Source organism: Prionailurus viverrinus, chromosome B4, assembly GCF_022837055.1.
Source record: "Prionailurus viverrinus isolate Anna chromosome B4, UM_Priviv_1.0, whole genome shotgun sequence".
Classification (NCBI taxonomy): domain Eukaryota; kingdom Metazoa; phylum Chordata; class Mammalia; order Carnivora; family Felidae; genus Prionailurus; species Prionailurus viverrinus.
Window position 1 is genome coordinate 45337462 of NC_062567.1, and position 144179 is coordinate 45481640.

Genomic DNA, 144179 nt, shown 5'->3' on the forward strand with positions numbered 1-144179 from the left:
TGAAATTAATGGAGTAATAATAGTAACATTAATTGCATAGAATATCAACACTATAACAAGGCATGTGAATACTAATGAGATTAAATACATACTTTTTCTTAAATTATTGAAGACTGTTCAAGTTATCTAAATCTGTTATAATAGAGATAACATATATAGTAGAGATCACATATATAATAGAGATAAAAATGGATTTTTCGCCCCAAGAATATTTTTTTTTCTGAAAGATTAGATTCTGCTATCATTGTCTGGGATTCCACTTGCCACCATCATCAGATGAAGCACCAACCAGAACCATAGATCCTTCTTATCCTTCTTTCTAGTCAGAGCACCAAACTGTTGGTTGGTGATGGCCATAGAGTCCACAGTGGAGGCCACATGCAAGTCCACCATCCTCCACAGATCCACTTCCTGCTGTGTTCAGTCAAGCCCTTGTTATAGTCAGTCAAGAAAGGACCACTGACAGCTTTCTCAGGCTTGGAGACTTTTTTTCCAGATATTACAAGATATATAAAGGTAGCCATAAGCTAAGATATGCAATATAATGTGATTATTTCACACCATGAAATGATCTCTAGCTTTTGTACTTTTGCCTTGTTTATAAATGATACTTTTGAGGATTTATTTAAAGGTCAAGTGTTGATGGCTCATATATATTAAAGGAGTTTATTAAGTAGCAAAAGGCCTTGAGACACAGAGAGAATACTTAAAACTTGGATCAAAATCTCTGAAAGAACTGGAAAAAGATGATAGACTGTGTAAAAACTATCATTGAAATATTAAAAATAACAGAGGAAGAAAAGAAAATAGAAAAGAAATTTGCCAGATTCTATTCAATGAACAAAGTACTAAGGAACAAAAAAAATACATGAAAGATACAACTTAAGCGATGATGTTTTAACTTTTGAATAAAGTAATTTTTATTTTTAGTAAAATGTGAAAAACTGTATGTTATTACCATGATCACTTAAAGTTATTGACATATTTTATATTACTTTCCAAGATTTGATACAATCAATCAATATATATTTTATTTTATTAAAAACTTACAGACAACTGACCAAAAACCTGGCTCATGCGGTATATACTAGAAGCAGTAAAATTGTTTGGCAAATACATTGAAACACCTCCGAATACATACAAAAGTTACAACTGTTCTTTGATAAGTCTCCTTAGATGATATTTAAAATGTGGATAGTTATCAGGCCATTTCAGTTTAAAATTATTCATGAGAGAGAGCCAAAGCATAAGAGACTCTTAAAAACTGAGAACAAACTGAGGGTTGATGGGGGGTGGGAGGGAGGGGAGGGTAGGTGATGGGTATTGAAGAGGGCATCTTTTGGGATGAGCACTGGGTGCTGTATGGAAACCAATTTGACAATAAATTTCATATATTAAAAAATTTTTAAAAATTATTCATGAGAGAAGCAAAATGAATGTCCTCAAATACATCCGTATGTTGTAGTCCCTGTCTTCCCTTTTCAGCCCCTCATTGATGACTGTGCATCAGGAGTCTGAGGACTGTTGTGCTATCAAGTGAACTCATCCTCGAGGCCCTCAACCCTTGTCTAATCTGCTCTCCTGCCTTTGCTCCACCCACTTCACCTTGTGAATGGTACCACCAGGGGTAACCTGCCAAGTGTGAGAATCCCTCTACCATCTCTTCACCACCTTTACCTGACTATCACCAGGTCCAGTCAAATCTAGCTTGTTAATGTGGCATTAATTTACTCTTTCGCATCCATTTTCCACCCTTCCTTCCCTGGTTCTTACCTTTCTCTTGCGTGATGACATCATATTTACTGCAGTAATCTCCCATCTTGACACTCTCAAATTCACTTGTGATTGCTTCCCAAAGGATCTTTTTAAAATACACATTTGACTAGAGGACCCTCTCTGATTGTTCATAAGTAACTTGCAAATTATTTCAGCTGAAAACCCAAATTTCTTAACCGTCATGATAGTCTTTTCCTGTACTAGTCCAGTCGCTCAGGTCCCACCATTGGAGACTAGATTGGAGACAGAGTACATATCCTCTAGAATACTTTTCCTCACTCTTCCCAGCAAAATTTATTATTCTTTGTGCTTCTGAATAGCTGTACTTTTTTCATATTTCTGGAGTCATATTTATAAAACAGTTTAGTAAGTACTCATTTTTATAATATATAATGTTACAGACCCTGAGACCCGTGACTTTGTTTCCCTAGAGTCTAGGATCATGCTTGCCACACATGAAATGCACAATCACAGTGTGTAAATTATAATGCATTGCAAGAATGATAGCCCCACTCCTTCTTCTCTTCCTCTGAGTCAGTACCTGGGATTTTCCCAGACCTGAACACTGCAGTGCAGTTTCCGGCAGTGGTATATGGCAATGAAACATCATAACAATGGCATTATTTCATTATCAGGAACTATTTTCCCAACAATAATCATAAGTCTCCCCACAGTTTCCTAAATAATTTATTTTTAGATAGATATACATTAAAGGTTTATTTTTTGATATTCTATCAGTTCTCTCTTTAAATATTCCAAAGGATTAAGTACTTAGGCGTGTTGGGAATGGCAGGGATGAATTCCCTAGTGGAATATAAATTTGGTAAATTATAGAGTGGTCACATAACCTGTATCATCATGCCTTCAAGTTTGCTTTTTGATTTTTCAGTAAGCCTCTCATAAAAAACAAAGCTTTAATCGTACTATATTGAACAGCCTCATCCTAGACCTCTGCAGATTTCATGGCATTACCCCCCAAAATTGTATGGCTGTAGTACCTCCATTGACTCCACTGATAAGCCACAAGTCCTCTTTTAAGATTTCCCATAAACAATCTGCCCATGAACAAACGCCTCTTTGTTTTAGAGGAAATTTCTTATTTTTTTAATATTTATTTATTTAAAGTTTATTTATCTCAAAGAGAGAGAGAGAGAACACAAGCAGGGGAAGGGCAGAGAGAGAGGGAGAGCAGGCTCGGTGCCATCAGCACAGAGTCTGGGGCGGGGCTTGATCTCAGGAACCAGGAGATCATGACCTGAGATGAAACCAAGAGTTGGTCTCTCAACCAACTGCACCATTCAGGTGCCCCTAGAGGAAATTTCTTGAGTCAATATGCACAAGTATTAGTCTTCATTATTTAGCCACATCCCATTAAGTTCTGTTTTACTTAGGTGAGAAGACAGATCAGTGTTAAAGAACATTTTTGATTTTCCTACAGCTTCACTCGACTAAAAATGAAGCATACATACATACACACCTGAATCTAGTCAGGAAAGAATGCTCTCTTCTGATCAAGGATACCCATCCTCATTGGACTATCATAATAGTAAGGAATTATTTTGTATTGCATTAATAAGCCTCTAAATGTTTTGGATTTGTTCAGTATCAACATTTGTAATAGAAAATGTTATTCACAGTTATAATTTATCATAAGGGGCAGTTTGGAGGAAGAAAATAATGTACTAATTTGGAAAGTGCACTTGTGAATAATATTACCCATTTAAACCAGATAAAAGAAGACAAGATGGATGGAATGTTGAAAAACACTCGCATTTGAAAAGATGAGCAAGGAAATAAAGATAATAAAAGAGATTGCACAAAAGTAGAGAATACTAACATGGTTGTGAAAGACAAAAGACTCATGTTTCCAGAAAAAGACAAATTGTTAACTGTGCAAAATGCTACAGGCAAAGCAAACCAAAGCATTCCATTCCCCTGCTTCTCAGGCACACCTACTCTTCCTTTCGTCACGATTACATAGCCACATGGAAAAATAAGATTTTTGATGTGACTCCCTGAAATGTTCCACCTTTCCCTTTATCCCTTTTGCAAGATTAAATGTTCTAAGACCCCCACACCTACTCAAATCAAACACATAATTTGCTATTTGGAGGGGCAAATATTTTATTGAATTGTGAGGTCAAAACATTAACCAATATTTATTTTATTATATTCACATAACTCAATATCATGTTTCAGGTCTTATGGCTTTTTAGTTAAAACTGTGTAATTTTTAAAGTCTATAAGTATGTTCAAATTTTGGTTTTCTTCAAAACTAAAATAAAAGGGTGCTTAGGTGGCTCAGTCAGTTGTGTCCGACTCTTGATTTCAGCTCAGGTCATGACCTCACAATTCATGAGACTGAGCTCTGCACTGACATTTTGGAGCCTGCTTGGGATTCTCTGTCTCTGTCTCTGTCCCTCCCCTGTTTGTGCTCTCACTCTCTCTCTCTCTCTCTCTCTCTCAAAATAAATAAACATTTAAAAAATTAAAATAAAAAGGAAAAGGAGAAATTGGAAAAATATAGATGAAAAAATTGGTATACCAGTGATCATATTTCTAATATGTAAAATGATTCTTTAAAGTGATTTCAAAAACACTAACATTCATATTGGAAATGAAAGGGTAGACAACAAACACCGAAAATTCACAAAAAAGAAAATCCAAATGACCTACTGATATTTGAACAAGTAGTCAATCTTTCCATAATAATTCATTTATTAATCCAACAAATACTTACCGAGACATATTTTGCATCTTTTTCAGATGAAAAAGCAGAATACCATTTTTCATATGAAACAATGGTAGTTCTAAAAATATGATACTATTCAGGGTTGATAAGAGTGTGGAGAAATGGGCACTTCTAAATCTCCCATTTAGATATGGGAGAGTTTCAAAGGGGTGTAGTATTTCTCCATGGCAGGGAGACACATATTTCAAAAGTCGTGCATTTTCCTTCACCTAGAAATTCTACCTCTAGGAATATATTTAAGTAAATAATCAGATATGTTCATAGGATTTATGTGCAACAATATTTTTTGCAGCATTATTTATAATAGCTCCCAGAGGAAACAAACAAAATGTCAAATGGTGAGAAATTGGTTAAATAAATCATGGTGTGTTTGTACAACATCTAATAAAAGTCATGTGGAAAAACAGTTAATGGAAAATATTCTTGATATGTTGACAAGTTTAAAAAGCAAATATTAAACTAATATATATGCTATCATCCTGATTTTCTGATTGTTTATAAATGTTTAAAAGTACCCCCAAATATAATACAGTTACATGTGAATATAATATTTGCACATAATACTATAATATAAACTAAAACGTTGACAGTGATGACCTCTGAAGGCAGGACTCAGAAGAGTTTTTAAAAATGTGTTTCCTTTAAAAAATAAATGTGTTTCCTTTGCTTTTTCTCTATATCCTATTGTTTCCCTATTAAATAAGCACTGCTTTTATAATAAGAAAAAAAGTTACAAAATTGGATTTTTATAATTAGCTGATTGATAACCTAAGAGTAGTTTCAGTATAGTGTGAGGGTGAAGGTTTTTAAATTTGGTTAAGTAGTGATTTGAAGAAGTAGAGGCAATCAATATAGACTGTACCTCAGAACACTTGGCATTTAAGTGCAGGAAAAGATCCAAGGTTAGGTTTAGAGGGAAGTCAGGTTGAGGACAAAAGAGATGGAGAAATATATATATAATATATATATATATTTATATATAACATATATGTTTATATATAATATATATATATTTATCATATATATCATATATATAATAATACATATTTAGGGTAAAGAGAAAAAGACAGTGGAGAAAAACATTTGTACATAGATTAAGGTAATTTACAGATATCGTTATTTACCCATGTAACTTTACATGTAGGTATAAGTTAAGAGAAGAAGAAAAATGCAAAATAGTATGCTAACTCATAGTAAAACATGTGTAAATATGACAACATATTAGGTTGTATTAGTCAAGATTCTCCAGAGGAACAGAACCCATAGAATATATATGTATACACACACACACACACACACACACACACACACACACATACATACAAAGACAAGTTTTGTCTATCCATATATATATATAGAGAGAGAGAGAGAGATTATATGTAAAAATTATATATATTATGAAATTTATATATTAGAAATATATATTACATTATAATAATTATATAATATATAATAATTATATAATATATAATATATAATAATTATAATATATTTATGATATTATATATTACATTATAATATTTTATAATTATTATAATAATTTATAATTATTATAATAATTTATAATGTAATATATAATATCATAAATATATTGTATTATATTATATTATATTATATTATATTATATTATATTAGAGAGAGAGAGAGAAATTTATTTTAAGAAACTGGCTTACATGATTATGCAGGCTGGCAAGTTCAAAATCTTAAGGGTCGGCCAGCAGACTGGAGACTCAAGAAGGTCTGATGTTGCAGTTCAAGCTCAAAGACCTGTCTGCTGGCAGAATTCAGGCAGTCTTTGTTCTATTAAGACCTTCAACTGATTGCCCACATTATGGGCAAAGTCTACTGATTTAAATGCTAATCTCATCCACAAAAAAATCATCCTCACAGAAACATCCAAAATAACATTTGGTCAAATTTCTTGACCCTATCGAGTTGACACTTAAAATTATCATCACAAAGGTACGGATGAAAAATGAAAATAGTTCCGCCGGGTAGCAAGATTGCTAGTTTTTCTTAATACTGTCTTTAAATTTGTTACAGTAAAGTTTAGGCATAATTTATTAACAATGAACTCATGCTGTTCAAAACTCAGAAGGGTTTCAACTTTTATAATGCCTAATCTTCAACCACATTAACAATTATGAGGTCATTATACTATCTATACATTATCACTGACTCCTAGAATTCTTATCAAACACCAGTATACAATTACATTCCTGACCTAATTTGAGTATGTCCCATCAACAGTTACAGAGTGGAAACATCTAATTACAAATATAGAAGCATATGGGACACTAGTATAAATATGTGGCATTTATATCTTTTGGGAAGCAGAGGTCATGCAGCCTGGGTTTTAGGCATAATGTTACCACTAACTGGCTACAGCAATTTGAATAATTATTCAAGGGACATGAGTCTGTCAAACTACAAAAAACAAGAGTGACACTTGCACACTAGCCTTAAAGAGGTGTTTTAAGGAATAGATGAAATAATAGATTTTGCTTTGAAAATATAAAGAGGTCCAAAATGAAATAAATATTTCTACAGTGATTTAGGGAAAATTAAAGAGGAATCAAAAAGGTGTCAGAGAGGAACAGACTTTACTTTCAGTCCCTCATAAGCTAATCAGAACTTCCAAACAAGGTCAGGCCTAAAAGGACACAAGTCATTGGTTAAGGGATGGGGAATGAGTAGATGTTTATCATCATAATGGTAACATCCAACATTTAGTAAATGTATAATAAGTGTCAGGCAACCTGCCATATATTGCCTATATTATCCCTTTTAACCGTCTTAAAATCCTGAGAGCTGTTATTGCCATGTTATAGATGTGGAAAGTGAAACTCAGATTTGTTAAGGGACTTACCCAAAGCTACTACATGTGGCATGATGCTTCCTGAAATTTTTCCGTTGCTCTAGGCTCATGACAAGGGGCCCCTCTGGATTCCAGGTTTTATAGTGGGAAGTGAAAGTACAAACCATCCTCTCCCCACTCCACATCTATTGAGCTTAGAGCTAGTCAGCCATGGAGGAAGGAAAAGTTTTTTATACTGAATAAGAGATTGAAACTTTAAGTAGATTTGATTTTTAATAACTGAGACAGTGACCAAAACGTAATGGAATCTTTTCAAGATATCATGAGGTTAAAGGAGAGATCTGATAGAGAACGGATGAAGTTTTCACATTTGTCTCCTGAGTTGAGAATATTCAATAAACCAGTTACATTTGAGGGTGGGAAATGGAGCAGTTATCCAGGATCCTTCAAGAACCTCCACATAGACATAAATATGTATACGGGGTTCATCAAACAATTCCAAACACAAACTGGGATGGGAGAGATACCGCCAATATAGACATAAGAATAGACAATGGAAAATATTTAAAGATACACATATTATGAACGGAAATTATCTGTGGATTATAGTATTTATGAGGATGTCAGATGTTGGGTGAATCTTCTTTTGTTGTCCCAGAATTCATAACTACGGTCCAAGCTGTGGATAAAGAGGCATCATGTACCTCAAATTCTAAAGACAGAATTGCAATCAGATATTGCCTTTCCAGGCTTACTAAAAGGAGGCAGAATCAGTTCCACTGCCATGAGCTGCTACTTCCATGGGAAGATAAGGGCAATCACAGCTATGAGTTATCAGTCCAGAGAGGCATTTGACAGCTCTTTTCTCCTCCTTCCTTACGGGAGACTGAATGAAGAGAATTAATCTCCTATTCTGGACAGACATATCCACAGGCACTAGACTGTTTTGCCTGCAGCCACCTAAGCAAGAGAAAAGAGAATGGACACAGATGGTAAAGCTGAGAGAAGGGATGGCAGCAGTTATTACCTTTGGGCCACAACCTGGAATGTAACCAAATTACTTTCTTTCTCTGACCACTGAATTTAGAAACCACTGCAAAAATCGTATTTCATCAAATATTTAAGCAAGACAATTCCCTGGAAGAATTTAAATGTTAATGATTACCTATAGAATCCTTATCTCCCTTCTGGGTCTCCCACTATAAATCAGGGACTCTTCTTTCAAAGAAACAGTTGGCAGGTCTAATTGAGGAAATGAAATCCCTTTACACCCTTACCCCTTACATGTGAAATGTAAGAGATACAGACAAAGCTATTTTGGGAAGGTATATATAACCTATAGATAATATCATATATAGTAGAGTACTGTCAATGATACATTCTTCCCACTTGTAATATACACATACACATGTGCATGTGTATATGTATCCTTTCCATATGCACTATATAACCTTCCCATTAATCCTCTGGTCATATCATACTTGTGAAAATTCATTTCAAAGTAAAATACTTAAAAATATTGATTTCATTATTAAAGTATACTTGTAGAAAACTCGGAAAATACCGCAATATCTAAAGATGAAAATTAAAATAATCATAAACCTCTACTCATTAATAACTACTGTTAACATGTTGATAAAGGAAAAGATTAATTGTAGTGTTTTACTATATCAATATTGTGCTGTATGTAGTTTTATATCCCACTTTTAAATTCTTACTTATACACATATTTGTGCTTACTTATTTGTGCTTACAAATAAAAGACTTGGAAATAAGTGTTTCTGAATGTAGAATACTAGCAATAATAGCTATGATAACAGTAGATGCATGAAAAATGAAAGGTTTCCAGAACAAAAAAGAGAGCTTAGAAATTGAGTGATATTTAAAGTATTTAACAAACGGTTACGGGTAATAGTCACTGGCTGATCAGAAGGGAAACCAGGTACAACAGTCAGCTTGTCTCCACACTCGTGTGTCTGGGCTGAGTATTACTCCTGCATAGGAGGAGACAAAGCCTTGAGAAGCCAAATAATCAAACGTCACACTGATACTTGGCAACAAGATCACAATTACCATCTAAGACCCAATTTCCTGTCCAGGGTTTTTCGTACTTATCAGGTTGCCTCCTTGTATGAAAGCTTTCTGAAATGTATAAAGTGCTATTTAAATGTACATTCTAATTAATATTATCAATAAGGTTAAACAAATACACAGAGATTAGTACACAGGACCAATGAAATATCCAACAGTAGGAGGTCCCCAATACACCAGGCCTGGGAACTACTGTGACCTTTGTTCATGACATTTGTTCCCTAAGCTTGGTGTGGCATTCCCCTTCTAATACCATCTGACCTTTGAAGACAGCCCTACACCTGACAAAATTTGTTCTGTGCACCAACAGCACCTCATTCATGCCCCTCTATTAGAGTAAACCACACGTGTACCACCCTCCCGATGTCTACTAAGAAAATAGAAGCTTCTTGATAGCAGACACGTGCTTATTTATCTCTGAATCTTCAAAACTTAACAGTACTTGGAACAAAGGAGGCATTAAATGTTCAAACATCAGAAGAGATCACTTTGCTAATTTCAACAGCATCCCGTTCACATTTAAGGGAGGCATTACAGAGAAGTTTTAAGTTCTTTAACAAACATTTGTAGTAGGCATTTTAATTTTTTAATGTTTTATTTACTTTTGAGAGGGAGAGAGAGTGTGTGAGCCAGGGGAGAGAGGGGGAGAGAGAGAGAGAGAGAGAGAGAGAGAGAGAGAGAGACAGAATCCGAAGCAGGTTCCAGGCTCTGAGCTGTCAGCACAGAGCCCGATGCGGGGCTCAAACTCATGAACTGTGAGATCATGACCTGAGAGGAAGTTGGCAGCTTAACTGACTGAGCCCCCCGGAGGCCCCTGCAGTAAGGCATTTTATTAGTCAACTTCAGAAAAATCTCAGTTCCAATTTCAGATACTTTGTTGTATTCTCAAATCATGTGACCCAGTTTGGGTTTGGAAAACATGATTACTTTAGGACCGCTAGTACTACCATAGGACTCATACAGACAAATATAAAGATTTCCTGTGCTCCAATAATTTGGTTATATTTTATAAAGAGCATAAGACATGAGCAAAAATAGCTATGTTCCAAGGGAGAACGTGAATTCTATTAGGCAGTTAGGAAGAAATAAGGCCATCACCAAAAATACAAGCAAAAAAAAAAAAAAAAAATTAAGCAATTCCTAGTAAGCTAAATACTTAAGGAATAGATATATTGAACTGCCATACAAATACTTATATCCATGACCCACTGGGGTCCTAATCTTCACCCTAATATTTGATTCATGTTAAATTGGAGATCTAATAGGTACATTATCTATCTACCACCTACTTACATTCACCCTTCCACGGTCAACAAATACAGAGGCACCAAAGTGTGCCAGACTTTGCTGTTTCTTTTAAGTAACTCAGTTTTTTCATTTGTATTACAGAAAGTTGAGCTTCTGGGACTGTCTCAGTACCCTAGAAATTTAATTAATACCAGAATCACGAACACACTTCAATCTTTATGGAGTAGGGGAAAATACTTAGAAGTGAAATATCAGCAAATAGGGCCAAGAGGCCTCCATGGCAGAAGCAGTGTCATATAAAGGTAAGGCCGAAGGGTGCAGGATCTAACAGGGTTGGGTTCAATTCTTGCCTCCAATTCTTACTCCCCCATTATCAGTTTCCTCATCTGTAAAATAGCAATAAATACTTCATAAGTTTGCTGGGGAATCAAACGCAGTAATGGGACACAAAGTGGTCCAAAGCGCCTGACCCCCAATAATTGGTATAATGCCAGATTCCGCTTGGAGAATACTAGAAATGTTTCCAAGTGAGCTCCGTTCCCGCCTCGCCCCACTGGCGGCCCCTGCCGGCCAGCACAAAGACGGGTCCCCAGGGTCCTGATCCTACAGTCGCCTGGGGAAAGCGCCCTCAAACAGGCCGCCCTTGCTCCGGGTTTCCAGGCCACACCGCGGAATCACTGGGCAGGACCCGCGATTACACAGCTACCTCGCCCCCACCATTTCCACCGAATTTATCAGAACGCGGGCCTCCGTCCAGCTCCCACCCACAGCCCCGCCGACGGCTCAGAAAAGGGCTTTTACTCTACAGCTAGGGCTTATCTCCTCCTGAACAGCAGCACGATGCCGCCCCGCACCCCTGGCCGCACTGCCGGCTAACTCCTGGATCTCCACGGCCAGGGGTCAGAGCACCACCGCCAGGCATTCGGGCCGGGATGCTCACCCGCTCCATGCCGCTAACTGCAGCTGGCCACTGGCCGAGGCCGCGAGCCTTGGCCCCGCCTTCGACTTCGCCCGCGCTTGGCCGCCTTTATTCAGCGTCGGCACTGGGTCACCTCCTACTCAAACGTCAGCAAAGAAAATACTCACAGAAGGCGGCACTACTGCGTGCCACACTAGAACCGCACTTAGCACTTTCCGCGCTATCTGCACTTCCGCCTTCTCAGGGGCCAGGCAACCGTGCCGCACTGACGAGGACCCGTCCCCTCTGACGCGTGGTCCCCAGACCCAATCGGAGGCAGCACCAACTAGCCCTAATTTGCATAGAATCCTGTATATAGGCTCAGGGACAGAGGCCTCGGCCGCTTACAAGCCAACCGCCACATCTAAAACGTGGATTTTCTGCAGTGGAGATACCTCCTTCCCTCAAATGGAACCCGAAGTCACCTCAGGAGCCCAGTGTGTATGTGTACCATAGAACGAGGTCTCCACCCGGTACCGCACTCCCCAGACTACATCCTATGAGAGCGGCGCTGGGCCCCTACTGCAAGCACTAACCGCCCACACCTCCCCCCGGAAGCCCAAAGCCCGCCGCCTGCAACCTGCAGCTACCCTCCGGGACAGGTACTTTCAGGACACCGGGCTGGTGCATTTCAGCCAATGCACCGATCTGCGTCTAGATTCCACATTCACACAGTAAATGCAAAGTATTCGCTCTTTTCTTGACGTCCTGGGGGCCCTTAAAAGGGCCTTTAGAAATGTGGAGATAAGCCGCCGGGACTGCTCAGCCACCGAAGCCATACAACGTGCGGCCCTGGCGTTTCAACGCGTACACCACGTCCATTGCCGTGACGGTCTTGCGCTTGGCGTGCTCCGTGTAAGTCACTGCATCGCGGATCACGTTCTCCAGAAATACTTTAAGTACTCCCCGGGTCTCCTCATAGATGAGTCCCGAAATGCGCTTGACACCCCCTCGGCGGGCCAGCCGGCGGATGGCGGGCTTCGTAATACCCTGGATGTTGTCCCGTAAGACCTTCCGGTGGCGCTTGGCGCCTCCTTTTCCCAGCCCTTTGCCGCCTTTCCCGCGACCAGACATCCTTTCAGTACGCAAAAACCTGAAAGCCGAAGAGCAAGAAGCTAGGGGTTACAAAACTGGAGACCAAGCCTTATATTGCCTGGCGGCGGACCTGTTTGAAAACCTCAAGCAAGTGGGCGGAGCTCTAGGCGCGAAGGGACTTTTTTTTTTCCACCCTCCCAAAATGAGGGAGGGAGCTGTGAGCAGAAGGAGTTGACTTTCGTTGTTTGCTTTCTTGGGAAAGCTTTTTGGTACTTTTACTGTAAAATTGAGGAAAGACTCATTGGTATTTCGTTTTCTCAACGCTTGAGTAAAAATAGGCCAGATTTATGCGCGCTGGCTTCCTCTCCCCACCTCCTCCCTCCCGTGTCCCCTCTATACCCATTCTCGCGCGCTTTCTAGGAATGCTTACTTTATTAACAGCATTCCCAGACTAATATGAAAAATAAATAGTAGCCGGGAATGCATTCTATCTTGTTAGATTTCAAAGCAATTAGCTTTACACCTTTTCATCTGTGGATCTTTTCAAGTCACTAGTGGGAGGCAGAGGAGATTTTTTAATACTTTTTTCTCTTTTGTGACCCCCGCAAAGAAAGAATTAAAATTGTTTCAAAAAAGATCTTATCCCCTCCTCACTCCTCCCAGACTTTGCCTTATCACTGCTTGTGCGCCCTTTACAGATTATTCTGCCTCCTCTGCCCTCTTCCCCAACACCGCGCACTTTTGCTTTTCAACAAATAACGATTTCTATGATTATTTAGTTGAAATAAAGTAAATTTCTTATTTCATTCAAACTTTAGGTTCTCACATCTTCCACTTTAAAATTCAGAGGTCTTAAAATAATAGAGCCCATGATCGTAGCTTGAAAGAGTGATTTGTATTGCAAATAGCTCATCAGGAGGCTTTCAATCTTTTTCTTAAGAGAATCCCTGAACAAAATGAAACTCTCAGTAGTTTCACCGCTCTAGGATACAGGACTCTCTGTCCTCCCAAAAGGTTTTATTGATAAAAGGCAGCAGTATTTAGAGGATGATTCATAACTCTTTCCCAGGCACTTAACATCTGGAGGAAGGAATATTGTAGTGAATTGTACTCCCTGTCCCCAGTCTTTAACTTTCTAAAAAAGCTTTATAGCAATTTTTTCGATAGGTATAAATGCTTATAATTTACCCATCCTTACCCATCTCCATAACACATTTTCATTGTTAGCGATAAAAGAGTCCTCAGAGTACTGTGTGTATGACTGCAAAAAATCCTGAATAGTCATATTGTACTACATGACTTTAATCCTTGACAGGAAGAAAGAAAAGTCTATCAGATCTTGAAGAGATCGGGATTCTTATAATGGTAAATTGGTTGATTAACTTATATTTTATTAAGACTAAAAAATCAAAGTTAGAACATTTTCAAGTTAGAAATCCTCTTGCTGACAAGAATAAAAGGAAAACATATCCAAAATAATAATTGTTAAAAGTTTCCCTTAATACAGGCAAAATTTAAGCAAAATTTACAAAACTCATATCAAGAACATGTTAATAAATGCACCGGAGGTTTGTCCATTATTCAGTTTATCTAGCAGTTGTTGGATGCTTACTAACATATTTAATCTTCAAACACTTTGGGATACCTACAGAGCTTATCAACTGGTAAGTGGTACAGCCAGGATTTGGACCAAGGCAGTTTGGCTCCAGAATGAATGACTTAATCATAACAGTATACTGCTTCTCAACTTCAAAGACATTTATTGAGTGTCTACTATGTATATATAGGTTAATCATTGTTCTAGGCAATAAGGACACGTACAGAAATAGGCAAAAATGTGATTTCATTGCAATCAAATCTTTAATTAGGATGGTGGGAGGGTAAATTTGTTTTACTTTTAAACGGATACTATAATCCACATAAAATGTTGCTTATTTTAATGTGCTTAAAACAAATAGTATAATTGTATAATTGTTAAATTATGTCAGTGAATTGTTAAAAAATAGTTTCTTATAAAAAAACCAGGGGCGCCTGGGTGACGCAGTCGGTTGAGCGTCCGACTTCAGCCAGGTCACGATCTCTAGGTCCGGGAGTTCGAGCCCCGCGTCAGGCTCTGGGCTGATGGCTCAGAGCCTGGAGCCTGTTTCCGATTCTGTGTCTCCCTCTCTCTCTGCCCCTCCCCCGTTCATACTCTGTCTCTCTCTGTCCCAAAAATAAATGAACGTTGAAAAAAAATAAAAAAAAAAAAAACAACCAACTTATTTTGTTCCAAATGCTATGGCTCTGCAATTTAGGTAAGTACAGTTGCTACCATTCTTTTTAGTCTTTTCAGGACTGGAGCACCACAGGGGCAGCAGAGGACTGGGAAAGGGAACTACCAAGTGCCACCAGAATGTCTTAGGCGACCATATTGATTTCCGGACTCCTCTACAAGGAGACCCTCAGTCTTCTTGGAGAACATGATCAGCAGCGCGGTGATGAATAAGGAGCAAACCAGGGCCAAGATTTTGTGCTTCAGAAACTGTGCTGCTCCTGTGGCCTCTCCCTGGAATCCAGAGACTCTTTTCAGGCTCATAACCTCAAAGACAAGACATGTTAGGTTTTGGCTAACCGAACTTGTTGCAGTCTCTGAAGAAAGCATTCACGTCTAGTCTAGCACTCTAGTTTCGCAGTCCCTAGAAGCGAAGATTGGCAACCTGTGAATGGCAGAGTTGCGCGGGGATCCAGTGTCATCTAGGCTGATTAAGAAAGTTCAGATGGTCAGTTCAGTCCGAGGCATCTTTTGGAGCCAGCTCCCCACACTGTTGAGTAACAGCAGGCGCATCTGAGTTTGCAGGATACAAGGCGCGCATGTTTAAAGAAACGGCAGGCAGAGGGGCAGTGTTGCCCACAAGCGCGGGGTCTGGAGTCAGATAATTAGCTGGTTAGGATGCTGTATACGGTGAGAAAATCCACCTACCGGGCATAGCAAAGTAGGGCTCACCCTGCGTCCTCAATTGCTTTTAGTATTTCTTGCTGGAGTGCTTCGTGCTTGTAGACAGAGTAGCTCTTCCAGATTTTTCAGTTTCTAACCATGGTTCCTTAATTCTTAAGACGTTCCTTGGAGCAAACTTGCACGTTCAAATCTCAGGATGCACTGAATTCAACGAAGGCCCCAAACGCAGAGCGGTCCGGTCCTGCGTATTCATATGGGGGGTTATGTAAATGAGGACTAGGAGTTTGCTCTTTTGATTGGACAGAGCTGGAGAAGGCGGTCCCTCAACCAGGAGCGCTGGTTGGAAGCGGAGCCTGCCTGTCATTGGCCAATAGAACTGAGGATGTTGCTGCGCCCAATGAGAAGGCACCGCCTAGTGTCAGCACAAAGTCTTAAAGGCAGTTCCGGTGTAGTACTTCACATTCACTTGCTCAGAGCTGGATTGCTGCGTTTCGCTTCGCAGGCAGGAGTTTTTGGAGAGAGGTGAACATGTCTGGTCGTGGAAAGCAGGGCGGCAAAGTGCGGGCAAAGGCTAAATCTCGGTCCTCCCGCGCGGGCCTCCAGTTCCCGGTCGGTCGAGTACACAGACTGCTGCGCAAAGGTAACTACGCGGAGCGAGTAGGCGCTGGGGCGCCCGTGTACCTGGCGGCGGTGTTGGAGTACTTGACAGCGGAGATCCTGGAGTTGGCTGGCAATGCCGCTCGTGACAACAAGAAGACCAGAATAATCCCTCGCCACCTGCAACTCGCCATCCGCAACGACGAGGAGCTAAACAAGCTGTTGGGGAAAGTCACCATTGCTCAGGGCGGCGTCCTGCCCAACATCCAGGCCGTGCTGCTGCCCAAGAAGACGGAGAGTCAAAAGGCGAAGAGCAAGTGATCCTGACGCCACCACAGGGGAGCTGGCTTTCCCAGCAAAGGCTCTTTTCATAACCGCCCGCAGTATTTTTCAATATACTCGATGTCATGGAAGGCTGGCGGGATATAGTGGGGAGGTGGGCGGCGAGGGGCCCGCCAAGTCCAGGGCCAATAAAGTCGGTGAAAATCGTGTGGTGGAGAGAGCTATGTAGTCTCGGGGACCTTCCGGATGACCCGGGGGGCAACCGGGAGACCTCTGGAGCAGGTACCGGTGGGTTGGCTTCAGCCGCTTTGTGGGCTACTTTGGTCCGCACCCTCGAGGCGTTTTGTGGGCGGACAAAGGAGACCAGGAGGGACCCACTGGCTTGGAATTGGGCAGAGTTGGGGTCTCTCCCTACTCGCCTTAATGCAAAAGACAGGCAGAGTAGGGTGCGGTTGCGGCAGGGGGATTATTTTTACACCTCTTTCTCAGGGCTTTCACTCTTCTGTCTTGTCCCGGCTGTTCAGGACGACCCAATTCGGAAGACGCAGCAGGGGCTAGCTGGTGTCTGGCAGGACGTTGGCTTACTGGCCATACTTTTCAAAAGATGGAGTAACTCTCAGTCTTGGAAGAGTGGTTCTGATGACACCATGTCAACAGATTTTTCTTAGCCTAATAGCTGTTGTGTTTACATGCTTTGGATAGCAGGTATTTTTATATACACACTTATGTTCACATTTCTTTAAGGTGAAGGAAACATCCAGTAAGATGTGTAATACAGAAGCATGAGTCATGAGTAAATTTGTTCTCCTGACACTCATGTTGCATAACAATGCAGTGTCTTTAGTCATGAGTTGCTTATGCTTAGGAGCTTTTAAAATGATTTTCTCACGATGGCCTTGTCTCCACCATATTATACTCCTTTGGAAATGTAATCAATTTGATTTTGCTTCCTAACAACAAATAACTTGCTTGAAGTCTTTTATGTTCCCCCATTGGCATGGAGTAAAGATCTCATCCCAACAGTCTTCTAGGGTTTGCATTGCTTAATTGTACAGTAATGCTTTAATAAACATGGGATGTGTGCAAATGTAAGGGTAAATGACGTAAGTGCAAGAAGAAACACGTCTCAGATCAGGAATCCACATTTAAAAGTTTAAACCCTAGCCATCCTATTCTGTCCTCAACTGACCCTTCCATCTTACCCTTTTCTGCAAGCTTCATCCTGGCCCACCAGGCCCACAAGTAGGATCCCAGTTCAGATTTCACATCTTTGGAGTCCTCTTTCCTATGAGTCAGAGTTGCAGTCTTCCTTTCAAAGAAAAAAAAAAAAACAAACAAAACATATATATATATATTTCTTCATTTTGGTAGTGTGTGGCCCATTTTCCCACATTGACTTTCTTTATTTCTTCCCCAGTATTTATTGAGGGAGTACAGCTGTGAATGAGGACAACTAGATTTCCACTCTCTGTGAGCTCACTTCTTTTTCCTGGTAACTGAAGACAGGACATTGAACAAAGAAATGTTAATATCAGAAAAAGAATCCCCTTCAGCTTCCATTAATACTTGTGTCTGTCTGCTGCTTGTGGAAATGAAGGTCGGGATTACTTCTCCGACATGGTCAACTTTGAGGGCTACACACATCTTTGTTAGGAGGCAGATTATTGCCCCCTAATTCCCCAGGAGAATAGACTCCAAGGGTACCATGGGCAGGTGCCAAGATATCCACAGCTATTTATTTACTGCACTCCTACCTTCCATCCAGAAGGCTTCATCATGTGTAAAACAGTCATAATACCAATTTTAAGGACTGAGATAGTTCATTTACTATACGTATGAGGCACATATTAGGTGCTGAATAAATTTTAAAAAAGTATGATTTCCTACAAGATCTGGGGTTACCCTTATAGGTTAAGGTATAACTGTAACAGCCTTTTGTTTGGTTTTGTTTTGTTTTTTTAGCACACAATCATTAGGATAGTTCTCAGTGTTACCACTTTGGGGAAATGGTAGGCAGTAGAGGACTATATATATATATATATATATATATATATATACACACACACATATATATATATGTATATATATGGCATATAATATATGCATACATATATGGCATATATATATAATATATATACATATATATGGCATATATATAATATATATACATATATATGGCATGTGTATATATATGATATAAAGTGTGTACATATCCAATGCTGGTTTTGACATTTAAGTCTTTTTTTTAATGTTTGTTTAGTTTTGAGAGAGAGAGAATGAGTGGGGGAGGGGCAGAGAGAGGGAGACAGAATTCGAAGCAGGCTCCAGGCTCTGAGCAAGTGGTCAGCACAGAGCCTGACGTGGGGCTCAAACCCACGAACTGTGTGATCATGGCCTGGGCCAAAGTCGGAAGCTCAACCGACTGAGCCACCCAGGCGCCCTGACATTTAAGTCTTAATTTTGTAAAAGATTTGAGGCATCTGAAAGGTTATTACCAAAATGGTGGCAAAACAAGAACAAGGGCCACCAAGACATTTATAAGAAAAAAGCAATTTTTCTTGTTCCTCTGAAGATTCACAGGAGTCTGTCTAACCCTGTTACATGAAGAGCAAGCCAGTCAAGCCTAAAAGTACAACCAGTGCCCCCTTTCCTGCACCACCTCCACTGCCCCAGGGATTGTTTCCCCTCAAATACTTCCCTTGCTGCAAGACTCAATCAGTCTCTCACCATTTCCGTAATTTATGTATTTGTTTGTGTGTTCGTTCATTCATTCATTCATTCATTCATTCATTCATTCATTCATTTATAAGAGAGTGGGCACACAAACCTGCACCTCAGCAGGGAAGGGGCAGAGAAAGAGGGAGAGAGAGAATCTTAAGCAGGCCCCATGCCCAGCATGAGATCATTATCTGAGCCGAAATCAAGGGTTATGCTTAACCAACTGAGCCACCCAGATGCCCCTCACCATTTCTGTTTTCAAGGGTTTTTTTAAACCTGAATAATTTATTGGCTGTTAAAAATGCATACTTTTTGCATTACTTTGCAGTAAGCATGCATTTACTGCAAAATCAATTCAGCCTGTGATCCTCGATGAACAAATAATTCTTGCCAATGTATGACTGTTAATTGCAAAGGCCAACATTTCTTCAAGCACTAGACTGCGTAGAAGATGACTTAGGACAGAACAGGTGGGACCTGAATTCTGATTTTTTAATACATTTACAATCCACAGTTGTATTTATAGACACACATACCCTTTCCTGCCAAGATAAGTCATTCATGTGGCAGGCTGTGACTTGGGTAGGATTTATGCTTTGTTTTTCCTCTGGGACCGGTCTTGTCTTTGTTTCTCTGAGAACTGGTCTGTGTAGTTTTTTCTGCCTGGAATCAAAAGGTTTAGTCTGTCTCCGTAATTGGTGATGACTGACCTGCTGTATGCACTCTTCACAAATGCCCTTGAAAGGTACCATGGTGTTCAAGGACTTCAGCTATGTGGAACAAGACTTAAGTTCAAGTCCACTCTGCCCCATACTAGTTAGGTGATTTTGGAAATGTTGCTCAATTTCTTTAAACCTCAGTTTTATTTATTAAGGGGGCATAACAGCAGAGTTTATATTAGTGGATTTTGCAGAGGAGTCATTGAGTTAATGTGAATGAGAGCACAAAAGTTTCCCATGTAGAAACAAGTAATTATTTCTATGCGCAACTCGATTTAGAGTGCATTGCAATAATTGTGGCACCTATTGAAATAGAAAAACATCACTCTAGCAATCCTGTGACTTTTCTGATAACAACCCATGAAAACAAGCTTAGTGGCTGTTTTACTAATTACAGGACATCCACAAATCACCCTATAACAGGAAAGAGAGTAATAAATGGTTAAAGCTTGTTAACCGGTCAGATTCAAATCTTAATATGCATTCTCCCCGCCCCTAAAGACAGCCTATTTGGGAATTAATGGCTTAACTACACCCACACAGATTAAAAACGGAACCTGTTTGTTCAACAACTTATTGCGTATATATTATGTGTGAAACCTATAATTGATAACCAGCTGTTCAGAAAAATGATTATAATATAATAAAAAAAAGATTACAGTATAACAGGCTACACGTAAAGAAAGGGAGATGTTTCGGCAAAACATCTGTTTCGGTAAAAGCAGGTGTTTCGGTAACAGGGAACAGAGGGACCTGTATCACTCAGCCTGGCGGGGAGAGTGGCACCTGAGATAGGCCTAGGTGTGTGAGTTAGCCTGACATGCTAGCGTGTTCCAGGCAGAGAGGCAGCACGCACCAAGGCAGGGGAGTCAGAATACAATGGCTGCAGTTGGATGTGAGAGGACCTAGGGAAGAAGGTCTGGCCTGGAGATGAGAATTTGGGAGTCATAACTAAAAATGGTCAGTAGCTAAAGCCATCGAGAGGGAATATACATACACAGACTATATGTATAGATGCCTAAGTGGCTGTACAGAAAACAGCCACAGCTGAACGGGATGTGAGGATCTATGCGATCTAATCTCCTGGCAGAAGAAGAGGAGCTGAGGAGAAGGAAGGACATGGCCCATGGAGAGAGTCTGTCAAAGGATGGAGATTTCTCATAGTTTGGCTCCCTGAACTCCTGGACACCCCTAATTTGCTTATACTTTGCCATATAATTAGAAAATGCTCTTTAAAAGTTATTATGTTCTCCCACACAGGCAATGCGGACAGGCTGACTCAGCTTACTAATGGTGTTGGAATGGATATGCATTTTTACCGTATGAATTTTCACTTTGCACAGACAGAAATTTGAGGGTGTATCTGATGACAACGAGAGCATTTGTTTAAAAATTTTTTTTTAATGTTTATTTCTGAGAGAGAGAGAGAGAGATCATGAGTGAGGGAGGGGCAGAGAGAGACAGAGACACAGAATCTGAAGCAGACTCCAGGCTCTGAGCTGTCAGCACAGAGCCCCACGCTGGGCTCAAACCCATGAGCTGTGAGATCCTGACCTGAGCTGAAGTTGGACAGACAACATTTGTTTAAAAAGCTGGGAAGAATGTTGACAAAGAACCCTTTAATAATATGTCCTTTATTATCATTCCATTTAGTTGAATATTTTTTTGAATATTGAATACTTTTTTGAATATTGAATATTTAGTTGAATATTTTTACATGTTTTAATTTTAATTGAAGTTTTAAGTTTTTTTTTTAATTTTGATTTTTTTTTTAATTTTTTTTTCAACGTTTATTTATTTATTTTTTGGGGGGGACAGAGAGAGACAGAGCATGAACGGGGGAGGGGCAGAGAGAGAGGGAGACACAGAATCAGAAACAGGCTCCAGGCTCTGAGCCATCAGCCCAGAGCCCGACGCGGGGCTCGAACTAACGGACCGCGAGATCGTGACCTGGCTGAAGTCGGACGCTTAACCGACTGCGCCACCCAGGCGCCCCAGTTTTAAGTTTTAATCTTAAAGAAGTTACAGAAACAGTGGTAACTTATTAATTCATCAAACTAGTTATTTAATTTATTTACTTTCCTAAAGAAATATATATTGCTTATAAATATCATTTGTAGAAAGCTATAGTTATTCTTATTGAGGTATAATTGCCGTATAACATTTTCAGGTGTAACATAATTGTTCAATATTTGTGTCTAATTAACAACTGTCACCACACATGGTGACAATTCTTTTCTTGTGACCAGAACTTTTGAGATTTACTCTCTTAGCAACTTTCAAATATGCAATACAGTATTCATAACTATAGTTACTATGCTATATATTACAACTACATGACTTAATTATCTTATAACTAGAAGTTTTTACCTTTTGACTCTCTTTACCCATTTGGTCCAACCCCCTCAACGCACCTGCCACCTAAGGCAACCACCAATCTGTGGTCTGTATCTATGAGCTTGGTCGTTTCATTTTTATTGTGTATATATATGTGAGATCATATGGTATTTGACTTTCTCTGTCTGACATTTTTCACTTAGATAATACCCCCTAGGTCCATTCATGTTGTTGCAAATGACAAGTTTTTATTCTTTTTAATAGCTGAATAATATTCCTCTGTGTGTGTGTGTGTGTGTGTGTGTGTGTGTGTGTGTACCACATTTTCTTTCTCCCTTCATCTATCTAGGGACACTTGAGTTTTTTCCATATCTCAGCTATTGTAAAAATACTGCAATGAACATAGGGGTGCATATATCTTTTTGAGTTAGTATAATATAGACTTTTTCAAATGTTTGAAATGAGAAATTTGACCTGGACAAAGTAATTTTCTTTTAATCAGCTAATGTTTAGTTTCCCAAGGGAGGGAAATGGAAAGAAGAACAGAAAAAAAGAAAAAAAAAAGAGAAAAGAAAAAGAAAGAAAGGCAACTGGCTTCAGGCAGATATGAAATTACCACTGTAAAGCTTTACTTTGTTTTCTGTATAAGGAGAGGAAATAAAGTTTAGGTGTTGAACAGTGGATTTTAACACATACACACAGAAAAGAGAATGACAGCACATTTAGAAAGTAACTCAGGTCCTCGATAATTTTATCAAGTCATACAATTAAAAAGCCAGTACTGCTTAACTCCAGTTGGGAAGGAAGGAGGGATAAGTCCTGTATTAAGTTACCTTTTTTTTTTTTTTTAAGACAAATCAGACCAACCAATCTCCTCATGTGGGTTTATTTGCTTTCTGTTTTAAAGTACTTCTTAAATGAACTATCTTGTTCATTTCAAAAGCCCAACTGGCAACTGCAACTCTAAAATATCCCTGGTGAAATTGTGTTTATTACAGACAGAGATGTACAAATTCCTATTAAAATGAGAAAACATGAAGGAAGCAAGTGGTTGGCTTGAAAGAGGTGCAGTTTTAGATTGTAACAACTAGGAAAAATAACATGGTTTATAAAAATGGGGTAATTTCTGGGGTGCCTGGGTGGCTCAGTCAGTTAACCATTCGATTTCAGCTCAGGTCAGGATCTCACGGTTCACAAGTTCGAACCCCAACTTGGGCTCTCTGCTCTCAGTGCAGAGTCAGCTTTGGATCCTCTGTGTTCCCCCCCCACACACACACACACCTCCACCCCTCTCCCACTCGCACGCACCCTGTCTCCCTCTCAAAAATAAATAAACATTTGGAAAAAAAGGGGGTAACTTCTGATCCCCACAACTTAGCCACTGGCCAGTCATCACTGATCACAGATCCAGACAAAACTAAATGGACCAGTCTTCAGGGACACAAAGACAGAGCTCTTTATCTGATTTAGAAATAATGACTGAAAGCAAAGTTTGTCCTAGGGTCGCTGGTCTGAAGAGTCCCAAACGCCTCAGCCCTCGGGGGATAGCTCAGAAACAGACTTGTCAGGCTTCTGTCCACTCTCGCCCTGTGGACTTTTGTGCTCAGAGCTCAGACACGATTACAGAGGAGTCTTCTTTTGGTTTTGATTTTTCATGGTCACAGAATGGCCTGGTCTGCTGTTGGCGTTCTATGACATGGTTTATGTTCCACAGAAAGCTATGGTGTGGCTGTGAGGCCAACCCTCAGCAGCACCAAGGCCTGGCTGACAGTCCAGGCTGGTGACAAAGCTGTTCTGGGCTGCCTTCCCCTTTGTCAGTGGCTAAAGAAAAAATGTGACACCCGGAAGAGGGCTTGCTGAACCGTGGAAATGGACAAGGGCATCTCAAGACAATTGCTGGCAGTGTCCAAGCACCATGCACAAGAGGGAGCTACTGTCTTTGGGTGTTTCAGCTCCACATTTGTATACTTCAAACATCCCGATCCTCTAACAACATCCTCTTGTTTTCATGTTCATCAAGGAACTTTTTATCTTAAATCATTTTTTGTGTGTCTTTGGGTAGGATAAGAGTATTCTGATTTCTTTAACATGATATAATCCATGTATCGCTCATAATAAATGATATTTTAAATTTATATTATATTTATATATACTTCTCTCTATATAATTTTTGTATGTTTAAATATAAATACTAAGTAAATGCCATGACCTCACTTTCCTCCCATCTTCCAATATCCTGCTTCCCATTGCCCAGCCCAAATAGAAATCACTGTTACTCTTTTTTTTTTAATTTTTTAATGTTTATTTTTGAGAGAGGGAGAGAGAGAGAGAGTGTGTGAGTGGGGGAGGGGCAGAGAGAGAGGGAGACACAGACTCGGAAGCAGGCTCCAGGCTCCAAGCTTCATTCGGCACAGAGGCCCATGCAGGGCTCAAACGCACAAACTACAAGATCATGACCTGAGCCAAAGTCGGTCACTTAACCGACTGGGTCACCCAGGTGCCCCACCACTGTTATTCTTATTTGAACTCATGTCAGAAAAAAAAAAAAAATTCAACTCAATAAAAATATAGACATTTGTTTATAAGCTGGCTAAGCCTCTGTTTTTGCATGCATAAAAATAAGGTAATAGTGTCTATCCCTTATCATAAAGCATTTAGTGATTAGTGTATGGTAAGGGCTCAGTAAATTACTGCTATTGTTATAATCATTACCTTATATATTTTTTTTCTTTTTTTGAAAGAGTTTTTATTTTACTTTTGAGAGAGATTGAGAGAGCGAGAGAGAGAGAGCCAGGCAGGGGCAGAGAGAGAAAGGAAGATGGAGAGGACACTGTCAGTGCAGAGTTGGATGCGAGGCTCGGACTCACGAACCTGTGAGATCATGACCTGAGCCCAAGTCAGATGCTTGACCAACTGAGCCACCCAGGCGCCCTACCTTATATTTTCTCTGTGGCTTTTCTCTTTCCCTTTTGTATTACCCTGTGTCTCCGTCAGTGTTTATGATCTATATCCCCTGCCTGCCTCCTGAGCTTCATACTTCCTCTGCCCATTTCAGATTCCCATGTGGTTTTCTCCCCAGAGATCTCAACCTGAGCCTGTTCTGAACTAGACCAGTTCCCTTCGTTCTACTACCCCCTCCCTGGGTCTGAATTTCGACTCCCTTCATTGGGTACCCTGGGCGGGCTATCTAACCATTCTGTGCCTCAATTGACCCGTCTGTAAAATGAAGGAAATGACAGTAGCTACCTCACTGGGTTGTAGTAAGCACTGAATACATTGATGCACACTAGGCAGAGGGCATGCTGAGAAGGCCTGGCACACAGCAAATGTTCCGCAAGTGTTAGCTGCTCTTACTGTCCGTTTCCTCCTCTTCAGCACCATTACGCCTAACGAACCTGCGCCACACCCTTTATAAGTCCCCCGAATAACGAATAACGTCACTGCCATACAACCAAAGCTCTCAGCTGGAGACTATGCTCTTACTTCCCTTTCTGTCTCATCCCTTCGATGACCTGGACTATCCAGTCTTGTGCTCTCTGTCCCTGAACTAGATCTTCAACTCCTCTCCTCCACGCTTCTGTGTTAGTCTGGGTGCTTGCCTGCAATGGTCTCCCCCTGGGTCTCCCAGCTCTGGTGTTTCACCCTGCAGCCAGCCTATCCCCTGCATCACAGCCAGGGTCTCATCCTGAAATGCAGAGCCTATTCTGGCAAGCACATTGTAGTTAACCATGTGCCAAACGCTACTCTGAGAGTTTTATGTTATGAATTCACTTGTTATCTGTGTTCAATGACTTCTCCCTGTCTCATATATTATTTATTTACTCAATAAATCTTATATTTATTCAATAAATCGGGAACTAAATCAGCCAGAATCCTGCCAGGAAACAGATGGCATGGCCCAAATGCGGGGAGTTGAGAAAAGTGTAGTAATGGGATTTTTTTTTTTAATATTTTATTTATTTTTGAGAGAAAGAGGGGGGGGAGGGGCAGAGCGAGAGGGAGACACAGAATCAGAAGCAGCCTTCTGACTCTGAGCTATCAGCACAGAGCCCAATGCGGGGCTCACCAACTGTGACATCACGACCTAAGTTGGACACTTAACCAACTGAGCCACCCAGGCGCCCCAATGGGATTATTTACAATGATGTGAGTAGCGCACAGGGAAACCAGGAAGGGGGTTAGTGACAGCTGGGCTCCACTACCACCCTTAGGCTTGATGGAGTGAAAGGAAGGAGTGATCACCAGACCTGGTAGGAGAAGGTTGAGTGGAGGGGGCCTGCATGACAGGAAGAACCAAGAGAATATAACCCAAGACAGCCATGCAGGGAGGGTCCAAGGGAATAGTTCCCATGACCTCACTTTCTTCCCTTCCTCCAGTATCCTGCTTCTCATTGGCCGGCCCCAGTGAAAGCCAAAAGACAAAAAAAGCCCATTGATGCAGTCTCCCCAGTTCAGTTTCCCGGGGCCAGAGAACAGAGCGGAAACATGCAAAGAGGGGCTCTGGAGGGCCAGGCCTCTTAGTAATCCAAACGCAAAGTGAGCAGGCACCCACTGCCATAGGGGAAGAATATAACTAGGCCTTGCCTTGCATGACAAAGATCACCCCCTCACATGACCCTTGATATAGAGTGTGCTAACAAGAGCAAATAAAACAGATGAAATTCCTGTGTTCCTGAAGCTCCCACAAGAGTAGACCTTAAATGAAGTCCATAAAACTTACAGATGCTGGCCTGTTCTGCCATTTTTTTCCATATATATACCACTACTTCCTGTCTCTTCCAGTGGCCGACGTAGAAGCATGGGGGAACTCACACCCACTCTTCTTTGCTTCAGCTCCTTGAGTAGAACCAGCTCCATGTTTATTTATTTTTATTTTTTTAATACTTTTTTTTTTAACGTTTATTTATTATTGAGAGACAGAGACAGAGCATGAGCATGGGAGGGGCAGAGAAAGGGGGAGACACGGAATCTGAAACAGGCTCCAGGCTCCGAGCTGTCAGCACAGAGCCCGACGCGGGGCTCGAACCCACAAACTGTGAGATCATGACCTGAGCCGGTCAGACGCTTAACGGACTGAGCCCCCCAGGCGCCCTGAACTAGAGCCATGTTTAATCTAAATGCCAATAAGGCAGGAATTTGTCGAAGAGCCGTTGGAATATTTTAGCGAGTGCCACCGTCTCTGCCAGAGTTTCCCAGGGCATGTTTTGCTCACCTCCTAGTTCTTAGCTTTGTTCTATTTAACAAACCTCTGACATGGAGACTGCCAGTCAACCAGGGTTCCCTTAAGAGTTCGTTAAGAACAAAAATGACCAAACGAGCCTTTTATCATTAGCAAGTACACACAAGCTAACAGTGCCTAATGACCTGCCAGGAGGAGCTGGAGGAATAAATGCTCCCTATTTTTGTCAAAGGAATTGGTGCTGATAATTGTGCAACTAGTCTTGTGACAGTGGACATAAAGAAGACTGGATTTTCTTCGCACTCACAAGTGCCAGTTCTGAACTGATTGCTTCTGAGCTCCACGTTCAAACTTCAGTACTACTTCTGAGAAAAGAGACCGAATTCCTTTAGTGATTTTTCCATTTTGGTAAGCATGCTGTCTCTCTCAGTAGAGGGCACTGGAATGACTTTGCAGGAGGAAAGGGCGAATCTTGCTGGCTCAGGCTGCTGGTCGTTGTGGTGGGTAAGCAGTGAGGGTGTGAGGACACCCGGTGGCAATCTGTCCCTACCATGTGCCCAGAATGCACCGTCTCTCTGTGACCTGGCAACCTTGCCTCGCTCTGGGGACCAGCTTCCCGTAACCCCCCACCAGGGAGACCACACTCCAGGCCTCTGGCCTTCAGTGGTGCCCAGACTCCCTCACGTGCTTGCTTCCCCAGAGTTGATCTCCTGGGGTCCTTTCCTTGAGGTCAGCGAGAGTGACAGGCAGGCCACCTGCCTGCAGTGTGGGGTTCACACTACGAAGATAGCATTGAGTAGTTGTGACAGAGGCTGTATGGCTCACAACGCCCAAAATATCTACCATCTGGCCCTTTACAGAAAGTTTGCTGATCCCTGTTCTAGTCTAATAGTGGAAACGAACAAATAAAAACACAAAATAAAAAAAACAAATAAATGCAAAGCATCTATTTAAATAACTGGGTTGCTCTAATAAATGTAGTATGTTATTCTTTGCTTTTTTTAATGTTAACCATAAGGTTTTTCATGAACATGTATTTTATGAATAAACTCTCAGTACAAATTATGGATTTTTAAAAAAATTTTTTTTTTCAACGTTTATTTATTTTTGCGACAGAGAGAGACAGAGCATGAACGGGGGAGGGGCAGAGAGAGAGGGAGACACAGAATCGGAAACAGGCTCCAGGCTCCGAGCCATCAGCCCAGAGCCTGACGCGGGGCTCGAACTCCCGGACCGCGAGATCGTGACCTGGCTGAAGTCGGACGCTTAACCGACTGCGCCACCCAGGCGCCCCCAAATTATGGATTTTAAAATCCTATGATCTGTGTTACTCAGTAATAAGAACGGCCATAGATGTTGGGTTTGTACTCTGCATTTTGATTCCCTTATCACTCAAAAAAGCCAACAACTATTATTTGAAGGTATGGAGTTTTTTGTCTGTACGCTTTATTTTTTGTTTTGCAGTTAAGTCCCTAACTATGGCAACCTTTATCAACTCCCAGAAAAAAGTCCAGCTTTCATAAAGATAGAATGACCTTTTCGTTTGTGGGTAGTGTATTTTATAAAATCAGACAGGATTTCAGAGCTATTTTAATATCTGTTTTTCCCTTCTCCCTGCCTGAATTTTGGTTGTTACCATCTTTCTTTACTCTCATTCCCCATTTTATTGGAGCCAAGGTTGCTGGGTGAAGTGATAATAATGGAGTTAATTCTGTTTTTCCCTGGACTCTAATTTTTCTTGAGATTCTATGGATATAAACACTATCGCATTCTAAGTTTCCTCCCAAAACATTGGTATACAAATCCCCAAAACAAAATTTTTTTTTTAATTTTTTTTTTTAACGTTTATTTATTTTTGAGACAGAGAGAGACAGAGCATGAACGGGGGAGGAGCAGAGAGAGAGGGAGACACAGAATCGGAAGCAGGCTCCAGGCTCTGAACCATCAGCCCAGAGCCCAACGCGGGGCTCGAACTCACAGACGCGAGATTGTGACCTGAGCTGAAGTCGGACGCTTAACCGACTGAGCCACCCAGGCACCCCACAAAATTTTTTTTTAACGTTTATTTTTGAGAGAGAGACAGAGACAGAGAGCGATCAGTGGAGGGGCAGAGAGAGAGGGAGACACAGAATCCAAAGCAGGCTCCAGGTTCTGAGCACAGAGCCCGACGCAGGGCTGGAAGCCACTAACTGTGAGATCATGACCTGAGCCCAAGTCGGATGGAACCACCCAGGTGCCCCAGAACATTTTTTTTTTTTTTTTTTTGCATCTCACAGCATTATTCAAGTGTTAATTCTCCTAGTTATCAGTTATTTATCTCTTGTAAATGTGATTCAATTCTTACTAAATAGGGATTCATTATGGTAAATTGCAATACAAGACAACTTTTAGGCTTCAGAAGCCTAATGAGGGGAAATAACCTGTTTGAATATGGTAACAGATCAAGGAAAAACATGTATGTGGGAATCCATGGTCTTTTCTTTGCAAACTTATTATTTTTTTTAAACAAAATGTTTTTCCTATTAGGGTCGCAGCACTATTAAGGTAATCAGTTGATATTTAGTATTTTTAACCTTTCAGAGAAAACATTTCCCCTTTTAAAAAACTCATTTAAAAGATTTTTAAGAAGATTTTTAAAAAGATTATAAAGATATGATGAAAAGGTCTTTCACTGCTACGTGGCATGTAATAGCCGTCAGATTATTTTTTTCCAAATTGTTCATTAGCACAGGTTAAATAAAATTCTTTTAAAAATTAGTGTTGGTAAATACTGTATTCAAGGTATGGGACAGAAGTGATATAGACACAGTTTATTTCTTGAAATTTCCCTAAGGACCTTGAAGGTAGGAACCTCATCTGATTTTGCTTTACACTGTTTTCCTAGCACCTAGCTCACAGCAGGTGCTCAGTAACTATCTACAGAATGAATAGTTTATTTCTCATGTCTCCTTAAGCCAGGAGATACCTCATTCCATCAACTACCCTTTCATTCTCCAACCTCTCCTTCTCTACTGTCCATTGACCCTCAGCAAAATTGAGCATGCTGATCAAGCAAAACCCTTCTGCTCAGCCAGTCTTCAGCCACCTGCCCTCTGTCCTACTTACTTCTCTTCATAGCCAAACTATAAGGCATTCTTAGAAATAAAAGGGGCACCTGGGTGGCTCAGTCGCTTAAACGGCCGACTTTGGCTTGGGTCATGATCTCGTGGTCTGTGAGTTCGAGCCCTGCGTCGGGCTCTGTGTTGACGGCTCAGAGCCTGGAGCCTGCTTTGGATTCTGTGTCTCCCTTTCTCTCTGCCCCTCCCCTGCTCACACTCTTGTCTCTCTCAAAAATAAATAAACATTAACAACAAAAAAAAAAAAAAAAAAAAAGAAAGAAAGAAAAGAAATAAGAGAACTGTGGTAGGGAGACTTATTTTGGTTTCATAGAGGTCCCAGCTCTGACCTTTGCTAAAAGTCCTTCATCCCAGGGATGGAAAGAACAGAAAGATTTCCCCACAGCTCATTTATACCTTCCTGAACCCAGGACTCGGTGTGTAGAAATTATCCATACCTCTGCTCAGTGACAGCTTTGAACTCTAGCAGTGCTGCCGTAAAGGCCTGTCCTCCAAATGGATTCTGACGACCCTTTTCATATAGATGTGCTGCAGTCAGAATTGAGGACACAACCTGAGTGTGCGGTTGTATATGAGGTGGTGATTGTGGCATCTTCTGTGGCCTGAAGAATTACTTGAAGAAGTAAAAGAAAGTTTAAGAAATATTACAAAAAAGTCTCCCAACTCTATATAAAGTGGTATTTTATAAAGAGCACAAACTGGAATATACAAAATGAGAATTGAAACTAAACGGAACTTTGGGTGTCGTCTAGGACTTTACGCTGATTCTACGCCATGGCAGAATATTGTTGTGGTGATCCTTCACATCTTAAGCCCAGGAAAAAGAGTAAAAGGAATTTCAAAATGACTTTAAGGGGCAATTAATGTATAACAAAGTGACACTTTGAGAAGGAAACAGTAATATTTATCCATATTATCTGCTTAGAGATTTGTATCAAGCTTAGCAGTGATCGAACCAGTTTTTTGAAAACATGACGTAAATTATGATCCTGATGGTTAAGTGCCGACTCAGAATCGACCCAAGTTTTGAACTGCTGATTCCCTTTTCCTGCAGATATGGCTAACATATAAAATGTGTCAGATTGTGCAACTGACTTTTCATACAATTAAACTAGTGATATTAGGAAGTGACTTTAAGATAAACTGTCAACAGCTCCCTTAATAAATGTGAAAACACAAATCTCTTGGACAAAAATATAAATTTTAAGCAAGAACATTAAAAATTTGCAGACCAAATACCGGAGAACAATTGTTTACACTTAGATTATAATATTGTCTTGATGATGATGTAACTGTTTGAATCTTGTATCTAAATGATAAAAGATTCAATTCACTTACTGGCCTGCACTGATTATACCAAAAACAAAAACCTCCAAATGATCCATAGACTGCTTTGACAGGATTTGCTTTAACTCGGAGTAACTTCCAAGAAAAAGTCACATACACAGATCTCAGAACAGAAATGTAAAAATCCATCAAAGAAATCACCCTCAAGAGAACAGCCTTATTGTGTTATTGTACTATCTTTTTAGGATATCACCAATTTTTGATGACTCACATGACAGGTTTTTAAGATCTAGTGGAAAGAATAGGTACACTTAGCCTAAGCTCAGTGTATACATGGTCTCCTTGGGCTTGTACATGTGTCTTTGTTCATAGAATATTCACACTTTGGGCCACTGGGTAAGTCACACCAACCTTTTGGCTTCAATATTCTCATTTGTAAAATGGGGACAGTATCTACCAACATCATTTCCCAGGATTACTGGCTAGATGAATTAGTTAGAAAATGGTATTGGTGCAAATTAACAAAATTAAGCATTCTTATTCATTTTATGTGCTTTTATTTTTTTTAATGCTTAGTAAGTTTTGAGAGAGTATGCACACACATGAGCAAGGGAAGGGGAGACGGAGGATCTGAAGCAGGCTCTGCATGGACAGTAGAGAGCCCGATGTGGGGCTCGAACTCATGAACCCCAAGATCATGCATGACCTGAGCCAAAGTCAGATACCTGGGCGTCCCTCAGTTTATGTGCCTTTTTTAGTATTATTTTTGAGAGGGAGACAGTGCAAGCAGGGGAGGGGCAGAGAGAGAGGGACACAATCTGAAGCGGGCTCTGGGCTCCAAGCTGGAGGCGCAGAGCCTGATGTGGGACTCAAACTCACCAACTGTGAGATCATGACCTGAGTCGGTCATATGCTTAACTGACTGAGCCACCTGGCAACCCTTATGTGCTTTTACTAATAAAAGCTTATACAACTGACAATGCAATAAAGTAAAAGAAGTAACCTTATCTGGTTATCTAATGATTTAGAAATGGTTTCAAAGCTTTTTATCATCAATTAGTGTCAGCTCACAAAGCTCTGGGAAAGCAAATAATCTTTGAGAAGACTCATCTTCCACACAATTAATAACCTCTCAATTTCTCCAAAGCCAATAAGATAATTCTGAAAGAAAGTAATCCTCTTTTCTTGATCCCTTAAAATTTAAAACTTAGTTTTAACCATATCTTCAATCAGAGTTTCATTGTGTACCAGCTACGGTAGTTCCTTAAAACCCAAGTTTTAAATACTGGTTTCTTTTCTGCCCATAACACAGATATCATATTTATATATTACCAGTAACACAGAGGATATCTTGGTGTAGAACATTTATTTATTTATTCCATGAAACACTCAAAGTTTAGGTCAGTGGGAAATAATTTTAATCAAAGAATTGTACAATTTCTTCCCACATATCTTGCTTTGTATTAGGAAATGACATTGCGATCCATTTCACTAAAATATTACAAAATATTTACAAGAAAATATTAAAATAACTCAAACACAAAAGGCAAGATGGGGTAAAATAAACTGTTTTTCAGAAATCTCTACTCCAGTGCCCACAGCACACAAGAAGAGAATCATAACAAATAAGTAACAAAGATCCCCCGATCACGTTTCCAAAGAACTGGAGAAGGGGAACAAACGGGATGAAAATGGTGGCATGAAGGGAATGGATGTTAGCAGCACAGCTTCAATAACCAATCTATTCTGAAAGAAATAACTCTGTCTTATATGCAACAAATTCTGAACAAGGCTAAGTTTTAGGATATTCCTTGAACTGAAATGTAAAAATACCCTGACAGTGAAAGCAGCTCTTTCACTAAGTTTAGCAAGAGCCTCTTTCCCCACGAACCACTCATGTGAACAGAAACCTGTTCTGGCATTAAAAGCTGTCACAGTAGCCCTTCCATTTCTTTCATGAAAGCTTCATAAACATCATCCTTAGTTTGCACTGAGACCGGGACAGATGGACCAGATTTGGGGGCTGCTTTGGCAAGAGGCACAGCAGAATCATCCTCTGACTTTCTTTGGGGAGCAGCAGCGGCCCCTTTATTCTCCCGACGTACCCTCAACGCAGTGGGCACGAATCGAGTAATCTCTGCCTTGGGATTGGTGATCTGTGGCTTGGCACTGATGGTTGCGGTGGCTTTCTTCTCAATGGTGGCTGCGCTTGTATCATCCGCCTTGGGTCGCTGAATCAAGTTGGGCGGAGCACTTAGAACCCCCGGGTTCGGCAAGGGAGCTGGTGGGAAAAGCCCAGGTGGGGCAGGTCCAAGTGGAGGCACCAAAGGTGGGCGCATCATGCCAGGACGGGGTGGAGGGATACCTAAATGAAGGCGAAAACGGGCCGATGAATACTACGTGAAGCCATTTTAACCATTAAAGATGTTAAAAACATAGGTTGACAGTTTTTAAAAAATGGGCAATTTAGAAAAAATAAGCTAAAATCATACTGCTTGCTTTTGAAACTCAGGAATACTTTTTGATAGGAAGGAATATTTTATCATGAAATTGTATTCACTTTCATTTTTTTTTTTTTAATTTTTTTTTTTTAACGTTTATTTATTTTTGAGACAGAGACAGAGCATGAACGGGGGAGGGTCAGAGAGAGAGAGGGAGACACAGAATCTGAAACAGGCTCCAGGCTCTGAGCGGTCAGCACAGAGCCCGACGCGGGGCTCGAACTCACAGACCGCGAGATCATGACCTGAGCCGAAGTCGGCCGCTTAACTGACTGAGCCACCCAGGCGCCCCAGGAAATTGTATTCACTTTCAGTCTGTGTCCCTGTATTTATGTTTTCTTCCTCTCAGAGTAATGTACTATTTTAATCTATAAAGTTGACAACACCAACTGGTTTCAAGTAGGATGTCACCTTTGTCAAATTTCAAATCTGACAGCCCAAGACACTATACTAGCTGTGTAATGCAGATACTATCAAGGCCAAGGTTGGGGGTTTCATTCTCATGCATTATTTACTGATTTCCACACCATTCCTCCCCTGAAAAAAGTAGCCCAATGGGCAGGAAATGTAGTTCTAACCTTGGAATGAGAGAACGTAACTAATCACACTATGTCACCACCACTGGAAAAGAATTCGTGTCCTTTTTTTCAACGTTTTTTTTTTTTTTTATTTATTTTTGGGACAGAGAGAGACAGAGCATGAACGGGGGAGGGGCAGAGAGAGAGGGAGACACAGAATCGGAAACAGGCTCCAGGCTCCGAGCCATCAGCCCAGAGCCTGACGCGGGGCTCGAACTCACGGACCGCGAGATCGTGACCTGGCTGAAGTCGGACGCTTAACCGACTACGCCACCCAGGCGCCCCAGAATTCGTGTCCTTTTGATGGTTCAGACATACCATTGTCATTTACCCAGAACCTCCAGATTATTTTTCTTCAAACACCACTTTTAAGATTGAATATAAAGTACCAAGTTTCACAGAACCTAAGATGCTATTACTTATACAGACTCATAATTATTCCGGATACCACTGAGAATCCGGGGAGCTTAAAAGGAGGCTTTCACATTAAACCGGGAGTCAATGTAATAAACTAGAAATACACATACCACACAAACTAAGAGTGCAAGGAAATCTGCATATTTCACACTGATACTGGTTAAGAGAGGAGGGGAATCTGCCTTATAATTTTAAACTTTAAATTCATACTCATGTAAATAAATGGAATGACTTCACAATTAGAAGCGTTGCCTGTCCCTGTCTGTGCAAAACACCCTACTCAAATGGAGAATCTAATCCAAGGTGGTCTTTGGCTGGGAAAAATCCCTCATACGAGACAGAATCCAATGCAAATACCCTTTGGAAAAACTCAACTTCAACCTACGCCAAAAGCGATTTAAAAACATTTTAGAATACCCCTTGACTTCTGGATATCGAAATGTGACAATATGTCTTAGAGCAGGATGAAGTATGTGGTAGTCAAATTTTTGTAGTATAAATCAAAAGCTTTACCTGGAGGCGCAGGGGGAGGTAGCCTTGGTGGGGGTCCCCGAGGAGGAGGGCCAGGAGGCAGACCTGGAGGTGGACCTGGGGGAGGACCAGGGGGCCGGCCTGGGGGTGGGCCTGGAGGTAAAAGTCGGGGTAAAGGCCCTCGGAGCCCTGGCATTCCAGGTGGTCTCAGGAATGGAGGAGCTCCTGTAAACAGAAAAACGGCAAATTAGCTAAGACAAATAACATATGAAGTAGGTAACTGTGGTATAAAGGTAACTCCGATGTGGTCTGACTTATCATTTTAACTTGAAATCAGGTAACTTCAAAAACTGACCAAAACATATGTGGAAACTGAATTCATTCAACAAATATCTGAGCACCAGATAGGGTAGTAATTTTGTTATGGATCATTTCTCTTTATATCCCAGCACTGAAAAAAAACATAATCACAGCTCTGCTGGGCTAGACATTGTACAAAGATGAGAAGAATTCTTAAATTTCCAAAATAAAGCTGAAAATGGAATACAGAGCAGGGTGCTTTAAGAATTCCCCTGAAACACAATAAGATATTGACAAGGACCACTGAAAAGGGCGTAAGATAGGTAATTTGCTTTTGCACCACTAATTGGAAAAGGATAAACTCAAGTGAAAAAAACTTAACTGGCCAACTGCAGGATGAAGAACTATAAAATCATAAATGGCTAAGAAGTTCGCATTTTAAATAAACTTCTTATACTGGTATGCCAAACTACATTAATACTGATCGCTTTTATCTCTGAAGACTGACATCCAACAATTCCCAACCAAAGAAGGATACTTGATAGTATTTACTGTGCCCTAATCTCACTAGCTATCAATTTAGAATCGGCCAACCTGTCATATTAAAAAGCAGTACTAAAGAAACCCCCAGTTTCGTATTCCAGTTTCCGCCTGCGAATGTCAGAAGTAAAGAACCCTGAAAAAAGAAGACCTTTGGAGAAAAAGACGGCTGTCGTAAGTACTATGAGTTGCAAACAGTGCTGTAGGAATAAATCGCACTTATCCTTTCTCTCTTAGGGTATCAGGAGAAAAGAAAACATCAGCACTAATGATGTATATTTTTGAAATGACTTCATCATTCTAATCACAGAGAGATGTAATTATTTTTCACAATACCGAAGTGCTAATTTACCTGGAGGTGGTCCAGGAGGAAGGCCAGTAGGTGGTCCAGGTGGCCGTAAAGGTGGAGCAGGGGGTGGTCCAAGAGGAGGTGGTCCTGGCATGGGAGGTGCTTGTATCTGAGAAGGAGGAACAGACTGTGGGGGAGCTTGCTGCTGTGAAGAGGCAGCAGATGTGCCATCAGAAAGAGATTCCTCTTTATGCTGTTTCTGTGATTGCTTTTCCGCTTCAGAATCATCAGAATCATCTTCATCATCATCCTCTGAAAATTCTTCTACTTCTCGTCCCTCCTCTGGGATTTCCTGACCTAAAGGAAATTTTAAACCAGGTAAATGGGACTGATTCATTTTTTACAGTCTGCAAAAAAGTGATGCCTGAAGACACATGCTCAATTCAGTGCTTTCTTACAATTATCTCAATAGTCTTCTTCAGTAAAATACTTAGATGTGGAAGAATCAAACAGTATTCCACTCATCTATGTTAGTGGAGCAGAGGGAAATAAGCCCAGGCTTTTGAACAAGACCGACCTGGATCTAAATGCCAGTGTAACAACTTACTAGCTGGGCAACTCTGGACAGCTTACCATAATCTCTCCAAACCTAACTTTTGTAAAACAGGATTTATTATTTACTTTAGGGTTGCTGAGACACTAAATGGGAAACCATATGTAAAGGAACTAGCAGGAGGAAATATCCAAAAGGTGATTTCATGCCTCTTTCCCAGTTTTACCTGCCATTCGAAGCATCATGGCTTGAAGAGGAGTCAGCTCCTTCATGTTCTTCTTTTTCTTCCTTGATTTTCCAGGCATATCCGCAAATCTTACACTCAGACCTTAGGGGCCAGGGGAGGGAGAGAATGGGGTAGATCAGGAACAACAAAATTCAGTAAATGCTTACTATATAATGCTATAAAGCACCAGATATGACGGCTGCCCACTATTTGGCAGAAGTTAGGTGCTGAAAGAGCCATATAAAAGGTAACAGAAGAAGTGCCCACTGGTGGTAAACATATGCAATTGTGATTTCAAATCCATCAATTTTAAAAACTTGAAGAATACCATCAATATCTTTATGCCTGTAAAACTGAAAACCCTGATAAGAGACAGTTCTCTCTAAAAATATAAATTACAAAAATTGGCCAGAGAAGAGATAAGACCAGAATTTATAAAATTGAAGTGGTAGTTAAAAATCTTTTTTTAACCTGGCCCAAATAATTTTTACAAGGAACTTCAGGCAAACGTGGGAGTTACAGAAATTTCCTGTAAAAGGGCACAGGAAAAGATGGAATGCAATCCAGAACTCATGAAGCCAGCACAACCCTGATACCAAAACTAACCTACTATAAAATACAGTTGACCCTCGAACAACATGGGTTTGAATTGAGTGGGACCACTTATGCATGATTTTTTTGTGATATAGTACAGTACTGTAATTGTACTTTCCTTATGAATTATTAACACTATTTTCTTTCCTCTAGCCTACTTTATTGCATGACTGTAGTATATAATACACGCAACAGACAAAATGTGTGTTCATCAATGGTTGTGTTATCGGTAAAACTTCCGGTCAGCACTAGGCTATTAAGTTTTGGGGGAACCAAAGTTATGCACGGATATTCTGATTGCACACAAGGGCGGTGCTCCTAACCTTGGTTTTGTTATACCCACCTGTATAACCAAACAGAATCTAACAGTGTTTTAAAAGAAAAATACATCATAAACATGTAGGGTCGGTCCCAGAAATGCAAGGTGAGGTTTAACATTAGAAAAGCCATGAATATAGTTCATTACATTAAACAACTTAAAAACCATAACAACATCCCAACAGATGCTTAAAAATATTTATTACAAAAACTCTTAGCAAAGTAGGACTAGAAGGGACCTTTTTAACCTGATAAATCAAGCTACCTACTAGATGCTATTAAACATATTGCCATGGGTACAACATTGGAAGCAATCTTTGTTGGTAAACATTTACAAAGTTCCATGTGGGCAGGGCTTTAGTTGTGTTCACTTTGTATCCTTTGTCTAGGAAAATTCCTTGCATACAGTACAAAATGAACAAATATTAGATGAATGTCAAATCATAGTTAGGATAGCCACTTTCAGCACATGTACACTGGTGAGTATGTATGAGTAACAAAAGGTGGCAGAAAAAGGGAAAAAGGAGGCAAAGGATCACACAATGCCAGAGAAAAATGGAGCTGCTGTGGCTCTAAGGACTTGCTGTTTTTGAGTGCTAGCTCCTATGTAAGTCCTCCATAACTTTTCGTTACCAGCTCTATACACCCCTTTAACCAAGTTTTTTGGTTTGCAACCATGATTTTTAAGAAATATCAGAGGAAAGATCTGTCATCATTATAAATACATCAGTAGTATTACTAACACATAAATATGGTATTGTAGGTTACAAAAACAATTTTAAAAGAAACTGCAAGACTACAGAGGTGTGAGAGATTATTATACATTTTGCAATGCTCAGTTTCTATCATGATGCTTAACATTTTCTTGATCAATATCATAACTTCTTTTTTAAAAGTACACGTAACTCAGTCCGATTTTGTAATAATCAAATGGACACATAACCTACATTTTGGATGTTTCCATTACATCATGATTCACTTGCAAGTGTACCTGAATTATAATTGTGGTCTGGTTCATGTGAAGACACAACGAACACAGAAAATTTAAGTTATTTAAACAGACTTATTAAAAAACAAACAAACCAACAATGTGAATATGGCTTTCTCAGTATGGTTGTGTGCTTATTCTCCTTTTTTCCTACACATCCCCATAAAAGTACATCCTCATGCTGTTGAAATAGTTATTTTTCTCCCCAAGTGGACTTTATTACATAGGCTTCTTTATTACATACACTGCTTAATTTATTTTTCCATCACAAACATCCACCGAGTACTTAGTATGTGTCAAGAACTTTTAAGATTGAGATATAAAGATGGAGCTATGATCCTTCCTTTCAAGACATTCACAATTATTTTTACAGATGTATTAATAAATCAAGACCTTTGTCTTGTGTATTTATTGATCAATACCATGGACCTTTCATCAGCACATACCTGACTTTTTTTCTTCATTGTTGTCTCTTTCATTATCATCACGGTGCACAAATTCATCCCCTTCACTTTCTCCATCTGATCTGTCAGTGTCGCTGTCATCAGTACTGTCATCATGCTTATCTTGATCCATGTCCTCAGGATACCCATCATCTTCACTGGTGCTGGAAACATCGTCATCATGACCCCGTTGAGCTGACAAAGTAGGAGGGAGCAGGAAACAAGTATTACTATTGGATCCTCCACATACACACGGGGTCTCAGAGCACAGAAAACTATTATTTAACTCAGAATGACCTACCTGTTTCTGTACGTTCTGTATATGAACCTACAGATTCTGGTTCTGTATATGAACCAGAAAGATTCTGTATATGACATGAGCTGTTCATACCGTCTAACAATATTTCCATATGGTAACAGTTTTAAAACCTTTTTGATAACGTAAGGTATTTTTTAAAAGGTTTAAATTTGAAAACAAATTCTGTATGTGGAAACTTGGATGCACACACATACACAAGATATTTGTTTATATAGAGAACATATAAAACTATGTTCTAGTCTGATGGCAATAAAACTGAAAAGGAAACAAGTATCTGAATCTTAAGGGATTGTTAGTAAGAAGGTGACATCTCTTAATAGAGCCTATTTTAAAACACAATAAACATTTCTATACTTCCTTATGTATGATGCTTTTACTTAAGTAAATTCTATGACTTATCCATCTGTTAGTATGTACATGTAATCCTCATTCATTTTCCAAGTTCTGAGGATGGTAAACAAGATGTTAAACAGGGCCAGCTTAAAAAATGACGGTAGAAAGGTTGTTAAAAGCAAAAGAAACAGTCACTCCTTACCAAGTTCCGGACTATATAACATGTCTTCATCCCGCCTACGAGGGGGAAGATCTAGAGCAAAGCCCACTTTACGGCCATACATTTGCAAGACTTGAGGAGGTGGTGGGCCAGGGGGAGGACCAGGAGGTTTTCTGCCAGGGGGCAAACGTGGAACACCATGACCGAGAAGAGGAAGTATAGAAACTGCCCGCGTTGGAGGTCTATGAAGAAAGTTTTACAGTTACCACGTTAATAATGAGAAGATATTTATTTCCTCTCTTCAAACATTTTTAAGGGATTTCTTCACATTTAATCAGGCGGGGCACCACTTACATTCACATTGCCTTTCATTTCCACTACAATAATTTTGGCACTGGATAGTCAAAAGGTACTTTTAATAAATGCTATCTGATGATGCTACCGCTTCCTTACCCATAGGCTGAGGTCTTTTTAAGGATGGAGGGTGGCTGGGCACCAGGAAGTGGAATGTCCTGGATCAGAATGTTGGAAGGAGCATGCGGCATATCTGGCAAGGGAATGCTCTCCACTTCCACGTGCTGAGCATTCTGAAACAAAATTTTTCAATGGTATGATAAGAGCAAGCCACAAACTCACCACTAAAAATTAACCACCTGCTGCTTCATAAACTGGATTTGCTTTCCACTTAACGTAAGTATCAGGAAAAAATATCAATACCAGTATTTGTCAATATTTCCAAAACCTGTCAATGAATGGAAAAAAAAATCCTTATCACCTCTAAAAGAGACAAACTCTGCTGCTCTTCTCCCTCCTATCATCAACTTATCCTTTTGGGTTACGGTTTGAAATAGCTGTTTATGGAAATCCAACTATTAAAAGTATCTAGCACCAAAGCCACCCTTTTAAATGTTCTGGATGATAAATAGCACTTACCAATTAACTTAGAAATAGCATATAACCCGTGGAAGAGCTTGGGTTTCTAAAGTTAGTCTGCCTTCGTTTAATTTCTGCCACACACTAGCTGTGTGACTAAGCAAAGTTACTTTAGTTTCCTTATCTATAAAGCAGGACCGATACTACCTACTTTATAACAACTATATCATTTTTTTTTTTTACATTTTTGAAACAAAATTCACAGTGAAACGTATAAATTCTGTTTTGACAAATGCATATAGTTCATATTCCTGTCGATCTCTAACAATATCCCATAGCAACCACTGTTATAAATTTTTTCATCCACAGATTAGTTTTGCCTATTCTAGAATGTCATACAAATGGAATAACTATGAAAGAAGTTCAACATGTTTTGACACATATCCATGAAAAAATTTTTTTATCCCATGTGGTTTTGAGTATCAGTAGGTCATTCTTTATTGCTGAGTACATTCAATTTTATAAATATACTAGTTTGTTTATCCATTATCCTATTAATGGACATGTGGGCTATTTCCAGTTTTTGGCTATTACTGTGTTGGCAGATGGATTAATTTCTCTTGTGTAAATATGTAGCATTAGATTTGCTGGCTCATGGAGAAGGTGTATGTTTAGTTTGACAAGAAATTGCCAAGGGGCACCTGGGTGATTCATTCGGTTAAGTGCCTGACTTCAGCTCAGGTCATGATCTCATGGTTCGTGAATTCGAGTCCCACACCCGGCTCTGTGTTGACAGCTCAGAACCTGGAGCCTGCTTTGGATTGTTTGTCTCCCTCTCTCTCTCTCTGCCCCTCCCTGGCTTGTGCTCTCTCTCCCAAGAATAAATAAACATTAAAAAAAAAAATTGTCAAGAGGAAGAATATGACCAATTCTCACACTGTCAATTTTAAGAGCAAATCTAAAAACATTTTAGTTTCTCTAAAAGAAACTTGATTACCTTGACAGCATCAAAATATTGGCTAAGTTGAGCCCTCTTCTGTTCATATTCTACTTCTAGCTTTCTCAATTCTTTGTAAATATCCGGATTCTCTTTTTCATAGAGTCGTAGAATACGTTCAAAGGTTTCACGCAGCTTTTTACGCTTGTCTTTCAGCACCTTCTCATTTAACTGTGGTTGCTGCACTGGGTTAAACTCTGAGAGAAAAGAGTAGATATTCAAATTAAACACAAAAACTTGTTTCATTTAGGTTATCAACTAACTATATAATTTAATATAATCTCCCTATATGCTAAAACTTTTAAAAGGGGCCTAGACCAGGTATATTACTTCTAAAATTTACTATAAAGTGCAACAGACATTTGTTGAAATTCCACCCTTTTAAGATAGCCATTAATTTTACTTTCTTTTATAAAAACAGCACCTAATTGATTTCATCATCACTGTAATAAAAATCGATTTTCATTCCCTTAGGCTAACAACTTGCTATATAGTGAGGCTTCAGTCAGACCTGACTCTGTCCTTTAATTCTGAGATCCTGGGCACTTTACTTGAATTCTATGATCTTTAACTTCTTCATCTCGAAAATGGGGACATCAACTACTTTACAACAAAGTCTGATGACTTAATGGGACCACAAATAAAATATCCAGTAGTGTCTACCTCACCACTTAATTATTTTTATAGTGGACTGGTGTCTAGTTACCATACAATCCTTTCTCTTTCCATGTGTTCAACATAGGGCTTCATCTCAAGTCTTCTGCCCCAAGAGGGATTATCAGCACAAGACTCCCAGGCTTGCCTGGTCAATTATATCTGCCTCCCTTCACTCCCCCTGCCAGTGACTGACTCAGAGATCAAATGGCACATGATCCAAACTGAAACTAGATACTTCTCTGAGATTTTAAATGTGGATGTGGAGATTTTAAGTGTGGATCCCTCACAGGAGGGATAAAATAAACCTAAAGCTGTGACCTTGTGTCCCACTAATTCCACACACACATATTTCACCTTCCATCACAAGAAGTTCATTAGCAATATACTGAATGAGGCTAACAAGAGAGTAGACCAGACAGACACATGAGAGCTTCCCTCTGGGATTTACCAACTATGGGAGTCAATGTACATATTTTTTCTGCCTAAACTAGTTTATACTGAGTTTTATAAACTGTGTTAAGTTTTATAAATTGTAATTAGAGCCCTGATCAACAGTGCTCCCTTCTTTTTTTACAGATAGCAAGTTTAATTATCTTCTTCCCTAAATCCTATTAACCTTGGTGATTTATTTGGTCTCCCATCCAAGTACTAACCAGGCCTGACCCTGCTTAGCTTCCGAGATCAGATGAGATCGGGTGCGTTCAGGGTGGTATGGCCATAGACTTGGTGATTTATTTGGAAGATACAGTCTTACCTCACACACTATTCTTAGTGTGATTAATAAAAGTGTTGAATGCCTGAGTTTTAATCCCGGCTTGCCACTTCCTAACAGCACAACCTTGAGTAAAGTATGTGCCTGAGTTTCCTCACTCATAAAACAGGTAGAACACACCTACCCAAAAGCTGTTGCAAGGGTTAAATAACATCTGGAAAAAAATTGGTAAATAGCAAGATAAGAGCTCAATAAACCTCAATTGTGACTATTAACTCCTTTAAAACCACAAAAATCATTGAAGTCATGTTAATAGGTAATGTCTTGACATCTCAGGGACAGCAATTGTCCATAGTAATATTTAACGTGGAGGCAACAAGTGGGATCAGTTCCACATGAACTGGGAAACATCTGGGATCACGCAATCTGACCCAGAACTCTTGCCCCAGCTAAATGCACAAGATTTGCCACATTATTTAACAAAACTTCTTATACCATAATCCCACATAACTGGATTTTAAAAATTCATTTAATGTATTGTTGAGACCCGCTGTACCTCTTTTGCTTACTATCTGATTTTTGGCAAACCACTAAAACTGGGAACCTTTGCTAACAAAACTTGGAAAAAAAATTTCATTATGCAATTAAAAAAAAAAAGGTAGAAGCAAATGTCCATGAACAAATAAATGGATAAAGATGTGGTGTATACAAACAATGGAGTATTGCTCGGCAATCAAAAAGAATGAAACCTTGCCATTTGCAACAACGTGGATGGAACCAGAGAGTGTATTATGCTACGTGAAATCAGAGAAAGACAAATATCCTATGACTTCACTCACATGTGGAATTTATGATACAAAACAGATGAAGGGAAGCAAAAATAATACAAAAAGAGGGAGGGGGACAAAACATAAGAGACTCTTAAATACTGAGAACAAATGGAGGGCTGCTGGATGGGGTGTAGGTGGGGGGATGGGCTAAATGGGCAAGGGGCATAAAGGAGGACACTTGTCGGGATGAGCACTGGGTGTTATACACAGAGGGATGAATCACTGGCTTCTACTCCTAAACTCATTAATGCACTATATGCTAACTTGGATGTAAATTAAAAAAAATAAAAATTAAATTAAAAAAAAGTAAAGGAGGCAGAAAAATAAAAAATCCCATGTTCTGAATGGATCTTTGTGGGTTGGGATAAAATTTCCAGTGGTAGCATCACACAGACAATTCTCAAGCAACTTTGATTCAAGGAAAGATAACAAGTTATTTGTATGATTCCAGTTATAAAAAAACTTGTGACACTGAAGATGCATATGAAGAAACTGAGTAAATTACTCAAAGAAATGTGAAAAAAGGGAGAAATCCTAATACGATATTCTATAAAATTAGATTTTAAGTATTTGATGACTTCTACCACCTTACTAAGTGGGTCAAGTGTCTGATCTTCTCATTGGGAAAAATGGGAAACTGATAAATTCATGGTGGGATAATACTTAGATGTACGTTGTAGTTGCCAAAATTAAAAACCAAAACAAACAAAAACCTCCAGAATTCAGTCTTGTCTGGAAAAAACAGGCTTTCATTTTTGAGCTGGTCAAAACAGGCTTTCATTACTTCAATAACAATTAGTTCAAGCTAAATAAATGGGATTCATCTTACACTAGGTAAGATCCTCAGTGTGCAAATCGCTCCCTACCCCTCCATTTTAGTCTTCCTGATACTAAAACTAAGCCTAACTGTCAAATGTCATCATGCTTTTGTTTTACTCATGCCTGTGCTGCTCTCCTCATTACCTGCTTGCCTGCCTCCATGTATAAGACTGTTATACCTGCTATGAAATCTAGCCTTTTATAAATTCTTACCCATTTCATCCAATTTCTCCATGTCTCGGATAATCTGTTTGGGATCCTTCATCTTTAAAACTGCAGCTCGTACCATCATGCGCTGTTTTTTGTTCTTAGAGAAACAAAAGAGCACTATGTCAAGAAACTGGACACCCATATGAGTTTTTATTTCCATTTGCATCAAGAATCTGAATCTATTTGAAATGAAGCCAAACTTCTCCTCGGTTTCTGATCTCCTTTCAACCACCACAACCAAAGCTATGTAATTTTTTGCTCTCAAATATTTCAACTTTAGACAAAAAGATAAATGACCATTACTATGTGTGCTTTCTTAGGCAAGTATTTCCTTCAATTTTGTGAGGTCTTTAGCAATTACTTAAAAAAATCTTAGTTTTTTTAAGCTTAATTCTAAAACTATATATTAAAGTTTTGCAGATTTGATACTGAACAATGAACTAAGAAAACCCCATTAAAAGCTATTAAAAATCTGCATTCTCTCAATGTGTTAAGGCATGATACTATAAAGTAAATACTTTTTTATTCTGGGAAAACACTTCGCCAGAAACTCGACAGCTACAAAATGAAAAAAAGGAACCCACAAAACTATTCAGAACCATATTTATTTCCATTCACTAATTCAGTAGCTTTTAACAGAGCAATATGCCTTAATAGCAAAAAAAAAATTCCTTTCAAAGATATTTAACTCACTGGGAAAGATAATCAAATAGACAATGTTATAATAACTCCTCATGAGCTTAACTGCTAAGTTTTTTCAGTTCTGTTTCCAAATATGGTATTTTGGCTTAGTAATTTTTTGGTTTGTTAGAAGCAGTATGAAGTATCTTCCCTGACAAATAGTTGTAAATATTGTTTTGAAATCCACTAATCCCAAATAGTAAGATGTGCCAAACACCACTATGGCTCATAGGATGCTTCTGAAATCGTACCTTCTTTAATTCTCTCTTCCGGGCTTCTTTTCCTTTAGAGACAGAGAAAACATAAAACTTTCAAATCTTGAACACTAACATTTTCTCCAACTTAATACAGATTAATTCTTATTGTGGGAGGTTGTCCTATGCACTCCATAATATTTAGGAGCATTTGTGGGCTCTACGCATTAGATGCCAACAGCACCCTTTAATTATGTCAACCAAAAATGTCCTGACAAGTTTTTAAGCTTCTTAAAAAGTAACTATGAATCTGAAAGAAAAAGATGTCACTCTCTCTGCCCTTTCCCCCAATCATGCACACACTCTCTCAAAATAAATGAATAAACTTAAAAAAAATATGGGTACTAATTTTTTTGCATGTTTAAAGTTTTCATCATGTACTCCCAAGAACACTGGATAACTTCATACAACTGACTCCTAGCACAGCTGGTTTTATAATTAAGGCGTAATAGATTCTTTAATGTTTGCAATTTTATCCTCTTCCTTATCATTCCATACTAATGGACACTTACGGGCTTGGTCTGTAGGGTTCATAAATTTTCCACTCTTGGTGGATGATGTAGATCTCCGTCCCATGTTGACAACTTGTATGATTTACTTGTTCATAAAAAAAAAAAAAAAAAAACAAAACAAAACCAAAAACCTGCAAAGACAAAGAAATAGCTTATTTTTCCTCTATTTACAAAGTGTCTTCCATTTTATGTTACAAAACTTCTACCAATCTCTTGAAAAGAAACATTCCTTTCATTACTAACTTTTTAAAATGGATCACAACAGACCGACTCTGTCAACTGAAAAGAATCAGAATATGCTTTGACAATATGGGGACAAATCATGCCTACGAAAAACCATTAGATCTTTCCCTACACCCTTGGTTTCTATTTAGGGTGAAAGGGGAATCAAAAGAGAATGGTGGTAATAATGTGAGTTCAAAAAAACAGATAGTTCATTCTTGTCTCTCTCCATGGTTTTTCTTGTCATGTATTCCCAACATCTTTAAGATAGCAAAAACTCATTAATTTAAGGCTATTTAATTCAGATTTCATTCTAATTCAGATAGAATTCTTGACTCTCAAGAGCTTAAAACATAACTAAAGGTGCAAATATTAAAAATGAAAAGTATTATATGAAGGAGTGTCCAAGAATGTCAAGACACACATTTTTACTAGCACCCACTTGATTCCTGATTTGTGCTTTTTAAGATAACTGAAAGGGATGATCGTGCTTGAGAGAAAATATTTTGCAAGTCAAGATTTTTACTAATCTGAGACATTATTATATTACTTCTTTCTCTTGTTCCAGTTAAGGGTTAACTTTTTAATGCTCACCCTTCCCAATAATAAAGTTGACAAATTTACTTTCTTTTGAAAGTAGACTTTTATTTATCTTTAAAAAATTTTTTTTTACACATTTCTTTCTTTTTGAGAGAGAGAGAGAGAGAGAGAGAGAGAGAGAGCGAGCAAGCAGGGGAGGGGCAGAGAGAGGGAGACACAGAATCTGAAGCAGGCTCCAGAACCCAACGCGGTGTTCGAACCCTCAAACCGTGAGATCGTGACCAGAGCCGAAGTCGGACCCTTAACCAACTGAGCCACCCAGGCACCCCTGAAAGTAGACTTTTAAAGGGTGGGAAAGGGAAGATCGTGAGATAAAATTTTTAGTAGCCTATACAAGTAATTATACCTCCCCTTCTTCCTCGTATGAAGATTTTGTCAAGAAAAGTTCACTAGTTAATGCCTCTTTCAGCAAGTGTTCAAATGCCTTGATTTCTGCTAAATGCTTCAAAGCTTTTCCAGGGGCAACTAATTCACCCTGCGCAGGATTTCCTTCACAGAAAAAACTGGGAGTCGGGGAGAAAGGAGGTGGGAACAAGCAACATTAGTAGAAATATAGGCTCCCCTGATATTTGATGACTTGTATCTTTTTTGCTGTTTTCTCAATTACCCTCAGGCTCCTATTTTGACCTTCCTCTCCCGCAACTGTAACAAAGAACAGATACTAATTACAGAGGATTTCTACAGAAGACCATGGAGCCTTAGTCTGCACGAACTACTTTTGGTTTAAAAGCAGAAACGACAGGGAAACTGGGCCACAAAACCCTGGGGAAACTAAATTTAACCGAAGAGGCAGCAGTGGGACGGAGCCCAGTTTACCAAGGGAAGCAACAGCAGCAGCAACTGCCGAAACCATAGCGACGGTTGACCCTGACTCGAGGTACAAGAAGACATCAAATCTAAAGCGGCCGGTCAACGAGCACAGGCAGGAGGTGGCGCTAACTGACTCGGGTGAACAGCTGCTGAAACGCTGGAAGCCGCACCGCCCTTGGCTCGAAGATCCCCCGGTCCGCGACCCGGGAGACCCAACCGCGGAGAGGAAGACCGGAGCTGACGGGCCTGGTGTCCCCGAGGCAAACGCGCGGGCCCGGAGAAGGGTCGGGAGAGATGAAGGAACGGAGTGGAACAATCCTGCACACTCACACTTCTGCTGGGTTCCTGGGACTGCAGGAAGCGGGGATGGGACGATTCTTGGCCTCTTTTACCTCGTAGGGGCCTTCACCTCTGCCTCCCGGTCAGCAACCCTGCCACCGCCATCTTGAAACCTCGCGCCCCTCCGCCATCCTTACGTCACTTCCTATCCCTATTGCCGAAGATCTTAGCGTTTCTCCGCCCTGGTACCATAGAGAGGAACCAAGAACTCCCGGACCAGAGTCTTCTTCCGCTCCGGATTAATACCGAATTGGTTGACTTTCTGGTAAGAGCCCGCCCCCATTGCGCAGAACCACGTTAATTGACACTTCTTTAGACCAATAGAAATAAGGAAAGCGAAGCAAGTGGGTTAGGTGATTGGCTGATGAGAAGACTACGTTCCCTCTAGGACCGAGACATTCTGACTTAATTTCCGTGATCTCCGTCACGTTGGGTTGGACGGGACGATTCCAGTTAGCTGTTTTGCGGTGTTTCTTTTGGCCAGAATTGTGATAGTTTTTGGATTTTGGATTTTTTCGTGATGTAAGCGCGTGCTGTCTCTTTTGGTTGTGTCTGTTTGAGAGCGGGCCCCCAAATTTTTCTTGGTACTGTGTTTGTTGCTCTTTGCTAGTGTCATGTCGGTCTGGAAATTTTATAGGCACACAGAACATTTTGTAGATTTGAGCAAGTTAGTGCCCGTTTTAGAGTTCCAGATTGTTCATCTACGATAAATTAATCTACAGTAATCTACAATAAATTTTTGAGGAGGAAATGTGGAGATACGTCTGCAATTTTAAATCTAGAAGTGGCGAGGTTGATTTATGTTGGCTCCTTTCCCTTTTGGTCTTTTCACCAGCTAGAAGTCCTTTATGATGTCACTATACCTATATACGGATTTTCACTTAGGTCTAGTCTTTCATCCTTCCCTGCTATCTGCGGTTTGTCTGAGACTCCTCCCCCTTTCCCCTTAAAGGTAAGCTCAAGTATTTAAAAATTATACTTTTAAAAGACTCCCTTGGTTATTTCTGATTTTAATATCCCTTAATAGGAAAATATTTTAGATGTAGTTCTTACTACCAATTATTGTAAATACTCCAACATTGAAGGAGATACATACTAATCTTAGCAGCAGAATATTTAAATGTGCACTTAAGCATTTAAGATCGGTACCTTACCTAAACTACCCTTTGTTTTAGAAAGTTTCCCGGTTTGGTTTTGGACCGAATTTTGAGTCCCAGAAAGAGCATTAACAAGGTATTGTAGTTTAGAACTTGAAAGTTAGGTAATAAAAAAAATAAGCTTTAATTTTGAATGTGAACAAATTTAGTTTGCAACTAAGTTTAAGAAGCAGTGACAGAAGAGAAAATGAGTACATTTTGAAACATTAAAGTATTTCATCTAGCTTTTTAATTTTGGGGACATGATGAGATTTTAAAATCTCAAGACATTTCTTGTACTTTTATGCAAAAAATAAACTGTAACAAACACATTCTTGCATCAACAACTTATTAATAATTTTGTGAATAGAACCTAAGAGTCTCAATGGGTAGTTATTGGCGAAAAAACACTTGTGTCTGTAGAAATTAACTGAACCATTAGGCCTCATTAACCTCTGGATTTTTCTGAAATCAGGTAATTAATGAAATGGGCCACCTAACGTTTTATGTAGCAGAGGCAGCTTCCATTCTGATAGTATTGAAAATGAAATTTCATTTTTCTGAAAACTCAAGGTAGTAAAAATTATAACTCTCCTTTAAATGACATAGTGACAAATTCTTATGAGAGTAACAGCTTCCTCCCCTGCATCCTAAATGCATGTTATGTAAGTGTAGCTGGGGTTTGCATGTTTTCTTTTTAAATGTTCCAGAGAGTTCACACGTTCACATGAGGGATATTTAATCATCACACCACAGTTGGTCAGGGTTGATTGCCATTATAGAAACAGAGCCTTTATCTTTTTAGTTTTAACTTTTATCTTTTAAAAAATCCATCCAGGTTATAGCGTGTGATTAGTAGAAGGTAAAGAACCATTGTGTTCTTTCATAATTGAATTGTTGCTAAACCATATTTCAGTCTCTTCCAGTTTATAGAAAATTGGATTTAAACTGATGAACAAAATTATGGTTGCATTTCTATTTCATTCAAAGGTCACAGTTTGTCTAGGCAGCAGTTACCAAGTATATCGCCTTAGAACTAAATGGTGTCTGAAGCTAGTAGTAGAAACAAAAGTCAGTGTAAATTTTAAAGATTTGAGGAATTAGAAAAGGAAAAGGTAACCCTTACACCTGCTCTTCTACAATAGCATTAAACCTAATGTTGATCTGGTAGAGCAGTGTAAGAAGGTATCCTGGGATATAATTTTACCTCACAGGGTCTAGAACCAGCTGATTTAGGCATTCATTGTTGATACAAAACTCTAGAGGCATCTAGTTTCAGCATCTCTAAACCATCTTTCCACGTTGTTAACTGTATTTATGTCCATGTTGGAAACGTACAGAAAATGAACCTAATCAAAGAAGCAGAACACTGTTGTTGAGAAGCAGAAGTGGCACAGTGGCTGTTTATTTCATTTGGTGTTTCACTATGTTGGTGACTTCGGTAATGGCATGATGATATTTTTCTGAAGCTGACTTGAATTCCACCAGATGCTTCTCATAACTTTTAATGGCTGCTTGAAGCTGTGTTTTCTCCACTGCTCCCAGGATAGCACGGAAAATCATATCTATGCCAAGGCCAAGAACAGCAACCCCTATACTACCAAGGAGAGAAGCGCCAATTTGAGCTAACACGGTGACCAACTTGTTAATTATGCCAGTTGTGACATTTGAGCCCACAAGTTTGACAGCCACTGCACTGGCTGCAGAAGTAGCTTCTCCCAGGATGACTGAAATGACCTTTTGTACTATTGCAATTTTCTCTGTTTCCCTTTCTTTAATATCCTGAAGTTTTCTGTAAAGGGTTGGCTCTAGTTTATCTTTCAGTGCTTCATCAACCTTTTGCAATTCTTTTTGGATTTCCATCATGGCTTGGATGATGATATCACAGTTTTCCTTGATGGTCCCATCTCTTTTCATCTCAATGGAGGCCAGGCCGCACCGCAAGTGCGTGTTTAAAACCCCAATGAGCTTATTGGTGGCGTTGAAGCTATCAGATAAGCAGTCAAGAAGCTGCTGGTGAAGACGGTTGACTTCTTGCCTTCTCCTTGGGTTATCTGGGTAGAGGAAGTCACTGTGAGCCATATTTCAAATATAACTTCTGAAAAATAAAGTAGTAAATATTCACTAAAACTTTTGAAAAATAGCTGTTGTCTGCATACATTTGACCAGGAAATCTTATACTTTATGAATAGAAAAATAGCACTGTGCTGTCTAAGGAATTCCTTAGAAAATTCAACAGGTTCTTCAAAACAATTAGTTTTATGAAACTTAAGAGTCAGTGGATGGAAATGTGGGTAACAGAATGCAACCTGTTGGTGCATTAATTAGGGCACTAGCTTTTTGTGGTGGAGAGAAATCCTAGGTAGGAAACATTTGTGTTTATCAAGTATCTTATTTGACAAATGTGATTATTTCCAAGTAATATTTAATAGCATTTGACATACTGTGTAGTTAGCCCTTGGTTTCCAGTGCTCCTTAATTTTCCCAAGCCCTAGTCACCTACCAGATTGATTTCTTTAATATTTGGAGTTAAGTTACTAGGGCCAGAAGAATAGTAAGATCTGAGTTTACAGGGCTATTAATATTTGATTTTGCTTGTATACTGTTACTTTATACTATTCAAGTCACTCTGTATGTCCTTACACTCAATTATTTGGTCTCTAAACGCAGGGGCCATCCAAAGGCAACACTGATATAACATTAGAATCTTTACACAAAATTTTCACAATAAGAGCACATATTCAAAATTCTTTAGATTAAAATCTCCCTTGGGGAGAAAGTGTTCATGGTGCCGGATACAGTGTAGTTATGACTACCTCTGTAGTGTCCGTTTGCCAATCTTGTAAGTTATTTAGACTGGTCTGTAGTGCACTTGGGCACTATTAAGTTTAGCTAGAGGGAGGGGCGCCTGGGTGGCTCGGTTGGGTAACCGACTTCGGCTCAGGTCATGATCTCACAGTTTGTGAGTTCGAGCCCCGCGTCAGGCTCTGGGCTGACAGCTCAGATCCTGCAGCCTATTTCAGATTCTGTGTCTCCCCCTCTCTCTACCCCTCCCCTGCTCACGCTCTGTGTCTCTCTGTCTTTCAATAATAAATGTTAAAAAAAAATTTTAAAAAAAGATTAGCTAGAGGGATGCCTGGGTGCCTCAGCCAGTTAAACGTCTTACTCTTCATTTCGGCGCAGGTCATGATCTCAGTTTGTGATATTGAGCCCTGTGTGGCCTCCACGCTGACAGCATGGGGCCTGCTTGGAATTCTCGCTCTCCTTTTCCCTGCTTTCTCACTGTCTTTCTCCTTCTCTCTCTCTCTCAAAAAAAAAAAAAAAAAAAAAAAAGCTAGCCTCAGTAAGAAGACAATACCATTTCGTGAAGGTAGTAAGGAATGAGTAGCAAGAACGCACCATCAAATAAATAAAATGAATCTGGTAGGAGCCTCCTTGTGTTTGTACTTCTGGTTCAGGGTACTATGTAGAGAAAAAACGAACAATCACGTTCTGAGTTTATTTGGGTGAAAAAGTTGGAGTCCTGTAAGAACAATGTTACTCCATATGCATTTGAATAGGCTTACTATGTGCTTGGCCAGTCTATTTTTAGTTTAAAATTCTCTTGGGAGAAAAGAGAAAATGAAATCTGTATGGGGTCTGGCACATTCTGTCTTGAGTAAACAACATCCTGAGGAATTCAGGCCCTATCTATTCTGGGACCATGGGTCTTGGCCTAGATATGAGGAACCTCACAAGCATGGAATGAAGGAATGGAGATACTTTTTTCTCAAGAAAATAAATATGAAAATAACCTGTTCTCCAAGTCATAAAGATATCATTTGAAAATGGAAAGGGGTACACTTTTTAAAAATGGATAGGGAACATAATTATTTATGCTTCCAAATTTAGAAAAAAATGTCTCAGTACCCCTGATAGCATAAATTATCGTGGCAAAAAATTCATTTTTTAAAAAAGTCTTGATTTATTTTGAGAGAGTAAGAGTGCAAGTGGGGGAGGAGCAGAGAGAAAGGAAGAGAAAGAATCCCAAGCAGACTCCATGCTGCCAGTACAGAGCTGGACGCAGGACTCGAACCCACAATTCTTGAGATCATGACCTGGGCCTAAATCAAGAGTTAGACCCTCAACCAATGGAGCCATCCAGGTGCCCTAGTCAGAAATTCATTTTTATATTTGATTGAGATCCGGCACACCCATGTGTTACACAAATTGCCACAAAACTGTACTTAGAAAATAACCCAAGTTCAATTAAAGAAATGGCTGAGGGTTTATTAAATACTCCCCAAACACACCATTGGGTTGCAAACTGCACTTCAATAACCACGAATCTGGACTTTGATGTCTCTTTTATCTTCTTGAAATTTTCCCTTAAACTTGTTTCTTTTTTTGGCTCTGAGTTTTCAGATATTTTCATGAAGTGAAAACTCCAGTTTCTGACTTTCATGAAGTGAAAACTCCAGAAGATCATCAACTACATTGCTATTCAGATATTTAGGTGAGAGGAGTCGTTGTTACCCTGAAAAAGCATAAAATATCTCTAGCATCTATCTTATGCCATTATCTGAAGGCATAGCTTCCAGAAAAGGTGTGTGGTCCTATGTATGTAAAGATAAACAAATGGAGAGATGAGTCTGCCTTCTGGGTGGGAGGGTGAATACTTCCAAGTGGTCAGTTTCTTCCCAGTTAATTCACTGTGTTAGCACAACTTGATGAATGAATCATAAAGTAACAATTAATCAGGATGTTGTTTACCTGAGGAGAATATGTACCAGATCCCACACAGATACAGAGGACTCCATTTTCTCTTTATTTTCTCCCAAGGGTTTAAACAAAACTAAATAGGCGAGGTTTCCTATTTTTCCAGGAAAAGTAATGATGGGAATTTTTCCTCCCTCAGTATTAAAACATTATGAAAACAATCAGTATTGTACGCGTATAAGAATAGATGAACTCCTAGAACAAAACAGTTCTGAAAACAGATCCTTTTATATATTTGATAAATAATAAACATAGAATCTCAGGTTGATAGTAATTGAAATTATTATTCTATAAATGTTCCTGGCATAATAGACTAGTTTGGGGGGTTAAAAATTAATTTTAAAAAGTTAATGTAATATATGTAAAAAATTATAAAGTAGCTAGAAGAAAATGGATAATTTTCAGATGTTTATATGGAGGAGGACTTTATACACTTAAAGCCAAAGTAAAAAGTTACACAAAAATTTGATTAACAAGGATGACCATGTAAAAAGAACTAAAAGCAAAATGGGAAACGTGCAAGAAAAACGAAGTGTGAATTTTCAAAGAGTGTTGTAATAAATAAGAAAAACAGTAGTAATCTAATAGCTAAATGAGCAAACAACTTTAAACAGGACAGTAAAAGAATAGTAGCTAATTAATTGATGAAAAAACTTAAATCTTACCTGAAAGACAGTATTTCAATTATATTTTCTTTCTTTTATATACCCAAGGCGTTACACCTGCACTTTTATACCCTTCTTCCCAGTTTCCAGATATCAAGCTATAATTTTGTGCCAGTAACAATTTTGAATAAGAGACACCATGACTTGCTCAGAATTGTTTTTCAAATCTAATCAAAAATGACTTTTATTTTTTCTGAGTTGGGCTTACCTTTCTAGCTCCTTTTCTTTTGGGGAAGGGTGTTGAAAAGGTTCCACTGGTACTGAATAAGTTCAAGATTATTTTTATCCCAACAGTGAGGTAAACACTAGAGAATTAGGTGGAGGAGAGGTAGGGTTTTAAGGTGAAACTAATGAATTATTTTTGGACACGTGAAATTTGAAGAAGCTGGTGAAGGAAGCAGTTTAATAATTCAGTAACAATTTATCTAATGGACTAGTACCTTACTATGTCTAAGAAAGCATGCTAGGCTCTATAAAGCACACAAAAATGAAAAAGTACATGGTCCCTGCTTTTATGGCATTTCCAATCTAGTTAGGTAGTTAAGACATTTAAAAGTACACGTGGAGTTGAAAGTAATGTGTCATTTGAAATTATAGGCTTGGCGCTTGACTTGTGCACATTCAAATTTTATTTTATTTTAATTTTTTTTTACCAGTTTCTACAAATTATTTATTATATTTTTTTATTTCTATTCTATTCTAAATATTTATTGTCAAGTTAGCTAACATACAGTGTGCTCTTATTTCAGGAGTAGGTTCCCATGATTCATCACTTACATGCAACCAGTGCTCATCCCAACAAGTGCCCTCCTCAATGCCCATCACCATTTTCCCCTCCCCTCACCCCCCCCCATCGACCCTCAGTTTGTTCTCTGTATCTAAGAGTCTCCTATGGTTTGCCTCCCTCTCTGTTTGAAACTATTTTTTCCCCTTCCCTTCCCCCATGGTCTTCTGTTAAGTTTCTCAAGTTCCACATATGAGTGAAAACATATGATATCTGTCTTTCTCTGACTGACTTATTTCACTTAGCATAATACCTTCCAGTTCCATCCACGTGGCTGCCAATGGCAGGATTTCATTCTTTCTCACTGCCAAGTAGTATTCCATTGTGTATATAAACCACATCTTCTTTATCACATTCAAATTTTGAACAACCCACAGGTTAATATATATTAACACTGAGGCCATATGGAAATATTCAGTCATCTAGGGAAGGTTAACAATTTGTACACTTTAAAGCTGTTACTCTTAAATAAGTGTTTGATATTTAGAGGAGAGGTTGCAAACCACATGGAAAAACAGCTGACAATATGCAGCATTTCTACTATTGCCCATGACAATTTAGCTTCGACTCTCAAATTGCTTACTTCACTCAGCAAAACAAAAGCCTTGCAATTAGTTGGAGCCACTCTTCTTCTTCTTCTTTTTTAAATCTTTATTTATTTTTGAGAGAGACAGAGCGAGACCGGGGGAGGGTCAGAGAGAGAGAGGGAGACACAGACTCTGAAGCAGGCTCCAGGCTCTGAGCTGTCAGCACAGAGCCTGATGCAGGGCTCGAACTCACAGACCATGAGATCATGACCTGAGATGAAGTCAGATACTTAATCGACAGAGCCATCCGGGTGCCTCGGAGCCACCCTTCTTGAAGATCATAGTGTTACTTGGGCATGCCTCAAGTGATGTCTTACCAACAATACACTTCACTTACCTAAGAAGAGTTCTGGGTCGTATACTTCTTCCTATCTTTATTACAATTTCAGGGATAACCATTTATTTATTTATTTATTTATTTATTTATTTATTTATTTTTAGGTTTTTTTTTTAGGTTTTTTAAAAAAAAATTTTTTTTTTCAACGTTTATTTATTTTTGGGACAGAGAGAGACAGAGCATGAACGGGGGAGGGGCAGAGAGAGAGGGAGACACAGAATCGGAAACAGGCTCCAGGCTCTGAGCCATCAGCCCAGAGCCTGACGCGGGGCTCAAACTCCCGGACCGCGAGATCGTGACCTGGCTGAAGTCGGATGCTTAACCGACTGCGCCACCCAGGCGCCCCTTTAACGTTTATTTTTGAGACAGAGAGCGCGCAAGTGGGGGAGAGACAGAGAAGAGAGCAAGACAGAAGATCTGAAACGCCTCTGCACTGGCAGCACAGAGCCCGATGTGGGGCTCAAACTCACGAATCATGCATGAGATGATGACCTGAGTCAAAGTGGGACACTCAACCGTCTTAGCCACCCAGGAGCCCCAGGGATGACCTTTTAAACATTGACTTTAAAATTCAATCTTTTAAAAATCATTTCAAAGTCATTTTATAAAAGACATTTAAAGATTGGCACCTACAGGTAGCTAAGTGGTATACACTTCATCCAATTCTTACTTATTACCTGCACCTTTTGTGTGGTAAATGTGATTTTTACATTATTTGTTATCACATGATAGTGCTCCCTGTCAATGAAAAAAATTCACTTTATGCAATTAGCATCCACTTCTTAACAGCAGAGTTTGTACTGTTGTTTGAGTTATTTTATTGCTGTGGTTCATGAAATAGGTTCCAAAGATTCTGGGGCAGCCTGATAGAGAATTGCTGGCCAGCAGGCGGAGCTCGTGGTCTCTGGCATGCCTATTTTTCCAGAGCCTTTGCTGTGAAGCCGCTATGATTTCTTGTTGCTATATATGGACTGTGGGTGCATAAAATTTTATTTGATGACAGAGTTCTGTTGCTAAAAGGAAGTTTGGAAATCACAGGTATTTTTGTCTTGGGAAATTGGAATGTGAACAAAGACTAGCTTCAGTGGATTCTTACTGAAATTAACCTTGTCAATTTTGTTGAAATGAGAAGTCAACATTCAAGACAGAAGAGCGTATAAATGGTAGAAATATATTGATTGTATCTAAAAGTTAAGATTTATTTAGTGATACTATACAATTGTTTTAGTTTTTTTCAGGGAAGGAACCACCTTACAAAGTGAAAATGTATTGATTATCACATGTTCAAATAAAAAATTCTCAGGATACTTTTGTGAATAATAGTAGTTAAATGTCAAGTGTCACAGAAATCTAAAGAGGGAAATTATATTGAGGTGTTCAGAGGAAGCTTCACGGAGAAACACATGTGATATGTGTTTTGACAGATGGTAGAATTATAATATGAAGAAATTAAAAGATTTGATAAAAAAGTATTTTAAAATATAAAGTCAATAGCACTGATATATAAGCACTTTAAAATAGGAGAAAAACACCCATTAACCTAATTTTTTTTTTTTTTTGGTTATTCCTTTCTAAAGTTTGTTTAAAGGTGCCAGTAGTTTACAAAGTTGCAATAACAGTGTAAATAAAATTGTCATCTTATATTAATTTACCTCAACACTTTCCTTTATTTCTAGTTTTATAATCATTATATAAAATATTCCATAAGATATCTATCATGATTTAATAAATATCCAATTGTTTCCCTATCATAATATTCTTTAAAAATTTTTTTAAATGTTTATTTATTTTTGAGACAGAGAGAGACAACATGAACAGGGGAGGAGCAGAGAGAGAGGGAGACACAGAATCTGAAGCAGGCTTCAGGCTCTGAGCTGTCAGCACAGAGCCCAACGTGGGGCTTGAACTCACGGACCGTGAGATCATGACCTGAGCCGAAGTCGGATGCTTAACCGACTGAGCCACCCAGGCACCCCCCCATCATAATATTCTAATGGACATTTTAATACACCGGTTTTTTTCCCCTTTTCAATTATCTGGATTATTTCCTCAGGATAATTTCCAGAAGAATTCTATAATCCATGGGAAATAAAGTTTTTATTGCTTTTGATAAGTATTGCCAATTGCACTCCCAAAACTTTTACACTACCATCAAAAATAAATTTTTACAGCAGGACACTGTTTATGTTTCAAAGTCAAAGATGGTTCTGTTAAACATTGTTAATTTGGGGAGCATGCAGTTAAATTTCAAAAAGAGTTTTTGCTTTTGTAGAAATATATAGTGAATATGTTAATGATAAAATGATATGCTTGATCTCTGAGATTTGCTTCAAAATAATCTGGAAGGGAGAGTGGAGTAGGGTTACAGAGGATATAAAATCAACCTTGTTTTGATAATTTTTGAAGCTACATTATGGGTAAATGGGAGTTTATTTTTTTATTATCTCCACTTCTGTGTATGTTTGAACTTTTTCCACAATAACAATTAAAGAAAAAGATAACTTCTCAGCCTCTAATGTTTAGTCATTTGTGCTCTCTGAGGTTTTACATTTCTCCAGGCTGTTATTTTTCCTCACTATCCGTTTTGGGTCCAGTGATCATGCAAGTTTCACTTATTTGGGAACATGGGAAGAGGGTATAGGTGAAGCCCGAAGCTTTTCGGGAGAAAATAACAGCTATTAACTCGCTCTGGGCCTCCTTCTATAAATCAAAACCATGGCCTTTAACTGAAAAAACAAAATCAGGGGTGCCTGGGTGTCTCAGTTGGTTAAGAGTACAACTTTGGCTTAGGTCATGATCTCACAGTTCATGAGTTCAAGCCCTGCATCGGGCTCTGTGCTGACCACTCAGAGCCTGGAGCCTGCTTCAGATTCTGTGTCTTACTCTCTGCCCCTCCCCGGCTCACGCTCTGTCTCTCTCTCAAAGATAAACAAACATTAAAAGCAACAAAAACAACAAAAATAAGAAGCTGATCATGGTGTCATGACACTGTTTCCCATGTGAGTTCTTCTAAAATATGTTTCTGACTAAGGAGAGGAGTATCAAGGAGTTATCAAATGCTCAGGTGAGAATCCTCTACTTATGTGCCTTAAGGAATTAAAAAAATTAGTAGACAATGTTTCTTGCCCTCAAGAAGATGACAGTCAATTTGGAGATACACAGCAAATGCTAATGATATTTAAATGTAGCATGAAGGAGCAGAAGCAGTATAAATTAAGTAGTAGTAGATTATACGTTTCTTCTTTTACAGATTCTGAGTGCTTATATTGGTGTTAAAGACAAGAGGAAATGTTACAGTCCATGTAAACAGTACACATTCACATAGGTATCATTTCTTCTTTAATCCTAATAGTGATGTCTTTACTGCTTTATCTTCCCCTCTGATTTAATCAGTCATATGAGCTGTTACTTTTTTTTTTTAATCTGGTGTCTTCAGAGAAATAATCTCAAGGAAGCTGACATCAGATCCTCTTAAAACGAAGTTGTTTTGTGACTATATTATATTTATGGCTAGGATTCAAGACTGACATGTTGTTTCAGGAATCCTTTAATCCGGAGAAACAGAATATCATATCAATACTAGCAGAAATATCCATATTGCTTACCTCGCTGTGTTCCTGAGTTCAGTAGCCCCAGCTTGTTTAGGAGTATTGCTGAAGGGCTTTTTCATCTGGTTTCATCCGGATGTTTCCGTGGAATGTGATGACTTATAGCCTTTGCTAGTCTCTGCTGGGTCCCTCTGCCTGTCTGGTTTATAGACAATTTCTGCATTCTTTGTTCTCAGAATTCTTCTATTTCCTGTATAATATAAAGTCAGTGTATGTTAAGTAACATAATTAGAAAGACTAGTAAAGTAGTGAGCCATTTAATTTTCTGTTCTTGAATGGACTTCATTGTTGAAGGGCTGTACAACTGAACTAATTCCATTCAGCAGAGAAGATGACTCTGATCGCAGCTCTCAGATTCTGGGATTCTGTCCTGTCCGCTATTCCAGACATCAAGTTTCCTTTAGCTTCTGTTGCATTTATACTTCCATCTGTTGCTGGTGGCTTTGGGTTCTCAAGAGATGTAAATCCAGATACTTGCAGCCAAATGTGATTTGTGTGTAGAAGTTCTGCTCTTTATCACTGTCTCTCATTGTGTTGGTGAATGTCTTGACAACAGAAAAGCCTGAAAGACCAACCTGACTCCTTTCCCTTAAAGCTTAGATCATGGGGTGCCTGGCCATTAAGCATCTGACTTTAAAAAAATGTTTATTTATATTTGAGAGAGAGAGACAGACAGACAGACAGATGGAGTGTGAGTGGGGCAGAAAGAGACAGAGACAGAAACTGAAGCAGGCTCCAGGCTCTGTGCAGGCCCTGAGCTGTCAGCACAGAGCCTTACACAGGGCTTGAACTCATGAGTGGTGAGATCATGACCTGAAGTCAGGCGCTTAACTGACTGAGCTACCCACGCACCCCAGTGTCTGACTATTGATTTCAGCTCAGGTCATGATCTCATGGTGACAAGAGATTGAGCTCTGCACAGGACTCTGAGCTGAGTGTGGAGTCTGCCCAAGATTCTCTCTTTCCCTCTCCCTATGCCCCTCCCCCACTCATGTGTGCGCTCTCTCTCTCTCATTAAAAAAAAAAAAATGCTTTGATCAGAGTCTTCTATGCTTCTTCATCTAGAGTCTGCCCTAATACCCACTGGTTCCTCTATAGCCGGCAGGGACACCTCAGACGCAGGAAAATCACTCAGTCCCCATATAACTTAATGGAAAAAACACAGGCTTAGAATTGGACCGTCTGGTCCAATTTTGTGTACCCCAAGTATCACTTCCTAGCTATGTAGCCCTGGGAAAGTTACTTAATCTAATTTTTTTTCATCAGTGTGATTTGAGTATTAGTTAGTAATTTATGGATTGTCATTATGTATTGAGTGAGATAATGCATATATAATATGGCAAAAACTTACTAAACGGTAGCTATTCTTATTATATTAACAACACTAATTTCTGTTGCTATTGAATGGGTAGAGGATATAGAACCAAATCCAACTAGAAAATGTGTAAAATGTGAAGATGCTGCTCTATAGTTTTAAAGAAGGATTAAGTGGGGTGTTATTTTACTTTTGTCCCAGTGGGTCATTTTGCACTTGACATATCCTAGGGCTTACCATGTACAGGCATGGGGGGAGAAAAGAGAAGAAAGATGTGTAGACAGTGTATTGAAAGTAAGTATGGATGGATAAGTACGATTTCAATAGGTGTGGAGGGGGAAGGAGTGGGAAGAGATAATGCAGGTGGAGGGAGTACTGTGAACAAAGGAGCTAACAAAGTATTGTAGAGCATTTCCAGGGAACAAAATTAATCCACTAGGCTGGTGGCACAGGATCTATATGAGAGCAGTGAAAGGAAGGCAAGTAGTGAAAAATGAAAACAGTTTGTAGATGACCTTAAATGCCATTCCGGGAAACTGTATTTTATTCTCTAGGCAATACTGAATTATTGAAGGTTTTTTATTATGAGATAATATGAGGAGGTTTGGATTTCAGGAAGGTTACTTCATATAAAGTGCATTAGTGGGTATAGCCAATAACGTAACTCCAGTGCCTACAGTAACTGGACAAAACATATTAGCTGAAACACTTAATGTAAGACAGTAGGGTGTAGAGGGTAACTGTCTACTTTAAAAAGGACAGCTGTAGCTCCAGACGATTTTTCTAACTTATAACATGGGCTTAGTGCTGCCAGTTAATCTCATTTTTTTTCAATCATCAATAGCAATCCAGATTTCTATCTTTCAGTTTTTGAATTTAACAGTTGACATGCGTTTTGAAACTACTTTATGGTGGGTCAAACAAACCACATCTGCTGGTTGGACTTGGCCTGTGGATTGCTGGTTTGTGACTCCGGGGCCAGTGTTCACAATCCTGTCTTTTTGTATCTCCTCTGGAATTCTACTTGTGAACGTTGGTTAGAGACATCAACACTCCTCTCTGAAGCAGAAGAGGAGGAATTGCAGTGAAGGTACAGAAACATTCTGAGGCAAGAGAGACTCTGATGGAGTTTGCATCAGATGGCCTTGATCTTCTTTGGAGTGTGGCACTCTACCTCCTTGGTCTGCTATTATCCACCTCTCATAGCTATCTGATAGTTACTTTATATATTCTGTCCAGGATTTTTAGTTGTACTCAATGGGCAAGATTGGATGGAGTGTGCTTGCTCTATCTTAACTGGAAGCAGAGCCCCTCTATGTAATTTGTAAGCTTTATACCATCTTCTTCACTAGATTGGATAGTTATTGAGGATAATCTCTGAGAATAATGCTACTCCATATATCAGCACATCTAATTGTGGATCTAGCACACAATATTCAATATGAGACTTAAGTTCATTGAAGCACCCCTACTTTATATATTTATATATAGAAAATATATATATTTATATATAAAATATATATATTTATTTTAATTATTTTTTCTGTTTTTTTTTTTTTTAAATTAAAACACAGGATCATTTCTGCTTTATAGCTTGGGTAGCTTTCCTACCCTTGACAGGAGTTACCTCCACATTTAGATTATACTTTCAGTCTCCCTATGGTAGACAAATATAATTTTAGTTTTGATTCAGATTACTACTTTGTTTTGCAGTGCTGAAACATTTTTGTTGGAGAAATGTCTTCAGAATCAGAAAAGGATAGAGACAGGCTGGTTCAAGCTGCCCGAAAGTTCTTCTTTCATATGCAAGATCTTGCTTCCTTCACTAACATACTTATTGAATTGTTTAACTGCAGTATGAATACTCAGATCAACCACATGACTGTGAAAGATGATGATAATATTAAGGATGTCTTTGAACAAATGTTCAAAATTTTAAAGGAGATGCAATCTGTACTGGAGGCAAAGTATGACCAAATGCAAAAGGAACCTTTATGTTCCCAGATTGCAACAGCTGTTTGTTCCATAGTTGAGAAGAACACCAATGTAAAGGAGTTGCATCAGTCAGCTAAAGAAATGTTCAAAAATGTCCACACACCAATCATTGTCTCTGTGCTGAATAGTAGTAACATCCTGGGGAGTTTAGAATCTTCTGTCTCACCCTTGATGAAATATCCCATCATGAATCTTCGGTTAAGTGACCTGTATAGAAAAGACACCAAAGAGCAATCAGATGCCACCACATCTGAGAAAAGCACAAGCCCAGGGCCACCCCAAATCAGTACAATAGACACCTTGAAGAAGTTGCAGGGTGCGCCAAAAACTGAGCAAACCAAGAATACCATCAAGTCCACTGCAGATCAGCTGGAGCAAATTGTCAAAGCTTTGCTGCCAATCTTAGAGGTCCTCCAAAAAGTCATAAGCACTATGGAAACCAAGACGCCTGTGCCTAAGAAGACCAATGACCAGTAGGAGTGCTCATTTCTGTCAGAGAATCAGTTTGAGTCCTGTGAAATTTTGGAGTATGTTCTAAGACCTTTCATGCTAGAAATGTGTTATGTTGAGACATAAGTGCAAAGAGTAGTCACCCAACAGACCATTTACCTTGAATTTTGCTTTATTCAAATAAAAATAATCAAAGAAAGCCTGCTTGAAGTGGCAGTTACTAAAGATAACATTTTGTTCAGAAAAGCAAGGTAATGTATTATGTTTGAGGATGTTTCTAAACGTTACCTGTCATCTTAAAACAGTTAAAATAACCCCAAACTAATTTCCACCCTTAGTAATTTTTTTTTAACATTTATTTACCTTTGAGAGACAGAGAGAGACAGAATGTGAACAAGGGAAGGGACAGAGAGAGAGGGAGATGCAGAATCAGAAGCAGGCTCCAGGCTCTGAGCCGTCAGCACAGAGCCTGACATGGGGTTCAAACACATGCACCATGAGATCATGACCTGAGCTGAAGTCGTACACTTAACCAACTGAGCCATCCAAGCACTCCTCACCCTTAGTAATTCTATTTCTAGATACTTCAGTGCGAAATCCAGGTAAATGTCAACGTTATCATTAGATAATCTGGCAGAAACTACTGTTGAGACAGGACACGTATGAAATAAACTTCTGCATTTCTGTCCCTTATATACCCATCTCTGAAACATTAGTGCCTTAACTCTTATATGCCATCACTAAATACTTTTGTATGATTTATCCAGAAGTGATTGATTGATTTTTTAATGTTTATTTTTTATTTTTGAGAGAGACAGAGACAGAGCACAAGTGGGGGAGGGACAGAGAGAGAGGGAGAGACAGAATCCGAAGCAGGCTCCAGGCTCTGAGCTGTTAGCACAGAGCCCGATGCGGAGCTCGAACTCATGAACTATGAGATCATGCTCTCAGCCGAAGATCATGACCTGATCGTGATGCTTAACCTACTGAGCCACCCAGGCGCTCCCAGAAGTACATAAGAGCAATGAAGGAAGAGTAGTTGTTTTCTTGCTTACTTGACTAAGACCAGAGCAAACAATTTATTATTGTCTGTTTCCTACTGAAGTTTTGTGATTAGGAGCTATTGGAGGTTGAAAAATGGAGTTGCTCTAACCTTTCATGAAGACTGAAACACTTGTAGGATTTCTGAGATGTGCTTTTATGGGGGAAGAAAAGTTAGACAAGTCCCTTTGCCTACCAGAAAGTCTTTGACGCTCATTCAGTGGGAAGAAGCATATGCTTTCAACATTGCCATATTCTACATGAACCTATTAAGAACTTCATTGAGAATAAGAAAAGCAATTAGTAACTTGAGTTCTTTAAAAAATTTTTTTTAATGTTTTATTTATTTTTGAGAGCAAGAGAGAGCATGAGCAGGGGAGGGGCAGAGAGCGAGGGAGACACAGGATCCAAAACAGTCTCTAGGCTCTGGGCTGTCAGTGCAGAGCCCGATGCAGGGCTCGAACTCACAGACCTCGAGATCATGACCTGAGCCGAAGTCCGACGCTTAACCGACTGAGGCACCCAGGCGCCCCAGTAATTTTAGTTCTTTATTGGAATTTTTTTTTCTGAGAATACCTAAGTTTTTTCCTCATGTAAACATTTTCTCATCTAAAGCTTTAAGTCCCATTTTCTTCTTTAAAGAGAAAGCATATTTCCCTATACTTAAAAAAAGTCTGCAGCATGAGAAACTAAAAGGGAAAGAGATGGTGGGCATTTGATGGAGGGGGGAAGATGGCACTCAGTTTGTGTACTTTTTAGCCTGCGATGCAGTCACTTCCACCGAGGTTCCCAGGTCACCTCCTCAGTCATGGCTACTTTGAAGTTGCACTTTTGCTAACCTGAGTCAGGAGCTCAGCTCCAAAGCCAAGGCTGTCATTGGAATCACCACTATAATTTTAAAGTAGGAATCTCTTCCTTGCTTCCTAACAATAAGACCTTCCGAATGTCCTGTGGCAAGGGCCACGGGGATTTTGACCATTTCCAGGGTTTAGAGGGTTTGCAAAAAGGATGAGTTTCATTACATGGAGTCTGCAGTTTCTCTCAGCTCCAACGCTGAAACCTTGTTTGTTTGCAATAGGTATCCATTAATAGCTGTCTTATTTTGAGGACATTCTTGAGCTGATCCATTTCTATCCTGACTTCAAAAATACGCATATATAAATGGGAGGAGGGAGACGTGGCTCTCACTTTGTTACTTTTTCTGAAACTGTGTGTATTCAGGTTTTCACCTGCTTTCTCTTGGTCTTAAGATTGTGTCCCAGAATATTACAACAGCAGGGCGAGTCACATGGAAATGAATGGGACAAGGGCCAAGAAAAGTCTTGGGCAGAGTCTTTCTGTGAAATGACTGGAAGAATGACTGGTGGCAGTTCTAGGGAAGTCCTCACCACGTGTCAATGGGAGCAACAGCTAGTGTCATCCCTTGACCTCAGAGATGGGCAGTGCATCAGTAAGAGTGGTTTTCAGATGCTGGTGGCTCCTGTGAGGCTGGCCATCACTGACAGTGCCTCTCACAGATATTCCCCCACCACCCAGGACCGCTAATCTTCCCACATTGATGACTTCTTGGTGGCGGCTGCTTCCCAGCCTGTGGAGATACTGTGTGTGTGTCGGTGGGGAAGCCTCACTCCTTTCAAACCTATTACTCTTGTTTAATGTTTCTCTCAAATTCTTTGTTTTGGGTTCCTCTCATTTTCTATCAGTTCCTCCAGGTTTTGAAAAGCAGCATGGGGAAGACTCATTAGTTTCTACCTCTTATCTAGTTTCAGTCCTCAGGGGCCATGAGCCCAGTGTGAACTAACTGAATGAAGCATAAGTGGGGACAAAAATGTGAACTGCCATAAAGCAAAACAAAATGAAACACACGGGCATTTACTACGAGAAAATAAAGAAAAGAAGGAAGGAAAGAGGAAGGAAGGAAAACAAGGAAGGAAAGTAGGAAGGGAGTCCTGTAATACTTGTAATGCTTTTTTTTCTTCACATTTTCTCACTTGCCAGTGTTTGGTACGTGTTGGCATCTCTGAAAGCATTTAGTTCAATGAATGTTTGTTGAATTTTACCAAATCAAGAGCTGGTTCATAGAGCATCAGTCAATTTGATTCTGATCATGACACAACTCAGGCCAAGAATCCTGGCTCCCCAGGCAAATCAAACTCTACAGAAATTTTCTTTCACTGGCTTTATTATTTTTCAAAGTAATAGCAAACAGAGAAATTCACGACAATCAGATAGGCATATTAGAACACTAAATTATAAAGATAAAAATAAAATAATAGATGAGGCCAGATAACTTTTTGTGTACACAAAAAGGAGAGAAGCATGTTTTATTTTAATAAAAATTACTATAGGAGGTAAATACTATGCAACTTTATAACACCAGCTCTTTTAACAATTCATGTGAATTTGTGCACAGTCAAGCGTCCATTTTATCTTCAAAGGTACCCCGGAAGAAAAAAAAAGAGCAGAAATTACAGTGAAATTTTTGAAAGTGATGTCCTAAAATTTCATGAACTTAGACTTTGAATTGATTTAAATCAACAGTCCACTTCACGGTTTTCTTGCACAAAAACTGTGGACCATAGAGAGAGATCAAGGGAATGTAAACTATGGACATTCATCCTTAACCTACAAATCTACATAATTCAAGGGAATAACTTCTATCTCTGGAGATTTGTTCTATAAAGCAGCGGCAGGATCGTAATCCCATAAGTCACAAGCCTGGAGGGCTTCTTAAACATAGGTTCTAAATTTCTGATTCCATGGATTAGGATCAGGCCCTAGAGCTCACATTTCTAACAAATTCTTAAGGGACACTGATGCCGCAGGTGCTGGAGGCATGTGTTAAGAGTCACCTATTTAGAATGTCTTACTCAGAAAACTGATTTCTCATGGAGATCCAATGCATTAGACTGCCTTTTTAGCTTGACTGGGTGACTCTTTCCTCTCTGGTCCACATTACAGCTTCACTCTACCAGACCTACTTCCTGACCCTTACGTACACTGATCATTCCTATATCCTCCGACTCTCTCCTGCTCAGGTGTCTCTTTTCTACCCATCTGAACCCCTTTCTCAAGCCTCATCTCTGATAGAAAGCTGTATCCAACCATAGGTCAGAAGGATCTCATTTTTCTCTAAACTTCAAGTGCTTATTTGTATGCACGATGACACTAAGCACTTGACACATACCTACACTTACTATCTTCTTCCTCTAACCCCTTGCTCCACTCCCAGTGTTCCAAGACCTCGTTCAAATCCTGCCTCCTCCCTGAAGCCTTCCTGGCATCTCTTCTTGCCTCAGTTTGAAGGAGTCTCTCTTTTGAACTATCATGAACAGAAGACTTGATTTCCCCCTTTCTTTTGCTATTTCCTCTGTGACTCGTTTATGTTCTTTTTTTTAATTTCTCCCAAGAGATTGTAAACTCATGGAAGATCTGGCCTACGACATTCAACTTTTAATCCCCAAAGTGTTTTGTACATAGTATGGTTCAATAAGTGCATTTATGTGGCACAGAAAAAAAAATTACATATGCAAGATGTTGGAAGGCTTTTCTATTGCTTCACTGAGGCTCACAGCAAAGCTTCTTCCCAGAGTCAGGCCTGCGGGACTCTACTCAGTAGCCACTAACCTGCCAAGGTCCCTGGGCAATAAATCAGGAATATTGTGTTTATGGAAATTTTATCCTTGCTTTATTAGGTATAGAGACGAATGTAAGCTAGGTGACAGAGATGCGCTTGGCCCTATTCTCAAAATTCCGTGTAAAGTATTAGATGCCTGAATTCCCTACCAGGTGATTTTAGGCTAATTCTTCACTGAGTCTCTTCTCTCATGGCACGGCCCTTTCAGAAAGTTCTCCTGGGGTCAGTTAAGCTGATTTTACTTTCGTTGTTTCTTACTCAAATCTCAGAGGGGCTAAGTAGCATAGACTTTCAAAATTCAAAGGTATAGAGCTAGCCCTCACTTTCACTCCATTTAGCCCAATACTAAGGTCTTTGGAAATCCGCTAAAACAACCCCATTGCCCCACTCATATTGTATACTACTGAGGTGAGTTGGAGCACATTCCCAGCTGTGAAGTTCGATGATTTATACTCCCTTTCACTTAATTATTGTCACATAGTGGCGACTCAGTGTATCTTTGATATGTGCTTGGTTATCAGCCTTTTTTTCTCCTACATCTTCTCCTTTATCTCCACACACATCTACATACATTCCTAATAAATGTACTTAAATTTTTGATGCTGACTTAAAATCCAATTTGCCGTAAAGTTCTTTCTAAATTAATATATGAATTTAAATTCTCACTTCTGTAATGTTTTAGAAACACGTGCAGCACCCCACTACTGGCAGTGAATGAATGAGATTTCACTAACATCTTGTATTAACTTTCCCTTTTATTTCTCAAGTTTTCATATTTCCTCCTATCTAAGACTATACTGGTTTGGTCCTGAATGCTGATAAAAATCTCACACTTTAGTTATGTCTCTGGGCTTCAAAGCCTTTCTATCTGATGAAGAATTTGGTCTCTGCTTTCGAACTCAAGCTTCTCTGGTTTGTTCCTACTTAGGATTGCTAAAAAAAATAATGGAGAATCCTTGTATTCATGATTCCTTTAATTGCTTAAGGTAGGATATTCAATTCAAATTATTTATGCAAATATACTATTTATTGATTTCTGTAATAAAAAAAGCCCAGGAGTCCAGTTTCAGGCACAATTGGATCTTGGGGCTCATTTACTCTCATCAAAATGGTTTCTTTTCATTCCTCAATTCTTCCTTCATTGTGTTCGCTCCATTCTCAAGGAGATAGAGTCTCCCCTGCTGGTGGCAAGATAGCTGCTTAGTAGCTCCAGGCTCCTACTCACTCTGCTTTCATTAATCTTCACTCAAAAAAAAAAAAAAAAAAAGGCTCCCACCCCACTCCCAATCCTGATGCCAAAAAATTACCATGATTGTATCTCACTGGCTCTGGCTGGGTCCTTTTCTATTTCAGTATGAATCTCTGTGTCCACGGAGAAGAAATATACGGAGTTACAGGTCCACTCACAGGCAGTGGGCTGGGCCAGCTCTGTGTCAGTTGGTGACTGGGCAGAGTGATTCCCCAAGGGTATTCAGGGTGCCCTGGCTGGTGTCAAGCAAAAGGGCACAGAGAAAGCAAAACCACAAGGTTCCTTTATACTCTACTTTTGGAAGAGATGACGACACTGGTCAAGAAGGAGAGAGAAGCAATAACCATGGGAGCTGGGTTGTACTTTTTGCTGGAAGCTGTAAAAACAAACACAAAGTTAGAGATGTTTTAGGTGGCAAGAGAATTTTTTTTAAATGACCTCATTTCTCCTTTGATTCACTTTTTTTAAAAGTTATAAAATTCCTAATAAAAGTATTTTAAGTTGGCTACTTAAAAAAAATATTCTTTTAGATATTTTCTAACAGAACTCAGCTTGTTTATTTTGCAGATGATGAAACAGGCACCAAGAAGTTCAGATATTTACTGCAGGTTACCCAGCTAGTAGGTATTTGAGATCTCCTGATTTGCCACCTTTATTATCATCAGCAGCACTCCCCCCATCACCCTTACCCCCATCTAATTACCATCAGCTTCATCATCATTATGAAAGCTAACATTGATTAAACAACTCATTCTGTGCTATGATCTATTTTAAGCACTTGCTATAGATGAACTCATTTAATCCTCACAGGAAATCTATGCAGTGTTTATTCTTCATTATCCCCATTTTTCAGTTGGTAAAATGGTGACACAAAATGTGGAGAAATTTACCAAGCATCACACATCTTTTTAACCACTATATTGTTTCTCCATACTTTGCATGTCCATTTTTTAATTACAAAGTGGGCCAAAGTTATTCACACAATCTTGCTTGGTGTGTGGTGTGTGTGTGTGTGTGTGTGTGTGTGTGTGTGTGTGTACACTGCCTACACATGCATGCTCTTCACAGGAAGTATGGGGAAGGTTAGCAGGCAGTTAGATGTGGCTCATGGAAGCAAGACTGGAATACAAGAAACTATGTCAGGTATCACTACTAATTGGGAATTTAATGGGATGAGGATATAGAATGAGTTGGAAGATGGAAACCTTTAAAAAAGGCTCTAAAGAGTGGAATCGCCTTTTTAACCAACCTTCACTGATTATTTAGAGTAGAAAAGATGTTTAGGGTAGGAAGACTTTCAGCTCTGCGATTGCCTATTTGAACAGCTCATTTGATAGGACGACCCGATGATGGAGAAATATTTTTCCACTACTTTCACATAATAATGCGTAAAATCCTTTGAGTTTCCTGGAATTTCTTGGAATTCTATATATGCAAACGATATTTAAAACCCCAGTTTTCACCAATAAGAGTAGACACGGAGAGTTAATAGCGGGTACAGATTTCTAAGCTTTTGCCAAACTTTGTGTAAAACTATATTATCTGAACCTCACAGGGACCTTGGAACCATTAATACCACTGTCGCAGGTTATTCATTATTCACTTCTTGTTTTGTTTTCTCTTCATTCAGGCTGAGGTCCCAAGGACCTCTGACCCTGCCTTTCCTCACTTTTTAACGGGATGAGATTCTACTGGAGAATTATCAGAAAATATTGATTGACAGCAAACCAATATAGCAGGTAGAAACTATGGTCATTGGAAGGAATTAGCTCTGGTCTTGAAGCTTTGCCCCTAGCCTACCTTTACCATGGTAGTCACTTTCACTGGGCCCCAGTTTTCTCATCTGTAAAATGAGAGCACCTCGAGGTTTTTGGAAATACTCGGATCACTGTCATTCCACTTTGTTTCACGGCTATTACAACGAGGCTCAAAGAAGTGACAGACATACAGATATTACTATTTTGAATCATACTCATCCTTCAAACCACCTATTAAGCCCCTCTCATAATAACCAGGATATTAAAAAAGCTTACTTTAATTTTATTTTCTCAGCTAAAGTAACTTTTCTTTCCTCTTTTGTTCCTTTTTTCTCTACCTTTCTTACAGTCATTAAATTTCTACCTCACACTTTATTATTTTTTTGCACAGGCAATATCTTTGTTTAGGAGAATAAATGAAAAACATCTGTGAATTAAATTCGATGCAATCTACAAAATCTTTCATTTAAGGATAACTCACATTAAATTGACTTTTGTATTTGTTTTTACTTTTCTTCTAGGCTATCTATTTAATACTTTGTGTTCCCTCTGTCCCTAGGAGAGTGTTTTTCAAATTGGAGTTTGTGATGCATTGATGCCTTGTCATGACCATCACTCTTTAATAATGTCATAAAATGGGTTAGAATAAAAAACACTCTAGTTAAACGGCATGCAAAATGGTAACTGATTGTTGTGTGTGTGTGTGTGTGTGTGTGTTTGTGTATGCAATTTGTGTGTATGCAAAGTGAGTTATAATCTAGTCACAGTCACAGAGGATTAAGACTAACGGTAGGTTCTTAGTAATATTTTTGAACAGCAAATAAATCTCCTGAAAATACTCTATAGAGAAAACTGTCATGGGCTTTTTGTCATAAAGCATGGGAAAAACTTGTACTTTTGTCATTTGTAAACTGAATGATCTCACATAAGCCATTTAACCTCTCTAAACCTCAGTATTCACATCAGTACAGTGGGGTCAGTAACCCAATGTACAGGGTGGTGGTAAGAATTAAACAGATAATGTGTGTGAAAACCTTTTGTAAATGAAATTGCTACATAAATATCATTTTACTAGTGACTTATAACCTCAATTTGGTCATCTATACCTTAGGGTATACAGCCTGGGGAGAACATATGATTATTATACCTTTTATTTAATGAATTCTGAATCTGCGAATTATACCAGATTGTTCAGAAAGAGTCAATCCCTTGAAAAAAACAGAAAAAGCTAAAACTGACATACAGCGTATCTAGGTAATCTGGTATTTGGAGCCGAATGCTATCTATAGCTCGTTTCTGTCAAAATGCAGAGATTAATGAGTGTCATTATTTTAGAGAGTTATCTAGGAAAAAGTTGGCACTCAAACAATGGTAAGCATTGTTTCTTCCGCCTCTTCTTTTGTTTTATTTTTAACTCTCAATGTCAATGAAGCACGCATTTGTGCCATTAAACTATTATTCCACTTCCATGTGCAAAGTACTTTGCAGAGTTTTTCAATTGTGTTTGAGAGAGTGGATACCAAGTACTACCACAACATTCCCTCTTGCCCCATTTTATGAATAAAGAAACAGGCTTATAGGCTGTCATTTGCACAAGGCCACGTAGCTATTAACATATGTCCAGCCCATCCTGGCTCCAAAGTCTCTTCTCTTTCCACCATGCTGTGGTGGTTTCCACCATCCTAGATTCATTCAGTTACTCATTCTTTCATGCATTCGGGTGAGATAGACACTATCCTTCAAGAGTAATGTGATATCACAAATAGGGAAAACTTGTTTGAGATAAAGCCCAGAGTCAGAGAACACAGGAAACAGGAAGTTAATAAAATAAATAATACGTAACAGTAATAGTAGCTGAAAGTTTGGAGTACTTACTAGCATCAGGTATTGTTCTAAGAGCTTTTACATGCATAAGTCATTTTATACTCACTAGAATCTTATAAGGTAGGTTTTTATTAAAATTTCCCCCTGTGTTACATATAAAGAAATGGAAGCACAGAAGAACTAAGCCATTTGTCCATGTCCTTACTGCTAGTAACTGGCAAAGTTAACATGTAAAACCAGGCTTGCTACAAACAATTGACTGTATTTTTTTCTAGAAACATGCTTAAGAATTTTGATTATGTGAAACATTTTAACAAATAAATCCTTCCTTGTGAATCCAACCATATAGAACAGAGCATGTATTTGTGTGTGTACAGATTTTTGGCACGGATTATTTTCTTGAACAAAGCAACATTTAAGGACAAATAACTGACATAACATATTTCGAATGTTTCAGTGAGCATGAAAACATCTGTTTCTATGGTAACCAGTATAGGTCATATGAGGGGTGAGAGAAGAATTAGAAGGGAGAGCTGTTAGTTTAAAATGTCTTAAATGATTTGTCTTTCTCAAATTGACTCACTTAAATATATTATGCTACCAATTTGACCTGTTGACTCTCTGAAGGCGACAGATTCCTGGGTGCTCTTTGAACTTGGGAATTGTAGTTACAAGTTAACAGAACCAATTTTGAAATAAATTGAAGGACTGAAGAAGCTATGCTCTCTAATCTACTGTCTTTTCATTGGGAGAATTATGGTGTCCTGGCTGACCAATTTTAAAGGTCTTCGTGTTGTCTTTCAAATATGTTGTCTGTCAGATTAAGAGGGAACAGGAGAGGAAACAAGTCACTGGCTGAGAGGGAATTGTTGAGACATAAGATAGTTTGTGGCTTCTGCTCAGGAAAAAAAATTGAAGGGATAAGAAACAGTTGAGAGGATTCCGGTTTCATGAGGAATTAGATATCAGTAGAATACCATCTGTGCAGCCCTAGACTGAGGTTGATGGTGAACAATATCAGTTACCTAGAAAAACAGGTCTGGAGAGAGTCCACTGATCTTACTCCCTTCCAGTGAAGGACTCCCAGAAAAGAAAAACACACCGCCACCTTCCTCCTTCCGTTGTTCATGTATGGATCAATCCAATACTGCTCCAAGATGTTGGGATAAGTGGAGTGTTACTTGTTAGTTAACAGAAATGACTTCAGGAAATTTCAGAAATAGCTTACTCATTGAGAAAACAAATACCACTGCAGTGAATGGCTGCAAGCATTGTAAAATTAATCAAACTTTTTTTGTAGTGAGTAGAGATAGGTGGATATTGGTTGTGTTTGTCTCAAGATTAGTCTTTTTGTCCTCAACTAAAGTGTCTATGCTAACCACCAGCCAATGGCAGCCTTGAGGCTTCCGTCAGTTGGCTTCCCTAAGGGGTTTAGGGAAGGCAGAACCAGAGGATGGAGGAGCCTTCTCTGCAACTTTCAGCCAGAGCCAAAGGAGTCAAAGGAAGAATGGCATCACAGCAGCTTGGGCTTGTTCCTCTCCCTCTTTCAATCTCCCAAATAGTTTTGTAGTTGTGGTGGCTGGGAAGACACTCCAACTCCAGCTCTTGGCCTACCATGTAATGCCTCTGACCAAAACATCACCTTCTATGACCAGTGGTAGTTTCATTCCACCATTTACAATTTCTTCCCAAGACTGCACAGTTGGGGAATTTCTAGGAAAGATTTAGATATAATAACTCACATTGCAAGTGCCCACATTCCAGATCATTTATATTGTGGCTACAGCTCCTTAGTTTTTGACTAGGGGTTGAGCTTTCTAGAATATTTTCTTATTCTAGTAAGTATTGAAACTGTTTTTAGTCAATTGGGTTATCTGGTCATCTGACCCAAGGCCCAGGTCATGTAGAGGCATTGAAAGAGAATGCTTCATTTATTCACTTACTTATTCAACAAATACAGATTAAGTACCTCTGTGTTCCAGGAAACTAAAATTAATATTGGTTAAGGCTTATTTACCATATACTATATGCTAGGGAATGTAGAAATTCTTTAGTGTTTTATTTTATTTTCCCAAGAGCCCTGTGGAGCTCTGTTATGATGCTCCTTACATAGCTGAAGAAACATAGGGAGTTTAAGCAACTGGATTGAGAACACAGCTAAAACATAGTACCAGTTGGACAGGAATTTAGACAGAGTGGATCTGGGGTCCAAGTGCCTGGATTCCATGCCAAGCTCTTAAATACTATGTAGTCATATCCTGGCTCACAAAAAGCTTACAGAGCAGTACAAGATTATTGATTCCCTTAAGTATGATTTGTGATTCCAAAGATCCAGTCAAGACCAACCAAGCTTCCAGAATCTAGTGATATGCATGGCTACTCCAGCTAAGCCTTAACTCAAAGTTGTGCTTGAGTTGTTTCCTGACAGGAAAGCAAGGGTCATTAATTTGGTGTGGAGGGTCTTGAAACACCTTTTCTTTGAGACTTACAGAGAAGAGAGTATGGGTAATTGTTTGTATTATATTCTCCTTTTTCTCAGTTTCCTGAAAGCTACAAACATCATGAAATTAATACATTTTTCTGGTAATAAGTAGAGATAGGTGGATATTGGTTGTGTCAATGCCCTACAACTTTTTACTTAATATATTTTATTGTGCTCATCAACCTAGTAGAAAAATTTTTCTGTCTCAACTTCATCATGATGAGGATGAAGCAACCGTGTCATAGTCAAGTATAGTTCCAAAGAATCCTGGAAACTGGCTATGAATGTTCTCATTTATTATCAAAATCTCACTGTTTTCTTCATACCCTAGTGTTTCATATTCTCCTCTGCAAACACTAATCTCTTGGTTCTGTGGAACAGATACTCATTTCACGCATAGTAGTGCCTATCACACTTCCAAGGAGAGGCAGGAGGAGATAAAAGTATTGATACGTCACCTCTCCCCTGGTCTGTGTTTGCAGATAGCACCAGAGTGAGCAGGCCCAAGACTTCAGCGTGGATGATAGTTTCAAGATCTTTGTAACGCTGTAGCCCCCAAATTTTGGGAAACGCTGACAGCCTGAATTACTAACAGTACCGATAGTGATGGAGTGGAGAAAGATTCAGGAATATTTCAAAGGTAGACACTGGAGTTGTGTGAGTGGGAATGAGTGCACAGGTGGATAAGGACGGTCTTCCTTCTGAATCAAACAGGGCACAGCACTTGCTACAGAAGTACCCTTTTGTGCAGTGACTGTGGCTGGCAACATACAGGGATGGAAAGGAGTCAGCCATGTATTTTTCTAAAAAAGGCCTTAACATATATTTTTGTTTCATGATGTCTCCAATTCCTCCTGCTTCAGTTCATTTTTTTCATGGTATCGTCAGAGCTCTTGCTCAAATACTGCTCTAATCGATGTTCCATTCCTTAAAAACTTCCAATGACTTCCCATTATCTATAGCATGAAATTTGAAAAGTCCTCAGCATAGAATACAAGAGTTTTAATGGTCTAGCTCATCTGAATCTTCCCACTCCAATCAATCCCGTATTCCCTTTCTACTCTTCCTATGTCCTACACCTCCTACATTCCAACCATCCAGAATCGTGGAGATTCCCTAAAGACACCAGCTATTTGAAATCTGTGATTCAGCATATGCTGTTTTCTGCTTGAAATGGCTTTTGCTCTCTGCTTTCACTGAAAGCCCCCATTCCTACTTCAAGTCCCATGTGGTCCTCTATTCTGAAGGCTTTCTTACTTTGTCCAGAGACAATGAATAGCTTCCTGCATAGGGAAGCCACAGCCGTTGCTTAAACATCTGGTGTGTTGCTTAGTGCTTTTGAGTGTGGACATTGTTCATATTTCCATTTCTCATTAGACTAAAAATCTCCCTAGGATAATGATCTTGCTTTATTCATTTTACATTGCCTGGGGTCTCCCATCCCAGTTCCTGGAACATAGAAGATAGTTAATAGATAAGAGTGAATGAATAAATCATGCTTCCTGCTTTACTTTCAGCACTCCTTATTCCTGTAATGGCCATGACAAAAAAAAATGAGTTAGAGGGAGAAGGTAAAAATACTACATTTTATGTGCTATTTTTTTCAGTAGAGGTTTACTCTCTATGTCTAGAATGCCCCACTGCAGAAATACATTTTTTTTTCTAGAGGTAGTTTAGCAGAAAGAAGAGAAGGGAAACCAAGAAAGAAGGCAGGTTATCTCTAATCTGTCAGTTCCACCATCCCTGAAGGCCAGTTTCCATGGTTTTGGCCTTTCCCTCAACAAACTTACCCAGAAAAATAACTTTTGTAAAAGAACAGTGGTCTGTGATCCTGATTAGAGTGGATTCAATTTAGATCAATAATATAATACCTTTTAGTAGCTGACAGTTATATGTGCTCTGGTTCCCAGCTGACTGCAATTGCAACCAATTTCCTCTTGGGTTGTAGCTCATATTTACAACTTTGAACAACTCATAGGGAGGGACCAGGACCTCCTTCTTGACAGAAACTTCTTCTACAGGTGCACCCAGACAGGTGAATATGGTAAATAGAGTTTGGTTTTCAGACTTCTGTGTGTCTTCTTTTCGGAGGGAGGTGGAGAGGAATTGGCCAAATCGGATGGTGGCACCTCTGTAGGCTTCCAAATTGATACCCTTCATCTCATGATGCACCTCATAACACAATGAGTTATTCTTCCCGACTATCTCTTTCCTTAGCAGCTGGATTGCTGAGGTCAGGTAGTAGTGTAGGTATTTGAAATGGAATGAATGTTTATACTGCCATGGAGTCTTAGTAGCACTGGCCATGGCTCTGATGAAGTCTGTGCGAATGCTATTGTTTGATGTATAAACTGAGATGGCCACAGCATGTGTAATATTAATGTTCTTGGGGAGATCTTTTGCTTGGTTCAACCAGGTTAAATAGGCATTACTCCAGACCCTGTAGTAATTTCTATGTGTTTCTATTTCTTTTGTGAAATAATCCCCTTGACTTAGCTTCTCCATGACCTGCTGGCTGCATCCTTGGTACTGATCATCAAAGGAATTTGGTGCCAAGTCAAAGTTGATGTTAATGGCAACCTATAAGAAAAGAAAAATATTGATTTTAACCATTCATATCAGATGGTAGGTGTGGTGGCTGACTTTCTATACTCCATAAAGCCAAGTCTTTGCTTCAAAACTTATTTGCTGAAGTAAGTTTCACTCATATTCATTACACACTGCCCCAGTATGCCCTGCATCAGTGACCTGTGTTAGAGATTGGATTTGGGTTGATAAATATTAGTAAAAGCTCAAAAAGCCCTCATCTCCTCAGGGAGGAAGTGACCCTTCTTGTGTAACCAAAAACAGTATTTTTGCACAGGGAGTACTTTGAAGAAAAAAATTGTAATCTTAAAGTTTATGTATACCTTCTGTTTCCCCTGTTGATTCCCTCCACATTCTCTCATGGGTGTTAAGAAATATCTCTGTAGGTGAATACTTAAAACCTATATTAAGTCTCTGAACTTTATTTAAGAAAAACCTTCAGTGATGAGTAATGTTGGGTTCTCCCAAGGGGGCCCCAGTATATAACAGCCCTCTTTTCTGACCAATTGAAAAAATTGAGGGGGGTGGGAAAGCATATATGAAGGTTAAAATAACATCTTTACTACTGAACTGTTGGGGCACACATCTTTAGGTCTGATGGAAAGTAGATTTGCTAAGAGTAAACCTCAGAATGAGGCAGACCTGCCTACTTAGCTGTAGACAGTGTTGGACTGTGGTCCTGCCCAAAGTAAGATTCTGGTCATGGAGGTACACGGAGCTCATGCCCTTTGCCATCAGGCTAACTCCCAGGAAGAAGAGCAGACTCAAACTCAGAATACCCAGTTATTAATCCTAATGTTACCAATCAAGTAAATTTGCCCAGCTCCAGAGGAGTAGTACAGTGGTCAGGAGTGTGCCGAGGATAGTTCCTCCTCTTAGGAGACAGGAGTGGGAAAAACATTTTCTCATTGGTAGTCCATAGAATGTTACTTACTAATATCTAGTCCATATTAAACTGAGGTTAGAGATTTGAATACAAATTCATTAAGCATCATCAGTCCATATTTTTTAGAGCCGTATTTTCAATTATACAAATTCCAAGATGTTTTCTTCTTGGCAAAGAAACTGTGCTTTTCTAATAGACAGTACTCATTATATTAGGAGATAGGATTCCATCCAGTCAATGTCAAAGATGTTGCAGCTAACACTCAAAAACATACCATTTGGTGTTTTTACTGTTATTTATGATGAAAAGATGTTTAGTTGTATGTAAAATGGAACAGACTTTTAAGACTGCTTAATGATTTTAACCAATAGCTCTTTACAGAAGGTTTACAAATAGTTCTACAGAATCTATTTACGCCAAAAGAAGCCAAAATCAATAATATCATGTTCTGTTCAATCTTGTAAGCTCTAAAAAACTTTACTATATTACTCGATCTCAAATATGTACTTTGTTATCTCTTAACAGTAGGTTATTTTTCCTTATGCAGAACTTTAAATTATAATACTTCTTGTGACTTGATCCATATGACACAGTCTAAAGTCAAATAGGCTATTTTGTACCACTTGTCCTACAGAAGCAGTGTTTCACTCAAGTTTTATGGAGAATCAAGAAACTAACACTATGCCCCTAGCTTCCATAATGCCAAATTTATAAACTCTAAAGAATTCCACAATTGTTGATCATTGTTTTCAACCCCCTTCACTAAGCATTACTTGTTAAAATGTCTGAAAGAGGGGCGCCTGGGTGGTGCAGTCGGTTAAGCGTCCGACTTCAGCCAGGTCACGATCTCGCTGTCCGTGAGTTCGAGCCCCGCGTCAGGCTCTGGGCTGATGGCTCGGAGCCTGGAGCCTGTTTCCGATTCTGTGTCTCCCTCTCTCTCTGCCCCTCCCCCATTCATGCTCTGTCTCTCTCTGTCCCAAAAGTAAATAAACGTTGAAAAAAAAAAATTAAAAAAAAATATCTGAAAGAAATTAGAACCAAGTGACTAAAGGTCATTTAAAGGTTGTCACCAGGAAAGTGCCCTGCTGGAGCACTCACCATAAAGAAATCTCCTTTTCAATTGTACCCTACCTCAGAACTCCCGGAGGGTGTCTGCAAGGCAGAGAACAGCATCAGGAGAGGAAGCTGCTTTGGAAGGAGCCAGATTCTCAGCACAGGGGCTGTAGGAGTAGTTGGGAAAAGAGTCCTCCTGCATCTGTTGGTCAATGGATGGTATTTGTTTGTGTTAAAAGTACTTCTTTGCTCTTGCAGCTTCATCCTGAAACGAGTGTTCAGTGTTCTCCTTTGGGAACCTTCCTTGTCCACATCTTGTTGATGACTACCAGCCAGCAGTTTTCTGAGGGAAGAGATCAACTCCAACTTACTTGCAGAGCTGATATTTCTGTGAAATAGCCAGATCTGTGCACCAAAAAAGGGATTCTAAAGTGAACTTGTTATGTTCCCCATTAAAAAAAAATCCCTTATCTAGTCTGTGTGGGGGAATTCCAAAGGCCTGTTAAAGGTCAGGCTCAGCAGCTCAACCTTAACTTTCTCAGGAAGACAGGAAAAGGCACAAGCTGTACAGCATCTGGGGCCAAGCGACATTATCTTGAGCTGCAGGGTTTCATCACGAGTGATATGATTGGCTCCCACAGGTTGCTGGAAAGATGCCACCTCAAGGTGGGTCTATGTCAGGTACATTTGGTGCCGCTGATAGGCCGCCCCTGCCCAGAAGGGGCTGATAAGAAGCAGCACACCTTTTAGGGTTACTGTCAAAAAGAAGGCTCTCATTGCTGCTTTCCCACGATAGCCTTGAAACTCTCTAATCCAGAAACTATTCCTGTTGGGGTCACAGCTCTTCTGTTTTCTCTTCTGAAGGCATCAGATCCTCTATCCACACTATTTCAGTATAGTGAATCCTACTGACTACTGTCAGAAGACAGCCTCTGAACAGCTGACATCAATCAAAAGGAGGGTCCAGTGTGCTAAGTTAATGCAGCACAAGTGTTCTGTTAGACACTCTCTCTCAGGCACTTCCCTCTCTAGTTTGAACATCTTTCATCTGTTCCCAGTCATTGGGATAATTGTTTTTCTTGCAAATCTTTCCCATTAACACTTCCCATTTCACTATTTAACTGTGAAGAGACACTAAATCTTGTTCTTAGAAATTCTGGTATTTTTGGGGGTGACTGTGTGACCCAGTCTGTTAAGTGTCTGACTTTGGATCAGGTTATGATCTCACAGTTCATGAGTTTGAGCCCCACATTGGGCTCTGTGCTGACAGCTCAGAGTCTGGAACCTGCTTTGGATTCTGTGTCTCCCTTTCCCTCTGCCCTTCTCCCACGCACGCTCTGTCTCTCTCTCTCTCTCAAAAATAAATAAACATTAGAAAACCCATGAAATTATGGTATTCTTTTCAGCATCCTAAAATAGTTTGTAATCTAAATTTTCTGATGATCACAGCAGTTCTGTCTCATGACAGAAGTCCAGAGTATTCACACAAGTATAAAAGGGGATACAAAATTACCCATAACCTATCACCTGGACGAGGGTACTATTTAGATTTAGATTTTGGTGTTACACAACACACACACACACACACACACACACACACACACACACACATTTAGGACTGAATTAATATAGTATGCAATTTTCATACTGTTTTTTCCCTTAACATTTTTAATGTAAGCACATCTCCCTATAGTTTAATAATTATTGAAAACATGACTTTTTTTTTTATAGCTGCACAGTATTCCACCATAGGTGCTACAATGCAATGAAATATGGAATGGATCCATGCATCCATCTCAGAAACAGACTGATCAATGAATAGAACATAATAGTACCTCCCTTATTCAACGCTTTGACCTGTTTTTAATTCTTACAACAGCTTCTGGCCCTGAGAAATCAATCAATCAATTAAATAAATAAATAAATAAAAACAATGATCATTATTTGTGCCAAGGTTTATTGAATAAATAGCTTACATTTAGCTTGCTTTCAACTATGTGCTATTATAAGCAATGATTTGTGAGCCTGTTTGGGACATAAATCTTTGTGTGTTTCTCTTCTTGCAACTTTAAGATGCAAATCTGGAGATGTGACCACAGATCGTTGAAATGCATATTTTTTGGACTTAAAGGAAAACATGATAAAATAAATATCCCTTTTAGATTCTTAAGACTTTTAAATTCTTAAGATTCCTCATTATCAACCATCAATTTGGGAGACTGAGGTGTGGTGAAGAGCACTAGAGTCTGAAAACTTGAACTATGGGCTTAATTCTACAGCTTGCTGGCTGGATCAAGAAGAATAAGCAGGCTGGCTTAGTGGGTTAAGTGTCAGGATCTTGATTCTGGCTCAGGTCATAATTTCCAGGTTCATGAGATCAAGCACTGCATTGGGCTCTGCACTGACAGGCTCTGTGCTGACAGCGAAGAGCCTGTTTGGGATTCTCTTTCTTCATCTCTTTCTGCCCCTGCTCCCCACCCCCCAAATAAATAAACAAAAAAAAAAAAAAAAAAAAAAGAAGAAGAAACAGCAAGTTGTGCTGAGCTTCAGTTTCCTAACCTTATAGCGTTGTCAAAAGTAAGTAACAGTTACCTTTTATTGGGAGTGTACTGTTTCAAGACCCTTTTTTTAGTATCTCAACCTACAAGACCACTGTGAGGAGATAGTTTAACTTCCACGTCACAGGTGCATTTCCTGAGGCTGTGTGAGGTTAAAGAGACTGTCAGTGATCACAGGTTCATTCCTCTCCTCCCATTGGCTCCCTGTCTCCAAAAACTCTAAAGGAGTCTGTCATTTTATTTCTATTGTCTGTAAACATTTGCTAGTTTTCCTTAAGTGTGACTTCCACTTCCAGAATAATACCACTAGGGGGAAGCAGGAAACCTTGTAACCTTTTGATACAGTTCCTGTGTCCAGAATTTAAAGGAGCTGGAAGAAAGAGGGGAAAAAGGGAGGGAAGGAGAGACAGAGACAGAGCAGAGAGTGGGTCTAAGAACAGTAGTGAGAAGTTGAGACTATTGTCGTTGAGCTGATTAAAGAGAGAGGGAGGGAGGGATGGAGGAAAGGAAGAGAGAACTCTGACAATAAAATGGAATAGGGAAAAACAAGAGGTCTGATGTGTGTGTGTATGTTTTTGGATTAAAATGAAAACAATATTTTCTGATAATGTTTTTTAAAAAATAATTATTTTGAGAGAGAGAGAGAGAGAATGAGTGAGGGAGGGACAGAGAAAGAGGGAGAGAGAATCCCAAGCAGGCTCTGTGCTGTCAGTTCAGAGTCCAATGAGGGGCTTGATCTCATGGACCATTGTTGCAGGATTCTTTACCTCAATACCCTGGGGTTCGTTGTCTCCCTGGCTTGAAGAAAAGAAGTGGAATGTAAAAATGTGAGTAGTGAAAATGTGCAGCAGGCAAAAGTTTATTACAGTATAAGATTAGAAAGTAAGAATAGTATGAAAGCTCTCTTTGCAGAGAAGGAGCATGTGAAAGTGAATGCCCCCGACTATAGGCAAGGCTCTTTGCTTTAGAAGGTTCCGGTCAGTCCCCCCATACTTTCCCCCTTGTTTCTTCTCAGTTTTCATCCTTATTGGCTTGATAACTCTAGGTGCTGGGTTGTCCATTCCTGGTTGGCTCCATTCCATTGTGTTAGGAGTCCGACTATGGTCATACTATCCCTTGTATAACATAAGTTTTATGTTTACTTCTTTTAGTTAGGTATTTTGACTGTCAAACTCCTGAGGAGAACCTGAGGGGGAGGAGGTGGTGTCTGTTAACATTCTTAAGAGGAACCTTAGGCCTGAGGGAGCTTTCTGTGGTCAGATGCTCCCAGCATTGTTCCAAAATATGTGTTGTTTTTCACCCTGGGACTTCAGGTTCTAACCTTTCCCTCCCTGCCTATTTTATCCTACCTTTCCCTTATCATACCCAGAGATCATGACCTGAGCCGAAACCAGGAGTCAGATGCTTAAGCGACTGAGCCACCCAGGTGCCCCTTTCTGACAATATGTAGAGTCATTAAAAAATCATCTTTTGCCTTGGGGGCTATTTTATGAAAGTTCCCGTGTGATAATTTAATATTAGTTCATTTAGAGCTGGGAGTTTACTCCATTATCATTTTCTTGATACCCAGTTCCTTAAAATGCAATCTATCTCTGCTGTCTTGATGGGTAAAAGGGATGTGGGCTTTGAAATCGCACAGAACTGTGTTGGTATTTTGCCTTTATGTCTCCCTTCTTTTTGTGAATTTGAACAAGTTATGTTGGTTCTCAGTCTCATTTTCTTCACATGTAAAACTGGAGGTGGTATCACTCTTATAGGGCTGTGATGGCAGTGAAATTGAGATACTCTATAAAATATCATGGAATGGATCCATGAACCATACTGTCTCGGAAGCAGATTGATTAGTGAATAGAGAGGCACTTTGGTTCAATTCCTAGTTCTATTATGACCTTAATGTCTGACCACGGGCACAGTATTTTACCTCTCTGCTCCTCAGTTTCCTGTTTCTTAGTGCCACTGACACCAGCTTCTCAAGGCATGTGGGCTCAGCTTACGCTCTACTCAGATTTGTGAAGACCAACAACTCACAGGGTGTCCAACAAAGTAAAAGTTAATTTTTATTATTTTTTTTCCAAATAAACAGCTGTTTAAGAAAAGGTTTTAAAAAAAAAAGAAATAAAAGGTTTTCTAGAATAAATTCTAAACATTCTAGACTAGTTTTGTAAAGCTACTAAAGCTACTTTTGGAGCATAAGTTGAAGTAGTCCTAGAGGGTCTTGTCCTGGGGGAACTGTGTCCTTTGCCACCAACCTAAAGGTTTTGTAATGGCCCTGAGTACTTCCTGTTTGGATCTTATTAAACTCCTTTGGACCTGTGTCAATTTAAGGCCAGAAATCCTTGTTATCTGCCAGAAATCCTTTGTTATCCAAAGGAAAGTAGTTTGATAGAGACCCCCCAATTTGGTAATTTGGGATGGTTTTAACATCTTGTTAGTTCTCTTTGACCCTCACTCAATACCCTTACAGAAGTGAGCAAAACTTCCTTAATGATTTCATATTTTTATAACTTTTATTTAGATAAAAATTTTAACTCACAGAAACATTTCAAGTCTGTACAAGGAACATGCATATGTCCAAGGAATTCCCCCATACCCTATCCATAATAGATAGCACACATGTTTAGATTTCTAGATTTTCCCCCACTTGCTCTATCATTCTCTTACTTTTTTTTTAAACCACCTGAGAATTAATCATAGACATCATCCCCCTGTGAAAAGATAAACTGAGGCATATTAAAAATGTTAAGAACTTATTTGTGCAAAAATAGATTCAAATCAGGTAGCACCAGACCAGAAGTGATTAAGAGAGCTCCACCAATAGGGTCCAGAGGCAACATTTTTATGGAGAAAGGCGCCACCAATAGGGTCCAGAGGCAACATTTTTATGGAGAAAGGCGGAAGCAAAGCAAGGACATTATTTGATTGGCTGTAGTGTAAGCATTTGCCTCATTTGGGAAAGCTTAGTTGGCTGTTTGTGATTGGTTGTCTTTAGGTTCTGCTTTCTTAACCTTGAGGTCTTTACATGCTTAGGTTTTGGTTTGCTTACATAGGCTATTAAGGTACTAGAACCTTCTCAGTCAAATGACTTCCTTGTTTAATTAATTTAATGTACTTCACGCTTAAATACGTCAGAATTTATTTTCTAAAGACAAAGATTTTTTTTTACATAACCACAATACAATTACCAATGATGAGGTTTTTTTGGGGTGGTAGTGGGGTTCGTGGGGTCCAGAGCCAACGACCAAGAAAGAATTCTTAAAGATGTCTTTGTTGCAAAAAGGTGATTTATTGAAGCATGGGGACAGGACCTGTGGCCAAGAAGAGCTACTCTGGACCACAGGAGAGACTGGTTATACACTATGGGGTGGGGGGAAGTAAAGTCGAGGGGAAGTTTCCTGTGAGATTTTCATATGCTAAGATTACAGGATCCTGGAGGCCTGGCTATTGTCAAGCTAAGGTTGTTTTTCCCTCTAGCAAAGCATTGACATTAAGATAATAAGGAGTTTCTGGAGAAACTTTGCTCTGCCAGCCTCCAGTATTTGTCAAAGGGCTGCAGGTTATAAGGAAATTGGGTTCTATCTGCCATTTCCTTCTGCCTTTGTTTCTCACATCACTATGAAGGGGTGATGTTAGGGCTCCAGGAAACAGAGTCTATTGGTTTCTGGAGATTAGGCTATTGATAAGATTGCCTTTTTCTTGTGATTTACTAAGATATTTGTCAATAGATGGAGACTCAAATCCTGCAGGACTATGATCTCTATTAGTTATCCCTTTGTTTTTCTCCTTTCCTTCGTTCTTGGGCAGCCAGGAGTGCCCAAGGAATATCACAAGTATGGCACCTGGGGGATGGGGGAGCATTTGCGGCCTGTCAGCTTGGCTTATGCTCCCTTATCAACCAATATCAAGAAATTTAACATTTATACAATACTATTATCTTACACATAGTCCATAAATGATTTCATCAACTCTTCCTATAATTTCCTTTCTGGCTATTTTCCAGGATCACCCTTTGCATTTAGTTGTCAAGTTTCTTTAGTATCTCGAAACTGAAACATTTTCCTCAGTATTTGTATTGCTTTTTGACCTTGACGTTTTTGAAAATTATAGGCCAGTTATTCTGTAGATGTTTCTCATTTGGGGCTTCTCTATTATTTCCTGATGATTAGTTTCAGGTCATAGAGTTTTGGCAGGGAAATCACAGAAGAGATGTGCTATCCCAGGAGGCACTTGCATCCATTATTTCAATGTATTTGTAATAATAGTTGTTAGATCAATAGCTTCATTATGAAACATATTGTCTAACCTTTCTTATTTCCACTTTTTTTTTTAAGTATAGGACCTTAGTGTTGGGAATCGTCTTCTACCCACGGTGAATTTCCCCCTCAACATTCTTACAGAATAACTTCTGTTGTGTGTGTTCTTGTAATATTGAGATTTTTTTTTGTTTTTTGTTTTTTGTTTTTAACTAAAACAGTTGACAATTTTATTTTCACATTTCACGATACAAATGGAAATTGCTTTTTTTTTTGTCCCACTACTCCCTTGCAAAAACTATTCTCTGTTTGATAGGAAGGGGGAGCAAGTCTTCCTTGTCATGCTGTTAGAAAACACCCAGAATCACAGCACCATGATCTCCTGGTGAAGAACAAGTAATATAAAATGGATATAAAGAGGTTCCTGTGTCTCCTTATCTGTCTGGTCGAGTCATTCCTGGCCGAGTGGGTACCATTATGGGATGGGCGGGAGGTCTCATCATTGGGGGCCCAGGCATCATTGGCATGTGGCCTCCCATAGGCGGCCTCATTCCAGGAGCAGGTCCCACTGGCATCATCCCAGGAGGAGGAGGGCCCATCATTGGCATCATGGGAGGGCCCCCCATATGGGGTGCTGGCATCATACCAGGGCGAAGAGGACCCGGGAGACTAGGGGGAGGTGGAATCATCGCCCCTGCAGGAGGAGGAGAAGAGAATGGAGTAGGAGGAATCTTTCCTTACTGAAATGCAGCAGTTGTTTTGTCGATCAGGCTCTGGGCTTGCTCTTCCATCCATTTCTGATAGTAGTCTTTCACATTCTCTTTGTGTTTCCTACCACTGCAGTGTGTCTTTCTCACAGATGGAGAGTCATGGGTGAGGTATGTGTCGCAGTAGTCACAATAAAACTTAGGCATGTTGCTTTGCAGACCGTTGGCCACTCCGTCCCGCGCCACCCGGAGTAATATTGAGATTTATAGCAAATAAATATTTGCTCTTGTCCATGGTTTGTGGCACACACCTCCTAGAACCTTTGTAATTTCTTAAGCACTAAGAGCTATAGGGACATCTTTTCCAGTTCCTCAAATAGCTCCAGAGCCAAAAGGGTGAAATTGGTGTCTTTTGTTATTCCAAACAATTCCACTGAGGTTATGTTAATGAAGTGGTGTTTTAAAGGCCCTAAGGAGGCTCTAGTTCAAGATGGCCACTTTAGGAAGCTCTGAACTCACCTCCTTTGGGGAACACACCAAATTAAACTTATTAATAGAACAATTCCTCCTGAAGAACTGAGGGCTGACTAAACAGCTACTGAGCAACCAAAGATAGAGAGAATGGCATTGGAACTGCAAGAGAGACAGAGACACAGTAACAAATGGAACCCCCGCCATTGAGGCTGCAAACATAGTGGGGAGGGATAGTACTGAGGTTCTGGGAATAGATCCGTGGGTCCTTGAGCACAGGACAAAAGCCATGGTTTAAAAGGGCAACTAGCATACAAAAGAGACAACGCTAGAACCCTGGCAAGTGGTGGAGGAGCTGTGGGAAACCTTTCCAGGTCAGAGGGACATGGTTTACCTTTTCACCCACCTAGACCAGGGCAGGGTCTGGACACCGAAACAGACAGGTGTGGTTGTCTCAGTGAGACTGGGACTTAAGTGAGCCCAGGAGTCACAAGCCCACATCAGCACTAGTCATGCTGGGGCACAGAAAAAGGAGCTGAGTTTTAAAAGGTCCCAGGAGGGGGCACCTGGGTGGCTCAGTCAGTTAAACAGTCTACTCTTGATCTCAGCTCAGGGTCATGAGTTCAAGCCCCACATTAGACTCCATGCTGGGCGTGAAGTGTACTTAAAAAAAAAAAAAGGGCCAAGGAGATGTGGGAATGCTCTCCCCATGCCACCTTAAAATCCCACACTGGATCAGGGTCTGGACATCATAAGGTATGGGTTGGGATTGCATAATTGGTGGGTCCAGATGCCATAACTGGTGAGTTGGATTGGCACAGAAAGCTTATGACCTCATCAAGTCCAGGGTCGACAAACGCCCACCAGCCCTAGCCATGCTGGGACACAGGACTGCAGGAACATTCTCTCCCCCTCCACTTTAAAAGCACAGACCATAGGAAGGTCAGAATACCATAAGGTAAGGTTTTCGTTGCCATAAAGGGCAGGTTCAGAATGCATCCTTGGAGGGTCCTGATGCCCCAATGAGCAGGTCTAGAAACCATAACTGGTGGATCCATTCATCACAGGGAACTTGTAACCTCAACGAGTACAGGAACCTAAAGCCCACACTACCCACCCCCCCCCCCGCATCACCCCCCCCCCAATCACACTGAGACACAGAAAAAAAAAAGACGAGGTTTAAAAGGTCTGAGAAACTGTGGGAAAGTTCTCTCCCCATCTACCTAAAAAGGCCAGACTAGAGCAGAGTCCAGCTCACAGAGAGCTTGTGACTTCAGCGAGACCAGGGTCCATAAGCCCACACCAGTCAACCTTTGGTGTTGGGGTATAGAAAACACGTCGTGATTTTGTGGATTTTTAAAATTTTTTAAATATTTTTTTAATTCAACATATATATTTTTTATTTTAAAAATTTGTCTTGTTTTGTTTTTATTTTTATTTTTTTTATTTTCTTTCTGCTTTTTTTTCTATAATTTTTTCTTTTCTTTTCTTTTTTCTATTATTATTATTATTATTTTCTTTATTCTTTCTGTAAAAATTCATAGTTTAAAGGAGGATGCACACTGAAAACCATAAAACATTGATGAAAGAAATTAAAGATGATACAAGCAAGTGGAAAGGTATCCCATGCTCATGAATTGGAAAAATTAATGTTGTCAAAATGTCCATATTACTTAAAGCAATCTACAGATTCAGTGCAATCCCTATCAGAATATCAACAGCATCTTCCACAAAACTAGAACAAATAATACTAAAATTTTTATGGAATCCAGAAGACCCCAAACAGCCAAAGCAATCTGGAGAAAGGAGAACAAAGCTGGAGGTATCACAATTGTGGATTTCAAGATATACTACAAAGCTGCAGTAGTCAAAACAACAGGTAGGGGGAAAAAAGACACATAGATCAATAGAACAGAATAGACACCCCAGAAACAAACCCACCTTTATATGACCAATTAGCCTATGACAAAAGAGGCAAGAATATACGGTGGGGAAAAGACAATTTTTTCAATAAATGGTACTCGGAAAACCTGACAGCTACATTTGAAAGAATAAAACTAAACTACTTTCTAATATTATACACAAAAATAAACTCAAAGTGGATTGAAGACCCAACTATGATACCTGAAACCATAAAATTCCTCGAAGAAAACACAGACAGCAATTTCTCTGACATCAGCCGTCACAACATTTTTCTAGCTATATCTCCTAAGACAAGGGAAACAAAAACAAAAATAAACTATTGGGACTACATCAAAATAAAAAGCTTTTGCACAGCAAAACAAAACAAAAGGATAGCCTACTAAATGGGAGAAGATATTTGAAAATGATATATCTGATAAGGGGTTGATATCCAAAATATATAAAGAATTACATAGCTCAAAGCCAAAAAACAAAAAACAAAAACAAAAACAAAAACAAAAAACCCCCAAATAATCCAAATAAAAATGGCCAGAGGACCTGAATAGACATTTTTCCAAAGGATACATCCAGATGTCTGAGATACATGAAAAAATGCTCGGCATCAGTGATCATCAGGGAAATGCAAATCAGAACCACAATGAGATATCACCTCACACCTGTCAGAATAGCTAAAATCAAGAAGACAAGAAACAAGTGTTGGCAAGCATGTGGAGAAGAAAGAACCCTTGTGCACTTTTGGTCAGAATGTAAATGTTTACTGCCACTGTGGAAAATAGTATGGAGGTTCCTCAAAAAATTAAAAATAGAAATTCTATATGATCCAATAATTCCACTACTGGGTATTTACCCAGGAAAAATGAAAACACTAACTTGAAAAAATACATGCGCCCCTCTGTTTATTGCAGCATTGTTTATAATAGCCAAGACACGGAAGCAACCCAAGTGTCCATCAATAGATGAATGGATACAGGAAATGTTTTACATACATAATGAAATATTACACAGCCATAAAAAGGATGAGAATTGTGCCATTTGAGACAACAGGGATGAACTAGAAGGTATTGTGCTAAGTGAAATGAGTCAGACTGAGAAAAACAAATATTATATGACTCCACTCATAAATGGAGTCTTAAAAAATAAGTGAAAGCAAAATCAGAACTATAAATACAGAGAATAAACTGATGGTTGCCAGAGGAGAGGGGATAGGGAGGTGGGCAAAATGGGTGAAGGAGAGAGGGAGATACAGGTCTCTGGTTATAGAAAGAGTAAGTCACAAGAATAAAAAGCAGGGCATAAGGAATACAGTTAATGATATTGTAAAAGCAGTGTAATAGCACAGATAGTAGCTATAGTAGTGGTGAACATAATATAATGTAATAACTTGTCAGATCATTAAGTTGTACATTTGAAACTAATATAACATTGTGTGTCAACTATACTCAAAAACATAAATAAAATACAATAAATAAATACAATAAAGTTGAAAAAAAGCCTTCTAGGTCCAAGTATCTCTTTTATGTAACTGGCATTTGGGGAAATTAATATGTCAAGGAATCTTAAACATAGACTTACTGCACGTGTGTAAAATAATGTACGTTCTTGCATTTTTCAGAGGAGATAGTCCATAACTTATATTAGGGTCTCAAGCTATTTGTAGCCATAAAAATTAAAGACAATAATTTTAAATATGTTATTTTTAGATAAAAATTACTTATATGTCATTTTTAAAAAGCCCCTAAAGATGGTTGCCAGGGGAACCAAACCAATGTTAGAGGGTTGGAACTTTCAGTCCCACTATCTCTAGGGAGGGGAGGTGGCTGAAAGTTGAATAATCACCAATGGCCAATGATATATCGATCATGCCTATGTAAAGAAGCCTCCAGGGGCGCCTGGGTGGCGCAGTCGGTTAAGCGTCCGACTTCAGCCAGGTCACGATCTCGCAGTCCGTGAGTTCGAGCCCCGCATCAGGCTCTGGGCTGACGGCTCAGAGCCTGGAGCCTGCTTCCGATTCTGTGTCTCCCTCTCTCTCTGCCCCTCCCCCGTTCATGCTCTGTCTCTCTCTGTCCCAAAAATAAATAAACGTTGAAAAAAAAATTAAAAAAAAAAAAAAAAAAGAAGCCTCCACAAAAATCCATCAGGCTGGAATTTGGAGAGCTTCCAGGTTGGCGCACACACCCACATTCCAGGATGGTGGCACGCCCCACTTCCAATGGGCCAGAAGCTCTTGCACTTAGGACCCTTCTGGATCTTGCTTTATGTACCTCTTCATCTTGCTTATCTGTATCCTTTATAATAAACTGGCAAATGTAAGGAAGTGTTTTTCTGAGTTCTGTGAGCAGTTCTAGCACAGTAATTGAACCCAAGGAGGGGATCTTGAGAATCTCTGATTTATAGCAATTTGGTTAGAAGCACAGGTTGATAAACTGGACTTGTGATTGGCATCTAAAGTGGGGGCAGCAGTCTAGAAGGACTGAATGAACCCTTCACCTGTGGAATCTGATATTATCTCTGAGTAGATTGTAAGACTCAGGTGGATTGAATTAATTATAGGCCACCCAGCCACTGTTGCAGAATTGCTTAATGTGTGAAAATCCCATCCCACACATCTGGTGTCAGAAGTGAAGTGGCATTGTAGCTGAGTATTGAGAGTAAGGAGACATATAGGAGTGTTTGCCTTGATAGCCCCCACACAACAGTTGGCACTCAATAAGTGTTTGCTGAATGAATGAATGAGTGAATGAATGAGCACTTGCAAACTTTCAGTAACTGGACAGTTTCCACCACCCTAGGAAGTTGACATTTGCATTAGAAATGAGAAATGGAAGAGCTGACATTTCCAATAATCTTCTAGCCATTTGTTCAAGTTCATTTCTCTCAAGAAACATGGGAGAATAAACAATGAATAAATACAAAGAAAGTAAACAAGGAAGGAAGGCAGGCAGAAGGAATCAAGAACTAAATGAAAGAAAAAGTGGCTGAAGGAAAGCAGAAAGACAAGGAACGAAAGGAAGAAAAGAAAAAAGATAACTTCAAAAATTATGAAGACATTTTATTAAGTTGCTGTAATCTTACCCACTTTTTTCTTTGCTGGTACATGTGCATACCCTGACTGGGGCAATATTGTCTTCAAGGATGAAGCGATGAATGGAAGGAGACAGGAAGACTAGGAAACTTAAAGCTGGAAGAGAAGGTAGAAAGGACTAGGGGTTAGACAGACAAGACAAGATTCCTTCAAGATGCTCTGAGGCCCAGGCTCATAGGCAAGACAAAGGTCCAAGGACTATGTTTGGGTCTGTCTGTAGCTCTGGGTGCATAACTGGCAGCAGAAGATCCATCATAACTCTGGGACCATCCCAACACTTGGGAAGAACAGAGTGAGAATACCAGGCAAGGGAGTAGCCATCCATCATGCATTTGCTTATAACACATTTGCTGAGCTCTGTCTGAGGTCCTGGAGATTCAGCAAAAACAACCAGAAAGGTCCTGACTCTCAAGGAACTTAGATTTATGCAATTTTGAGGGTCAGCTCATAGGTAACAGGGGCTTAACACTTGGAAGAAAATTCAGGCAAAAACCTCCATCTTTCAAAAGGGTCCTATCTATCTATCTATCTATCATCATCATCTATCATCTGTCATTTTTTCTTTCTGTCATATTATATATATATATATGTTGTATATATATAATATATATAATATATATATAATACTAGTCAGATTAATTAATTAATTAATCCTATGCCTCAGGAGATTAGAACTGAAGCATAGCTCCAAATGAGCAATTTTTAGTAGAGAATGGAAGCTATAAAATTTTGAAGACATAGTTAGGATTGAGGGTAGTAGAAGCTACTTACACTTCTAGGGAGAGGTCTGTAATCCCTGATAAATCCTGAGAGCAAGTTCTTGTATGGGAGAATTGCAAATGAGAAGACCTGCTTCCAACACCCAGGCCCTGGGTCTCTCTGAGGTGCACATATGAGGCTGGGTGTATGGCAATCTGGAAATGAACAGGATTGAGTTTTTCAGAGATGGAATGAGTGGCACCCTCTGTGGGAAACTGAGGCTGGTAGAAATGAGAGGAAACAAGGAAGGAGCAGTATTATGGCATGAGCAGCCCTGCAGTCACTCTAGTGAGCAGTCACTCTAGTGAGATTGCTGACATCTCTATTTGAGGGGTTTAATTTTTTGTCTTCAATATATGAAATTTATTGTCAAATTGGTTTCCGTACAATACCCAGTGCTCATCCCAAAAGATGCCCTCTTCAATACCCACCCTCCCCTTCCTGCCACCCCCCATCAACCCTCAGTTTGTTCTCAGTCTTTAAGAGTCTCATGCTTTGGCTCTCTCCCACTCTAACCTCTTTTTTTTTTTCCTTCCCCTCCCCCATGGTCTTCTGGTTAGTTTCTCAGGATCCACATAAGAGTGAAAACATATGGTATCTGTCTTTCTCTGTATGGCTTACTTCACTTAGCATAACACTCTCCAGTTCCATCCATGTTGCTACAAAGGGCCATATTTCATTCTTTCTCATTACCACGTAGTACTCCATTGTGTATATAAACCACAATTTCTTTATCCATTCATCAGTTGATGGACATTTAGGCTCTTTCCATAATTTGGCTATTGTTGAGAGTGTTGCTATAAACATCGGGGTACAAGTGCCCCTATGCATCAGTACTCCTGTATCCCTTGGATAAATTCCTAGCAGTGCTACTGCTGGGTCATAGGGTAGGTCTATTTTTAATTTTTTGAGGAACCTCCACACTGTTTTCCAGAGTGGCTGCACCAGTTTGCATTCCCACCAACAGTGCAAGAGGGTTCCCATTTCTCCACATCCTCTCCAGCATCTATAGTCTCCTGATTTGTTCATTTTGGCCACTCTGACTGGCGTGAGGTGATATCTGAGTGTGGTTTTGATTTGTATTTCCCTGATGAGGAGCGACGTTGAGCATCTTTTCATGTGCCTGTTGGCCATCTGGATGTCTTCTTTAGAGAAGTGTCTATTCATGTTTTCTGCCCATTTCTTCACTAGATTATTTGTTTTTCGGGTGTGGAGTTTGGTGAGCTCTTTATAGATTTTGTATGTGAGTGTGTGTGTGTGTGTGTGTGTGTGTGTGTATGATAATATAATATTTTGTATGCAAGTATTCTTTATGATAAAGAGTTTTCTATTGAGCTATGTTCCTTCACTTTCTGCCCTTTCCTCACTTTGGTACATGTTTTGTTTGATGCCCTTGTTCTTTCTCATGTACAGGGAGGAGCTTGCTAGGTATTGACCAAAGTTTCCAACAAACAGATGCAAATCTGTGCTCCATGGCTTAGTAGTTGTAAATTCAGTTCCACGCTTATGTTGACTCCTAGACGCTGGTGAAATTAAGGTACTTCTGTTTTGGTATAATAGTTTTATATTCAATAATATTTTCTTTGCACATTTTCATTTTGTTCATTAAAGGGCAAGGAACTGGAAGGGTTTATACCACGTTAGCATCTGTATCCTGTGTGTGTGATCGGTCCCTTTCTTGCATTTCCTGTATGATGTATCTCTACCACTGATCAGAAAACAATCATTCAGGGAGGATGAACCTTACTCATCTCCTGATGCTCATAGTGAATAAATACTTTTGTGACTCAGAAGTCTGCCTCTGGAATCATTCTTTTAACCCATTACTCCTCCTGCTTCTCTGGGTTCATAAACCACTCCCTCGAAATATAATTAACTTTTAGTACCTTCAGTCCTGACTGTGTCTTTAAAACTTTGTAGTTTCTGTCTTCTAGTAAAAATTGATGGCCTTTCTTCTCCACCCAGGTATTGTCTCTCTGAGAAGAGAGGTGTATTCTGGGTTCACTGCTCATTGATGTTTCTTGAGAGTTGGGCACAGTGACTATCTTTTAATGGATGGTGGTGAAAATAGAGAATAATCTATGCTACAGCCATTTTTTTCTCCTAGGTTCTATAAATATCTGAAATCAAAATGATTTATCAATTTAAAGATTAAATGATTTATCAATTTAATTTTCTTTTAAAAACTCTTATCTTCTACTTGAAAAATTGATGTTTGAGTCATAAATATAATATTAGTCTTATTCTATAAAATTAATCACCCTGGACTTATGCTAACAGAACTTTTGCTCTCCTCTTACTCTGAGGCATGTCACAAATCTTACATTAATTAACAATGACTGATACAAACAAATCACATTTCTTTAATCATTAGCTTTTTTCCCCCCTACTAACTAGAGTAGAAAACGTTTCAGTCTACCTTATCCCAAATGTGTAATAATGTATCAAATAGCACATCGTATTACATCAGTTTCGTCTAATCCCAATGTATTCACTGTTGTTTTGAATAATCTCTGATAGTGGTGGCCAAATCCCTCCTCCCTCTTTCTTTTCTAAACTTGAAGATCCCATTTTGTTCTTCCAAGTTTTCTTTTTCCAGACTCAACATTCTGACTCCACCCTTCCTTAGACTCTATCATCCTGGCCATCTTCCTCTTTCAATTCCAGTAACTCAATGACCCTTGTGAAACATGGCAACAGGACACCACACATGTGTCTAATTAATGGGACTGAGACTTCTTTTGTTCTGAACACTCTCCACTGTTGCAACCTAAGGTGAAGCAGCTTTTGGGGGACTATATAATTTTTTTGAATCACTGAATTCACACCTATTAGAAATTATGTTATTTGCACATGAACTTCTACTGTTAAATCAGATATCACCAATAATATGCACCTGTAAATTTGAAGTAGATTTAGCAAGCTGACTTTTAGGACCTGACATTTATGCATACTTAACCTCTTTATTTTAACCCGTCAATGACTTCATGAATACTGATTCTGATATGTAGTGTTACAGCAATAACTCATTGTTTAATTTCATGCAAAAATCAGAATACTATTCTTTTTTTATATCTTCATCAAAACATTAGTTAAAATATTAAAAACAGCACAAGACTAAGTAGAGATTCCTGGGTATGATAATAGGTGTTTCTTTTAGGTTGAAATTATGCATTTAATTAATTAATTAATTAATTAATTAGAAATCAAGCATTTTAAAGTTCTCTTTAGTTATACATCAATCAGTTAGTCAGCTCAACTAGGTTTGAACACATCTAATTCTGCTAACATCTTAACCAGGTTCACAATTTATCAGGTGAAATCAAAAGATAGTTTAACACGCAAAATGTTTAAAAACTTTTCTAAAAATGCTGTTAGACACATGAAAAGATGCTCAACATCGCTCATCATCAGGGAAATACAAATCAAAACCACATAGAGATAACACCTCACACCAGTCAGAGTGGCTAAAATTAACAACTCAGGAAACAACAGATGTTGGTGAGGATGTGAAGAAAGGGGAACCCTCTTGCACTGTTGGTGGGAATGCAAACTGGTGCTGCCACTCTGGAAAACAGTGTGGAGGTTCCTCAAAAAATTAAAAATAGAATTAACCTATGACCCAGAAATAGCACTACTAGAAATTTATCCGAAGGATAAAGGAGTGCTGATTCATAGGGGTACATGTACCCCAATGTTTATAGCAGCAGTTTCAACAATAGCCAAATTATGGAAACAGCCCAAGTGTCCATCAACTGATGAGTGGATAAAAAAGATGTGGTACACACACACACACACACACACACACACACACACAGAGAGAGAGAGAGAGAGAGAGAGAGAGAGAGAGAGAATATGGAATACTACTTGGCAATGAAAAAGAATGAAATCTTGCCATTTTCATCAATGTGGATGGAACTGGAGGGTATTATGCTAAGTGAAATAAGTCAGTCAGAGAAAGACAGATATAATCTGTTCTCACTAATATGTGGAATTTGAGAAACTTAACAGAAGACCATGTGGGAAGGGAAGGAAAAAAATAGTTACAAACTGAGAGGGAGTCAAACCATAAGAGACTCTTAAATACAGAGAACAAACTGAGAGTTGATGGAGGTGGGGGGTTAAGGGGGCAGGCAAAATGGGTGATGGGCATTGAGGAGGGCACTTGTGGGGATGAGCACTGGGTGTTGTATGTAAGTGATGAATCATGGGGATCTACTCCTGAAGCCAAGAGCACAGTGCATAGTCTGTATGCTAGCTAACTTGACAATAAATTATATTACAAAAAATGCTGTTAGGTGGGTTTGTACTCTCCATTTAGCCATAATTCACACCTTTTACTCTTAGACCAGTTTAATAGCATATGCTACCTACCCACCTGGACTCTTTAGACATTTGAATGTGCCAACCTTATCTGAGTCATTCCACTTAGGATGTAGAAACCTTAATAGACTATCACTCTTACTCTGAAAATGAGGAAAAAAGCCAGATAATCTACAAAATCATAAATTTCCTGGAATCCATGAAAGAACCAAGGTCACATGACAAACAGGTCAACTGAATTTCAAAGGGTAACAGACCCCCTGAGGAGATATGGGACACGTAAGTCGCTTCATCTTTGTTGAAATAGAAGAGAAAGATTCAACTGCCATAAAAGTAGGGAAAAAGTAAGCAGCCAAAATTTTAACACATTCTTAAAGGTCAGGTGTGGGCTAGCAAAACAATTTAGAATCTTCTGAAGCTCCAGACTGAAAGAGAATAGACACTAATTCTCAAGATCAGAGATTCCTCCTTGGTGATGAAAACAGGTTCACAACTTCTCTCATTTAAAGCAAAGGCCATTTGCCTTTGAGGGAGAGGCAGGGAAACCCATCTGGCTCAGGAGCCTGACGTGATAGAAAGCAAAGGTCTACTTCCATTGGGAAGGGGCGGGAAACTGTCCTTGCAAGATCCCTCATGGATACAAGGCAGAGTTTGGCTGTCATGATAAGGGGTAGAGGGGGAAATTAGGGTAGATAAAGGGAGTGCTGAGATAGTTCAATCCCAGAGGCCAGGCCAAGAGTCCTTCTTAAGGTTGAGGCTATAGAAGGAGGACAGAGAACCCCTTTCCCTGCTCCACAAGGAGTCTGACAGCAAGCAGTAAGAAACAGCCAACTACTGCAGGGCGAGGAGCAAGATCACACAGAGAGATGATCTCCTACCCCTGGTAGTGCAAGTGCACAGGACCTGCTGAAAACTGAGTAGAACAGAAACATGGAGAAAATCCATTAGGCACCTCAGACTCCACACCAGGCACAAGTTAACAGCAGTCCACCACTGGGGGAGTTTGAAGTCTGTGGTGCACTGAAGGCAGCTAGAGCAAAACAAAATCCAACACAGTTCAACTTCTGACTAGGTTGACTTAGTTCCCAACACTAATAGCCTGATAAGAGGAGTGTCTCTTCAGGGCCAAATACCACTGACCTTGACTTTATTGTTTTCTACACACAGCATCAAGCCTTCAACCACAAATTATGACACGCATGCAAAACCAAGAAAAACAATGTCCAAAGATCAATCTGTAGCGCCAAACATACAGATGGTCTGGGATCCAGATGTTAGAGCTATTAGATAGGGATTTTAACTATGATCAACAGGTTAGAAACATAATGAAAGTTGGTCAAATGCTTTCCTAAAATCTAGATATAACATGTTCCAACCCTATTTTTAAAAATTTTTAATGTTTATTTATTTTTGAGAGAGAGACAGAGACAGAGCATGAGCAGGGGAGGGGCAGACAGAGAGGGAGACACAGAATCCAAAGTAGGCTCCAGGCTCTGAGCTCTCAGCAGAGGGCCTGATGTGGGACTCAAACTTACCAACTGTGAGATCATGACCTGAGCTGAAGTTTGCCGCAGACTGAGCCACCTAGGCATCCCTACCTCTTCCAACCTTCTTAACTCAGCTGTCATTTTAAGATCTTCTGCCTTCAGTTGTGTTTGTTCTCTCTTTGAACTTCTGGAAACCTATTTCATAAGAACCTGGTCTATCCTGTTTATTAGTTTAAATTTCTTCATGCTAATCATCTTGTTTGTTTCACTTAATTTTCTAATTTTCCTCAGCATTTGGTATAGGTGCTCCTCAAATATTCTATACCTATCTTCAAAAAAAAAATGTGTTGTTTTGATTAGATTATCACCTCTTCTGTCTTTTCTTCTCTGTGCCTTCCAAATGACTTTGACATGTTAGGGATCTCATGGTTTCCATGTTCTTTGGCTTCCTATGCCACATATTTGCTTAATCTACACTCAGGTCTTCTTGAAGCTTTTCTAAGCTCTTAGTCTTTGCTATGTTTACCCTCTGGTTGCTATTAATTTGTGTATGCATTTTGGAGCTATCACTATGGGTCACATCAACATAACAATGATAGTTCTATCATTTTGAATACTTAAATTGTTCTAGAATTTGACATCATTTTATTGCTAAAATTTAGGGCCCATGATGTTGAGAAGAGAGAGGAACTTGTTTTAGGTAAGCTTTTTGAACTTCCCAAACAAGTCCAAGCGATCTCTAAGTTCTCCAATATATTTAACAGCTATTTGTGTTAGGAGATAACTATATTTTATTTTTTTTTTTTAATTTTTTTTTCAACGTTTATTTATTTTTGGGACAGAGAGAGACAGAGCATGAACGGGGGAGGGGCAGAGAGAGAGGGAGACACAGAATCGGAAACAGGCTCCAGGCTCTGAGCCATCAGCCCAGAGCCTGACGCGGGGCTCAAACTCACGGACTGCGAGATCGTGACCTGGCTGAAGTCGGACGCTTAACCGACTGCGCCACCCAGGCGCCCTGAGATAACTATATTTTAAATTAAATTTATATATTCTGAAGGAAGTGGGTAGTGTTTTAAGAGTGTACTGTCTTTGGGGCAGCTGGGTGGCTCAGTCGTTTAAGTGTCTGACTTTGGCTTAGGTCATTGTCTCGCTGTCTGTGAGTTCAAGCCCTGCATTGGGCTCTGTGTTGACAGCTTAGAGCCTGAAACCTGCTTCAGATTCTTCATCTCTCTCTGCCCCTTCCCCACTGGCACTCTGTGTCTGTCTCTCTCTCAAAAAATAAATAAACAAAAAGGAGTTTACTGTCTTTGTCTTCTCAGTAGATTTCTATTCAATATGTAGTTATTGTTATTCTTAAAGGCTTTTTTTTTTTTCATTTACAAATATGATTCTGCTGGTCCACCACCTATTAACTGTGGATTGGTGATTAAGTTGTGTACTTTGTGTGTCTAATGGCCAGAATGACTATGCTAACTCTTCTCTATCTGGAGCAGTGATGAATAATCTTGTTTCTTTATCCTCTTCCATTTTTAGTATGGTCTACCACTGGTTTCTAATAAATCAGGGCTTGTGGGGCTGTTGTTCTTAGGCAGTCATATTATCAACTTGATTCAATATGCAGTTCAGATCAGACAAACACTTAAGTAGGATTTGAAATCAAATCTTTTGTTCACTATTCTATCACCTATGCTTATAATAGTGCCTGTCACCTGGATAGGCCTTCAGTAAATTTTGGTTGAATACATTTCTTTTTTTTGGTGGGGGCTGGGGGGTATGTGTGAATGAATCTGTGCTTGCCAAATACTATGCTAAGAATTTTCTAATATATTCTTAATTATGTCAACAATGTTGTGAGGAGGTATTATAGTCCCTTTTTTACAGGTGATTATATTGAGAGTCAGGCAATGTGCCTTGCCTAACTTTGCTCACTTAGTACAAAGCAAACAAAAGATTTAAACCAGATCTCCTGACCTTAGTCAATGAGTGTTTGCTCTAAACTGTACTATATTAGAAAGCTGAAGGTAACCCTTTAAAACAATAAGAACACCACCACCATTTATTGAATCTTTTCTATATTTCCAGATATGTTTAATCTCACTTAACTAAATGTCATTTTTTGGTAATACTATTATCATTACTTCAAGTTTACTAATTGAGGTTTAAGGTAAATAAAGTTTAGCCTTCTTTCCTAGTTTCTGTTACCTCTTCTTCCTTAGATCCGTTGTTGGGGTCAGGGGAGTGGGGAGGTGTTTAGTTCTTTTGTCTTCACTCTTCTCACTTTGTTGTTGACCGCTTGTACTCTGAATCTTGCTTTCCTGGAGTGGTGGTACAAGCCTGTCTCTTTCTTTCTTTCTTTCTTTCTTTCTTTCTTTCTTTCTTTCTTTCTTTCTTTTTCTTTCTTTCTTTCTTTCTTTCAGGAGCACATGTTGGGTAGGGGCAAATTAAGAGAGAGAGAGAGAGAGGGAGAGAGAGAATACCAAGCAAACTCTGCCTTTTCAGCCTGGAGCCCTATTTGGGGCCTGAATTCACAAACCATGAGATCATGACCTGAGCCAAAACCAAGAGTCCGGAGCTTAACCAACTGAGCCACCTAGGCGCCCCATGTCTGTTTTTCCTATGTTCAATTCTTTTCCTTATGAAACTATAGTATTTATGTCTCCTTTCTGACTCAGCTTACTTCTCTGAACTTGACAGAGTTTGTCCAGTTCACAAACCCTGATGCACATGGTTTGTGATTCTCTAATCTTGTCTTGAATTATAGACAGTTTTAATACTTCTTGGCCAGACTTAGAGTCTTGATGTCTGAGTTCTCACTGGACTTATCTTTCAAGTCCCTGCAGGATCAAAGGACACAGTGCTTAAGATATAGGCAGATGTGAGTTTCACTCCAGATTCTGTTTTTTCTAGTGTGATGACACTGAGCAAATTACTTACCCTCTCTGGCAAATGGAGATAATCCAACTCATATGGTCATTATTAGGACTGAACGAACAAAGTTTATGAAGTGTTTAAGACAGTATTATATAGGCAGTGCTCAAGTAATGGCAATTACTACTATAGTTTTGATTACTATAATTATTATTATTTAGAAGGAGTTTGGCTAGACTCAAATTGGTATTTTTATTATTCTTAATAGTATATGTTAATCATCAGAACAAACCAATCAAAATAATTTATCTGCACAATAGTTTCCTGACAAACGAACCTCGAACTTTTCCTGTATATTTAAATAATTTATATTTATATTATTTATATCTTTGCTTAGCAAAGACCTTTGGGAAAGGGGTGGAGGGAAGAGGGATTTAAGTATCAGACGAGGGACCTTTATGGTTCTTTTTAATTTTAAATTATACACTTCCCTTAAGTTGCAACTGTTCAACATTTTATTATGTTTATTCTTATCCTTTCTTTTCTCTTTCTTTCTTTTTTTTTTTTTTTGAAGTAGGCTCAACTTGGTGCTTGAACTCATGACCCTAAGGTCAAGAGTCACATGCTCTACTGACTGAGTAGAGCACCCCAGCCAGGTGCCCCTCTTACTTACTTTTTTAAAGCATTTATGAATGCTATAAAGATTATTATTTTTTTCTTATAGAAGAAAACATATGTACATTTCACAAATAGATGCTTTGTCATTTCAATGTATATTTAATCATAAAAATGTTAATTGGTAGCCATCATGTTCTTGTTCAAATTTATAGAGTAAGTAAGAATATTTTAACTGAGATATAATGTAGGTTTTCTGGGCCTGACGTCCAGTTTCATCGCTTAATTACTAGTATTATTTTTTCCGCTTCATTTTAAAAATATGCTTTTAACTGTTGTTTCAGGCTGGAAGACCTTTGGGTAAAACCCTAATTGCTGTCAAGGAAAACATAATTTTCCGGCCAACTTAATATAACCACACAGTTCTACATTCATGTAAGTTGTGTACAGATGCAGAGCCGTTCTGTAATATTGAGAAGGAAAGTTTTGGTCAAGCTGGTGCCTCTGGATTTTGACTGTAGGTGCATAAACATTGACATTTTATGACTAATAACCAGGAAAACAGCTGCTCACACCAAAGGTTCAGGATTAGTGTTGTTCACTTATTGGCCCAGAAGAACAGCTTACTATAATTCTCTCAATGATTTGAAATTGTGAGTTTTTAGAGCCAGCTGGGGCAGGAAGGATAGGAAACTAAGCACATGAACTCTACAGGCTCACTTGTGCCTGATCTTCCTCACATTAAAGAGGACTAGGCTTGCAGGCAACAACTAGGGATAAATCTAAAAAGGTGATTATCTACAACAAGAATGGCACATTGATTTTCATGTATCAAGAATGACACATTGGTTTTCATGACTGACTGCAGATTATTTCCCAAGGGGGAGATTTTGGATTGGAGTATGGGTTAATGGGGCTGGCACAGGGCTACCCCTTACCTAGCAGTAAGAGGTGGTAATGGAAGGAGGGGCAAGCCAAAGGGATGAGAGACAGTGAAGTAAAACAAATCTATTTTAAGGATTTTACCTTGAGATAGTCCTTTGTGTGATGAAGTCTTCCATTATCAGATTTCGGTTAGAAGTATTGAATTATCAGAAAACACAGAGATACATAAGTTAGTATATTTTCACATTTAACTGTTTGTAGCACATAGGAAACTTTTATTTTAAAGATGGGTGTTAGAAATTTTTTAAAAAAGAAAGTGATTCATGATCTGCTAAAAAGTGGTTGAGTAGTGTGTGTTTTTACCAGCTCTATATCTAGAAGGATGTACTAATGTAGATAAAAATATCTAACCTGGGTAGAGAATTGTTTTTAATGCATGTCCCCTGCCGCATACCAAATATACACTTAGCAGTTTGAAAATTCTCATTATCCAACTTAATTGTAATAAGTGATAAAGTAGGTAGAACAGACATTATTAGCTTTATTTTTCACAATGAAGAAACTGTGGGTCAAATAGGCCAAATGCTTCTGGTAAGTACTATGTAACCAGCAAGTGTTAGGATTAGGCATAAGACCCCCATCTATTATCTACTGTTCTTAAGCCCAGATTCATTTTTACTATATCCCGTGGACAATAGCAAAATAAAATGTGTATTACCTTGCTTATATTAGTTTAATTACATTTAAGACTATGAGACACAAGATGCTTAGAGAGTAATAGAAATTCTTTCCTTCCTTGTCGAACTCTTAAATGTTACCTACGTTTGACCACATTTGTTTCATAACCCAGAGCTATGTTTACAATAAGATCTAAAGAATGAAATAAGCTATCCAAAAAATAAAGTCCAAAGCCCCAAATATGCTCACCTCAAATATATATTATCTGTGCATATTAATGAAGAGTCAAGTTGTGAGCCTAAATGCCAAATGGTTATTTTATTTTATTCTGTAACCATTCATTGAACTAACAGCTCAATTATGATCATCTCCTTTTTTGCCCATCCTCATATGTTCATATGAGGTACCTGTCCTGGAGTACCTCACTTTCTTCAGCCCGCTTCTTGCATTGTATACTATATAATCCTCTCCCTATTCTGAACAGAGTGGGGGCTAACAGCTGGTTTTATGGATATAAATATTGGATTCATATATCTTTCCTTTTTGAGCATGGATAAAAATCACAGAGTATTAAGGTTAGAAGGTTCATTTGGTCTAACTGACAATCCACTCCAAGAATCCCCTTTTCGTTGTTCCTGTCGAGTGGTGTTATCCCCATGTTTAAACGTAGTCCGTGGTGAGAAGCTTACTGAAACGACCTTTTTCAAATTTGGATTTGTCTCTTAAATTTTGCATTCATTGAAACATTTTTTCTCCCTGTCTTTTTTACCCTTTGTTCATAATCCAACCCTTAAGATGACAACATGTAAATCTTTTTCTTTTCTCACATGTTAAACCTTTGCATGTTTGTACTTGGATGTCATATACACCTTTTCTGCTTCAAACCAAACAGCACTCATGATGTTAACCACTGGCCATATAGCTTAGTTTTAAATCCCTTTCCTTTTCATATTTATTCTCCTCTAGACATAATGGCCTGATATCCAGAGCCCATTTCTCTGCTGTAAAATAGAGCCATAAGATGAGTCACGATAGAGACAGTCATTCTGATTTAACGGACACATACATCTGAACTTTCTAAGGAGGAGATTTGGGTTACTGAGATTATGACATGACGAGAGGTCAAACAGAGGCAGGAATCTTCCCGTCTAGTTTTGACCCTCTTTGGTTCTAGTGACTGGAGTGCAAGAAAACACGGAGAGAGATACTGAAAGTAAATTCCAATTAAGTTTAGAGAAATACATGTCCTCACATGAAGGAATAAGCTTTCCAATCCACCTTTCCCAAAACCTCACATGCCCAGCAAAACATCAGCCAATGATGAATTGTGGAAGCAGAGTGCCACCACCAAAAGGGGAATAGACACAGGCTTCATTTTGGTGCATCCAAAGTGAATTATTCTGGATTTCTTTTGGTAGCTGAAGACAGAAAGAAGGCATTTCCTTGATTCTCTTTGAAAGCCCAGATTTATGTGTACCAGGATTAGCATAGTTATCTATTAGATAAACTAAATATCCTATGGGGTGGTCTCTGATGAAAGATCTTGGAAATATGGAGGCTTAAAAATACGGATACTGAAAAAACTTTTTGAAGTATACATAGGGCTAATTCTACAGAATATCTGAATTCCTAGTTGATCCTGTCAAGATCTTCTTTAGCCTCTGGAAGTAATATCTCTTTGTTTTCAATGTGAAGATAATAAATCGTGTCATTGTTTAAAATTGTAGGTATGTGTACACCAGGCAGGCACAGAGCTGAATTATGACTTTGAAGGTTTTTAACTGCAACATTTAGAAACCCATATTTTGGTTTGGCTCAGCGCCCTCTTTTCATCTTTCAGGTCACTGAGTGCAAAGGGGGGGAAAAAAAACCCTGAACTGTAAATATTTTTGAAGTACAGGTTTATTTTCCCTTCTTGCAAAACTAAAATTGAATTATTTGATTTTGTCCAAGGGATCTAGTTTGTTCCAAGACAGGAGATGAATCTTTACAACTGAAAAGTGCTTTTTAGACTGATTTCAAACATATAACTTTGTGATTCCCAAAGAAGTCTTATCAGAAACTGAAAGATGATTGCACAGGAGTTTTTCATTCTCAACATTTCTTCAGCATTAGGGTTTGGTCTTCTTTTTTTTTCTCTGCTGTTGAAAGTATGGTCGGTTTGCAAACATTGTCCATCCCTATTTTATTTTTTTTTTTGCTTTTGCAAAAAGACTCCCAAAGCTTCTCACCTGTGGTGAATAAGGGGCCATTCAGATGTCAAAAATTGAGTTTCAGCCTTGTTTTGCTTTTAGCTTACTTATGACTTTAATTTAGTACTGTTTTAGTTTTCACATCTCTTGATTATGGATAATGATACCTGCTTTGCCTAAAACCCATAGATATTGTTAGTACCAGTGGAAAATATGTATATATGTGAAATCATTTAAAATAAATTCATTTAGGGGCGCCTGGGTGGCGCAGTCGGTTAAGCGTCCGACTTCAGCCAGGTCATGATCTCACAGTCCGTGAGTTCGAGCCCCGCGTCGGGCTCTGGGCTGATGGCTCAGAGCCTGGAGCCTGTTTCTGATTCTGTGTCTCCCTCTCTCTCTGCCCCTCCCCTGTTCATGCTCTGTCTCTCTCTGTCCCAAAAATAAAAAACGTTGAAAAAAAAAATTTAAAATAAATTCATTTATAAAAATGAAAAATTAATACCATACATCCAAGGCGCCATGGGCAGAAGTAAAGACAGACCTTGTACGGAGAAGATCTTGAACTGCATTTGCAGTGAGCTGGGAGAGAGGAGGGTTATCTGCAGTGAGATTGCTTCTCTTCTTTTTCTCATCACATACATACACGCATATGCACGCACACACAAATACCATTTCTAGTTGGGTTTGCATCCATGGCTGCCATTCTAGATATTAGGCCTAGAATGTTTCTCTTTCAAACCAATCCTGACTTCTTATATATGCTGGGAAAATGCAGGGGCTCTAGAAATGAATAATTCCCAAGGTGAGCTTCAGGTTCCCCCTCATCTAGAGAATTCCTCTAGGAATTGTCTGGGTCTCTTTTTTCTTTACTTTTGGTTCACAACCAGAGAAACCTGCTGTTCAGATGGCAAAGAAGAGCCTCTTTACTTGTCAGTAGACTAGATTGCTACTTTATAATATGATTTGAGATGTACCCTGTGACAAAACATCTTGTTCAGGAGCTTGTCTTGATGCCTTTAAGGTCACTCTTTGAGACTAGTTTTGTGTGTGTGTGTGTGTGTGTGTGTGTGTGTGTGTGTGAACATAGTCCTCTCCAAATTCTATTTTTAAAATGCAGACATCTCCTTAGAAAAACAAAGGCAAACTTGTTTGAGTCAGTAGTGGAGAGGAGAAAAAGAGACACTGGAAAGGAAAAGTGTGGATCCTTAAGACAATATTTTCCTTCTTTGTCATAGTTCTAGCTCAGATGACCTGGTCTCATGTCTTTCTATGCCAAAGCACATGTTAGTACCTAACATGGACTTAAACCTCTGGGGTAGGGAGGAGTGAGGAAGGCCTGGCCTGGGAAATCCTCTAAATAGCACTTCATTTGGGAGACTTTATCTGACTCATTGCAAACTTTTAATGAACTTCCTTTGTCTTTTGCCCTCTTGGCCCAGTTAGCTGGGTTTATATTGGATTATATGTTAGCAAATCATTATGTAGCACCTGATAACTCTGTTAGGCATTTTGAATGATAAGGGGATAAAGTAAACGGGGTCAAGTGACTGACCTAAGACAGCATATGTAATGAACTTATTGGCTCCCTAAATCTGCACTGGGACCTCCAATATAGCAAGCTACATTAACGAGGATGCAGTGGCAAGGTGTTACAATTAGCTTTGAAGTGAATTTTGATGCCAACCTTTCCTTCCTAGTGCTGCCTTCCCTCACTCTTTTTGGCTCTTTCCCCCTGATGAATCTGTTGCTAATCTTCATTGGTAAAGATATTTTATTCAAAGGCATAAAAGACTTTCTCATCAAATTTTCAGATGAGTCATATCTCCAAAAAGAGCTAATAAAATAAATGACAAAATTATTTCAACTATCGAATTCAGCAAGATGACATTTAAAAAGCAATAAAATATACTTTGCATTTAGATTATAAAATGTACTCAGAAGGAGAGGATGGGGGAAGATATGATTTGCTAGCAGCTTATGTCAAAACACCTGAAGGATTTAACAGCCCATGAGAAGCAACCATGAAAGAAATAAATGTAGGCTTGGACTCCTCATAGATGAAACAGGTTTGGGTCATGACAGGTCACAGTTAGTTGAACTCTGAAACCATCAGACAATATTTTGTACTTCGGGTCCTATGGGACAGATACTGATAAACTAGAATATATTCAGAAAAGGATGCATTGAGGGAGTGTGACATAAGCAAGATGGTGAAGTGGGAAGGCTTGAACTTGCCTTTTCCCTATAAACATCAATTCAGCAACAATTTACAAATTCTCTTTGTGAGTAATCCAGAAACTAATTGAAAGGCTCCTGTGCCTAGAGCAAACACAAATCCAGACTCACTGAAGCTGGTAGAGAAACTTGGGACCCCCTCACACTGGAGTCCCTGTCCCTAGCACAACCATATGATCTGGAAGAAACCCTTTAGCTCCCAGCTTCTTCAAGGGGAAGGAAGCTGTTGGTTTGTACACCCAGCATCCTAACTTTTCTCAGGGGGCTACCCAGAAGACTGGCTTCTGTCTCACTAGTTTTGCAACTCTGACAGGTTTGGCACAACCTAGCCACCCGGGGGAAAATGAAGATGGCATCTTGGGTTGGTAGATGCAATAGATCCTTCTCTCTGCTCAGCGCAGAGTTATTAGGATGAAGAGTGTCATCTCTCAGCTATACCTTGGGAGATGAAAAAGTTGATTCATGTGTCTAGAGCCCCAACTTTTCTAGGGCTGACCAAAGAATTAACATTTGTCAGTTTTGACAGTCTTGGGTGTCTGATGGGTCTGGTACAGTCTAGCTGCTGGGAGAGAATGGGCCAAATGTGTAGATGCCATAGATCCTCTCCCCAGCTTAGCACAGGATAAGCAAATGAACCTCTCCCTGCCTCCAGCTCTCTGCTTCCCTCAGAGGAGAAAATGATTGATCCATGCGTCTAGCACCCCAGCCTCTCTGGGAGTATCCCCAAGAACTGGTATGTATTTTGCCAGTTTTGGGGCTTTGGTTTTTCCAGCACAGTCTTGACAATAAGGAGGAATAGAAATAATGGTTTGGACTGGTAATCACCATAGTTACACCTCCTCTTGCTTCCCCAGCTCAGCACAGAGCAAGAGGACAAAAACCACAGCTTTCTGCTTCTCTTTGAGAGGAAAAAGAGTTAATAGAGGCCCCTAGAATCTCTGGTTGTCTGATAGGTGAAGCTGTTCTGTGTGAGGCCAGTCCATGAAGACTGGGATAGGTGCTTGCTTTGTCAAAGGTGCAGACCCCAATAGAGAGTCAAGAAAAATGAAGAATCAGGCAAAGATCTTCTAAACAAATAAATACGATAAATCTCCAGAAACCAAAATTAATGAAATGGAGTTATATGGCTTACCTGAGAGAAAATTCAGAATAACTGTCATAAAGATGCTCATTGAGGTCAAAAGAACAATATATGAGCAAAGTGAGAATTTCAACAAAGAGAAAGAAAGTATAAGAAAGTCCCAAACATAAATCATGAAGCTGAAGAACACAACTGAACTGAAAAATTCACTAGAGGGGTTCAGTAATAGACTACATGAAGCAGAAAAAAGGATCAGCAAAGCTGAATACAGGGCATTGGAAATAATTCAGCCAGAGGAGCAAAAAAGACTGAAAAAAAAAAAAAAGAAAATAAAGCTTTAGGGAACTAATTGAACATCATCAAGAGAACCAATGTACACATTATTGGAATCCGAAAAAAGAGAAAAAGAAAGGACCAGAAAGTTTATTCAAGGAAATAATGGCTGGAAACTTTCCAAATCTGGGGAAGGATATGTAAATTCAGATTTAAGAAGCCCAACAAAAGCCTAAATAAGATGAACCTCCCAAAATGTACAGATCTTCCTCAACTTGATGGAGTTATTCCTTAATAACCCATCATAAGCTGAAAATATCTTAAGTTGAAAATGCATTTAATACACATAACCCGAACATCATTAAACACATCGCCTTAGTCTGTCTGGGCTGCTGTAAAAAAAATACCTCAGAACAGATATCTTATAAACAACAGACATTTTTTTTTTTCACAGTTCTGGAGGCTGGGAAGTCTGAGATCAAAGTGCCAGCATGGTCACATTCTTGTGAAGTTCTTCTTTCTGAGTCATAGCCAACATTTTCTCACACATGTCCTCACACAGCAAGGGGCTAAAGAGCTCTTGACACCTCTTTTATAAGGCACTAATCCCACTCATGAAGGCTCCACACTTGTGATTTATGCATTTCTTAAAGTCTACCTACTAATACCATCACCTTCAGGAATTAGGATTTTAACATATGAATCTGGGTGAGAGGATACATTCAGATGATAATACTCCCAAAGCAAAAGATATGGAGTGACCGAATGGATTAAAAAATCCCAACTATATCCTGTCTGTAAGAAACTCACTTTAGGTTTAAAGACATACATAGGCTGATAGTGAAGGGATAGAAAATGATAATCATGCAAATAGTAGCCAAAAGAGAGGAGGTGTGTTTATATTTATAACAGACAAAGTGGACTTTAGGTCAAAAACCATCAAAAGATGTAATGGAAGTCATTAAATAATGACAAAAGGGCCAATTCAACAGGGAAGATATAAATATATATGCAATTATAAATATATATGCACCCAACATCAGAGCACCTAAATTTATAAAGCATTGACAGAACCAAAAGAAGAAATAGACAGCAATACAATCATAGTAGGAGACTTGAATACTCCAATAATGGATACAACACCCAGACAGAAGATTCATAAAAAAACAAAACAAAAACAAAAACAAAACAAAACAAAACAAAACAGAGGACTTGAATAACACTTTAGACCAATTGGACCTAATATACATATACAGGACATTCCACCCCATAGTGGCAGAATACACAGTCTTCTCAAGCATACATGGATCTTTCCTCAAGATAGATAACATATTAGGTCATAAAACAAGTCTTAACAAATTTAATTTACTTCTTCTCTGGTTTGTATGCCTTGTATTTCTTTGTCTAGCCTAATTGCTTTGGTTAGGACTTCCTGTATTACATTGAGTGAAAGTGGAAGAAGTGAAATTGTCGTAGTTTGCAGACAACAAGATTTCATATATAAGAATCCTTAAAAACTCTATTTAAAAAGGCCTATTAGATCTAATAAACAATTTGAGTAAAGTTGTAGGATACCAATCAACATAAAAATTTGTTGAATTTCTATACACTAACAATGAACTATTTGAAAAGGAAAATAATTCCATTTATAATAGCACCAGAAAGTATAATATACTTAGGAGTAAACTTATTGAGGTTGAAAGACTTGTATATTGAAAACTATAAAATATTGATAACATAAATTAAAGAAGACATAAATGGAAAGACATCCCATGTTCAATGATTGGGAGACTTGCTAAAATGCCCATACTACCCAAAGGAATCTATAGATTCAATGCTGTCTTTATAAAAATCCCAATGGTATTTTGGATAGAAATAAGAAGAAAACAGTTCTAAAATTCATACGGAACCACAAATGACTGCAAAAACCCTGAGAAAGAAGGCAAAGCTGGAAACATCAAAGTTCCTGATCAAAATATATTACAAAGTTACAGTAACCCAAATAGCATAGTACTGGCATAAAGACAGATATATAGACCAAGAGAACAGAATAGAGAGCTCTGAAATAAATAAATGAATATACAGTCAACTGATTTTCTTTTTTTTTTTTATATATGAAATTTATTGTCAAATTGGTTTCCATACAACACCCAGTGCTCATCCCAAAAGGTGCCCTCCTCAATACCCATCACCCACCCTCTCCTCCCTCCCACCCCCCATCAACCCTCAGTTTGTTCTCAGTTTTTAACAGTCTCTTATGCTTTGGCTCTCTCCCATTCTAACCTCTTTTTTTTTTTTTTCCTTCCCTTCCCCCATGGGTTCCTGTTCAGTTTCTCAGGATCCACATAAGAGTGAAACCATATGGTATCTGTCTTTCTCTGTGTGGCTTATTTCACTTAGCATCACACTCTCCAGTTCCATCCACGTTGCTACAAAAGGCCATATTTCATTTTTTCTCATTGCCACGTAGTACTCCATTGTGTATATAAACCACAATTTCTTTATCCATTCATCAGTTGATGGACATTTAGGCTCTTTCCATATTTTGGCTATTGTTGAGAGTGCTGCTATGAACATTGGGGTACAAGTGCCCCTATGCATCAGTACTCCTGTATCCCTTGGATAAATTCCTAGCAGTGCTACTGCTGGGTCATAGGGTAGGTCTATTTTTAATTTTTTGAGGAACCTCCACACTGCTTTCCAGAGCGGCTGCACCAATTTGCATTCCCACCAACAGTGCAAGAGGGTTCCCGTTTCTCCACATCCTCTCCAGCATCTATAGTCTCCTGATTTGTTCATTTTGGCCACTCTGACTGGCGTGAGGTGATACCTGAGTGTGGTTTTGATTTGTATTTCCCTGATAAGGAGCGACGCTGAACATCTTTTCATGTGCCTGTTGGCCATCTGGATGTCTTCTTTAGAGAAGTGTCTATTCATGTTTTCTTCCCATTTCTTCACTGGGTTATTTGTTTTTTGGGTGTGGAGTTTGGTGAGCTCTTTATAGATTTTGGATACTAGCCCTTTGTCCGATATGTCATTTGCAAATATCTTTTCCCATTCTGTTGGTTGCCTTTTAGTTTTGTTGGTTGTTTCCTTTGCTGTGCAGAAGCTTTTTATCTTCATAAGGTCCCAGTAATTCACTTTTGCTTTTAATTCCCTTGCCTTTGGGGATGTGTCGAGTAAGAGATTGCTACAGCTGAGGTCAGAGAGGTCTTTTCCTGCTTTCTCCTCTAAGGTTTTGATGGTTTCCTGTCTCACATTCAGGTCCTTTATCCATTTTGAGTTTATTTTTGTGAATGGTGTCAGAAAGTGGTCTAGTTTCAACCTTCTGCATGTTGCTGTCCAGTTCTCCCAGTACCATTTGTTAAAGAGACTGTCTTTTTTCCATTGGATATTCTTTCCTGCTTTGTCAAAGATGAGTTGGCCATACATTTGTGGGTCTAGTTCTGGGGTTTCTATTCTATTCCATTGGTCTATGTGTCTGTTTTTGTGCCAATACCATGCTGTCTTGATGATGACAGCTTTGTAGTAAAGGCTAAAGTCTGGGATTGTGATGCCTCCTGCTTTGGTCTTCTTCTTCAAAATTACTTTGGCCATTCAGGGCCTTTTGTGGTTCCATATGAATTTTAGGATTGCTTGTTCTAGTTTTGAGAAGAATGCTGGTGCAATTTTGATTGGGATTGCATTGAATGTGTAGATAGCTTTGGGTAGTATTGACCCTTACAGTCAACTGATTTTCAACAAGGGTGTCATGAATACACAATGGGGAAAGGATAGTCTCTTCAACAAATCGTGTTTGGGAAACTAGTTATCCACATTCAAAAGAATAAAATGAGACCCTTACATTACACTATGCACAAAAATCAACTCAAAATGGGTTAATGACTTAAACCTAAGACTTAAAATTATAAAACTGCTAGCAGAAAACATAGGGGAAAATCTTCATGACATTGGTCTTAGCAATGATTCATAGATATGACACAGAAAGCAAAGGTATTCAAAACAAAAATAAACAATTGGGACTACATCAAACTAAAAAGCTTCTGTAGGGGGCGCCTGGGTGGCTCAGTCGGTTAAGCGGCCGACTTCGGCTCAGGTCACGATCTCACAGTTCGTGAGTTCGAGCCCTGCGTCGGGCTCTGTGCTGACAGCTCAGAGCCTGGAGCCTGTTTCAGATTGTGTCTCCCTCTCTCTGACCCTCCCCCGTTCATGCTCTGTCTCTCTCTGTCTCAAAAATAAATAAACGTTAAAAAAAAAAAATTAAAAAAAAAAAAAAGCTTCTGTAGAGTAAAAGAATCACCAGAGTGAAAGGGCTACCTAGAGGTTGGGAGAAAATATTTGCAAACCATATGTCTCATAAAAAAGTCAATCTCCAAAATATATAAGAAGCTCCTACACCTCAGGAGCAAATGAAATGAAATGAAATGAAATGAAATGAAATGAAATGAAAAAATAACCTGATGAAAAAAATGGGAAAAGGACTTAAATAGATATTTTTCCAAAGAAAACATTCAGATGACCAACAGATACGTGAAAAGATACTATCACTAATCATCAGGGAAATGAAATCAAAACCACACTGAAATATCACCTTGCAACTGTCAGGATGGCAATTTTGGAGAAAAGAAAAAGAGATAACTATTGGTGAGGTTGTGGAGAAATTGAAATCCTTGCACACTATTGGTGTGAATGCAAAATGGTGAACTGTTATGAAATATAATATGGCAGTTCTTCAAAAAATTAAAACTAGAATAAAAACATATTAAAACATATAGTCTGGCAATTCTACTTCTGGGTATACCCCCCCCCCCAAAAAAAAAGAATCAGAATGTTGAAGAGGTAATTGAACTCCCATGTTCATTACAGTGTTATTCACAATAATCAATATGTAGAAACAAGTAAAATGTTCATTGACAGATGAATGAAGAAAATGTGGTATATACATACAATGGAATACTATTCAATTTTCAAGAAGAAGGAAATTCTGCAGTGTGCAACAATGTGGATGAATCTTGTTACATTATGCTAAGTGAAATAAGTCAGTCACAGAAAGAAAATATTGCATTATTCCACTTATGTAAGATATGTGAAAATGGTCAAATTCATGTAATTGTAGAGTGGATAGTGATTGCCAAGGGTTAGTGGGGGAGTTATAAATCCAGGAATATAAAGTTTCAATTAAACAAGATGAATAAGCTCTAGAGATCTGCTATACAATATTGCATCTATAGTCAACAACTACATGTAAAAAAATTAAGACAGTAGATCTTAGGTTAAGTGTGCTTACCATAATAAAATAAAATAATGAAAAAGAAATTGTGTAGCTTTTCTGTACTAGAATCATAGCAAGTGGAACATATAGCATTGGGCTATTTTTTGCATCAATATAGAAAGAATATTTCAATCAGTAAATGAAATAGACCCCCATTCCTGAGAGTTGTGAGGTCCTGGTCACCATGTATTTCTCAGACCATGGCTGATATACCAGGTTGCCATGCTCCTGATAAGAGAATAAGTTTATTTTACAAATGAATGGAGTTTGTGTTTCTGTTTGCTAAAAATAAATAAATAAATAAATAAAAATAAAGAAAAGAAAAGATATATGGGAGTATGAATATGTCTGAGCAGCATAGCAAATATAGAAATTTGAAAAGAAAAAAGATATATAAGGCAGTTGAATATATGCACACTGTTTTATTCTAGAGAGAAGAGTTAATGCTAAAATGTTTAGACGGATTCAATATAAGAAAAATTTCTATCCTAACAATTAGTTATCCAAAGATGAGCTAGAGCATCATGTGACCTAGAGAACTTTACAACACTAGAGATTTAAGTGCAAACTGATCATCTGCTACAGTATGGCCATAGGGTGTAGTGTAGAGCAGGTATATGATAAATACTTTTTAAATGTTAAATACATGCTAGGCATGCTATATAAGGAAAGAGTGAGAGGTTGGGCTTGACCAACAATTCTAAAGTAAGTTGTAATTTGGGCACGGTGGTGATCAATGCTCTTTGTAAAGAACATTCTAGTGTCAAATTGTGACCCCCTGTGTTAAATAGATTCAAACAGATCCCTTTATTGATGGACCATACAGAGGTTTTAATATACCAAATTTTATATAAGTATATGCTTCCAAGAGGAGATATACAAAAACAATAGAACTTATTTGGGCGTAAAACAACTTTTGGCAGGACAATGACTGAACATCATTCCTTAGAATATTTTTTTGGGAAACACTGGTGTAAATTTGCTCCATTTTTTTCTTCTCTTAATTCCTTTTATGTTTTCGAAGAGATGGGTGCTATTTGTCCTTGTGCTTCTACCAAATTTTGTAGTTCTAGCCATCTTTTCCTGTAGAGCATGGCTGCATGTAGAAATGTATTTATCAGTTTATTGAAATATTTATCTCCTCTTTCTCAGGTCTATGACTTTTTGGTGCACTCTCATGTTTGAGGTCTAATTCACTCCTAGGAGTAAGTCACAGCATTTATGATTTTCTTTGAATACTTTTATAATACAAAATCATTATTCTTTAGGATCTTTTCTAAGACTCCTTGTATGGAGGAAAATTCTCTCTCGGAATGTTTAAAAACTGTATCTAAATGTATGCAGATTATTTTTCTATTTTATTATAGGTTTGTGGTCAAAAGAAGAAGTCATTATCCTTAGATGAAATGGGTAGAGACAAATTTTGTATATTACTGTCTCCAAAGTAAAGGAGTCAGAGTGTTTCTAGGTAAGCACCATAAAAATCTCCTGTATTAACTGAAAAAAAGCACATTTCTTGAACAGTATTTTTCAAAGCTTAACCTCATGTTTTAACAACCCTAGATGACTTATGTTCCTGGCTTTCTTGTTTGTTGGTTAGCCTTCACTGTCTGAATTCAGAGAAATGAGAGATGGAAAAACCCCCAACAGGTCACCTAGTTCATTTCTCTAAAAGAAATTAATAGGTAAGTCTCATAATGTAGTCCCTACCATCAACTTACTTAAGGGTAATTTGGGGGTAGTTTGCATTTTTAAATTGGAGAAAAATGGGGCCAATTTCAATCTCAGGATGAATTTAGAGTCCACCAAAATATTTCCATATTCTCCCTCTGCTGTGTGAATGTGTGTGTGTGTGTGTGTGTGCACATATATTCATAAACTGAGCAACTAAGCCAAACATTTCTGGCTTTTTAAAACTGAGCTGGCAGGGGAAGGGAAGATAAGAAAGAAGTAATCACAAGACTGAAAGAATCCAGTGTCGGGGAAAAGGCTTATGTCTTTATGCCCTTGCACTGACCAGTTTTAAGATGTGGGCTGTTTCATAACTTGCAGCAAGTTGCTCTCTTCAGCTAAGGGCAATTTTGGGGACAGGGACTCAGCCCACTGAAAGCCATCAGCTGCTGGCATATGAGGAAATGAGTGCCTCAGTCCTGGGGAAAGGAAAGGACCACAAAATCAATTACAGTCTACACTTGCACTGTTACATCCACATAAACACTGTTTATGTTCCAGAAGCAGCTTCTCCAGGATTCTGGTTGGACTCTTTTCCAGGAAAAAAATTATACTCTAGTCACATTTTCCTGTTTTATCGAAATGTATTTCCCAGTTTTAGTATAACAATGATCTCTTCTTTCTCAGCTCTACTTCTCTTGTAGTATATTCTCATGTTTGAAATCTAGTTCCCTCCTAGAGCAAGTTAGAATACTTTTGAAAAATGGCAGGACAAACCACAGCCCCTGCTACTGCAGCTCATTGTAATGCTGAAAACCACTAATACTCATTATTTCACTTTCAACTACCCACTCTAGATCACCTGACTGTTAGTCAACACATCTGGTGGTCTAGGTGTCTAATTTACTAAGTGAAATAGATCCCCATTCCTGAGAGTTATGAGCTGGTCGCCATGCCCTTCTCAGACCATGGCTGATATATCTGTCCATTTCTTATCACAATTGGGCAGAGAAACATCAAGAGGTATTCCAATGGATTACCTAGATATCAAATGCATTTTTCCCTTCTTAGATTCAGAAGCCCTACCTTCTCCTGATAAACATGTTCAATTATCTCCTTGAGAAAAGATGACTCTGTTATTTGCCAACTGTCCTCTTAGCACGAAGAGATGTGACCAGCAGCATCTAGAGCTTAAATGGGACTTTTGCAAATGTCCTGTGGTGAAATTGTTCTTTTTGTATGACTCAGGATTTTCAAACCACAGGTATTAGAACTGTACGGAGGGAAAGTATAAATTCTTCATGTGGGTTACAAAATGTGATAAACAGACCCCACTCCTGCTTCCTTACCTTAGTTCTCAGACCCTTCCTTACCTTAGTTCTCACTTAGGCCTCAGTCTCTAGTGGGGACATACTGAAGTATTATGCTTGATAGTTTAGGATGTATAATACATCATGGATAAAGATGCCCCTTCTTGTAGAGAAAATGGAATGGATTAATATGTTCTTTTCTGAATTAACATCAATTACCAGGAATTCTGACTCATGGAGGAGGCATGGCAGAAGATATATCTAGTGATAGTCAGAGAGGTGGCAATGTCTAGGCTCCAGAGGAGGGCCACCTAGGATGAAATAGAACCCTAGTTTGTGAATTAAAAAAAAAAGAGCCAATTTGGGCAGTTTCAGGGTTCCAAATCAAAATAAGTTCAGGATAAAATTTTCTCTCATTAGAATTATGTATTATGGCAAAGAACCGAGCCCAGATCATAAGAATTGAGGAAATGAAGGAAAGGTGACTAATGATGGGTAATCAAGGTACTTAAGAACTCAGAGGTAGAACAACAGATTTCTTGCAAATTTTCTTTACTGAAAAGGTAGAGATAGGGATTTAAATAGTGCTTAAATGTACTACTACTATTTAAGTATATAACTTTCACTCCATTCTAATATGGATACTTTTATGACTGCATAAAAACACAGCTGCATGAATTCTAAACCCAGTTGAGCATAAAAGCTCAATAAATTTTTCTTAACAAAAATGAATTACTCTGGCCTACTGTTCTTACACTACATGTTTCATCAGCATAGGTAGATATTGCATGCGGGCACATTGAGGAAGAGTGGAGTACAAGCTGGCCAGTGCTCTCAATAGCTTTTGGCTGTAAGTTCTGCTGACTGCTTTCAAAGTGTAAGTGGGAATCCTCAAGAGGAATTGTCTTGCCATTTCTTAATATACAGAGGATAGTACATTACAACGATAGTAAGAGTAGAATAGAAAATAACAGTAACCATAGCTAACATTTATTAAACACTTACTCTATGCCAGACACTGTTTTGTGTACTTGCATATATTTCATTTATTTAATATTTACAACAACTTTAAGGTGGGTACTAGAATAATCTTATTTTACAGATAGGGAAATTGACACCCACTGAGATTAAATAACTTGCCCACAAATTTCACACTTCTAAGTGGTGAAGCTGGGAGTTCCAAAGTTCTTATTTTTAAACTCTATGCTAAAATGTAAGATTTCTTTATAGGTTGGGAGAAGAGTATTCTGCCTATGTTCAAGCACTCTTTGGTTCCCAGGATGTACTATTCCACGAAAGGCCTCACCAAGATCATGAAAGGGGAAGATAATAAGGCCTGTGACCTCTTACTTCATTTGTCTTAGCTCTGAAAAACCAAAGCATATCAAAAAGGAAATAGAACTAAGAAGGTGGATAGATAAAATTTTGACCGACTTGAAACTACATTAAAACTAGCTTCATCAGATTGGAAAGTGTGACTATATATGACGAAAGTTTGGTACAAATATATGGACCATTTGTACATAACCCTTTCTAAAAACTGGCTTATGGAATTAAATTTCATGAGATCAGTACAAGTGAATTTCTCAAGAGAATAAAATTACCTGCTCTTGGAACAGTCATTCAGTCTCTAAGCTCTCAAATTACTCAACATAAAATCAGGAGGTTGAATTAGGTTATTGATGAACTCCTTGTCAGCTCAAAAACTATGACTACAGTGTTGTGTAATTGATAAGAGGTCTGGAGCTTGAAAACCCTGGTCCCACTATTTACCATCTGATTGATTGCCACAGATTTGGTTCCTGGGAAACAAACTCTAAGACTCAGAGATTTGTGTGCAGATGGTTTATAAGGGAGTACTTTTGGGTACAGCCTGAGAGGGGTGAAGAACATAGGCCTAGGCAGAGTGAATATTTGAGCTGTTAAACAGTTTTAGTAAATGGCTCAGTCAGTTCTATGAGAAAACTCTGAGGCTGAGATGACTATTCAGAGTAGTCCTGTCTGATAATGGGCTTTTAGGCAATTTACCCTCTCTTAATAAATAACTAAAGAAAACAGACAATACATATGAAATAATGATTTTCAGGACACTGGGCATCAGTTAATGAAAGATGATGGTGATCCCTAAGAGATGAGAAACAAAGTGAGTCCTGTCATTACCTCAGCTTGTTGCCTTAATAGAATTTCCAGGCTATGGCTCAGGGAGGGAGGACCAAAATGAAATATGGTGGACTTGTTGAGTTGATGAGTTGACAGTCCTGGGAGAATATGGTGGTTATAGTTTACATGGCAAAATACTGGAAAGGAGAGAGTTACAGAGAGAGGGATCTCCGGATATCTTGAGGACACCTCTCACATATGTAGTAGGGAGCTGATTGGCACATAAATATAAGAAAATACTCATCCAAGAGGAATAGAGGGAACAGTGGCTGGCACTAAGGGCTGGGATTATTGCCTATTCTTACCACCCAGTCATGGGACATTGGGTACAACACCAAGAAGACCTTTTCTCAGTGTGGGGGAAGCAATTGGCTTAGACTAAATACTGAGTTTGTCTCATTTTAAAAGCAAGATTTAAGACACTGAAGCTTTTTGCAGGTGATTTAACTTATTCCCAGAACAAAGCTCAAGAATACTTATAAAAATACAGTAATATCCAGCACACACACACAAAAATAAAATTTGCAATGTCTGGCATCAAATAAAAGATTACCAGGAATTAAAGAAGTAGGAAATTTATGATCCATAATAAGTAGAATAATCAACCAACCAAAACAAGTGTGGAAGTGACACAGATATTGAAATTAGCAAACAAGGACATTAAAATAGTTATCCAGGGGTATGTGGGTGGCTTAGTTGGTTGAATGTCTGACTCTTGATTTCGGCTCAGGTTATGATCCCAGGGTCTTGGGATCAATCCCCCCATTGGGCTCCACACTGGGTACATAGCCTGCTTGAGATTCTCTCTCTCTCTCTGTCCCTCTCCCCTGCTCGCACTCTCTCCCTCTCTTTAAAAAAAAATTATCCTAACTGTATCTAAGATGTTTAAAATGTTGCGATATGGAAAATAAGAAAACATCCAAATCAAACTACCATAGATGAAAACTGTAATGTCTAGAATGAAAAGTGCACTGGATAGGATTAACAGTAAATTAGATATTACTGAATATAACTGAATAAACTCTAGACACATTAAAAGAAACTGTCAAAAATGAAATACAGAGAGGGGAAAAAAAAGCTTATAAAAATTAAATTAATAACAGGGAGCCCTGGACAACTTTAAGTGCATGTCATTGCAGTCTCCAAAGGAGAAGTGGAGTGAAGGAAGGAAAATCTTTGAAGAAATAATGACTGATATTTGATTCAATTTAATTAATAAAATGTAATGCAATCTAAGAAGCTCAATAAACTTGAAGAACAAAAAAAATAAGGAAAACCACGCCAAGGTACAGCATAATCAATTTAGTCAAAACCAATGATAGAAAAACCTTAGAAGCTGCAAGACATAAGACAGTACCTATAGAAGAATAAAGATAAGAGCAACAGCAGATTTATAGCAGAAACAATGCAAGCTATAAGACAGTGGAACATCTTAAAAGAATGAAAAACTGACGATGTAGAATTTGATGTGCAGTGAGAACATATTTCAAATGTGAAGGCAAAATTTGAAAACTTAAAGAATCCAGCAGACCTTCACTACAAGTAATGTTAGAGAAAGTCCATCAAGCAGAAGGAAAATGAGACCAGATGGAAATCTAGATGCATACAAAAGAACGAGGAGCAATGGGAATGGAAACTACATGGGTAAATGTATGAGATATTTTTTGTATTATCTAAGCCTTTTAAAAAATAATTGACTCTTTAAAGCAAAAATAACAAAATTGTCTTATAGGATCTATAGCATATGTAAAAGCAAAAAAATAACTAGACCATTTAGATTGTTTACGTATAATGAGATTAGTGTGATAGGTTTTAGTCTATCATCTTGCCATTTGTTTTCAATCTGTCCCTTTTAGTTTTTTGTTCCCCTTTCCCCCTATATTTTGCTTTATTTTGGACTCCTTGACACTGATGCAAATGAGGATGAGTCCTATAACTGCCCCAATTTTTTGGAGACTTTTCAGAACATACAACAGAAAACAGAACCCAGCAAAGCCTTATGGCCTTCCTAAATTGAGGAGACAGAGCTGGGAGTCCAGAAAGGTAGCTAGTGATCACAGAGAAGAGTACCAGAGAGGAGAGAGATGCACAGAAGAGAGAGCTCTAGAGGTCTGTAGGGAATTGTACTCAAATCCTTGGCTGGGAACCATCAGCTGTCAATATATCTGGTGGCCAGGGGCATATCTCAGCTTGAGTAATACACCACGGCATTCACTACAATGTCTTCAGAAAGTTACCGTTCTGAGTCTCAATTTTACCATCTAATAAATACTACTCATCTTCTGGGCTATTGTAAGACCCAATGAGTTATCATATGCATAATAGCTTAGAAAATTATAAAACAGTCGTCGTTACATTTATATGATGATGGTTTAAATTATATAACGCACATTATTATGATGAATGTAACAGTTTCAAAATTGGGGGATCCCTCCCAGGCATGACTAGTCAGTCTGTGTTTATACAGCTTTCACTGAAAACCCTTTATGAACAGAACTTAGTACCAAGTCTGTAGGGAGAAAAGAAATTGCAGTTTCTTACCATAACGTTAGCCAAGAAGATATACATAAAAAGAAATTTTGATCAAAACATGAATTGAATAGGGGCTCCTGGGTGGCTCAGTCGGTTAGGTGTCCAACTTTGGCTAGGTCATGATCTCACGGGTCATGAGTTTGAGCCCTGTGTCGGGTTCTGTGCTGACAGCTCAGAGCCTGGAGCCTGCTTCAAATTCTGTATCTCCCTGTCTCTCTGTCCCTTCTCAGTTTGTGCTCTCTCTCTCTCTCTTAAAAATAAATAGATAAACATTAAAAAATTTTTAAACGAATTGAATAATGTTATTGTACTTGACTCTTCACATATATTCCTCAAGGGCTATACACTGGCTTGAGTGGTGTGATAGGAAGTGGGTGGATTTAATCATTACTGATTTAATAAAGTGCTTGGGTATTGTGCTAGATTTTGAAGGATTAGAAAGATCATCCACTAAAGACGTGAAGGCAGTGGGCCTACCAAAAGGAATGGATGATAAAGGTGGGCATGAATAAGTTCTCATGGCAAAGAAGAGAAAGTTCTGAACAGGGATTGAGAAGTCCCGGGCTCTGTCTCTAACTACCAAGCGGGAGACTCTGGAGTCTCATTTCCTCATTGACAAACCAGGCTTAAGTGAGTTATAGCATATTGTCTGGCTCCAAAATTCCATGATTGAATTGTTAAAAAATCTCTGGTGATTGTGAAAGCAAACATTTTCTTGGCCTAAGTAAGAGTCAAAGCTGTGACATCTTAAGAAATGATAACACTCAGGAAATTATGATGAGGGTGATGAGCCAAGATAGAACCTGGAATCCACACAGGAAGGATTTAGGACCATTTAAAGTTTGGGAGCAGAGTCGCCTGTTTGGCCCAGTCAGAGGAGCATGTGACTCTTGATCTCAGGGTTGTGAGTTTGAGCCCCACACTGGGTATAGAGACTACTTAAATAAAACTTAAAAAGTTTGGGAGCAGGAAAATCATATGATTATCTATAATGTTTGAAAACCCTGGAAATACTAAGAAGCAATCATTCACCAGTCCCAAGGTAGAGTTTAGACAAATTATGTCTGGGTGACTTATGCCTTCTAAGTTTCATTCTTTCTATGCAGTTACGTTTCTAATCAAGACTAGAACATGATTAACAGAATCTCATATTCTGGGTTAGGTGGGCCATGATTTAAATATCTCAGCATTTTGCCGGAAGAAATCAGACTCACAAAATGAAAGTATCCAACCAGCAGTTTATTTTGTAATAATTACACATCTTAAGTCCTTCTTGACTTTCACTATGCTGCGCTTTCATTGCTTATCAATCTGGGGGCAGGGAGGAGGGCTGCAGCCAGACAAGAACGTTTAAGAAATAAGCAGTTTGTAGGTGTTTATATAGTTCAGTGATGCTACTGGAAAGGAATACAAAACCAGGCACCAGGCTCTGGAAAGAAAGAGACTTTTTCCAATCTCATTTGCCCCCTCGGCGCTGTTGGAAATAGCGATTGTAGGCAGCATTGTATCCATAAACCATGGCATAGCGTTCGCAAAGCTTGAAGTCATCACAGGCTTCCCGATTGATCTCATAGGGGGGCTTGGTCCTTTCTCTAATCCTAGAAAGTGGGGGGAAAAAAAAGAGGCCCCAAATGAGAACCATAATAGAATTTTTTTTTTTAAAAAGGAAAAGGGGGAAAAAAGAATAAGAAAATATAGGAGACACACCCCAATATTAAGAGATACTTAACAGGGAGGAAAGGAGGAACAGGAGTAATTTTTTTTTTTTTTAATAAAAATAGAAATTTTCTTTCTGTCCTCCTTTTCCTTCTCCCTCCCTCTGCTTTCTGGGTGTTTCATAAACTAGTCTTCTTGAAATTCAGTTGTTTTCTGTATACTGTTTTAAATTCTTTGATTTAGGGGACACAATTAGAAATAATATATATGATTAAAAAAAAAAACGTTTCTCATTCCATTCCGATCTGCGATGCTACGTTGGGAAAAATTACCTCTTTCCATCAAGTTTTGTTACCCACCTTTCATGGGCTTTAGCTCTCCATCTCTGTTGCGGGGATATAAAAGTATTAGCATTTCTCCTGTTAGTGAAGGGATCTTAAAAGAAAAAAAAGATAATTGTAGTTTTAGGGAAACAGTAGTTGAAAATATTTCCATGAATATTCCCTGACACAAATATATTTGAAAGCTCATTAATTCATGCATTCCATGTAACTAGAGATCTACAAAAGTCAAAGGGAAAGATAAAGCCAATGTCATAAACTGCCAGATCAAAGGAAAGCAGTGTATGTATTTTAGAGACTTATTACATAGGCCACAGTAATTTCTGTTTGTTTATTTCCCCTTTGGGAAATCATTTTGCCGTTTTCAATTTTGGTGTTCCTATTCGGTGTGTTTTTAATTCCTGTGAGGAGAAATTCTCTCTGTCCTGAGGAGGGACATGCTTGTAAAGCATGACTTTTGATTACTGGAAATGGACAGTGTCAATGTTATGAAAATAGTGAAAAACTGAAAACGAGAGTGTTACGTTACTTCTTCCCACACTCAGTCTTTGAAAGTCCAGATATTCAGTAACATTCAATGTAATGCTGATGACTGCGGTTTCCCAGCTGACTAGGCCTCTAATTCCTTACTCTGCCATTTGTTGTTACTCCTTGTTTTCCATCTGTGTGGTTGATGTGGTGCCAACTTAAAATTTCCAAGTGAGATTTTATGGCTCCAATTCTGTCGAATGCACTTTCAAGGCCATATTATGCTATTTCAAGCTTAAAAAAAATTCCTCGTCTGGCGATTTTTACGGTCATTAGATTTTTAAACGTAGTTTTCCAAAAGAGACCCTCTTTCTCTTCCCTATATTACCTCAATGTATTATCATTTTGTCTATTTAAGACTAGGGAGAGAGATTCTTTAATACACGAGATTTAAATAAGGAAGTCAAATATTCACTTACAAATTTCATAGGATTCCATGCTTTCATGAGATTCTGGAATTAAAAAAAATTCATTTGATTGTTATTTATCAGACATGACAATGGTCTGCATTTGGGGAAGGAAGGAGAGAAAAGAGTCAAAAAGATGTGAAGAATATATTTAGCAGTGTGGTTATTACAAATTTCAGGCATTTTGGATTTGCAAGTTGTGTCTCTAGCTCTGTCCTTGGTGTAATTATCTCTACACTTCAGATTTGCTGATGTTGAAGGAGCTAGTCGTCACGGCCTTGACTGAAATTTCTCAAGGGCTATGAGGTCCTCAGGCTAGTGAAATAAGATAGTTTCGATGTTGCACACAAATCTCCAGAGAGGCATCTTCTCTGATTAATTTGGGACCTGGCTAAGAGCAGGGTTGAGAAAGGGATAGAAGGGTCCAGAAAATAGCCAACGTCCTCCAGGCAGACTGGGGAGATGGTCAGTTGGGCTTTACCAAGACAGGTTTTTAAGAGGTTCCTAAAGCCTCTTAAGGACCTGTGTTAACTTGGCAGGCACAAAAACCACTAGCTCCAGAGGACAACTCACACTGGGCGTGATGCCAGTTCAGAGAAAGAACTGAGACGATGCCAAAGCAAAAGTTTTCTTCTTTCCGCTGCTCTCCCATGTGCTGCAGGTAAATTTGGCAATAAGAGGTTTATATTCGTAAACAAGTAGTTTTATGTAAAAAATTAAAAAGGAGATGAAAATACCAAATCCTCTGATACAGAAACCATGTGAATAATTTCAAGAGTGAGAAGAAATACAGATGGTTATTAGTATGATTTAGGTTTAAGAACATCTAAGATATCCAGATAACTGAAGCGTAAGACTGATCAAAAATAATCTTGCTTTGGATTTTCTTTCATAAGCTTTGATCAGACACAGATATAATTAACAACATAGAGAAACCAGGTGAAATTTATCTTTGGACAATAGAAACTATACCGTCTATTTTTCTCTGAGGTTCTTTAAATGTAAAATTTTGTTTTTAGATCAATTCACTGAAGAAATGTAGTAAGTTTAGGAGATTGTCTTGTCCCTGCAGAGAGAGCTATACTTAACACTTCATGTGAAAACTGATTTTCTTAAAGGTGAGTGATTTAACTAATACCTTTAACCAACAGTTCCCAACGTAGAAGTAAACATCCCTAAACATGAGAACTCAGGGGCTGGGAATTTGATATCTTCTTTCTGAAACAGTGAAGTGTCTAGGTGAATAGTGACTTACCAGAGACAGGACATGCCTGTCAAGTTGTATACAAAAGTCTGGATATTTAGTATGTAAAAAAAAAAAAAAAAAAAAAAAACAAACACTTGATGGAATGAATCAGTGTCCACAGGGCTTGGGAAATGTTAACGATACTTTAAGACTATATCAGAGAAAGGGGGAAGAAGAGGAGGAGGGGGAGGAAAAAATGGAAGTAAACTGAAATCGGAGACAGGAAAGAAACACCAGAAGCATGGCAGAAGAAAGGTTTCTCACCATAGCACAGAACTGCCACGGCCAAGGCAGCCAGAATGGAGAGAAGGAGCAGGCTCTTCATGGTGTCTCTGTGGTCCTGTGGGTTGGTCTCACTGGCTTGCGCAGCAGCAGAGGGGAGAGAGGCTCCTGCAGGCGGTCTGTGGAAGGCTGTGGAGTTTTTATAAGAACTAGAGCAGCTGAAATGGGAGGAACCAGTGGGAGGGGGCCAGAGAAGGTGGAGACTGGTTGGCCCTAAACTAACACTGGGACTTTTCCCAAATATTCATTCCTTCCAGATATTATCTACTCTGGGTGGGCAGTTTTCCCTCACTCCTGGACCTGACTGTGCTGTAGCAGGATGCTGCCCTGAGACAGAAGTTGTGGCCACCCTATATTTGGGGCCAGATCTGGGCAAAGTTCCACAGAGAAGGGAGTTGCCACAAACACGTGTTTGCCTTTCTGATTCCTTCTCTGATCTACTCTCCTGGCCCTGAGTGCAGTCTGGTTTGAAGACAGAGCTGCAGTGTTCTGCTCGATCCCCTGATGGATGGACGAGAGGTTCTGAGGGCAAAGGACTCCACTTCATAAACTGGTTCTCATACAGACTTACTTTCCCAGTAAGGTTGAGCTGTCAGTTCTGGATCACTTGGCATGTGTCCGGTGATCCGCAACTTTTTGCATTCTTCCAAGCCCTCAGCACGGCAGAGATGCCCAGTGATGCCATGGGTTCTGTTTCCTCCCTTGGCCCCATTGTAACTTGCCCATCCAGTTTTGTGACTTGAGTCCAAACCTGTGCCCTGAGGCTCTCTTAGGCTGGATATCACTGATCTAAAGTGCAGTGAGGATAAAAGGGTACTCATCTCTTATTTTCTGAAGGCAGTGTCTGGATAATGAACTAATCCGATATGCTCTTGTGAGCGATAGGTGAGAGGCTGGTTACTGTGCTAGGTGCTCTGGGGGATCTAGAGACAAACAAGACACGTCCCTAAGGAGGTAAGTAATAGCTCCTTGTATATTCGCTTTGCTCTTTAGCTGTCATGTATCCTCAAACATAGATTCTCACAAACTCACACTTCCACTATACCTTCAGTAGCAGAAATGCTGTTTCTTTTCTTTTTTTATAGGAGACAGACTGTAATTTGGTGTCTCTGGTTATCCTGGAGGCAGAGCTTTTTTTTCTTCTTCTTCTTGGAAATTTAGAAAACTCTTCTATCAAGATGTGTCTCTGCTGCCTGGTACCCAAGAGTCCTCCTGGCAGACAGATAGACTTGAGTCACAGAGCAGCAGATCGTAGATGAGCTGAAGCTGCAGGAACTCTGACTCGGGCTCGAACAGCAAAAGGGTTGGGAATGAGAGCGGGTGGTATAGTTTTCAATAATAGTTTCTTTCAAGGAGCAGTGATGGACAGTTAGGTGGAGCCTCATTCTTTTAGTCTTATTGGAATGGATTTCCTTCCCAACCTCCCCCCGCTGAAGAGCTTTTAGGATTCCCTGTTAAAGGAAATAGTTCAGAACGCTTATAATCTGAAGGATTCATGACTTGTGAAGGACCAATAAAATTCAGGCTTTCCCTCCAGATTTATTCCTATTAAGAGGCATATTCTTTGTGATAAAATCTTAAAGAAGACTTCAAAAGGAGACATCTTATCCCTGTATGCTTATCCCTGATAAAGTAAACCCATCATGATTTCTGGTCACAAGATTGGTGGTTGTTTCCCTCTTTAAATTACAAACTTGCAGGGAGCCTGGGTGGCTCAGTTGGTTAAGCACTCTTGGTTTTGGCTCAGGTCATGATCTCATGGCTCATGAGTTTGAGCCCTGTATCGGGCTCTGTGTGACAGTGCAGAGCCTGCTTGGGATTCTTCTCTCTCCCTCTCTCTCTCTCCCTCCCTCCCCACTCCCCCCTCCTCCACTTGTGTGCTCTCTCTGTCTCTCTCTGTCTCTCTCTCAAAATAAATACATAAACTTAAAAAAAAAGTTGAAATCACAAACTTGCTCTCAGGGTTGGCTTCAGTGCCCTTTTTACAAGAGAAATCATCCAAATTGTTATATTTGCAAAAGCTAGTTTACTACATTGCATTTACTTCATTTACTGCATTGCTTGTTTGGGGAAAACAAACTAGCCGTGGCCTATTCATGTAGCATTTTATATATACTCAACTCAGTTACTAACCCCCAATTTACCTGATATGAAGCAAGTTTAGTTCCAGTGTTGCTTCTCTAAAATGAGTAGGACACTTCACCTCCTCTCCACCCTATCTCCAGAATTAAAGAGAATTCTCTCTTTTCCAGCTACAAACACGTGCTTTGTTTTTTTTTTTCAATATATAAAGTTTATTGTCAAACTGGTTTCCATACAACACCCAGTGCTCATCCCCAAAGGTGCCCTCCTCAATACCCATCACCCACCCTCCCCTCCCTCCCACCCCCCATCAACCCTCAGTTTGTTCTCAGTTTTTAAGAGTCTCATGCTTTGGCTCTCTTCCACTCTAACCTTTTTTTTTTTTTTCCCTTCCCCTCCCCCATGGGTTTCTGTTAAGTTTCTCAGGATCCACATAAGGGTGAAACCATATGGTTTCTGTCTTTCTCTGTATGGCTTACTTCACTTAGCATAACACTCTCCAGTTCCATCCGTGTTGCTACAAAGGGCCATATTTCATTCTTTCTCATTGCCACACAGTACTCCATTGTGTATATAAACCACAATTTCTTTATCCATTCATCAGTTGATGGACATTTAGGCTCTTTCCATAATTTGGCTATTGTTGAGAGTGCTGCTATAAACATTGGGGTACAAGTGCCCCTGTGCATCAGTACTCCTGTATCCCTTGGATAAATTCCTAGCAGTGCTATTGCTGGGTCATAGGGTAGGTCTATTTTTAATTTTTTGAGGAACCTCCACACTGGTTTCCAGAGCGGCTGCACCAGTTTGCATTCCCACCAACAGTGCAAGAGGGTTCCCGTTTCTCCACATCCTCTCCAGCATCTATAGTCTCCTGATTTGTTCATTTTGGCCACTCTGACTGGCGTGAGGTGATATCTGAGTGTGGTTTTGATTTGTATTTCCCTGATGAGGAGCGACGTTGAGCATCTTTTCATGTGCCTGTTGGCCATCTGGATGTCTTCTTTAGAGAAGTGTCTATTCATGTTTTCTTCCCATTTCTTCACTGGGTTATTTGTTTTTTGGGTGTGGAGTTTGGTGAGCTCTTTAAGATTTTGGATACTAGCCCTTTGTCCGATATGTCATTTGCAAATATCTTTTCCCATTCTGTTGGTTGCCTTTTAGTTTTGTTGGTTGTTTCCTTTGCTGTGCAGAAGCTTTTTATCTTCATAAGGTCCCAGTAGTTCATTTTTGCTTTTAATTCCCTTGCCTTTGGGGATGTGTCAAGTAAGAAATTGCTACGGCTGAGATCAGAGAGGTCTTTTCCTGCTTTCTCCTCTAAGGTTTTGATGGTTTCCTGTCTCACATTCAGGTCCTTTATCCATTTTGAGTTTATTTTTGTGAATGGTGTGAGAAAGTGGTCTAGTTTCAATCTTCTGCATGTTGCTGTCCAGTTCTCCCAGTACCATTTGTTAAAGAGACTGTCTTTTTTCCATTGGATATTCTTTCCTGCTTTGTCAAATATTGGTTGGCCATACGTTTGTGGACTAGTTCTGGGGTTTCTATTCTATTCCATTGGTCTATGTGTCTGTTTTTGTGCCAATACCATGCTGGCTTGATGATGACAGCTTTGTAGTAGAGGCTAAAGTCTGGGATTGTGATGCCTCCTGCTTTGGTCTTCTTCTTCAAAATTACTTTGGCTATTCAGGGCCTTTTGTGGTTCCATATGAATTTTAGGATTGCTTGTTCTAGTTTCGAGAAGAATGCTGGTGCAATTTTGATTGGGATTGCATTGGATGTGTAGATAGCTTTGGGTAGTATTGATATTTTGACAATATTTATTCTTTCAATCCATGAGCACGGAATGTTTTTCCATTTCTTTATATCTTCTTAAATTTCCTTCATAAACTTTCTATAGCTTTCAGCATACAGATCTTTTACATCTTTGGTTAGATTTATTCCTAGGTATTTTATGCTTCTTGGTGCACTTGTACAAACACGTGCTTTGTAATGCACATTAGCTTGGTCTTTTCTGGCCAGATTCCAACTGTGCTCTGTCAGCCTTCTGACATCACAATTATTTATTTTTACACCTCTGAATCCAAATGTGAAAATCTTACACTTCTCTTTCCAATTTAAGCTTCACCCCTTCCCCACAAGTTTTTTTCATCACTGCTTCCACTGGATTTCTAAATTTGTAAGCATTTTTCCGTATCTTCTTGCTCTTTGCAAGGCTAACACTTTCTGTTGGAAAAGGTCTCTCACCAGTCACTCATCTTCCCTGTCTACTGTTTTCCATTTATTTATGGGTTCTCCTATGCTAAGTACCATTTTTATATAATTTGTAAAAATTAATAGCATGTGCGAGAATTCAGAGCCCTTCTTTTTCTCTTCTCCCATTCCACTCCCTGTCTCCAAGATAATTTTGTATGTGCCAACTCCAGTTATGTGTTTTTATGAAGAGGATTGGGCTAACTCAATGGGGAACTCAATGGGGGCTTTGTATTGGAAAGGGTCAAGATTGATTCATTGGAAAGAAGAGAGAGGGAGAAAAAAAATGGAGGTAGAAAAAAGTGGAAGGAGAGAAATAAGAAGAGCCTTGTAGGAGAGTTTTAGATAGAGACTGAGTCACAGAGAGAAGAGCTTTGAGGCAGCTGTAAGAAGTGAGACATTAAAAGTGAGACATCAGAGGGATGCCTGGGTGGCTCAGTCTGTTGAGCATCCGGCTTCAGCTCGGGTCATGATCTCATGGTCTGTGAGTTCGAGCCCTGCATTGGGCTCTGTACTGACAGCTCAGAGCCGGGAGCCTGCTTCGGATTCTGTGTCTCCCTCTCTCTCTGCCCCTCCCCTGCTCATGCTCTGTCTGTCTCAAAAATAAATAAAAACATTAAAAAAAATTAAAAGTGAGACATCGGAAAAGACAAACAAGAGCTGCTTTGGTTATGAATAAGATTGTTTGAGATTTTAAAAGATCGAGAATTACCAGAAAATGTTAAAATTGGGTTTTTTAAAAATGTTTATTTATTTTGAGAGAGAGAGCATGAGTGCAAGCAGGGAGAGGGGCAGAGAGAGGGAGAGAGAGAATCCCAAGCAGACTCTGTGCTGAGAGCCCTGACCTGGGGCTCCATCTGATGAGAACTGTGAGATCATGACCTGAGCTGAAATCAAGAGCCAAAATACTAACTGACTGAGCCACCCAGGCACCCCTTAAAATAGTTTTTAATGAACGTTGGTTGCTAGCTTGTATTTTCTTCATTGAAATATCTTGTAAAGACTAGACTACATGAAGCTCCAGCTTGTATCTGGATTTTAGATAATTATGAAAGACGTTTTTCTATTAGTGTGGAGCCTGCTTGGGATTCTCTCTCTCTGCCTCTTCCCCCAACCCCCTCAAAATGAATAAAATAAACTAAAAAAAAAAGCTCTAAAAGTTGCCAGCTCTTTTTAAAATTAATAGCTAATATTCTTGTTATTATCTTACTAAATTTCTGTTAAATCATTTGCTGTTGTTTAAAACTAGTATTCTATCTTCCTTTGAACTATTTCTTACAACTTGTGACTGTGCTCTCAAGTTCCTGTGTACTACGATTTGATGAGCAAAGCCATCATCCTCTCCCTTCCCTTCATGTCTTGACAGATGTTGACTACACAAGTACTTTGTTTTCACCTCCTTCATAGAGACATCAGCTCATTCCCCCTTACATCCCAGCTCACCAGTCCTACCTGCAAGGCTCCTCTTCCTGTGAGGCACCAAATCTCCTTCAACTCCTACACATTATTTGGGCCCATTGCTTGCTGTTGTAAATTTCCTGAATATAGGAAGGAGCATTTTAGAGTTGGAATAATGAAAGGCGAGTACAAGGATGAACCAGAATGTGGGATGCCAGTAGAAGAGATCTAAGGGGATTCCTTCCCCTCCAGCTAAGGCCATTGGTGCTGTGGGAGAAAGTCTCTGCCAGACTTTTCCTTCACACCTCATTCTGAAGCAGCAACTGGAGACTGATGAGCAAATGGCCAAACTTTCCTAACCTCATGTCCTGCCAAGACAGGAGACATAGAAGCTGTTTTCTGTTTTGCTCTGAGTTGAAGGAGCAGGTTGTAAACTGAACCTTGATTTCCAGTTTTTCTTGGGGTTGAAGTAACCGTAGAAATTGACTTTGCCATCATTGCAGAACCTGTATTCTTATACCAAACCAGAGTAAATGTCAGATGACAGTCAGCAAACATGAGTGTTCATAGACTTGGTGATTTCTAAAGTAAGCTGAAAGGTTTTGGAAAGCAGCATGTTTGAGTTAGAGCTTCTTTGGACAGACAATTTAGTGTGCAGAGTCCTGAACAGAGACATGGGGTATTTGGGTTCCAATACCAAATTCATCCTTCTCTCTGATTTTGTGAGCCATTTAACTATCCAGGTGTAAGTGGTGATACGCAAATCTTTCATTCTTATTGTTAAATTTCAAAAGACATTGAAGAAATCAGCATTTTAAATATGTATATATTTTTATAATTTTATCTTTATTTCTGAGACTTTAGACTCATGCATCCCTGTACATGCGACCACAGAATTCCTTAAGCAGGTGTCAGAACCTTGGGGAATATTGCATGGTTGTATCAGCAGTTAAGTCATATTCTTTGAGATCAAATAGCCCTGTGTTTCTATGAAATCAAATAACCCTCTGCCATGAAGTTACTGTATGACATTGGATAAAATATACATAAAATGTATAACCTCTTTGAGCCCTAATTTTCTCATATATAACATGTGGATAATTACATTCAGTTTATAGGATAATTATGAAAAGTAAATAACATACTGAATAAAAACTGATTATCATACCTATGTGATACATGATAATATTACTTGGATAGTTACATCACTTCACATCTGCTATCTTATTGAAATATTGAAGTTTTAATGGAAAGGAAAAGGGTAGAGGAGATGATCTATATGGGAAGACAGCTGTCCCCAACCGGAAGCTCAGTGTATTTAATATCCAGGCTTCTCTGCCTTTCCCCAGACATTTCTGTACATGGTTCCCTAGATGCCCCTCCCATGTCTGAGTTTGACAAGCATTTATTTTCACTTAGTTCAGCTAAAACAAATTAAGAAGAGACAGGGATTCAGTGGTCAGGAAGCTATGGCAGTTAAGGAATCTGAGATGTAGAATCCGTTCAAGGATCTTCCCTTAAACGAACAGAACGAAGAGGTCAGCACTGTGCTGTGAAGCTGGCTAGGTTTCTGTCTCTCATTTCGTTGCCCTTTGTTGTCCTAGAAAGTGATTTCTGTTTACATTTTCAGGGCTGGTACTGCCTAATTCTTCTCCCCTTTGCCTTTTTCCTTTACTGGCAAGACCAAGGATATTAGTGCTGCCAGTAAAATAATACTATGAACTCATAAAACCAACATTCTGTAAATAAAGCTGAATCTCATGGAACAGAAAAAAAAAAGTCTGACTGGAGCCAGGAAAATTCCTCAAAGAGACAAAATACTTAGTCTGAAAAAGAGAGGACGAATAAGCAAGGACGGACAGAGGAAGTAGAATTGGTGAGAAATACATTAATTTTATTACTATGCCATTATTTTAGTCACAGAAATACTATAGAAAAGGGTAACTCTCTTGGCATGTCCTCCAGCAAATAGTTTTCAGATCTGGCAGATCTGACCATTTTCCCTCTCCTCCATTCTCTCCCTGAATTCAGAATTCTGTGAGCTTGTCATCAGTGCTTTATGCAATGTTCTGCAAATAACGATGCTCCCAAGTGCTAATAAAAACTTTGTCCAACGAAAAAGCATAGCACTTAGACTTTTCTAGGGCCGGTTGGCCGCCCAAACAAATTTTTAAAGAAGAGGAACTACTACTTAAATTTGGGACCTAATGTCACCCTTGATTCATGAGGCTAGGGCCCATCTCTGTATTTTTCTCCATTATATTTCCAGTTTAGAGTTGGCACATAGAAGATGCTAAGTACATTTGTTAAATGGATTGATGGTCGGATGGCTGGTTGGATGGATGAAAGAATGACTAAACCATGAGACTACTTCTGTCTCTGGAGGGCAGGGTCATGCTTCTCTTATCCTCCTGAGGGCAGGTGGAATACAAGATCTTGTTTTGCCTGTGGCTTCTGTTGCCCAGGTTATACCACCCTGCCAATTTCACAAGATTCCTATATAGTCTGAAAACACTGCCAGTCATATCACTGTCTCTCTAATCCCTTTGTTGTCACTCCTGGGAATATCTGCAAATAGTCTCTCCACTAAAGAATACTCTTCTTTAGTTATGGGAAAATATCTATATAAAATATCTATATAAATTCTGACGTGGTGCTGAAACTCTTGGACTGGAAGATCATGACCTGAGCCAAAATCAAGAGTCGGATGCTGAACCGACTGAGCCATCCAGGCACCCCTCAAAATTGGCAACTTTTAAAGGTGACATGAGAAGTGAAAATATGCTTTTTGAAATCCTTCAATTAGAGACAGATATCTGGATGGATCTTGTATAATCCAAAGGTACTTCACTTAAATGAGAATTTAAATCATTCTTAAAGTGGTTTTAACTTTAGGAAACAGACTGACTAGGAAACTTTAGGAAAATCTAGTAGCTACCTGCATGGAACAAGTCTAGCAAATTCCTTTGCACTGCAGCACATTTTCACCTGCTCTTGCTTGCATTGCTCTCTCGGACAAAACAAACAACAAGTTGGGGACGTGAACGTTTCTCATCTTCATTCCATTTTGGTATTCCCTCCATACTTTTGGTATTCCCTCAGACAAACAACCATCCCATTAAATAGATTGGACTCTAAAGAAAGGCCCTGTAAGAAGTAAATAGCTCTTCTGGCTGAGGGATGTGCTTTTTGGAATAAGAAAGTCTATGGAAACAACCTAAGTGTCTGTTGACAGGTAAATGGAGAAAGAAAATATTGTATACACACAATGGAGCATTATTCAGCCATAAAACCATTGGTGACAACGTTAATGAACCTGGAGGATGTTATATGAAGTGAAATAAGCCGGACACAGAGAAACAAATCCTGTATGATCTGTCTTACATATGGAACCTAAAAAAGTCAAAATTCCAGAAACAGAGGATGGAATCAGTAGTTGCCAAGGACCAGGGGTAGGAAATGGGAAGATGTTGGTCAAAGTGTACAAACTTTAGTTACAAGATAAGTAAGTTTTACAGATCTAATGTGCAGCATGGTACATATAGTTAACAATACTGTACTGTATACTTGAAATTTGCTAAGAGAGTAGATCTTAAGTGTTCTCACTGCACTAAAAAAAAAAAAGATAACTATGGGAGGTGATGGATATGTTAATTAACTTGATTGTGGTAATCATTTCACAGTTTGCATATCGAACCATCACATTCATCTCAAATGTATACAATTTTTAATTTGTTAATTATACCTCAGCAAAACTAAAAACAAAACAAAACAAAAAAAAGGCCTGGATTTAAATTCTGGCTCTGCTGTTAATCTTTGTGTGACATTCGACAAGTTATTTAAATTCCTGAGCCTCGCGTTCCTCAGTGCCACATATAAGCATTATAAAACCTGCCCCAAAGGACTGTTGGACGGATTAAATAAGACAACAAATATTAAAAAAAAAAAAAATTTAGAGCTCCTTGAATAATGGCTGGCACGTAATGCCATGGAATACACACATTCAATAAATATGATTTCAATAAGATCGGGTTAACTTCATTGGTTTAGTGTTACTTAACGATTTTCCCCAGTAGTGGAGGAATAGATGGCCAAAGCAGAGGAGAGAATGGAAAAAGTGGAAGCGACTGAATCAGCAAGGTGTCCTCCAATGGGAACCAAATTGGGAGCTGGCAGAGCTCAGTTTAATTCTTACGCTGCCATGTAATGCCTACGTGACTTTTGATCCAATAACTCAATTTTTTTTCCAAGCACTGGTTGGAATAGACTTGTACAAGTTTGTGCTGCTAGATTATTTCATCCTTGAAGTGGATCAACAAGATAGAAAATTATTCTCTAATCCAGTGTTTGAGGGAACACTCTGTTCTTAATGCTGTTTTGGGAGTGGTGCTTCCAGGACTGACTGGTGTTTGGATGGCAACGCTTAGGCCTGAAAGCCGCTAGCAAGATGTCTTACAAATGTTCCATTCAAATCACTGCCTGCCAGTAGGGCCCAGGCAGCTGTTGTTTCCCAGGGCAGTCAAATATCTTCGTACATTTGCATGAGATGTGGATATGCTTTGAAATCTTTGGGACAAAAAAAAAAAAAAATGAATTTTTTCAGCCAGTGTTTGGTCAGTGAGGGAAAAATCTCATGGAGGAGATGAGTAATTCTGCAATTTCTCTCCTTTGTTTCCTCATCTGGTCATTGCCAATCCTGGAAGCAGGACGAAATTCAGAAAAAGGATCTTTAGACAGGACACAAAGGAAAAAAAATTTCAGGTTAGTATTAGGGAGCATAGGGTGCAGAACATGTCTCTGCTGATCAAGCTACAAAGCAAATGGGTTGTATAATAAGAGATTGTTTCCACATCCGAATTCTCCCCAATAGAACCATTTTGGAAAATAACGCTGTGAAATGTGTGTCAGGATGACCCGTGGAGACCTAATTCGGCCCCGCCTGCCGGCGTTCACTTAAGCAGTCCCATAACCAGGGCTTATCTGAATCCGGGTGGCCTCACCCAGACTCTGTTCCTTCCAGTTGATCATTCTCTGTGTTTCCTGTCTTCCTCATAATCTTAGATTATTTATTTCCTGTCCCTATAGAATTTGGAAAGCGACTTTTATTCTGTTGAGGGAATGAAAGGGAGTTCTTCCTCTGGTTTTTTGGTAGGAGATGAATGAATGGGTGTAAGAATGGGATCCAAAGGAAAGGAAGATAAACTGAAGAAAACAAGATGTAATGTAGTTTTGTGTTATGTTTTGCAAGAGCAATAGAAGGGCAGGTGAAATGGATATGGGCTGGAATGTGGATTAGTAATGATGAGGGTTCGGCATGAATACTCATTTGTCTTGCTCCTCCTCCAGACTTTGAGGTCTTTGAGGTTAGCCTCTGGATCTGATTCATCTTTAAAACATACAACAGTAGCTGCCCACTGCTTGAATTAAGCCAATAGCCCTTTCACATGTGTCCCCGGTTGTCTGGTGACAGAAAACAGTGGAAAAGAGCACAGGCTTTGGAGTCAATGGGACAGAACGGGAGTTCTGGTCTGTCACTTTGTGATCTCTGCCTTTTCCCTGATTCTCATTTTCTTTATCTTAAAAAAAAAAAAAAATGGCAGTGATAATGCAAAGTAGCCTGCGCAGTTGTAATGAGGATTAAATTAAATAATGCATGAGCACATGTTGCGGGCATAGTGCTGTCATATAGTTAATATACCCTGAAAGTAACTATTGTTATTTCAAACTAACTATGTGACTGTGGATAAGTCATTTTCTCACTGTAGCATTTGACGGATAACAATTGTTACATAAATTGTTGTAAAGATTTATTGAGCTAATCCTTATAAAATACACGGTGCCTGTGATATAGTGGTTAGTCATTAAATGTAGAAGTCATTAAACCTCTACTCCTGGTTGTCTTTTCCATTCTTTTCTTTCACTATTTCCCTGCATATAACCAATACTCTAGCCAAAATGAGCAACTTGTTCCTAAGACATCCCTCAACCTTTGCTCCTTTTATTGTTTACTCTCTTTTTCCGTTTTTCTGCCTCTGTCTATAACAACCTTGGGCATTTTTTGAAGCTTATCTCAAAAACTACTGACTTCATGACAAATTACTTAATGTATATGTAGGCTTAAATAGCCTCCAAGTGGGTTATTTTTTTTTTCCCATTAAACACTCCCTTAATACTCTTTTATTTCTTTACCACTACATATCTTCTTCCTTTTTGAGTTTACAGGCATTTTTGTTCTCTATCTTGCTACTTACCTTCTCCCCAGCTGTTGATGGTAAAATCACCGGTCTCCAGGCACATTTATCTGCCAGATTCTAGCTCATTAGCTAGGAAATTATCATTTCCAGGGAGATTGAAATCTTTCTTTCTGAAAGAAGAAAGGATTCTCTTGCTGAGTTCACATATTGAGTTAAATATCTCTGATACCTTCTCATAGTAACCGTATATATGCCAAATAGCTTGAAACAAAGCCCAATTTTTAATTTGAAAAGGAAAAAGATGACTGGCTTATTTATAATTAATATACAGAAAGTTAATTCTAAAAATAGGGTAGGGCAATCCAAAAGCTTCTCATCTACCTCAATTTGCAAAATTTTTATATTCACTAAACATTTACTGAATAGCTGAACCATTTTCCCTCTTCCCAGAAGCTGTGCTGTATTTATTGGAATGAATCTCAGCACTTTCTTCCCATTTTCAGATGACTGTAACATATGAACTTTCTTACAAGGTCAGCAACCAGAGCTGGAGGATTTGTGGGGATTTGTGTTTTGAAGCCAAAGATTCTTGGAAACGAGAAGAAACTTTGATACAGAGATTGGTATTCTCTATATTGTGGACTCTCCAGAAAAGCAGTTTGTAACATACTTAATATTTTTGTGCCAGCAATAAATCCAATGGACAATGGCACAAAAGTAAAAATGTTCCTGGAACAGCTGGAGGCCTTTGACCTTAGCAAGTCTGGCAACTTTGACTTGGTTTTCTCAGCCGCCACATTCGGCCTTCATATTGTGCTTCGTACCTGGACTCACCCCTTCCAGGGTCACGCACAGTTTATCTGGCCGCATTTTTCCTGCGGAGGCTCAAAGATACATTTTAAAAAAAGCAAACTCACTGCTCTTCTTGCTGGCGAATTTCTCTGTTGCCCTAAACGAAAGCAACAACGTAGGCTGCCGTGAGTAGATTTCGCAAGGCTTACTTGTAGGAATGGTTTCCATATGGTGTAAGATTAATTATTCAAACACAGAGCAGTTGAAGAGCCCTAAGGCATTTTAATTGTCCCGAAAGAAAAGAACAAGAAAGGAAAAGATACTGAAACATGTCAGTGACTCTCAAAATAAATTTATGCAGGTCAAGGCATGGAGCCTATTATTTAAGCTATGTTTTAAGGCCTTAATTTATGTTTTGTGGAAACATAGGCCTTAAATTATGTTTAAAAATTCACTAACAGTGTGTACCAAAATTGAAAAAAAAAATACATGCATAATAAAGAGACAGTTCTTATTATTCTTTAAAGAGGACCAGGAGTAAAAGGCAGACAAACAACTGAACAAATCTATAATAAAATTCACATATGCCTACAAAACGCAAAATATAGCCTAAAATATTATCTTCATATAAGGAATATAATTTTATTTATTTATTATTTTTTAAAATTCTTATTTATTTGAGAGAAAGAGAGAGAGAGAGTAGGGGAGAGGAGCAGAAAGAGAGAAAGAATCTCAAGCAGGCTCAATACTCCTCATAGGGCCTGACATGGAGCTTGATCCCACAACCCTGGGATAATGACCTGAGCTGAAAGCAAGAGTCAGACGCTCAACTCAGCCACCCAGGTGCCCTTAATTTATCTTTATAAAGTTCTTATGGGAAAATGAAGGCTTAGAACTCTCCACTGACTTGTCTAAATGATACCAATACCATGGGCTTACATGCCTTGGGCTTTACCTGACTAGAACGATTCTATGTGTGCATGTTTATATGTTTGTGCATATACCATTTGTACTAAATTACAGTATATTAGATTATGGATATTTAAAGAGTGAAGATTATGTTCAACTCCTATCTGTATTGTAATGTAACACATGGCACATGGCCTGGCAAGTAGAAAGCATGTTATAATTATAATACATAAAACAAGTTAACATAGTGACAGAGCAGTTTTTAAGCACAATAATGATAATTCATTCATTTGCTCATTTATTCTACAAATGCTTATAAACTGCCTACTCTATCTAGATACTGTATGAATTAAAATGCATATCTTGTCTCAAGCAATTAGAGGGGTAGGAAGATATATAAACAAATAATTATAAATACTGAGAGAAAATCTTTTATCAGTTGTATAAAAAATTATACTGTAGGAACTAATCCGAATATAATGGTAATTTTAGTTAATGTAAATGAGTCAAGCTCACCAATTAAAATACAGACTATTGAACTAGATTTTTCAAAAGAAGTCTAATATTATGTAGTCCTTACGGGAGACATTTAAGACAAAAGATACAGAGAGATTTTAAATAAAAGAATGGAAAAATTATTTCAAGCAAATCTGAACCAAGAGAAAGTGGGGTATCACTCTTAATGTATGACAAAATAGAAGTTGAGAAAAAATATCATAAAGGACACTGGAGTATGTTCTATACTGGAAAAAAAAAAAACACCAGTAGAACAGAAAAACATAACCATCATGAACATGAGCACGCCTAACATTTCACTGCATGCACACTCAACCTGGCAACCTAGGACAAGATCAAGCAATAAGTTACAGAATTTCAGGGATAAACAAATTCTAAAACTGGATATTTAACACATACACCTTTCTTTGAAACTCAGAAACTGCTCACCAAAGAATACTTGTTTTTCTATCCTATTCTGAAAAATATTATACTTCATGACACAAAGGAAGCTTCAATAGTTCCAAAGTACCAACATTATATAGACTACATTTTCTGATTATAATCCAGTAAAATTAGAATTTAATATCAAAATGACAGCTAAAAAAAGTCAAAAGTTTGGAAATTAAAAACATATTATCAAATAATCTTTAGGAAAAAAATGAAATAAAGGATTAAAGGAAGTAAAGAAATGCTTAGATCTGAATAATAATAACACTA

The 144179-nt window shown here is 39.0% G+C and overlaps 8 protein-coding genes across 24 annotated transcripts; 2 read left to right on the forward strand and 6 right to left on the reverse strand.

Moving 5' to 3' along the window:
- Window positions 1-12237: 12237 nt before the first annotated feature.
- Window positions 12238-13333, reverse strand: LOC125169968 (histone H4). The gene has a single exon (XM_047865942.1). The coding sequence runs from the start codon at window positions 12715-12717 to the stop codon at window positions 12406-12408; it is 312 nt and encodes a 103-aa protein (XP_047721898.1). The 5' UTR covers window positions 12718-13333; the 3' UTR covers window positions 12238-12405.
- A 2691-nt stretch (window positions 13334-16024) lies between these two features.
- On the forward strand, window positions 16025-16701 carry LOC125171304 (histone H2A.J). Its single transcript, XM_047868622.1, has one exon. It carries the CDS (start codon window positions 16142-16144, stop codon window positions 16529-16531), a length of 390 nt encoding a protein of 129 aa, XP_047724578.1. The 5' UTR covers window positions 16025-16141; the 3' UTR covers window positions 16532-16701.
- Window positions 16702-33195: 16494 nt separating this feature from the next.
- On the reverse strand, window positions 33196-49538 carry WBP11 (WW domain binding protein 11). Of its 2 annotated transcripts, none has more exons than XM_047865111.1 (12): window positions 49448-49538; window positions 47424-47554; window positions 46909-46940; window positions 45980-46073; window positions 42749-42945; window positions 41332-41465; window positions 40921-41120; window positions 40070-40261; window positions 37724-37825; window positions 37008-37301; window positions 35858-36040; window positions 33196-34213 (listed from the first exon to the last, which is right to left on the reverse strand). In XM_047865111.1, exons 2-12 carry the CDS (start codon window positions 47485-47487, stop codon window positions 33780-33782), a joined length of 1926 nt encoding a protein of 641 aa, XP_047721067.1. In that variant the 5' UTR covers window positions 47488-47554; window positions 49448-49538; the 3' UTR covers window positions 33196-33779. The 2 variants fall into 2 exon arrangements, with proteins under 2 accessions (XP_047721067.1, XP_047721066.1); XM_047865110.1 differs by having other exon boundaries at window positions 49386-49519.
- A 41-nt stretch (window positions 49539-49579) lies between these two features.
- CB4H12orf60 (chromosome B4 C12orf60 homolog) lies at window positions 49580-65222 on the forward strand. Of its 15 annotated transcripts, none has more exons than XM_047865119.1 (4): window positions 49791-50346; window positions 50570-50627; window positions 54928-55025; window positions 64298-65222. In XM_047865119.1, exon 4 carries the CDS (start codon window positions 64322-64324, stop codon window positions 65054-65056), a length of 735 nt encoding a protein of 244 aa, XP_047721075.1. In that variant the 5' UTR covers window positions 49791-50346; window positions 50570-50627; window positions 54928-55025; window positions 64298-64321; the 3' UTR covers window positions 65057-65222. The 15 variants fall into 15 exon arrangements, with proteins under 15 accessions (XP_047721082.1, XP_047721081.1, XP_047721083.1 ...); XM_047865120.1 differs by having other exon boundaries at window positions 54935-55025; XM_047865117.1 differs by lacking the exons at window positions 49791-50346; window positions 50570-50627 and adding exons at window positions 52489-52603; window positions 60912-60986 and having other exon boundaries at window positions 54935-55025.
- On the reverse strand, window positions 51906-61352 carry SMCO3 (single-pass membrane protein with coiled-coil domains 3). Its single transcript, XM_047865131.1, has 2 exons — window positions 61267-61352; window positions 51906-52628 (listed from the first exon to the last, which is right to left on the reverse strand). The coding sequence occupies exon 2, from the start codon at window positions 52610-52612 to the stop codon at window positions 51935-51937; it is 678 nt and encodes a 225-aa protein (XP_047721087.1). The 5' UTR covers window positions 52613-52628; window positions 61267-61352; the 3' UTR covers window positions 51906-51934.
- Window positions 65223-68291: 3069 nt separating the features above from the next.
- On the reverse strand, window positions 68292-82079 carry ART4 (ADP-ribosyltransferase 4 (inactive) (Dombrock blood group)). 2 transcript variants are annotated; one of them, XM_047865112.1, is made up of 3 exons: window positions 81623-82079; window positions 78891-79599; window positions 68292-71332 (listed from the first exon to the last, which is right to left on the reverse strand). In XM_047865112.1, the coding sequence occupies exons 1-3, from the start codon at window positions 81806-81808 to the stop codon at window positions 71241-71243; spliced, it is 987 nt and encodes a 328-aa protein (XP_047721068.1). In that variant the 5' UTR covers window positions 81809-82079; the 3' UTR covers window positions 68292-71240. The 2 variants fall into 2 exon arrangements, with proteins under 2 accessions (XP_047721068.1, XP_047721069.1); XM_047865113.1 differs by having other exon boundaries at window positions 81590-81721.
- A 6481-nt stretch (window positions 82080-88560) lies between these two features.
- LOC125169628 (U1 small nuclear ribonucleoprotein C-like) lies at window positions 88561-89304 on the reverse strand. The gene has a single exon (XM_047865134.1). The coding sequence runs from the start codon at window positions 89039-89041 to the stop codon at window positions 88787-88789; it is 255 nt and encodes an 84-aa protein (XP_047721090.1). The 5' UTR covers window positions 89042-89304; the 3' UTR covers window positions 88561-88786.
- Window positions 89305-126097: 36793 nt separating this feature from the next.
- On the reverse strand, window positions 126098-129478 carry MGP (matrix Gla protein). The gene is made up of 4 exons (XM_047865133.1): window positions 129322-129478; window positions 127824-127856; window positions 126895-126970; window positions 126098-126477 (listed from the first exon to the last, which is right to left on the reverse strand). Exons 1-4 carry the CDS (start codon window positions 129380-129382, stop codon window positions 126336-126338), a joined length of 312 nt encoding a protein of 103 aa, XP_047721089.1. The 5' UTR covers window positions 129383-129478; the 3' UTR covers window positions 126098-126335.
- Between the last annotated feature and the right edge of the window lie 14701 nt (window positions 129479-144179).

Excerpts from the sequence above, each read along its gene's own strand:
- LOC125169968 (XM_047865942.1), bottom strand. The coding sequence starts at position 12,717 with ATGTCTGGTCGCGGGAAAGGCGGCAAAGGGCTGGGAAAAGGAGGCGCC.
- LOC125171304 (XM_047868622.1), top strand. The coding sequence starts at position 16,142 with ATGTCTGGTCGTGGAAAGCAGGGCGGCAAAGTGCGGGCAAAGGCTAAA.
- WBP11 (XM_047865111.1), bottom strand. The coding sequence starts at position 47,487 with ATGGGACGGAGATCTACATCATCCACCAAGAGTGGAAAATTTATGAAC. Across the intron at positions 36,041-37,007 it reads TCCTCCTGGACCACCTCCAG|GAGCTCCTCCATTCCTGAGA; the intron begins GTAAATTAGCAC and ends TTCTGTTTACAG. Across the intron at positions 34,214-35,857 it reads ACCTCCCCCTGCGCCTCCAG|GTATCCCTCCACCCCGTCCT; the intron begins GTAAAGCTTTTG and ends GCCTTCATTTAG.
- SMCO3 (XM_047865131.1), bottom strand. The coding sequence starts at position 52,612 with ATGGCTCACAGTGACTTCCTCTACCCAGATAACCCAAGGAGAAGGCAA.
- CB4H12orf60 (XM_047865126.1), top strand. The coding sequence starts at position 64,322 with ATGTCTTCAGAATCAGAAAAGGATAGAGACAGGCTGGTTCAAGCTGCC.
- ART4 (XM_047865112.1), bottom strand. The coding sequence starts at position 81,808 with ATGAAGCTGCAAGAGCAAAGAAGTACTTTTAACACAAACAAATACCAT. Across the intron at positions 79,600-81,622 it reads CACCCTCCGGGAGTTCTGAG|GTTGCCATTAACATCAACTT; the intron begins GTAGGGTACAAT and ends CTTTTCTTATAG. Across the intron at positions 71,333-78,890 it reads TAACTGTCAGCTACTAAAAG|CTTCCAGCAAAAAGTACAAC; the intron begins GTATTATATTAT and ends TTGTTTTTACAG.
- LOC125169628 (XM_047865134.1), bottom strand. The coding sequence starts at position 89,041 with ATGATTCCACCTCCCCCTAGTCTCCCGGGTCCTCTTCGCCCTGGTATG.
- MGP (XM_047865133.1), bottom strand. The coding sequence starts at position 129,382 with ATGAAGAGCCTGCTCCTTCTCTCCATTCTGGCTGCCTTGGCCGTGGCA. Across the intron at positions 126,971-127,823 it reads CATGGAATCCTATGAAATTT|ATCCCTTCACTAACAGGAGA; the intron begins GTAAGTGAATAT and ends TTTTCTTTTAAG. Across the intron at positions 126,478-126,894 it reads AGAGCTAAAGCCCATGAAAG|GATTAGAGAAAGGACCAAGC; the intron begins GTGGGTAACAAA and ends CCCACTTTCTAG.